The sequence below is a fragment of the Ceratotherium simum genome, chromosome 28 (genome assembly GCF_057802395.1).
Source record: "Ceratotherium simum simum isolate JZ-2026a chromosome 28, ASM5780239v1, whole genome shotgun sequence".
NCBI lineage: Eukaryota > Metazoa > Chordata > Mammalia > Perissodactyla > Rhinocerotidae > Ceratotherium > Ceratotherium simum.
This window is the reverse complement of record NC_141927.1, coordinates 4,898,038-5,042,216: the sequence shown is the minus strand read 5'-3', so window position 1 is coordinate 5,042,216 and position 144,179 is coordinate 4,898,038. Positions and strand designations below refer to the sequence as shown.

The 144,179-nt window shown below is 35.6% G+C and overlaps 1 long non-coding RNA gene across 3 annotated transcripts; it reads left to right on the top strand.

The window, feature by feature from the left end:
• The first annotated feature begins 72,366 nt into the window (after window positions 1–72,366).
• LOC147913288 (uncharacterized) lies at window positions 72,367–141,122 on the top strand. Of its 3 annotated transcripts, XR_015548783.1 has the most exons (4): window positions 72,367–72,508; window positions 136,818–136,906; window positions 137,167–137,291; window positions 137,400–141,122. It is a non-coding gene; the product is annotated as an uncharacterized LOC147913288 (long non-coding RNA). The 3 variants fall into 3 exon arrangements; XR_015548785.1 differs by lacking the exon at window positions 137,167–137,291; XR_015548784.1 differs by lacking the exon at window positions 137,400–141,122 and having other exon boundaries at window positions 137,167–137,393.
• Window positions 141,123–144,179: the final 3,057 nt, after the last annotated feature.

The window sequence follows — 144,179 nt, the reverse complement described above, 5'->3', positions numbered from 1 at the left end:
CACCAAAAATGGGGAACTTACTCCATGCCAGCTTCTTTTCCCACATTTGAACTCTTGTCTAAAATTTGCTGGCCTTTTTCAACCTCCAACACCCTCATATTTGGGTATTGTTGTTCACGTCCAATATTTATTGCAGTTATTTGCAGGAGAACCTGTTTGTTAGCGTCTCGTTATCCATACCAGAAGTGAAAACTTATCCCCTGATGTCTGATGTCATTGATTGCAAATATTTCCATTTGTAGAAGTAGTATTGTTATTCTTTCAAAAATTTTAAACATACATTCTCCTATTCATATTTTCAATTCTTCTCTCATTTCTAAAACATATTAACAAGAATTGTTTTATAATTCATGCACATCATCCATTATTTGAAATCTTTGGGCATCTGTTAATGTTCCATGTATTTAATACTGACCTTTATTCCTATTCCTGGTGCCTTGTTTCTGTGTGTGTTTGTGTGTATGTGTGTGTGCACACACCTGTGTGTATAGGTGTTTTCATTGGGAGCTAACATTTGTATGAACATTATTGTGGCAATTCTCTGATCCCAGGATTTTAGGTATATTCTACAGGGAGGATTTACATTTGCTTCTCTGAGGTTCCACTTAAACATATTGATAGCCTAAGGTTTTTCCTTCTGTACCGGTAGTATGCATTGTGCATGCAAATCCATATGGGATTGTCCTGTGATTGCAAATCCTCGTGAAAATAAATTATTGCTCCATAGCTTGCCGAGTTCAAAATGCATTTTTCTGCTTTCTTCTGTGTGTCAGGTTTATTTCAATTTTACCATTACATTGCGTTATAATTTTTACAGTCCCAGCCATATGAGGGGTCTCTAATTAGAATCTCCATATTTCACTAGGTCTAGAGTTTGCCTTCGGAGGTCCTTCCATCCCACCTAATCATCCTAACAGTAGTTTATGATCACTGGAGGCATCAATACTCCCAGGGCAATTAAAAACCTCACACAAAAACAAACAAAAAACACATATAATACATATTTATATCTATCTATTCTGTATTTCTGCTTTCACTTTTTTTTAGTCACTAAATGTTTTGTTAATAACACAATTTAAAATATATTTTAATAATAAGTGTAAACTTTTTAGGTTGATTTCAGTAGAAATATAGTTTGAGATAACCAGTCCACAATTTTGCTGGAAATTTAATACTTGATGTTATTTTTTAAAATTTTCTGTTCTAACTGAGGTTATGTTTCCTTTTCAGTTTTAATATTGTTTATGAGAGACTAATGTAAAATCCAAAATTATTCAGTACCTCTATTATAATCCCAAACCATAAAACAAATTTAGAATATATTAATTCTGATCACTGACTTTCATCATATGTATTATTTTTGTCCAATAATTTGCTTTTCTCTTCTTTCTTCATCTCCTATTAGACATCATCCTTTCTCTGCTCAATATTTCTTTGTCCCATCTCCCTTCTTACTTTAAAAGTTTATCTAACAGAAGTATGTTGGTGGTACTCTCTCTTTTTCTGAATCATTTTGATTTCTGTCTCTTTTTCACATTATTGTTTCAGAAGTTGTAAAATTCTGATTTGGATGATGTTATTCCATATATTCTAGATTCATATATGTTGTTGAGAAGCCTGCTGTCAGTCTAATTTTTTAATTTTAAGACTATTTTTCTAGAGCCATTTTAAGTTAATGGCAAAGTTGAGACAGAGATTTCCTATATGCCCACTGTCCCCATACATGCACAGCCTCCCCCACTATCAACATCCCCCACCAGAGTGGTACATTTTTTACAGGAACGAACCTACATCAACACATCATCATCACCCAAAGTCCATAGTTTACATTACAGTTCACTCTTGGTATTTTACGTCCTGTGGGTTTGGACAAATGTATAATGACATGTATCCACCATCATGGTATCATACAGAGTATTTTTACTGCCCTAAATGTCCTCTGCTCTCCACCTATTCATCCCTCTTCCCTTCAACCTCTGCCAGTAACTGATATTTTTACTGTCTCTGTAGGTTTGCCTTTTCCAGAATGTCATATAGTTGGAGTCATATAGTGTGTAATATTTTCAGATTGACTACTTTCACTTAGTCATATGCATTTAAGTTTCCTCCTTGTCTTTTCACGGCTTGATAGCCCATTTCTTTTTAGCTCTGAATAAGGTTTCACAGTTTATTTTTCCGTTCATCTACTGAAGGACATCTTGGTTGCTTCCAAGTTTTTGCAACTATGATTAAAGTTGGTATAAACATCTGTGTGCAGATTTTTGTGTAGACATAAGTTTTTAACTTTTTTGGGTAAAAACCAAGGAACGTGATGGCTGGATCATATGGTAAGAGTAGGTTTAGTTTTGTAAGAAACTGTCAAACTATCTTCCAAAGTAACTGTAGCACTTTGCATTCCACCAGCAGTGAGTGAGTTCCTGTTGCTCCACATCCTCTCCAGCAGTCGGTGTTGTCAGTGTTCTGGCTGTTTTTGGATGAAGCAGTCTATAGATGTCAACTATATTCAGTTGATTGATGGTGTTGTTGAATTCAACTGTGTCCTTACTGATTTCTGCCTGCTGGATCTGTCCATTTTTGATAAATGGTTACTGAAGTTTTTAACTATGATATTAAATTCATCTATTTCTCTTGGCAATTCTATCAGTTTCTGTCTGAGGTAGTTTGGTGCTCTGTTGTTAGACATACATGTGCAGGATTGTTATATTTTCTGGGAGAATCAACCTGTTTATCATTACGTAATGATCTTCTTCGTCTCTGATAACGTTCCTTGCTTTGAAGTCTCCTCTGTCTGAAATTAATATAGCTACTCCTGCTTTCTTTTAACGAGTGTTATTACGGTATTTTTTTTTCCATCTTTTTGTTTTTAATCTATGTGTGTTTATATTTAAAGTGGATTTCTTGTAGACAACACATAGTTGGTTCTTTTTTTTAAATTCACTCTGATAATCTGTGTCTTAATTCATACGTTCCAATGATTGATGTTCAAAGTGATTAATGATATAGCTGGATTGATGTCTACTATACTCATTACTGTTTTCTATTTGTTGTCCTTGTTCTCCTCATTTTATACCTTTTATGGTTTTAATTGAGCCTTTGATATGATTCCATTTTCTCTTCTTTCTTAGCATATCACTTATACTTCCATTTTAAATTTTTTTAGTGGTTGTCCTAGAGTTTGCAATATACACTTCCAGCTAATCCAAGTCCTCTTTCAAATAACACTATACCATGTCACATGTAGTGTATCTTATAATAACAAAATAATTCTAATTCCCTTCTCTTATCCCTGGTATCATTGCTGCCATTCATCTCACTTCTATATAAGAATATGTTTATATATTTATATGTATACATAAGCCAACCTAATTGAATGAATTGTTGGTGTTATTTTGAAATGGTGTCTGTTAGATCGATTAAGAATAAGAAAAAGAAAAGTTTTTGTTTTACCTTCACTTATCCCTTTTTTGATGGTCTTCTTTTCTTTATATAGATCCAAGTTTATGACCTATATTATTTTTCTTCTCTCTAAGAAACTTCTTTTAACATTTCTTGCAAGACAGGTCTGCTGGCAACAACTTCTCTCAATTTTTGTTTGTCTGAGAAATTCTTTAATTCTTTCATTTTTGAAGGATAATTTTTTAGGGAACAGAGCTGTTTTTTTTTTTTTTTTTCTCTCAACACTTTAAATAATTTCCCTCCACTCTAGTTTTGCTTGCATAGTTTCTGAGAAGAAATCAGATGTGATTCTTTTTTTATTTTTTTTAAAGATTTTATTTAGTTATTTTCCCCCCAAAGCCCCAGTAGATTGTTGTATGTCATAGCTGCACATCCTTCTAGTTGCTGTATGTGGGACGCGACCTCAGCATGGCCGGAGAAACGGTGCGTCAGTGCACGCCCAGGATCCGAACATGGGCTGCCAGCAGTGGAGCGCATGCACTTAACCGCTAAGCCATGGGGCCGGCCTTCAGATGTGATTCTTATCTTTGTTCCTGTATAGGTAAAGTTGTTTTCTCTCTCTCTCTCTCTTCTCTCAGGGTTTTTCCTTTATCTTTGATTTTCTGTAGTTTGAAGATGATATGTCTAGGTGATCTTTTTTGGCATTAATCTGCTTGGTGTTCTCTGAGCTTAGTGGATCTGTGGTTTGGCGTCTAAAATTAATTTGAGGAAATTCTCCATTATTATTGTTTTATACATTTTTTTCCATTCCTTTCTCTCTTACTCATCCTTCTGATATTCCAATTGCACGTAAATTACACCTTTCGTAGTTGTCCCAGTCCACGAATATTTTGTGAGGAAGATCAGCCCTGAGCTATCATCATGCTAATCCTCCTCTTTTTTTTTTTTTGCTGAGGAAGACCGGCTCTGAGCTAACATCTATTGCCAATCCTCCTCCTGTTTTTTTTCCTCGAAGCCCCTGTAGATAGTTGTATGTCATAGTTGCACATCCTTCTAGTTGCTGTATGTGGGACGCGGCCTCAGCATAGCCGGAGAAGCAGTGCATCGGTGTGCACCCGGGATCCGAACCCAGGCCGCCAGTAGCAGAGCGTGTGCAATTAACTGCTAAGCCACGGGGCCGGCCCAATGTTGTTCTTTTTCTTTTCAGCCTTTGTTCTCTTTCCTTTTCAGTTTTGTAGAGTTCTATTGATAAATCCTGAAGCTTTGAGATTCTTTACTCAGCCACGTCTAGTTTACTAGTAAGACCATCAAAAGCATTCTTCATTTCTGTTACAATTTTTTGTTTTGTTTTGTTTTTTGCTGAAGAAGATTCATCCTTAACCTAAAATCTGTTGCCAATTTTCCTCTATTTTGTATGTGGGTCACTGCCACAGCATGGCCACTGATGAGTGGTGTAGGTCCGTGCCCAGGAACTAAACCCAGGCTGCTGAAGTGGAGAGTGCCGAGCTTAACCACTAGGCCACCAGGGCTGGCTCTCTGTTACAGTATTTTTGATCTCTGGCATTTCTTTTTGGTTTTCTTAGGAGTTCCATCTCTCTGCTTACATTGCCCATCTGCTCTTACATGATGTCTACTTTATTCATTAGAGACTTTAGCATATTAATGATAGTTGTTTCAAATTCCTGGTCTGATAATTCCAACATCCCTGCCGTGTCTGGCTCTGATGCTTTCTCTTTCTCTTCAGATTGTGTTTTTTGCCTTTTGGTATGCCTTGTAATTTTTTCTTCTTAGCCAGACATGATATAAGAGGTGGAAAGATCTATTGTAAATAGGCCTTTAGAAATGTGGTGGTAAGATATGAGAGGAGAGGAAGCATTCTATAATCCTCTGATTAGGTCTCAGTCTTTAATGAGCCAGTGCCTCTGGACTGTGAACTTCACAAGACTTTCTCAGTTTTTTTCATCTCCTTAGATGGGACATGATGGCTAGAGTGGGCTGGAGTTGAGTATTCCCCTTGCTCCAGCTCAGTTAGACTCTGATAATAGCTGGCTGGTTAGGTTTGAGTTAACTACTTTCTCCTGAGGGCAGGTCTTGTCAAGAAGTAAAGAGTGCTGTGACATTTTTAAAAACAATTCCTTTTCTCCTCTGGGTTGCAGGAGAAGCTTTCCTCTGTTGTTTTCTGTGGGAGCATGGTTGAACTCCTGAAGGTAAATCTCACAATGTTGTGTGGTTCTCTCTACGGCTGTGTACGCCTAGAGATTTTAATTCTCAGGCTTGTCCACTCTGAGCCTTCAGTAATTTGTCAATTATAGGTCAGGTTTTCCTGCCCCGGCCCTGGTTCTCCTGGCAGTTTCTACTCCTAAGTCTCTTCTCCAGTAAGCTGTGACTTCCTATATATGCCTGTGTGTCTCTACAATCTTGAGGGCAGTGGTTTGCCCTGTGTCATCCTCCTGCCTACAGATCCAAGATGAGCTGTTGATTTTTCAGTTGGTTCAGCTTTTTACTGGTTAGGACAGAGTGGTGGTGTCCAAGCTTTTTACATAGAACTGGAAACCTTGTTCATCTAATTTTTGTTCTTTTATAGACAATCTGGTTTTTATTCCTTTAGTTGGTTTTAAGCTCTTCCTTATTTTGTTTAATCTATTATTTTGTTATAACTATATGTATGTTTTAAAAGATATTATCCTGCTCATGTTGTTTTACCCTCTTTAAATCTGAATATTTATTTTTCCATCAATCTTAAGAATTTCTCAGCATCTTCTACTGCAACTCTGATTAATCACATTATAGATCCTCTCGTTCTCTCTTCCTCTTTCCACAATAACTATTCTTCTCTTTAGCTTTATCTAAACTTCTCTTAACACATTCCTAGGTTTTTAATTGCAATGACTAAAATGCTAGATAAGATAAAACTGAGAAATAGTACACAATAGGAACAAGATGCTCTCAAAACCTGACTAAGGATATGTTTAGCAAAAGGCTCATTAGAACTTTTAGAATCGAGAAAAGTAAAGGCTCATTCTCCTTTCAGTCTGATTTCCATAATTTCAATATCTGGGGTTTTTATGGGGGTCTGATTTTACTGTGCTTTTTTTTTTTTTTTCAATTTCTGTTCCTTCTCATTTGCAGTAACTTGTTTCCCTTTGTGTTTTGTAATTTTTCATTGGAACTCATATTTGATAGGACAATATTTGTAAAAATCCTGAGGCTCCTGGATGAGTTTCTCTATGAAAAGCATTTGTAACGGGTGCTGCAGAGCACTAACAGTCATGTTCTGCTTTAAGTTATTTTCTCAGATTAATAGTTTTCTAGATCACACTGTAGTACACGTTGCACCTGTAGACCCATGTGACGGCAGGATATTTATTTTGTAAATCTTTAGTTTTTAAAAATTTGTCTGAAGCTCTCAGACCAAGACACTTCATTCATATCCTTCTGTTAGTGGGCATACTTTTCTGTATCCCACGTCCTCACTCAGAGTACAGTTCTTTCAGGTCTGGATTTCTATGGAGTGCAGCTCCATAACATGGATGAGCCCAAGGCCTGTCTCCCATCCTTGGCATGAGCATTCTACCCTGAGTCTAAGTTAGTACAATCAGCAAACCCCTCCTTATGGACGTTCTAACATCAGCTTGTCTTTGCACTCAGATGTCCAGCTCCCTTTTCATGTTTAGACCATAGAGATTTTTAAAAAATTTCTTTTGAATTTAATTATTTATTTAAAAGCAGATTTGTTGATTTAACTCATATTTCGAGTTAAACTTCCTGACCATATATCCTTTTGTATTGCCAGAAACAGACGTCCCAACAATTTCTCTAAAGTAAGAAATTAATAGTGTTCGAAATTTCATCCAATTTTGGTTGCTATATTTCCTAACTTTATTAGTCATGTGTAAATGGTAAATATTTGAACCTTCACAAATATGAGTGGAAACACTCTCGCCTTCACTCTCAACCTAAAAAAAAGAAATTCAGTGTGCTACCTATAATTTCCCATCTCAGAAACTGTTTGTGAGCTATAGACTTTATCTGAGAAAGGGCAGAAAGTGTGGGTTTAGAGCATAGAGTGCCTTTCCTTTGATTCCCACATGGGTAAGGTATTCTGTTGATTCTATCTTAATTCCAAGATAGAACTTTGGAATCATAGCATACTGTTATTTTACAATTACCTTGCTAAAAATATTTTCATGATCTAGTTTCATTAGTATTTTAACTGTTTAATAGTAATAAGAAAATGTGAGGTTTTTTTCTTGCTACTTTCTTTTACATTGCACAGTTTGGGATGGATCCAATTTTAATTTGTCCAAGATCTAATTGGATAATATGAGCAATGTTGGGTAATTGTGTTAAAAGGGAAACATTCCACTTTGCTTCATTTAACTTGGTATAGATTCAAGGAGCGCTAAGTTGTTTTTGAAGAACAACTAACTCAGGAAATCGTAATTCTCCTTGCATGCACAGCTCAGCTAGATAAAAACTGACACTTTCAAATGAATAAGTTTATTACTATTTTTAGTCTTGGTACAATTTTCTGTTTTCCTTGTCTTGCCAGGCATGAGTGTCCATTTTTAAATAGATTTTTTTCTCTATGACCGTCTCCTCTTGATAAAAACTGACACTTCTGAAATAAGCCACAATATATTTGCTATTTTTAGACTTTGCCCAATTTTATATTTTCACTTCTAACAGGTCTGTCTTTGTATAAATTCATTAACTTTAGAACATTGTCTAGAATTGGAGAGTACTTAAACTGTTTAATAAATTAGTAAATGCTGCTGTTTTGCAAATTCAAATATAGTTGTGAAAAATCAATCTAAAAGAAAATATAGCAAATCAACCTTAAATAACCCCTAATATATTAGCATTATTTTGATTAAATATTATAGAATTATTAAAAATACTTTTGGAAGTTTTAAATGTATAAATACACATGAAGAATAATTTAAAGGACCTTATGTAAGAGTTCAAGTTTATAAAAATAAACACGATATTCTACAATCTCCTTAAAATTGTACATATAAATATTGATGTCTGCAGTCATCATAGTTGGCATAGGGTCGTTTCATAAGACTTTACATAAATATTATCCAGCTGTTTTCTATTTTTAGTACACATTTTTCCTCTCTAAATCCCTTCCTTGTGTCTCATTTGTATGGACCGAAAGATGCCTGCTATCAGTTCTCATCCTTGACTTTCCCACACGAACCTCAGTGTTGCTCATATTCTGTCACAGCGAAAGCTATAAGGCAAAAATGAGTAAATTTAAAATTGCTATCTTCACGCTGATAGATGTCAGATAAGACGACCCTGAAGGAAGCAGAAGTCAACGTGTGACAGTCCTCACAGTAGAAAACACTTGCCCCAGCCTGCCTGTCTCCACATCATAAGAGGGAAAAAACGCCACCCTAAGAAGCTTGTCAACAGCGATGGCTTTCTCAGCCATTAGGGATTTCTCAAGACGGCCCTGGCTCACAGCATCACTGCTTTAATTGGAATTTGGATAGCTATGATTTCTCTAAAACTTACCGTAATTTCCTTTTCTTTCTTATGTTGTGTTATTTATTTATTATCAATTTATTCATTTATATCCTGTCAAAAATAAATAAATGCATTTAAAAAATGAGCTCATGGGGCCAGCCTGGTGGTGCAAGCGATGAAGTGTGTGCGCTCCGCTGTGGCGGCCCGGGGTTCGCCAGTTCGGATCCCTGGTGCGCACCAACACACTGCTTGTCAAGCCATGCTGTGGCAGTGTCCCATATAAAGTGGAGGAAGATGGGCATGGATGTTAGCCCAGGGCCAGTCTTCCTCAGCAAAAAAAGGAGGAGGATTAGCAGATGTTAGCTCAGGGCTGGTCTTCCTCAAAAAAAAAAAAAAAAAAAAAAAGAGAGAGCTTATATAGGCTCATTTATGCTATGGAAAATATAACCCTGAAATTTGAAGGGCTTATCAAACAAAGATTATTTCACACTTGTTCTACCTTACCAATGCAGGTCAGGGGAGCGCAGCTTGAGACAAGGTTTTGTCATTGGTTGTAGCCTGTTAAGTCTTTCCTATTTCAGCACTAGAATCCAAGGTCTTCCACACAAGGAGACAAGAGAGAGGGAGATGACAGTACAAATGTGACCATATTGTTTCTATCCAGAACTGGTCTCATGGCCCTGCCCATTTGGAATGGAGTTAGAGACATTTAACTCTCTTGTATGTTGCAGTGGAGAAGAGAATCAGACACAACATCAGAATCTACAACTATTAGGAAATACTGGCTATTTGCTTTGACCTGTATTGCTTTTGGGCAAACAGAACCACAATGACCTCTTCATCCCCACCTGTTTCTTTGTTTTGTTTTCTCTTGTTATTTCAAGATGGCACAAACTATACCAACCAGAAAACTGAGCTGACACCACTCTCACTGTATGAAAAATGCTATGCCAGATAGCAAGATCCTCTTTCTATTAGGAGTACTCGAGTCATCCCTTCAGAGGGTATGATTCCTCTGGGCAACAGGGCAGACGTCATGGAATATGTTCTGGGGGCATAACTGTAGATGCAGAGCATGGATATGGACGTGGAGTTTGGAAAAATGTTGCACATGATACTTGTGGGGGATGTGGCTCTCCACATATACCAGGTCACTTGATAGACAAAACACTGTGATTTCCGGATTAGAAGCATGCTTGATAGGCTCTACTTCACATCATTATCAAAATTATTTTCGAAGGCAAAAAGTAGTTGTGATTTAAACAGCAGTAGAAAATAGACATAATTCTGTGATATGATAAAATTATATATACAGATATATATTTAATAACCAAGTTTGATAAACCCTGGGTCTCACTGATGTTGTCATTCACATGTATTGAATACCTACTATATTCCAGACCAGTACTAGGTGCTGAGGATAACATGGTATGTAAATGTCCTCAAAGATTTTACAGTGTACTGCTTCATGCAGGAAATATGTCGACAGATTAATGTCACCACTGCACTTTCCAACCTCACAGGTACAGGCCATTCAGCTAAAGGAGAAAGAGATAACACTCATCTACTAAGGTACTCTGAAAGAGAAAGGCATGAAGCAGATGTTCCACATCATCCTTTTGGGACTAAATAAAAAAAATAAACAAATTTTTTCACCAATACTTAAGAAATATTTAATTATTTATAGTGAAATATCTATGTGCTGATGATAAAACTAAGAAAGTGTATTCTTTGTATAAGAAATTAGAAAACAAAAGTACAAGGGACATAAAGTTAGTAACAAGATAACAATAACGACATCAACTTAAGTCAGGTTCTCCCAGAAGCAGACCCACAGCAAGGAGTTTTGCACATATGACTTATTAAGGATGGACTCACAGGAAATTCCAGTAAAGGAAAAACATTATAAGGGAAGGCAAAGGAGACCAACACAGCAGAAAATGACCAATTCTTAAAAGTTTCTATGTTCCTGCTGATATTGCCAATTCAAGTATTTTCTTTTACTTTACTATGAGAGAAAATATTCCATTTTTAAACTATTTTAAGGCACCATTTTCTACAGTGTCATACAAAGTGTTCAGTCACACTGTTGTCCAAATTTATCTTCTGTTTCCTTTCTTTTTCTTTCTTTAATTTATTTTTTTAACACTTGGCTCAAGTATCCTGGATTTACTTCTAAGCATATACTTCCAGATGATTTCTTTATTAGTTTGTCATCATCACCTGAAACCAACTGCCAGGTAAGGAAAAAAAAAATAAGCAAATTCTCTTCATAGGAATAATAAATAACACAGGAACATAATATACCTAATATTTCACATGAAATTGCACACTATTAAGATGGAATTGAAAAGAAAGCATATAACAAATACAAGACTGTGAGGTTTCATCATTAACTCCCCATTTTCAAAAACACTGTGGTCTTTACCCCTTTTTTTCTTGGTCTTAACTGATGACAGTATTGTTTGCTGTTAACACATTATTTCTTTAGCTCTTGAAAATGTTACTAAGGAGTGTCCTCATTTTTAGGTGTTTTCTTTTTATAAAACGCAAATATTCTCAGCCAGACAACACAAGAAATAATATAAAATTTAAATTGTATGTAGCATTTAAAATACAAAAATACAAGATATACTTTTTAAGGCCTTGGGTATTTAAAATTAAATCAATAGCAACAGATTTACAAAGAAAAAATATAACAGAATTCCAAAGCAGAAGCCCACAAGAATTTACAAAAAAACTACTAGAGCTGATAAATTTAGCAAAGTATGAGGATCCAAGATCAACACACAAATTTCGGTTTTGTTTCTATGACCCAGGAATGAGCAATCTGAAGAGGAAATTAAGAAAGCAATTCTGTTTACAGAGTTTAATTATTAAGATGACAAGTTTTGAAGCCAGACTGCTTGAGTTCAAGGCCCAGCTGCCACTACTGACGGGGCATAGTCCTTACTGTTATAGAGGCAACTTGAGTGTGAAAGTCCAATGTGCTTAAAAACATGGATAAATAAAAAATTTTAGTGCAAATATCCATAATGTTGTGGATTAAAATGTGCTATGGCGCCAGCCCTGTAGCGTAGCGGTGAAGTTCGGTGCCCTTCACTGGGTTCACAGGTTTGGATCCTGGTTGCAGATCTACACCACTCGTCAGCCATGCTGTGGCAGTGATCCACATACAAAATAGAGGAAAACTGGCATGAGATGTTAGGTCAGGGAGAATCTTCCTCAGGAAAAAAAAAAAAAAAAGCTATGTTTTCCTCACTTTTCTATTCAGTGGTAAAGACACAATCACCACAGAGAAAATTAGCAAAGTCACACTAGTGTTTGAGTAATTTGGTAGGTAGGGCCCAATAGAATGTCCAATGTGGAATATGGTTTTACCAAAATCCAAGTGTGCCACCAAGAGTCAGTCTTTCTGCTTGATTTGGGGGAGCTATGTCTAGTGATGGATGATGTCTGAAAGTCTATTCTCTTTATGTCCAACTGATTTATCTTTCGCTTTCTTTAAGAAAAAAAAATTACTATACTTATCTTTCTGGTTTTATTAACTAACATCACACTTCTCCGGAGATGCATGCTTCACAATAGTTTTTTAGCAAATCCACCAAATTTAAAAGTTTCATAGAGAAACAAATTTAGTTTAACAGTGAGGTGATAAATCATTTGACATAATTTTTTTAAATCATTTATAGTTTATCTCAGAAGGAAACCTCATTTCAGATTAGTAGCGAGGTTCCACTTATGGAAATTTGTTCACAATTATCATTTCAAGATTTTATTTTCTTTTTTCATCTAGGTAGCACTTTCGAATATACAAGCACATATTAATTCCTTAAAAATAGAGTTTATGAAAACTATCAAAAATCTTCATCTAGTCTTACAGATTTACTTATGATCTACAAATAAATAAGACAATGATTTTTTCCCATTTACTTTAAGCTTAAAAATAGCATAGATGACCAGATTTATTATTTAATAGTGACACTAATTGAGGATAAAAAAATGAAATTCCCAATCTCATTAATAACTGTCTGTTGAATAGCATTTTAATTGTACAAAATATGTTGAAGAGTTTCATGAAAAATTAGTTAGGGACACAAACAATTTGTTCATTTTAAGTAGATATGTCTTATTACATCAAAAATCTCTTTGAGGAAAGCTTAAATGTTAATTAGGAAAATCAGATCGAGAGACAAAAATAAATCATATATCTCTTGGGAATTTAAGTCATTTAATATTCTAGAAATAGCAAAATGTTCTTCATAGTACAACACTGCTTTATCCCTTTGTTCTGTTCAGCATACTGATTCTTTTATATTTTAAGGCTTCCTAGCTATGTGGCTAGTTTCACAGCTATTAACAGATTACTTATTTGTGAATAAGGAGAGCAGAGTTTCAACTCCTGTAATAAATATCAGGGAACTGAACCTTAATTGATTTACAATGGTCTTTGAGTATATTTTCTGTTTAATGTAACCAGTTTGTAAATATTTCAAAATTGTATTTAGTTTTTTACACGAAAGTAGACAATAATTCAACATTGTCCCTTCCTGTAACTAATTTGAAAGGAAATCAATTCATATGACTGATTCCCTCTAACATATGTTTATTCTACCTGTTAATTATCAGAGGTTATGCAATAGCGGAGATATGTTTCTCTACACAGTTTATAAATTATAAAATTATTATAAATTAAATATTATCTAGGCTATTAAGTGTTGAGATCAACATTTTTTTGAAGCTAATTTAATGATAAAAAGTACAAAATGCAGGGCCAGCCCGGTGCTGAAAGCGGTTAAGTGCGTGCGCTCCGCTGAGGTGGCCCAAGGTTCGCCGGTTTGGATCCCGGCCGTGCACCGACGCACTGCTTGGCAAGCCATGCTGTGGCCGCGTCCCATATAAAGTGGAGGAAGATGGGCACGGATGTTAGCCCAGGGCCAGTCTTCCTCAGCAGAAAAAGAGGAGGATTGGCAGATGTTAGCTCAGGGCTGGTCTCCTCACCAAAAAAAAAAAAAAAAGTACAAAATGCAGTTTTTCTCAGTAATTTTAATATCTACTAGTTGTTGAAGTCATTTTGACCAAAGTGAATATCCTCAGGATTCATGTTCACCTTCCTTAGCTTTGAAAAGTAAAGCCATTAACTTGAGATTTTATCATTTTGCTTACCCCTTCAGTTTAATTAGTTTGAACGTTTTCGATATTTTTCTGGGGCACATATCATTCTGACATTTTAACTTAAAAGCTGAATTAAATCATCAGTAGTTTCCTTTTTGTAAGATTTTTATCCTTTTGAATTTGCACACATTTTTCTGCAATGTTTTATTGGCAAAAACGTACATTGCGGTGCTAAATGAAACTTACTCTAAGAATGACATAAGAAAGCTCAATTTTTAAAAACAAGAGGGTATCATATTTCTGATAGCTGACAGCCTGTGCTCCCACAGAGCACATTTGGGAAAATTCACCCTATTGGGAGGCTCTAAGTCTCTGCCCAGCAGTCTTTGCTGATATTTTTTTTTTTCATTAAAGTCATTTTACAATATTGAAGTAAAGCTGTTGGATCAAATGCAAAATTGCATAATTTCTGAGTGTCTCGTAGCTGCTCCAGTTTCAGACAATGTAAAAATTTCTAGTGAATCTAAGTAAAAATGGCCCACACACAGTACTCTGGAGAGGTCTCTCCCCGAAGATGCAACCTACATGTTTTCTTGGTATTATTTTCTGCTGTCTTGGGACTTTGCGACTTCAGTCATTTCTCCATTTTAAGTATTTCTCAATGTGGAGACTTCAGTTTTTCAATCTGGAGAAATTTAGGTACGTGAGAAGGTTTGGAGAAAATTGCAAAATGTCCTACATGTCAAAATAGTAAAAGGAAAGTGCTTGAGAGGACTCAGTGTGGTCCCAAGAAGAGTAGAAATAGCATTGCAGAAAGGTAAAAGAGCATGTGTGAAGTTAGCCTAATGCCTTTTCAAATATTGAACTATTCTTTAATTCACAGAAGTAGTTATTTACTATTAAATATACCATATTCTATTTAATATTCTTCTTCTAGAATTTTGCACCTCCAGTTAAGAGGTCAGATATATTTTTACATTTCTTTATTTTTTCCATCTTTATCAGGTTTTTGTAGTAGAGTTATACTTATTTGACTTTATTGCAAGAAGGAGATCATTTTAATTTAAGATTTATAAGAACTTAAATAGTACGACAAATGTCAATTATTTTGAAGGTATCAAGGAATGTGTTAATTCAGGTCTGCTGGCATTTTGAGGGAATGAAGACTCCCTTCTCAATGCAGAACATTAAATCCTAGGTCTGGGGTCCAGTTTTTCGCATGGCCCTAAAATAAAAGGAAAAATTCCACTCTCTTCTTATACGAGAAAACAAAAGACTATTTATTACATTTAACAAAGATAACGAAAAAAAGAAGGAATTAGTAATTTTATCTATATTAAAAAACATCATTCTGCCTAGTTGGCTTTTCTGGCCTCCTTTGCTTGAACCTCTCTATACTGAAAAGACTGCCATCCTTGAATATCTTTAGAGAGCTATTGAGCAATTGAGAGACATTTTTAACAAAAATATGTCTTTAAAATTGTGTTTTTTAATTTAAGTTTACTACGTGGTATAAAATTTTTGAAGGCTACTTTTGACTGGAATTATTTATTTTTATTTTTATTTCTTTATTTATTTTTGGTGAGGAAGATTAGCCCTGAGCTAACATCTGTTGCCATTCGCCCTCTTTTTGCTTAGGAAGATTGGCCCTGGGCTAACCTCAGTGCCTATCTTCCTCTACTTTATATATGAGACGCCGCCATAGCATGGCTTGATAAGCGATGCTTAGATCCACACTCAGAATTGGAACCTGAGAAACGCCGGGCTGCCAGAGCAGAGCAGGCAAACTTAACCACTACACCACCGGGCCAGCCCCTTGACTGGAATTTTACACAACATTGAAAGTGAATGTGAGTCCTAGATTAGCTGTCTCTCGATGGGTGCTATGAGGTCAGAAGTTCATAAGACAAAATTTTTAAATGTTAGTCTTAAAAGCATTTGGAGTCCTTTTTTGTCTAGAGTAAATTTTCAGTTCTGGAATTTAAAAAAAGTTGAAGTTTTCTGGTGAAGTTTTCTATCTTTTCATCTATTTATTGAACAAATTATTTATCCTTATTTTAATTATTTGTCTATTATTTTCAATGTCTGGATAATATGTGTATCTCTTTCCTCTGTCTATTCTTTTGTTTTCCAGGCATGTTTTTCTATATCTTTTCATATCTAGGAAATTTTTATTGAATATTGGACATTGCCTATGAAAAATAAGAATATTAGATAATGTTATCTTTCTCTAGAGAGTATTTAATTTTTTTCTCTCTTTTATTTTTAGTCTGTAGGATAGTGTACAAGTTAGATACCTTGATCCAACCGAGCCTTATCCATTTCCAGTTTGACCTAGGCCTTTGACATAGTGCTTTCAATGTTCTCAGCTGACCTCCTGGAATATTTACCAGATCTACTCTTCCTTGGAGAACCATGATCCAATTTGGGTCTCCTCAGAACTGTGGACTTTGCTAAAATTTGCTTTATGTTTATAAGCCTAGACCTACTCCTTGGTTACTCATAGTCCATCTCCCTCATATGTAAATTGTGAGTTGGCAAATGATTGGAGGGGAAATTGCACAGAGAATATCAATTTCCCCCTGTTTTTCTGGAATAATGTCTCTCATGGCTTGGTTTTGTTGGTATCCCTGAAATTCAGCGCTTTATGTCTTCAGCCCATTGGGATTGCCACAAGCCCTAGGCCCCACTTTCTTCCTTGTCTCCACACCCCATGAAAATCAACACATTTCCCAGGAGAAAAACATTTTTGAGAGTGAAGAGAACACTTCGTTGTGCATTTCTTTCCTCTGGGAACTTGGCTTCCCAAGTCTTGACTCCTGATGCTGTCAAACTATTGTTTATTTCTTTATCCAGTATATTTTCATAGCTATTATCATCGGTAGGGTTATTCTAATACCAGCTAAATTTTCTAATTTTCTGTGTTATTTTTAGTGCAACTTGGAAATATTTTCTTGTACTGTCTCTAAAAAAAAAATTATAATTGAAACTCCTCTTCATATTCTTCTTTCTTTCCAGAATTCATATTCCTATGCCATTAGCGTTCTTGATCTGTTGTGCAAGTCCCTTCTCTTTTGCATGTTATTATTCTTCACCTGCTAGGTACTTTGTTATTAACACTACTGTCACAGAAAATGTGGGAATGATAGATTTCACAGCATCTCTGTGCTCTGTGCTTTGGAAATCCAATAACCGGCAGTTTTGTAAATTTTTCAAGGTTCTTGAGAGGAAGGTGAACTTTTATGTATAAGAAAAAATTGTGAGTGTGTATGTGAGTATACACTGCAAATTTTAATAATTGTATTATTCAAAACCTCTATATTATTGACTTGACCTGTTTATACATGAGCATGTTAAAGACACTCATTACTATTTGTCAACAAAGTTTTGTCCTTCCAGTTCTTATCATTAATGACTTTTGTCTTAGTTTTTACTCTATTTTGTATGTAATAAATTATGACACCAATACTTTTGTTGTAAATGATTAATCACTAAAATTGACCTTCTTTTACAAAATAATTTTTAAAACCATGTCTATTTTTTTTCTCATATTACTATCACAGTCTTTCCTTCAGTTTTGTTTACATCTGATATGTAATTCTTTGTTGAAACATTTCCTTTCAGAATTTTAGAGTAGAAGGAAAGTACTTCACAGTCTTTGCTCTCTGTGATTAGGGACACGTGAGGATTTGAGTCTCGATTGAATGCTCCTTTCCTAACTAACTTAAAAAACTCTGTTGGATGGGCATGAGGTGATATCTCATTGTAGTTTTGATTTGCATTTCCCTGATTGATAGTTAATGATTTTGAACATCTTTTCACGTGTCTGTTGGCTATCTGTATATCTTAACAAGACAGGAAACAGCATGTGTTGGAGAGGATGTGGAGAGAAGGGAACTCTCATACACTGCTGGTGGGAGTGAAAAGTGGTGCAGCCACTATGGAAAACAGCATGGAGATTCCTCAAAAAATCAAGGATAGAACTACCATATGATCCAGCTATTCCACTGCTGAGTATTTATCCAAAGAACTTGAAAACACCAATGCATAAAGATACATGCACCCCTGTGTTCATTGCAGCGTTATTCACAATAGCCAAGACTTGGAAGCAACCTAAGTGCCCATCAAGGGACGAATGGATAAAGAAGATGTGGTATATATACACAATGGAATACTACTCAGCCATAAGAAATGATGAAATCCAGCCATTTGTGACAACATGGATGGACATTGAGGGTATTATGCAAAGTGAAATAAGTCAGAGGGAGATGGTCAAATACCATATGATTTCCTTCATTAAGTAGTAGATAATAACAACAATAAACAAACACATAGAGACAGAGATTGGATTGGTGGTTACCAGAGGGGAAGGGGGGAGGGAGGAGGGCGCAAGGGATAATTGGGCACATGTGTGTGGTGATGGGTTGTAATTAGTATTTGTGTGGTGAACATGATGTAATCTATGCAGAAATAGAAGTATACTGATGTACACCTGAAATTTTTACAATGTTATAAACCAATGTCACTGCAATAAAAAAAAATTAAAGAATAAATTAAAAAAATAATAAAATAAAATAAAAACTCTTTTGGAGGGGCCAGCCCAGTGGCGTAGCGGTTAAGTGCGCACACTCCTCTTCGGCAGCCTGGGGTTCACAGGTTTGGATCCAGGGCATGAACCCACGCACCGCTTGTCAAGCCATGCTGTGGCGGTGTCCCTTATAAAGTAGAGGGAGATGGGCACGGATGTTAGCCCAGAGTCAATCTTGCTCAGCAAAAAGAGGAAGATTGGCATTGTATGTTAGCTCAGGGCTAATCTTCCTCCCCAAACAAAAAAAAAATTTATTGGAGTTTTGAAATATAAGAATCCAATGGAACTTACTATATGCAGAATGAAACATCAGTAGCTCAGTGTAGAGATTGTTGACTGAGTAATATGCATTGCAAATGATGAGTCAATAATATTGACAAGCTACACCTGTATTGGGAGGTGGGCACTGTGCATTTACCCCTCGAGGGGCTGCTACATGCCTGGAAAATATAAAACCTGAGGGAATCACAGAGCTTTATTGAATAAAAGTTGTCCACATCCTATAGTGGTGACTATGATGATCAACTGCATTCCACATGTGGATGGACTGGGAGATTCAGAAGCCTCTCCTGGGAGTCAGGAGACCTCTGCTGTGCAACTCATGCTCCTGCTTGGGTGCCTGATCCAAATCCTTTCTTACAAACGAACAAAAAACAGTAACTGTGGTTTTTGAGCTCATTTACTATTGAGTGTGAGTGGTAAATTTGTAGCAAAAGGCTTTCCTGTTGGTAAATAGGGTAAGAATTGGTTTGCTTTTCTCGTTCTAGATAAGTTTCTTTCACGGAGTTCTTGGAAGAAAATGTTTACTTTCATTCAACTTAATTGATTTTTTTTTTCCTACTATGTTGTATTGAGACCTGAAACAAATCTAGTCTGAGAGGTTCTTCAGATTTAGGTCTTCTTTCTAAATTCAAAAAATTTACTACTTTCATATATTTTACCATTTTAAGTTCTACTTCATTTATAGTTTCCTACAGGAAAAAAAAATTAGGTGCATTCTCCACCGTCTACTACATTTATCGTCTCATAATTTTCATCTTTTTTATCCTCTTTCTCTGAATTCTTAGCAATTGTTAAGCATCTCACCTACTAGGGGACAGTTTCCTTTTGTGGATTTCTTTTCTGCCTGTGTTCTACTGCACATATTTCTTGTGCTTGTTGGTTCTTCTCCTTAAATCTTTTGTAAACTTATTTATAAATGAGGATGAAAGTCTTATTCTCTATTAGGGTGGCTCCTTTAACTGTTTAAAATATTCATCCACTTCAAAGATTGCCAGGACTCCTGGTGAGGGCTTGGAACGAGTGGATAAAAGCCCTTGTAGCTTGGCTTTTCTTCTTGGTGGCATGAATAATTTCCTCAATACAATTGACTTTACTGATCTTGTTCTGAGGAATTAGAAGTGGATGTAAATAATGTGATCTCAGTTTTTGCACTATCTTTCTCCTCCACAAGGTTGAGTTATCCACATAGGAAGATCTCCGCCGCGTCATAGGAGACTTACGTCATGAAACATATGTGGGGTCAGAGTAAATCTATGAAGAGTGGTTATATGATTTTTTCCTTCCAGTCCCACAGCTAAATCCTCAGATGTAGAAAATGGTAACAAGTGCATTGATTACCATTTCTCCCAGTGCCTACCTTTGCCTTCAGCCTTCAGACCCTAAGTTGGTGATGTTAATAGCATTTTCTATATTTTTTCTAGTAATTTTTCCCGAAAATGCATTGCTGTTTTAAGAAAGGATTTGTGTGTTCACATCGAGTAGAGACCAATCGTTAATGCATCTGTCCAAAATTCATTAAATGGGTGCTATGTTTTTGAGGTCATTTCTATGTTTCAGAAATTGTAGTTTTGGCTTTCTTTTTTACCCTTTGGGATTTTTTGACCATTTTGCTATTTGGCCAGCATGTTTCTTAGAAATGATATTTTATCTATATTAATTAGAAGTATTGTCACATTTCAACACTGATTAAACCCTTTTGGAATAAAATTTAGCATCCTCTGTTTTGGAGTAAAAGATCCTTCATAATCTCATTCACTAATCTAACACTAATAGCACTCCCTTTTATGTAAGAAACTTTATTTTTTTAGAACATTATTAGACTTACAAAAGAAACAAAAAAAAACTGCAAAGATAGCACAGATAGTTCCTATGTACTCCACACCCAGTTTTCTCTACTGAAACCTAATATATTAGCACTGCATATTTGCTACAATTAATGAAACAATATTGACACATTATAATTAATTAAAATCATACTTTTTTCCTATTTCCCCAGCTTTTACATAATGTCCTGTTTCTATTCCTGGATCCCATACATGATGATACATTAAATTGATTCATTATGATTCCTTAGGCTCCTCTTAGCTGTGACAGTTTCTCATGCTTTCCTTGTTTTTTATGACTTTGACAATTTTGAGGAGATGGGGTTAAGTATTTTGTTTATTGCTCCTCAACTGTAATTTTTGTGATGTTTTTCTCGTGATTAGACTGGAGTTATCATTTTTGGAAGGAAGACCACAAAAGTAAAGTGTTATTTTCATCACAACATATCGAGTGCATACTATCAACATGATTTAACACTATTGATGTTCACCCTGATCACCTTTACCTGAGAGAGTATTTGTCAGGGTTTTCCACTGTCAAAATCCTCTTCTTCTCTGTTTCCATTCTGTACTCCTTGAGAAGTCATTATATGCAGCCCCCACTCAAGAAGAGAGGAGTTATGCCCCAACTCTTTGAGAGCAGAATATGTACATTAATTATTGGGAATTATCCTGCAAAGATTTGTTTCTTCTCCCACATTTATTTGTTTATTTACTCAATCATTTATTTATATTGTTATGGAGTCATGGATATATATATATATATATATAATATATATATTTTTATTTACTTATATTTTATTATATATTATTTATTTACTTATATTTTACTTCAGACTATAAACCAACTACTTTATTTTCTTACTCAAATTATTCTAGCTTTTTTTATTGGGAGCTTTCCCAGTTGGATTTTGTGTCCTTTTAAAATACCCACATCACTGGTAAAATTAAGAGATTCTTTGTCAGGAAACTATACTCTGGAGAAAAAGGTGAAGGTGTGGATGGACTATATTTTGCTAATTCCTCAGAAAGAGCCAAACGTCAGAGTATTCAATCACACAAAAGGCCTTTAGAATAGACTCAGCATTTGACTTATAGATCTCCTCAATATTTTCAGCAGAAACCAAATCAGAGATGTGAGTATCTAGGAAAGATCTGTAGAGAAATCGCTCATCTAATAGAGTAAATCCTCATGAGATACACAGGAGACCAATAAGGTTTTGAAAATTTTATATCAGCAGAAAAACTGTCATCTTTCACTGAAAAAGGCAGAGCGAGGCGAAAATGAAATGAGGCTATTGGACACACAATAGTTTACAGGCAGGTTAACAGGCTGATAAAACTACTCTGCTTCAAATATATAATACCTTTCAGGAAAAAGGAAGAGTGACTCTGAGACTGAAGTCAGAAGCTGAAAGCATGGAGCTTGAGACACAGAAGCTGGATCTGTAAACTACAAAGAATTATGACTTGCCTTGAAATTTAGTGGAATTTGACCAGCTAGATTTTGTGAGATCTGTGACTCCTCTTTTCCTCAATTTTCTCTTGTTTTGAACGTGAATGTCTATGACCATTATACTATGCCAGTCCCACCATTTTATTTTGGGAGCAGATCACTTATTGTCAAGTTTCATAGGTCCACAGATGGAGAGGGATTGCACCCCAGCATATATTATATGCAGAGCCTTGACCACATCTAATTTTGATGAAGGATGTGGTATGATTTGGCATTTGGTGTTAATGAGACTAAGATGAGATTTTGGATTTTGAGATGATAGTGTAAAGAGTTGAGACTTTTAGGGACTTGTGGTAGGGTGAATGTATTTTGCATGTGAGATAAATGTGAATCTTTGGGCAGACTGTGATATGCAAAATAATGTCCTCTCCCCAAAAAGTGTCCATATCCCTGCCTGGTAACTGTGATATGGTCCTATGCATGAAAAATAGGATTTTGAATATGGGATTAGTCTAAAGACCTTGAGAAAGAGAGATTATCCTGAATTATTTCTGTTTGCTAATGTAATCATAAGGGTCCTTAGAAGTGGAAGAGGGAGGCAGAAGAGGAGATGTGATTACAGATAAATAGCATAGTGAAATGCTTTCACGATGGAGCAAGGGCGACACAACCCAAGAAATGTTGCTGGCTTCTGGAAGCTAGAAAGGTAAGTGAAATAAATTTTACCCTAGAGTTCCAGAAAGGAATACAGCCCTGCTAACATCTTGATTTTAACCTGGTGAGACACAGGTTGACCTCCTGAATTACTAAATTATGAGGTAATAAATTGTATTGTAAAGCTCCCAATACTGTGGTAATTTGTTATTGCAGCAGTTGAAAACTAATACATTGATGTGATTTGATTAATATCTGCCGTGTTTGTAACTATTTTTATTCATTGTGTTTCTTTTGTTTATTCTCCCTCTTTTGATGCATTCTCAGTTTTGATTGAACATTCTGTAAAATTCACTTCATTTCATCTTTTTACATACCAATTATACTTGTTTAAAAAAAATTAGTTGTTTCCCTAGAGGTTGCAATATCATTTTAAACTAATCTAAGTCTACCTTAAAATAAGGCTACATCGATTTATGTGTATGGCCTTGTAACAATATTCCCAATCCCTCCCTCCCACCCCTTATAACATTGCTGTCATTCACTTCATTTATCCATCTGCTATAATTACTCAGTGTGGTGTTAACATTAAAACTTCAAATGAAGAGTTATCTTTTAGATCAATAATTTAAAAAAATCTTATTTTATCTTTGTATATTATTTTTTTCAACATTCTTTCTTTCTTTATTTTATCCCAGTTTCTAAGCTGTATAATTTCCCTTCTCCACAATATGAACTTTTGTTAACATTTTTTTTTGGACAAATAGGTTGGCAATAAATACTCTTAAGTTTTGTTTATCTGACAAAGTCTTTATTTCTTTTTCACTTTTGAAGGGTAGTTTCACTGGGTATAGAATTCTAGGTTGATCTTTTATTCCTTCCTCCTCTCCTCACTCCCTCTTGCCTTTGTGCCTTCTTTCTTCCTTTGTTCGTTCCTTCCTTTGTTCATTGCTTCTTTCCTTCCTCTCTCTCTCTTTCTTCTTTCTCTCTTTCTTTCTTCACTTAAAATATTTCACCTCACTGATTCTTGATGCACCGTTTCTAATGACACTCATGATTAAATTTTATCTTTGTTCCTCTGTAAGGTGTCCCTTGCCCCTCTTGAATTTTTTTCAAGATTTTTCTCTTTTGTTTTCCACGGTTTGAATATAACATGTGTGTGTGTGGATTTTTTGGTATTTATACTTTTTGATATTATCTGAGCTTTCTTTATCAGGTGTCTACCACTTATCAGGTGGTTTGGTGTCTGTCACTAATTTAGGAAAGTTGTTAGCCATTATTACTTCAGATATTTCTTCTCCATATTCTCTTTCTTCTGTTTCTGGTATTCCAGTTATGTGTATGTTAATATTTTTGGAATTGTCTCACAGTTCTTGGATGTTCTGTTCTGTTTTTTATTTTCATCTTTTTTTTCTCTTTTTATTTCAATTTGGGAATTTTCTGTTGACTTACCTTCAAGCTTCTACTCATGTTGGCCATGTTCAGTCTCCAGTTGAATCCATCAAAGGCATACTTCATATCTTAACATCTTTATTTCATAATATCTGTGTTATATCTGAATCTAGTTCTGGTGTTTGCTTTTTCCCTTCAGACTGTGCTTTTCTCATCTTTTATTAAGACGTAATTTTTGTTGAAAGCTGAACAAGTTGTATTGAGTAACAGGAGTTGAGCTAAGTCTGTCTTTTAGTGTGATATTTGTGTTAATCTGCCAGTGACTTGGGCTGTGTGTTTGTTTGCCATAGCTCCAGGTGCCAGAGATTTCAAATTCCCTAGTGACTGGTTTTCTTCTCCCTCTTGACTTTGGACTTCCTTAAGTATGTCTTCTTAGAGAAAGTCTGTGTCTTACAGCTCTTTCAGCTATAAACCATTGGAGCCCTGTTGATATGGTGGTATGATGTGGGGAAAGGAAAGTGTTCTACAATCCCATGATTAAATTTCAGTATTTTAGTGCCCCTTTGTCCCTGGGCTGTGACTTTCACAAATATTTCTTAGCTTCCCTCCTCCCTTAGGTGATACAGGAAAGGTAGAGGAGCCTGGAGTGGGAGAAATTCTGCTTTCCCAGATGGGGAAAGTCTCTATAAACTCTTTTCCACCTGGGAGTAGGCCTTTGTTATGGTAATGCTCTGAGTGTATTTAAACAATGGTTGGTTTCCCCAGGACCCCTGCCAAGGCCAACCAGGATCATCCCTGGCTGGGGTTCCTGGTGGGGAACCTGGTGGAGATACTAGGGGTAAAACCTATGATAGTGTGGGGGCACCTTAAAACTGAGGCCCCGAGGAATTCCTTACTCTCAAGATAGTCCACATTAAGTCTCCAGTAATTCATCAAAATTGCCGTTTGAGTGTCCATAACCTATTTGGCTCTAGCAGCTTCTGTTCCTGGTAAGCAGATCTTGACTGGGACTGTCTGGAATTCACCTGTCTCTGTAGACTTCGAGTGGCAGTGTGCTCTGTGACCTCAATTCTCTGATAGTTCCAGAAAAAGGTATTGATTTGAAAGTCTTTTCTGAAGAAAAAGAATAGGAGAGATGAATTCAAAGCATTTTACATGTACCAGAAGTATCAGGATACTCTTATCCTCCTTCTATCTGGACATAATGGCAGATCCCTGCACAAATAGCATTGCTTCTTGCCTCTGGAGCATTGCAAATATTTCCTCTACATTTTCCCACACTGCCTGCCTTCTACAACCCATCTTGTCTTTGGTGTCTAAGATCATAGGAAACCCTGGAGTCTCCTTATTGATGTGATCACTCCAGTCTTCCCTCTTCCCCACCCACACTGATGAGCATAAATTAGGCACATAATTAGGCACATCTTGAAGCTTTACTTCTCATTCAAAAAATATGGGTTTGTACTTTTTCAAACGTTGTTTTCCCCCTTCAGATGGTTCTAAGTGATCATTTTACTCTTGCTTTCTTTTGCTTAGCTTACTGGAACTTACTGGACTAAATCAGCAAAGTTACTTTCAGAGTATGTGACTGATGCGTAAGTAGAAATATACTGTAGATTATATTATATGCTTTTATAAATTAATACAAGAATTCTAATTTATTGTATTAGGAATGATACATATCACCTTTAAGAAAAAAAAATTGTTTTCTAATTATCTCTTCAGCATTGTACAGAATTTTTATTTTTAAGTAAAAAAGTTATAAAAATAATATCAAATGTCCCATTAAATTTGGAAAAGTAATACTCCAGTTCACCAATATTAAAAACCTATCTATCTATATATTTTTAATACCAAATCCCTGTCTTTGGGAAAAAAAATTAAACTAGGCATAGTTACCAATGAATTTATATTTGTCATATCAGCTAAAATCTTGTGTTTCAGAAGCATTTTCCATAAATTTAAAATCTTAAGAGTAGTCAAATTATATTTATGCAATATTCCATTGCTTGTTTAGATAAGGCATTTTAAATTTACAATGTCTTTACATCTGCATTTAAATATTTCTTAGTTCACATATTTGATGTCATCAAATAAAAGAACACTTATTTCTTTAAAGTCACTGACATAGCATATCTTTTTTCCTACTTCAAATATACTGATGCCACTAGAACGATATTTAAATACTATGCATTCTCTATGTAGTACATATGTAATAAATATGAATAAGGTTTTTATTAATATATAATTTTATGTCTCAAGACAAAACCATGATTCTTTCTTCTTTAGTTTCAGGGGAATTCTTACCTAAAATTTTATCTAAACTCTCAGTCATAAGTATGAAGTAACATGAAGTCTTTAAAGTCACATGACATAGAATATGTTCCAGTTAACAAAGCTCTTTAGACATAGAGAAAATAATAGCTTGCTTTTAAAATAAAAATATGTAGAAGAAAGCAAGCAAGTGAATTAAGAGAATTTAGTTTTAAAATCCCTGTAATCAGCCATAAACGCACTATAAATAGCAAAATACTTTTAATGTACACTTCTAAGGGACACAATTTAAAAGAAAACAAAAATGAGGCTAATAGGAAAAATCAGGTAAATGTTATTTTGAGGATAGATATGGATGCAGTTTGTAACTAAGAGGGAATTTTTGAGATACTAAATCAATGCACATGCATTTTGCAGCAATGAAGCTATTCTAAAACTATTTAAGTATGCAGGAAGACAAAAATGCTTCGCAAGTGAAATTGACGGAAAGGATAGTAAGGAAATTTTCTTTGTTCTAATATTACATTCTTTAGAAGATATTGATTCAAAGTTAACCTCTCAGTAGTTAAAATATTTTAAGTAAATGAAGTAGGAAATTTCTATATACTCACATTCTTCCTAATTACTTGACTTTTATCTGCAATAATATCCCAGTGTAATCACCACTTTTCAATTTGATATTAATAAAACACCACCTTACCATATTTTAATATACTTTTGCTCTTCATTAAAACACATAAGTTTTCATTTAAATCTGAAATACTGTCAGACCCTGAAAAACTTCAAAATTGTAGATTTAAATTAAAACTAACTTGTTTTTTCTTTATAAAAGGAGAAATGTATTATCAAGCTCCATAACATCTAGACTCATTCACAGATACATACTACTTTATTTAGTATGACTGAAATACAACAATGGATAGAGGGTCTTAGTCTGTGTTCTCATGGAGCTATGGTCCAACTGAGAGGAAATAGGGTGACAAGTTCTATGTGTGTTATAACAGGAGAAATATGGACTATTATCAAAAAATGAATGAAAAGGATCTCATAAAGTCTTAAGTGTCAGAATAGCACCTTAAAGAAGAGTTTATTACAGTTGAATCTTGAAACATCAATTAGGTTTGTTTGTCTATTCACAGGCTTGGCTGAAGAACAGCCTCGAGAAAGGGAACCTCAAGTTCTCAGCTCCAGAGATAATGGGACCTCCCAGAGCTGAAAGAAGGCTTCTTTATATCCGTGAACAAAGACAGCAAGTCAAGAATACCAAGAAATGAAGCTGGAGAAGTAACTAAGGGATATAGAGTGTAGGGATTGGCGAACCATGTTAAGGATTATAGATTTTATCTTTAGCTGTGTCATGACACAGTGAGATCTACACACAGACACACAAAAATAATCACTTAAACTTTTGGAGTAAGAAAGAACTGATGAAAATCTATGTAAAGAAATCTTACCTAATAGGAAGGAAGAATTTATATGAGGTCAGGTACACCAAAGATAGCCATTATTTTCCTGGTTGCTCTTAAAATTCTGAAAATCACAGTTAACTTAAACCCAAAATTTAATCCTTGCCTTTAGACACCTCCCACATAAGGCAAAAAAAGTAAGACTGCTTTAACTTCCACCTTCATTGCCTTGACTTATATGCAGCATTAATCTAGCATTTTAACTCTATTTCAATACTTAAAACATTGCTATTAAAACATAATATAAATGCAAATATGTACATATTACAAACAAATGTCCTTGATGGATTTTAGTTACTTATGCATTTGTTCATGTAATCAGAAATTAGATCTAGAAACATAAGTTTACCAGCATCCCCAAAAGCCCTTCCTTCTGCCCCATTCCAGTCAGTACCCCTTCAAGGGTTACTACTATCTAAATTCTAATAGCATTGAGTAATTTTGCTAAGTTTTATAGATTATACAAATGGAATCTTACATTATTTTTTCTCTTTTGTCATTTTTTACTTGGTGTTGTATTTTGACATTCATTACATATTGTTGCATGAAGTTACAGTTCATTAATTCTTATCACTATTTATATATCATTTTGAAAATATAGCACAATTTATTTATCCAATCTACTGTTAATGGGCATTAATTGTTTTACTTTTGGGACTATTCAAATAGTGCTGCTAAGAATATTCTGGTACATGGTTTTTGGGACATATCTGCACCCGTGATTGTTAGATATACTTCCAATAGTAAAAAAAAATAAATAAAAATAAAAATAGACATACTGAAAAAGGAGGGATTATTCAGAGGTCAGAGCTGAGACTCCAGAGGTCTGAGCTGAGAACCCCGAAGAGTATTTCCAGGCCTTGAACTCTAATGGAGTTTGCTCAGCTGGATTTCAAAACTGCTTTGGACCAGCAACTCCTTTTACCTCTCATTTCCATGTTTTTTGAACCACGATGTCTATAACTATTATTCTATACCCGTCTTATTGTTGCATGTTAGGAGTATTGGAGGCAAATCCCTTGTCCATTAGTTTTAAAGGTTCACAGAGAGAGAATTAGATCCCAGGAGATTTAATATCCAGGAGCTTCCTCTGTATCTGATATTGATGATGAGATTTTGGATATTGAACTGATGCTGTAATGGGCTGAGATTTTTCTAGGACCTTAGAATGAGGCGAATGTAGCAAATGCATTTAGGAGGGATGTGAATCTTTGGGGTGCAGAGAGTAGACTGTGATAGGCAAATTAGTGGGGAATTACTGTAAACTTGTCCCCGGTAATCAGGGATGAGGCAATGACACCTATTATCACTATCACGAATACTATTTAACAACACACAAGAGATTCTCATCAGTTTTGTTTTTATTTGAATCTTTAGAGTTTTATACATATAAGATCATGTCATTTGCAAACAGAGGTAATTTTACTTCTTCTTTTCCAATTTGGATTTCTTTTATTGATTTATTTATATTTGCCTAATTGCCCTGGCCAGAAGTTCTAGTACTATGTTGAATAGAAGTGGTGAGAGTGAACATTTTTACCATATTCCTGAGCCTCGAGGAAGAGCTTTCAGTTTTTCACCATGGAGTGTGACGTTCCCTGTGGGCTTTTCATATATGGCCTTTAGTATGTTGAGATAGTTTCCTTCTGTTCCTGGTGTGTGGAGCATCTTATTATGAAAGGGCGCTGGATTTTGTCTAATGCTTTTTCTGTATCAATTGAGATGATCATGGAGTTTTTGTCCTTCATTCTGTTACAGTGGTGTACTGCATTGATTTATTTGTATGTATTTAATCATCTTTGTATTCAAGGGATAAATATCACCTGGGTCATGGTATAAAATCCTTTTAATGTCCTGTAGAATTTGGTTTGCTAGCATCTTGTAGAGGATTTTTTATCAATATTCTTCAGGGATATTGACTTGCATTTTTTTTTTTCCAGTAGTATCTTTGTCTGGCTTTAGTATCAGGGTAATACTAGCTTCATGGAATAAATTTGGAAGTGTCCCCTCCTCTTCATTTTCTTGGAAGAATTTCAGGAGGATTAGCATTAATTCTTATTTAAATATTTGGTAGAATCCTTCAGTGAATCTATCTAGTCGTGGTCTTTTGTTTGACGGCAGGATTTTGATTACTGATTTAATGTCTTTACTAGTTACAGGTCTAAAAAAATGGAAATTTACTTGTGTTTCTGCATCAGAAGACTCGATATTATTGAAATGTCTATTCTACTGAAAGCAATCTACAAATTCAAAGCACTCTCTATCGAAATCCCAATGGTAATATTTTTAGAAATAAAAATCCTAAAATTCATATGATATCCTAAGGAACCTCAAATTGTCAAAACAATCTTGAAAAGAAGAACAAAGTTGGAGGTCTCACAATTCCTGATTTCAAAACATATTACATAGCTGCAGGATTGAAAACACTGTGATGCTAACAAAAAGAAGGATTCATAGACTAATGGAACAGAATACACAGCACAGAAATAAGCCCATACCTGTATGGTCAAATGATTTTTGACAAAGCCGCCAAGACCACAAAATGGCAAACAAGTGTATCTTTAACAAACGGTGTTGGGAAAACTGGATATACACATGCAAAATAATGAAGTTGGACCCTACTTTGCACCATATACAGAAACCAACTCAAAATGGATTAAAGACTAAAGGTAAGACCTAAAACTCTGAAACTCAGAAAAAACATAGGGGGAAATTTTTATGATATTGGATTTGGCAATTGCTTCTCGGATGTAACATCAAACGCACAGATAACAAAAGTAAAAATAGGCAAATAGGACTACAGCAGAGCTAAAAGCTTTGCACATCAAAAGAAATAATCAACAGAGTCAAAAAGCAACCTATGGAATTAGAGAAAGTAATTGCAAATCATATATCTGATAACGGGTTAATATCTAGAATTTATAAAAAACTACAACTCAACAACAAATAATGAAATAACTCAATTAAAAGTGAGAAAAAGATCTTAACAGACATTCACTTAAAGAATATATACAAATGGCCAACAAGCATATGAGAAGATGCTGAACATCACTAATCATTAGAGAAAAGAAAATCAAAACCACAACGAAATATCACCTCACACCCATTAGAATGGCCACTATAAGAAAAACATAAAATAATGAGTATTGGAGATGTGGAGATATTGGAACCCTTGAGCGCTGCTGGTGAGAATATAAAATGGTGCAGCTGCTTTGGAAAATAGCATGGAGCTTTCTCAGAAAACTAAAAATAGAACCTCAATATATACCCTCTTCTGGGTATATATGAAAAATAATTGAATGCAGAAACTCAAAAATATATTTGCACATCTGCATTCAGTGTAGCCAAGAGGTGTACACCCACGTTCACACAAGCCAAGAGGTGGAAATAACTCAATGTCCATTGACAGATGCATCGATAGATACAGAAAGTATGTTGTGTGCGTACATATATATACATAGACACACAATGGAATATTATTCAGCCTTAAAAAGGAAGAAGAAAACTCCATCACATGCTACAACATTGATGAACTTTGAGGGCATTTACTGAGTGAAATAAACTGGTCACAAAATGACAAATACTGCATGATTCCACTTCTATGAGAGTAGTCTAAATCATGGAATTGAAAGTAGAATGACTGACAGGAGCTGGGTGAATGAGGAAATAGGGAGTTGTTGTTTAATGGGTATAGAGTTTCAGTTTTGCAATGTAAGGTTCTAGAGCTCTGTGACCACAACGATGTAAACAGAGTTAACACTACTGAACTGCACATTTAAAAATGATTAAGAGGGTAAATTTTGTGTTATGTGTTTTTTGCCACCATTTTTTTTTATAGTTTACTTTCCTATTGCGTTGATTTGGTTCTTTGATTGAAAATCAATTAACCATATGTATAAAAAATAAAAATTAAAAAAAATTAAACAGCCTAGAAAATAAAATATCTGGGAATAATTCCACTGGAAAAGGAGCACACCTACACACATAAAAGTAAAGATATTATTGATAGAAATTAAAGAAGAAACTTAACTAAATGAAGTGGTAAAACTCGTTCAAGTATTAGAAATCTCGATATACCAGTTGTTGCTAAATTAATCTATATCTGGTACACAACTTCAAAATAATTTCTGAGATTATATTGAAATTTAAAAACTAATAATGCAATTTAATAAAATTTTTGCTGCATTTAATTCATCTTATGTTTTTGATATACATCTTTCTATATATGAATATGTAGATCAGCCTAATTATTGTAAGCAATTGCATAGTATACCATAATATTTTTGTAGTGTAATTTAACAATTATTTTATTAACTATTTAGATTTCCTATTTTTAGTACATCAAATAGCAGTGTCCTCTATATTAATGCATGCATATATTTTTCTATGTGTGTAGGTGTTACTAAGGATATATTCTTAGAAGTTGAATTCTTGATTTAACATAAGTGCTTTACATTTTACTGAATACTGCTAAAGAAAAAAAACCCTGCAAAATACTATGCTAATTTACCGTCCCAACATTTGGTCTATTTCAGTTGTTCTAAACTGGAGGCAATTCCCTCCACCCTGGAGGGATACTTTGTAATATCTGGAGACATTTCTCGTTGTCACTACTTGAGATGAGGACGTGCTTCCGGCATCTAGTGGGAAGAGGCCAGAGATGCTGCTAAACGTCCTACAACGCACAAGACAATCCTCCAGAATAAAGAATTATCTAGATCTGTAAGTCAATAGTGCTGGAGTTGAGAAAAATTAGGTTTCAGTTTGTGATTTATCACATTTCATGGGTATTTTGAATCTAGGCTTCAAAACCATGTAAATTTGGATTTGTGATTATACATTTTTAAGGAACCATCTTAATTTTTTTTTCAATCAGAATCAAAGACAAGCTTATGGCCACAGCTTGCTTATCCCTATGGAGTCATGTTTCCTTTTAATTTAGCAACTGAAAAATTATCTTGCTTTTGTTTCAGCTGGACCTACTTCAGGATTTTGTCTATATTTTAAAAATTCAGTAGACTTTTAAATTGTGTTCTACCAGGAGTAAGTTTTATGTACACCTGGATACACCTAAGGAGATCGATTCTCTATGTAAACAGTTTGCTATTATTCTATATTAATGTCTAAATCCATATCTTTATCTATGTATCGATACCCAACCCATATCTATATCTATCTACTATATTTTATCTAACTGACTATTTGTTAATATTAGACATTTAAAAAATCTCAAGATTACTTAAATGCCATAAACAATGTTGATGTTTCTCATATTTTGAGATTTGTTACCTGACATTCTTTTAACTATGTTAATTTGCGAAAGCCACTCTTCTCTCTGAGTCTTCATCTGCTGCCTCTTCAGTAATATTGAGATAATAATATCTCATGCCCAAATCACAGGATTTTATTGAACTTTCAATGCACCTTCATGAATGTTTCAGATGAGACAACATATTTGAATCAACTTCGAAAACTCTGGTATGTAAATGCAGCCTTATTATTGATTTATAAAAAAATGATGAAATTACCTTACAACCTCTAATGTTGCTCTTGAATCCATAAGCTAGTTTGCTTCAAGTCATTTTCATCTTTCTCTAATGGGTATTCTTTCTCCAGGGAACAAGGGTTTGAAACTGAGAACTGACGGTTATTATTTGATGAAACCTAAAATAAATGTATGTTTGAGGACATTAGGTTAATGCACTATCAGGTGGTGGAGACACATATTTTTATCCTTTAATTATCCTCTCTTTATGAATTAACTAGTGAATCATGATGCTATACATAATTTGCATGTTAATATCAAATATAGTCTCTATGATTTTATTAAAAATCCCCCTGTACATGCTGTTTGCACTAATTTTCATCCTAACTACATCACATTTCATCCAATCATACCCAAATAAATTATAGTGGAGGCTGCAATTCCCTCTCACTACCATTTATAGTGATTTAGATTTTAGAGGATTTTAAATGTATGCAATATAGAAGATTTCATGGAAGTGTCAAAAATATGCACATAAAACACTGAAAGATGCAACTCATAATATTTTCCTCTGTTCCATATATAGTCATAATTGAATTGCCTTTTCTAGTTCATACTTATGATCTGTGCACAGCAAGAAATTTTCATTCAAAAAATGGGGGCTGGTGGTATATTTTCGTAAAATGTAGAGAGTTACTTAGCACAATGTATAGATTTATAAATACATTTTTAATACCTGTAAACACATTTCCTCTGACGTGCTATGTATGCCAACATTTTTTTAAAAAGCAGTTTTGAACTTACAGGGTTTATGACAACCAGATTAATCTAGAAATGGCATGAAATCTACCGTTGTCAGATTCTTTCATTATTTGTTCATTTGCTTACAGTTTTATTTTGAAACAAATTGAGTCACAAAATGGTTGTAAAAACAGTACAAAGAGCATATTTATATTTTCTTTATTCCCTTATCATTGCCTATCTCGTTCTCGCTCTTTCTTCTCTCATCCTCTCTCCATCCATGTGTCTTCCCATCTTTGCCTCTACTCTCTGATTGCAGAGTATGCTACTCAAGCCTACCTTGTAATTCACTATTTCAGTTTTAAGCCTTAGTCCTTCTATTATCAATATTTCCATTGATTTTTATTTTTTGAATATACCCACAATGATATATATATATTTATTTTGGTGTGGAAAATTCACCCTGAGCTAACGTCTGTGCCAGTCTTCCTCTATTTTGTATGTGGGTTGCTGCCACAGAATGGCTTGAGGAGCAGTGTAGGTCTGTGCCCAAGATCCGAACCCATGAACCTGGGCCGCCATAGCAGAGTGTGCGGAACTTAACCACTATGCCATGAGGTTGGCCCCAATATTTTTTAATTTTAGAAAGCTTCTCTTATTGTCAATTTGATCCTTTTTTTTCATGACAAGTAGATTCAAATTATTTTTGAAAAATTATTCTTTTAATTATCATTAAGAGAAAACAATATTTTAAAAAAATGTTTTGCTGATTCCCAGAGTGACTCTCTTTCACTATGACTAGTTTTTCAGTGTTAAGGGCTTGAAGTTTTTAATTTATTTTTCATTAGTCTGGTGACAGTTGTTCTTTTAATCATATTATAGGTTAGCGTGTAGCTAAGAGCGCCACATAGGTTACTTTAAATATTTAGTTCCAATGAGGAAATAAACTTTTTAAAAAAAGAAAGATTTATTTTAGCTTCTTTTGGCCAGTCTGGATATCTGAAAGTTTATACTGGGAGCAACAAAGCTGTGTACTCAAGAGCGAGCTTTTGGTGCAAGGCACATCTCATTCATTCAGGAACAATTGCTATCTGACCCAACACAGACAAGGACATTACTTTCAGCTTGTGGTGGGTGCTGACTCCCAGGGGACTCCCCACCTGCACTCACCACCTGTGCTGGCAGGTGAGTCTCACAGCAATGTCTCTTCCGTCAAGGCTGGAGCATGTTCAGAGACTTGAGAATGTTGTCAAGACAGGCCCAGAGTTTGCGAACGGGGTTCTGCTTGGGTGGAATCCCGTGACGACGTACTCTCCTAATGGGTGAATTTCAGTAGCCAGCGCTCTCCTCCGCTTTCATTTAAGCTCTAAGATTTCCTGCTAACATTCCTCAGTGGTTCTGGAATGTTGCTAGAAACTCTTCCTGGATTTGCAGTGGACGTAAAGAGTGTTCTTTTTCACACTGATTATGTGCTGCTCATGGACAATCGGGAGGAAGCCCTCAGTCGTGGGCTAATGCCGTCTTTCGGATCTAGGAACCTTCTGCGTTTTATATTTCTGTTTCATGGGAAAAGCAATGTAAGTACTTTACACTTCATATTCATTATGTCGTTAATTACGTGCAAGGCTACAAAAGCCTGAGTTAAATATTCAGAACTACGTTCCAGCCTTTACTTTAGGGAAACCAATTCTCTCTCTGAAGGTTGAGTCTTTCTTCATTCTTTGCATTCCTGACATAACATTGTCTTCATACTCAACTCTTGCTCCTCTTCATTTTTAGGTAAAATTTCAAAGAACTCAAATTTGGCTTCTTTCGCTAAGTGGAGTGTGATTTACTGATTCCAACATGATTTAAACTACTCATTGCACTGCATTTTCCCTATTTGTTCCTGTTTTTTACTCTCTTTTGTTCTTTTAGTCAAATCCCTTATTACCCCAGTCTCTTATCTTCTTATTTCATTTTTCATTTATTGTGGGATAAAATATATAATATTTTCAATTTTTGAGTAAATAGCAGACTGTCTCTTAAATACTTTTTTTTTCTTTTTTTTCCTGAGGAAGATTCACCCTGAGCTCAAACATCTGTGGCCAATCTTCCTCTACTTTATATGTGGGTCGCCGCCACAGCATGGCTGATGAGTGGTGCAGATCTGCACCCAGGAACCAAACCTGGGCTGCTGAAGTGGAGCATGCTGAACGTAACCTTTAGGGCACCAGGCTGGCCCCAAACACGTTTTTAATATAAATTAGTTAAAATATGCTCTTGAGCAATTTGTAAATCCTATATTTTCTTATTTTATATTTTTACAGGGTCTGTGTTTCATTTTGTTGATGTTTACTTACCCTGTAATGATGAGAGTCTCAAATGGGGAAACTGATACTCACTCACCAGAATAGCTCAAGAGAAAAGACTGACAACAGTAAGTGTTGGTGAGGATGTGGGCCAATTGCATCTCTTACATACTACTGGATTGAGTGTATATTTTTGCAATGATAGACACTGTCTATGAAAACTGATTATCATGTACTCTATGTCCCAGAAATTCCCCTTCTTGAAATATATGCGTATATTTATCAAAAAATACGTGAAGTAATGTTCATAGCAGCATTACTTGAAATGTTTGAAATATGCGTACAACTCAAACATCCATCAACAGAAGAAAGGATAAAAAATATTGCATGATATTCATACAACGGAATATTATACATCAATGAGAATAATCCAATTAAAATTACACACAGTCAAATAAATGGATCACAGGGCCATAACGTTGAGAGAAAGAAACTAGGTAACAAACAATACATACCGTGTGGTATACATAACAACACAAATCTATGCTTTTAGAAGTCAGGATAGTGGTGACCCTGGTGTGTGTGCATGTACATACCCTGGAGGTATTATAAGTAATTGAAGGGGTGCTCAGGGGGCTTCTGATGTTTTTGTGTCATTCCATATGCCAATTTTACAGTCGTGTTCATGTAAAAATAATTGAGGTTTATATTTATGATAGTTGCATTTTCCTTCTCTATCACTTTCTCTATATGTATATGTACATAAACATATATATAATATTTTAATTAAATATTTACATTAATAATACATGTTTAAAAACCAAAGTATGCTGCCCGATGACTCGCAGGTACAATCTACCAGTTCATAGTGCTGAGATGCTTTACCCCTGTGTTATAAAATTTTTTTCATTAGAATGAATAATTTTAACAATAAAATGAATTAATATATTTATATTATTTATATTAACTTTTGTATTCCAAGAGTTCCTTTAATAATAGTAATATTTGGCTGTAATTGAATATTGATTTTAGTATTTGAGTATCCACATTCTTCCAAAATGTGTATTCCATGTATCCCATGTGCGTGCACACACATGCACACACATACACACACACACACACACACACACACACACTCCTTAATCTCTCAGATTCAGCATACAAACTTCATAAAATGGTTGTCTACACACTTTCCATCCACTTCTTCAACCTATTTTGATTGTGAATCCTGTCTGCGCTGTTTCAACCAAACAGCTTTGGCTTCGATCATTTGTGATGGTTACACTGCAAAATGAAATTGCCATTTGAAAATTACTGTTGTACTTGAACCTCTCCCAACATTTTGCAACATTGACCTCTCTTCTTGAAAGTCTGATCTTGCTTTCTATCACTTGACGTGCTCCTGGTCTTCTTTCCATTTTCAGGTGACTCCTTCGTTGTTTACGGTGCAACTTTTTGAATGTTGCATTTTCTCAGAGTACAGCCTGAGGTCAGCTTATAAAAGCTCCGGATCTCTAGTAGCAAACATATTTCAAGAATAAATGATTCTCCTCTGCCCATAGCTCATTATTCTTCCTCCAAATTAAGGTATATTAGTAAGAATCTGCCAGTATCTGCTCTAATTTTTTGACATACACTGGCATGAATTCTCAGGGAGAAAATATTCTGTATGATATGGGTTATTCAGATTAGTCAATTTGCATTATATTTAGAAGAATTTTCCCCACTTTTGAGAAATATGCATGTACCTTTTGAAGTTTGGACTTGGGTACAGTTTATTCTCTATTTTCTTGTTGCAGTCTTTGGTTCACTTTGGACCTGAAGTGGAGAAGTTAATTGTAATCTCAAGTCACTATTTTGCACTAGAAAGGTAAATAGTCTACTTTCTGGAAGGACTGAGATGTTTGTGTGAATTTAAGGGGTGTGAATATTAGGGAATGAAGACATCTGCATGAATATAAGCATGTGATTTTTATTTCAAGATTTATATACCACTTGTATTAGTTAGATTCTCCAGACAGATAGAACCAGTGAGAGAGACAGAAAGAGAGAGAGGTAAAGCTAAGAAATTGGCACATGTGATCGTGAGGGCTGGCAGGTCTGAAAACTGCATCACAGGGAAAATTCCAGCAGGAGGTGATGTTTCAGTCTTGAGTCCAAAGGCAGTCTGAGGGCAGAATTCCGTCTCCTTCAGGGCACCTCAGCCTTTTCTCTTAAGGCCTTCAATTGATTGGGTGGGACTTACCCACATTATGCAGGATAATGTGCTTTACTCAAGGTCTGCTGATTTAAAGGTTCATCATATCAAAAAATATCTTCACAGCAACATCTAGACTCATGTTTGACCAAAAAACTGGTTGCCATAGCCTAGCCAAGTTGACATAAAGTTAATCATCAGGCACTGAATTATGAAAACAATATTATAAATATTTACAAGTTTTTGTTCTTGAAAATTTTTACATAACTTTGAGCTTCCTGAGGTATTCTGTGCCTATCCGGATATAGACATTTCCTGATTCTATTTAAAAAGTATTTTACTGGTTCAGGGCCTGGCCCTGTGGCCAAGTGGTTAAAGTTCCACGCCCTCCGCTTTGGCAGCCCAGGTTTGTAGTTTCATATCGCTGGTGCGGACCTATTCCACTCACCAGCCATGCTGTGGTGGTGTCCCACATACAAAATAGGGGAAGATTGGCACAGATGTTAGCTCAGGGCTAGTCTTCCTTAAGCAAAAAAGAGCGGGATTGGCAATGGATGTCAGCTCAGGATGAGTCTTCCTCAGCAAAAATAAATACACATATACATATATATATATGTATATTTATACATATTTTACTGTTTCAGTTGCTCATTGGAATGTGAATAGAGACAAACGTACCTGTGGACGTGAGTAAAGTGGAAATAGAGTTATGTTTTTTCAAAGATGACATCCTAAGTGTTGCCCAGAGAAGCCCCTTGAAAGAATGAGACATTTCAGAAAAAATCCAAATGGTTCTTAATCACACTGAAAATGAATGGAAGCTTCCCAGAAGTCACTAGTCTCCAGGAATAAAAACACTCTAGAAAATTTCCTGTAACATTCCACAAGGTTGAAATCATTTCACTCAGAGCTAAATTTGGGTCATAACTATGCAGTTGCACTAATTTGAATGGTTTTTATTTTTACATTTCTGTTTATTCACTGTTTATTCACATTGCAATGGGGAAAGTTTAATGTATTGCTCACTCCATCCACATAAGCGTGTGAAAGTGATCAGAGCCTCTTCCCACCCTGGTATCACTGCTCATTCTGTGTCTCTTTGGGCACACAGCAAGACAGAATTTGCTAAATCACACACTGGTGTCGGGAAACAGTTTCCTGAGGCTCAGAGAGGGTACATGCATCCCATGCAGATAAATAGTTTATTGTCAAAGGGGAATTTTGCCATTGGATCAAGTACATGCTGCTAAATGAGTTAATTTTTAATTTCCATAAACACCATCTATAGCATTCTTTTTTTAAGGCATAAGCTTTCAAAAGCTCCAGACTACTATTTCTTAATATGCTTTGGACTGATATGATATAAATAATAAAGTGATTAAAACGGATTTTGAAAGTGTAAAGCGCTAATGGAATAAAGTGCTTTTACACTTTATTGGGTGATGCTAGTCAGAACTGTGTGTATATATGATTATGTCTACTTAGAGAGAAGTTTGAGTTCTATAAATATCATGATATATTGCATATTTTACATGATCCAGTAGTGCTTTTCCAATGATAAGAGCTCCAAGTCTCTATAATTTATCCATCTCTTTCTTTAAAAAAATCTTTTTTTGCAATCACATAAATCAATAATATCTGTGTCTCTGTAAAGCTGTGAAGTGAGAATAGAGATAGTCTCCATATGGGTATAGACTCTCATGTAGCACACACATGCTCATGGGTACAAATCTATTCCAAAAACAAACATTGAGTATAGATTCCATGGGCTGGGCACGGAAGTAGATCAGATTTCATCCATGTATAGAAGTAGGAGGGAAAGAATAAAAAGCCAAAAGGATACATTTATATATGGTATCTGAGAAGGTATAAAAAAATAGAGCATTGCACTTGATGTGAGAAGATGCAGGTTAAAGTTTAGAGCCATCATTTGCTAACTGTGAGAACTTGGGCATGGCATCAAGAATCGGTATCCTCAAATTGGAATGAAGATATCTTCCTCATAGAGGTTTTATGAAAATTAATTACGACAAGGTTTCCCAAGTCGGTGACATGTTACAGATCCTTAGTAAATGTTAGCCTCCTTCCTTTTTAACCTAGAGCAATGATCCCAGATTCCAGAGGGCTACTTAAGAAATTATCTAAAAAACAATCCAGAAAAATGCACAATTAGAGATGTCCAAAACCCAGGGATACCTGCTTTAGGGGGTCAAAGTATACTGTATGTTCTGTATGCCTTGTACTGGAGGAGATTAGTAATTAGCTCAAAATAAGAATAGCAAAAAGAATTTTGCTTTTTCGAGTTCTTTTCAATTATTCCCTTTATGTAATTTTTTTGTGTGATTCATTTTATTTTCGCTATTTTCAAAAAGTAGAGTGTTGGATACCCCTGCATTAAATTCCACACTCTCATAATAGTTTTGGGTCCTTATTTAAGTTCCTATGAAGCAATTGAGGTCTGATGAAATCTGGTGCTGGTAGTTATGTCTTTAGGGCATGCAAGCTGATTTTTCTCATCTTTCGTCTTGTCGTATAATGATCGTTAGAATGCCTTTGGACCACACCTAAGGTCATGCTATAGTATTGGCAGAAACAGAGTAAAAATGTAGGTTCCATGCTGAGGATCATGTGAATAAAAGAGCCACTGCTCTTTGAGATTTTATAAATAGTGGGTTTAAATTGCCCCGTATGTTATATAATACCATGTTATGTTTGTTTTGCAAATCAAATTATCTCCTATAATCTCAGTGTTTAAAATTTATACTTATTATGTAAACAGTGTGTCAACCTGTCTGACACTCTATTGAATGTGTTTATTCTTCTAAAAATAGCAGTAAGTTTATTAAGCAAATAAGACATTTCCACTCTATCAGTCATTAGTTTCCATTATTGTAGGGTAAACTGAATGTGTGACGTGTATGTTGTATATATACTGAATGTCGGATTATAGTTACATACATAAGTAGCATGTTTCTAAGTATGTTTCCATTATACCAAATGCACAGGTTAGCAGAATTCACCATGGGTCACATTTTCTTCTAATCAAATTAAGGCTGGATGCCTCCCTGAATGAGAGTGAGTAATAGGAAAATCTGACTTGAGAAAAATGTGGTGATTTTGTTAACTAAATAATGAACACAACAATACATACCCTTGTACAAGACTTCCTTTTGAATTGCAAATAGCACAAGAGGCTGTCCTCAGCCCCAGTGGTTAATAAGGAAAAGCCTGAAGTCGTGGGTTTTCAAAACCAAATTTGCACTCTTCCACTCTATGTGTAAAAAATCTTTAGACCCAGGACACTTCATCTTCCATTAATATGATTTCGGGAGTCAGAATACTCAATAAATTCTCTCTCACTAGTCTCCAAGCAGATGAAATAAATTTGGCTTCAGACTTTCTCGTATACTAACACATATGATAGACAGAACTACAAATTTCTTTAATTCATTCAACCATTCATAAAATTAACAATACTCATCGAGTAGCTAAAATTGGCCCAAATCATTAATGGTGGTAAACTTCAAAAATGCAGAGTTTGAGCTTTATTGCTTTCATTTCATTGTATTCATTTACCTTCATTCCATGTTACAAAATAGTCTCATATATATGTATAAATTCATAAAGTACATGATATTTAAAAATATTCAGTCTTCCTGCATTTTATGAAATCAAATGGAAAAATTTCATTGCTCTTAAGAATATATGCAAGATTTTCATACATAATATGGCAAAATCTTCTGCGAATTAAGTATATTTTCTCATCAAGAAATTTTGAGATGCTGATTTTTGAAAGGCAACACAAGTTATGTAAGGATCACCCAATTTTTGCTTGTTTTTTAAAAAATGATCAACAAATTATATTTTATACATCAGCAGTGTCCTACTCATCTACTAGCAGAATCTGAAATTGTGGATGAATAGATTTTATCTGCCTAAAAATATAAGCACTGAGTAAAGCAAATGGCATCAAGTCACTAGATGGAGTTAGAAGTGCACTTTTTTGGATTTGAATGTATATGAAGGAACATCTCTCATGACGATCATGACCTTTGATCATAATATTACACTTCAAGGAGGCAAAAAAATTGAAACATCATTGGAAAATATGTATTCTTTTAGATTATTTTATTTTATTTTATTTAGTGAGGAAGATCAGCCCTGAGCTAACATCTATTGCCAATCCTCCTCATTTTTTTCCCCAAAGCCCCAGTAGTTAGTTGTATGCTATAGTTGCACATCCTTCTAGTTGATGTATGTGGGATGCTGCCTCAGCATGGCCCGATAAGTGGTGCATCGGTGCATGCCCGGGATCCGAACCTGGGCCGCCAGTAGCGGAGTGTGGGCACTTAACTGCTAAGCCACGGGGCCGGCCCCGGGTTATTTATTATAAGAAAACTCCATAAAATCCAACATCCTTGGTTCATTACTGTACAGAAATTCATTCCTAAATCCTTGGATTCTTAGAATAGCCAAAAGAACATTCCTCTCTAAATAAAGCTCTACCATATTGAAGAAACTGGGCCATCTAAAACCACATTCTTGCAATTAATACAGGAATATCCTAACATATTTTGAAAGACATCTTTTATTTTTTAAATAGGGACCTGATTTTATAAAGGCAAATGATATCTTAGACTACAGTAAATGTGTAAAATATTGAAGAACTGTTGCAAAGATAATTATTTCTAGGCAAAGAATAATTGACTCTTAACTGATACAATTCATTTGCAAAAAGCCAGTATAACGTCTGGAAAATAATAAGTGCTCAATAAAGATTATATATTTTTAAAGCAATTTATTTTATTTTAGGCCCAAGGGAAAAATCATTATTTGTCTTATATTTCTATTGGCATCTGTTAAACAACAACCACAAAATCCTTATGAATATTATTTGTATAAGTAATGAAAATATGGTGTTTTTTTAAAGATTTGGTTGAACAGAGATAATTACCTAATTTAATTAACCAAAAAAATAAAAAAGCAAACAAGAATAGAAAAAGATTTGGTATTTTTTTCCTGTTTTTCCTATGAGAAAACTGAGACTTAGGGAAGTCAGATTTCTTTTCTAAGATCATAGTAAGGCACTGTAGAACCCAAAACTCCACCTTTTGTGTTTTAATCCATCCCCACAATACCTTATTTCATGACTTGTATTACTATTTATGTAGGCTAGCTGTGAATTTCTTCACTCATCCATGTCAATAAATCAATTTACTTTCTCCTTCTTTATTAAAAAAGTGGAACACTGATAAAATTAGATTTCCATGTTAAATTTAATTTCCTACAATTTGACATTATTTGGCAAAAATTCTCTAATACATATAGAATATAATTTTTATGTAGATGTCCATATGAAAAAATCATGAATAAAATTGTGTTAATCCTCTCTGCATGAGTTACTTTTTTAGAATTTAACATTCAGAACAATGATAAAATAATCAATTCATTTTTTATCATATCTCAGTAAAAGTCAGTGCAGAAATTCACCGTGAACAACCGGCTTAAGGTCATGATCTTAGGTCACTGAAAAACATTTTCACTCACTAAATCTTTGAAATTGTAGCATCAAAAATCACAGAAAATTCAAAAGTTGACTAGCATGACTCCCTTCTATGAATTTCCATATATTGACAAATCAATAGATAACACAGAAATGTTGGTTACAGTACTATTGTTATAAGCATCGGATGTTTGTCCCTGGTATCCATGCCAGTTATTAGGCACTCCTTATGCTGCAGTAGTGTAAATTATTCCAAAGGAGTACCTAGTTGCTAATGCTGATCTACCACCACCTCTCCAAAACAATGATTCCAGAGCAAGAAATCTTGCTCATCATGCCCCAAACCAATGCCCTACTTGTGCCCTGTTATACCTCATCTCTCATCTTCTTGGGAACCTCACTCTCCTGATTCTCTTTTTGGTCCTGTATCTTCATGGTCTTCACACCCCGGCACGGTGGGATCATGCCAATGCTGCTCAGATCTGCTGTGGGAACACCACCGCCTGCCAGCGTGGCTGCTGCTTCTCCAGCTCCGACTCCTCATTTGCCCCAACTTTGCAGCTTCCCTTGGCTGCTCAGGACTTGCACATGGCTGGGTACTAATGCAGGCTCATTCCTGTGGGATGTGGGGTTGCTCCAGTGGACACCTTTGGCTCAAGGACTCTCCACATTGGACTTTGAACCACACTGCACTCTGAGGCTGCTCTTCCTCAAACTCCTCCCTTCCCTCACTCTTTCATAGGTGTCAGGTCTGCCTCACCATCTGAAGGCTCTCTCACCTCCTCAGCTCCCTCCCCTATCCGAATCTAATACAGTCTCTTCTTGTTTTTCTTGGCCTCACCTCCCCACATTCACTGCTCTCACTGAACTCACCTTTGACTTCCATGCTGTAAAATCCAGTGATCACTTCTACCCTTAAATACCATAACTGCTTCTATGTTCAAGGTCACTTCTTTTGTCTTAAAATATTTTTGTTTTGACTTTCATAATTCTACATTCTACTTAATTTTATTTTGCTCTCTGACTCTTCCTTCCCCCTCTTACTATTGAGTAAATATTACTTTTCCTTTTGATTCCAGCTTAGGACCTTGATGTTTCTCCCCCTACGTTTTCCCTCAAAATCATCTCATCTCTCTAAGGACCATCATTTTGCAGATATGTCCAAGTGTGGGTCCCTTTATTGAGCTTTTGATGGATGTATCCAAATGCACTCTGGACATCTCCTCTTGTTTGACTCGTAATAACTTGATATTCCACATGGGTTAAATGGAACTCATCATTTTAAACATCCAAACCCTTTTTGGTTTTTCTTATTCCAACAATTGACACTGTCATAAACTTGGGTGTTAATCTAGATTTCGTTTCTTTCACTCTTCTCATTCAGTGAATAACCAAGTCCTATCGACTCTAATCCTAACTGCTCATAAATCTACCCACTACACACCATGCTCACTGCTGCTACTTGGACACGGTGGTCGTTGCCTTTTGCTTGATTTACTATAACAGCCTCCTTAATAGTCATTCTGTCTGAAATTTTGAACTTATTTTATCAATTCTTCACATCAATTCAGAGTGATCATTCTAAATTTCAAACATGATTCTGTTGCTATATTGCTTAAAACCCTTAAATGTTTCCTCCAGGTTGCAGGCCAACATTCATGATAGGTAGGGTAACTATATACATTAGGTTGGGCTGTCTAGGAAATGCATGCTGAAACTCTTAAAATCTGTGTTGTGAACCTCAGTAGGGAATGCTATCCTGTATCCTAGGGAGTGTTCTCAGAAAAAACACCCAGGAGGCAGCATTATTGGTGAGAGAGAGAAGTTTAAATGACAATGATGGAGTTGTAACAAAGGCTCAGTTAATTCCACGAGGAGCTCTGTAGCTGGGATGGCCCTTTGGAATGGCCCCAGATTAAAACAAAGGGCCTGGGTCTTTGTGCCACCAGCATGGACTAATCATTGGATGCAGCCAGGGAGGGACTACTTCCATGTGAAATTCACCTTCCTTTGGCTGAGAGCAATTCCTGAGAAAGGACAGAGGTGTGGGCCATCAGCAGCCAACACGTCCACCAGCAGGGGGACTGAGTGTTTCCCTCTGAAGAGATGGCTCGGGGCCATGCACCATGCCACATACTTCTCTATATACCCCATTTTTCCAGGAATAGAGCCAGTTTAGTCCTCTTCACTCTCATCAGCGTGCCAAATTTAACAAAACATATTACATGGCCACCGTATTAATTTTCTAGGGCCGCCATAACAAAATACCACACACTGGGTGGCTTAAACAACAGACATTTATTTTCTCACAGTTCTGGAGGCTAGAAGCATAAGCTCAAGGTGTCCACAGGTTTGGTTTCTTCTGAGGCCTCTCTCCTTGGCTTCAGATAACTGCCTGCTTGCTCAGTCCTCACGAGGCCTTTTCTCTGCACACATGCAGCTCTTGTGTTTTTCTGCGACCAAATTTCCTCCTCTTATAAGGACACCAGTCATTTTGGAATAGCGTCCACTCCAATGGCCTCATTTTAACTTAATCACCTCTTTAAAGGCCCAATCTCCAAATATAGTCAAGTTCTGAGGTACTGAGGGTTAGAGTTTCGACATATGAATTTGAATGGAAAGAATTTAGCCTGCAGCAGTCATCTTAGTCTTGGACTATCATGTCATCTATGTGTTTGCCCAAGTTCCCTTTCCGGTTTTACTTGCCATTTTTTATTCACGTACCATCTTTTTGAGTCTCAGAGACCTATTTTTAATTTTCTGGGGTTGCCACACACTCTCTGGCTTTGAGCTATGAACATGCTGCTCCCAGGGTCTCAGGTGTCAGCTTAGCTATAATTTCCTTTGGAAATGGTTATCTTCTGCATTGTATCCAGACTGGTTTCCTCTGCTATATTCTCCTGCAGTGACACTCATGTCTTGCTGTCATAGCACATATCATATGTATCCTTTTTGCAATCTTCTTATCTGAAGCTTCCGATATGCTGAAGCTCTATGAGAACAAGGAGAACGTGTGTTCATGGTTTCTCCAGGGTGCCTCTCAGGCCCTCGCTCATCATAGATACTAAGCATATGGATGAATAGAGATTTCGAGGGAAATTACTATTTTAAAAATGTATATGCATTAAAAATAAAATGGAACAGATTCAGAGATTTGGGGAAGATTGTGGCTTAAGGGCCTTCCTTAGTGTTCTCCACTTTCAACTCCAAATCCAGCCCATCTGCATCTCCTGGGGCGGATGTGCAGGTGGGCAGAGGGTGCAGTGTTTCTGACCCTTAGGCCAGCTGTGGGCTCAGGACCACTCCTGTATATGTTACCTAGCAGTTATACCTGAGCCCCAAAGAGCCAACCAAGAAAATAAGAGTAAGAAAAATAATTAACAACTTAACAAGAGGGCCTAGCATCTACAGAGGAGAATAATAATAATAACAAGCCATTCAGAACATATTCTTCATGAAATGGAGCTCCTAGAAAAGAAAGATGAAAACTTGAACAATAACAACAACAAAATATTTATAATAATTATATTTAAGGATATTCAAGAACCACACAAAGGAGATTCCCTGGAACTAACAAAGTTGATAAAAAAATTGATAAATAAATTTGATATCTCAAATATCACATTTGAGATATTAAACGGTGGCCTGGAACATCAAGTGGAAGAGTTTAAAACAAAGAATAAAATATAAAAAGTGATAAAATATGTTGGAAGATTTAAAGATACTTGGAGAATACATCCAGGAAAATCAACACCTAAAATATAGATAATCAAGAGGGAGTTAAAAAGCACCAATAAACCAATAATAGAAAAAAATTTCCTTGAGAAGAAGAAAAACCTGAACTTGAAGGCAGCTCTTGGGAGTAATGATAATAAAAATGATGAGACCATCATTGGGTGTTCCGTCTTGTTCTTGCAAGGAAGAAGACCATCGAAAGAGCTAGAGAATACTAAGATAAAGAAGAGTGCCGTGCAAGAATTCTCTTCTAAGCCAAGATGCTCCCTTCTAAGGATTAAACAAAACTCATTGTGACTATGGAAGCATGCAGAGACTATAATGCTTAGGTAAGCTGTTGGAAGAATTTTAAACAAATGTAAAGTTAGCAGAACATAGAGATTAAGAAAGAAGATATAATAAGAATTTATTAGGATGCAGCGAACTTTATGTGATAACACATACACAAAAAAATATGGACACAAATTGACAGATATTTAAACATTAGTAATAAGCAACATGAGTCTGTGACTGAGAGCCAGACCCTGCAGCTGGATGTCCTGACTTTGAATTCTAGCTGCACCATTTATCAGCTGTGTTTACCTAAAGCCTGTTAACTGGATTGTCTATACTTCAGTTTCCTCATCTTTAATTAGACATAATAGTGCTTACACACTCATAGCCTTAAAATGGTACTAATTCATTTAATATTTGTAAAGTTCTTAGAACATTTACTGTGTCATACTAAGTAATATGTGTGTTTCTTGACTAAATAAATGGATAACAAAAAAAAAGTGACCAAAAATGAGTAATTGTTTGAAATTCCAAATTATTACATGTGATTTCAAGCCATTACATGAGCAAAATATGGTTCATAATAACGTCATCAAAATTAAACTCTATTTCAAAACAGCACATCATGGGTAAAGTGATACTAAAGGCAATATATTACTTGTATCTAAGATGGAGAGGGTGATCGTGGTGAGACTGGATGTCAATGTGATCTAAATGCCTTATTTGTTAGAGCTGAGGTGAAGAATGTTAGTGAGAAGAGCAGAGAGAATGTTAATGGGATAATAGTTACTATTGTGTTTTCATATAATGGTAGAGAGATTTTTGTTTGATTGTGGTAAAGGGAAGACAGTTATAAATGAATTAAAGAGAAGACAGCTATTAAAGGAATGGGAAAGTTCAATTGATTCTTCAGATAAACAAAAAGAAAAACAAATAAATGAATAGCACCTTGATAGAACAAGTAAAATTAGGAAAATGAGAAAGAAAGAAACAAAATAAATGATTAACATAAATTAAAACAGAAAGAATAAGACCAAATATAGCAACTGTTACACTATAATTGAGCTGAATTCTCCTTTTAAAGGATAGGCTGTCAGATTAGTTAAGAATAAGCAACATTTCTGCACTAAATTTTAAAAATTCAGTTAATGGACAATGAGTACATTTTTAAAATGGAAAGGAAGTGTTTTCCTTTTTAATGTTACAGATTAAGGGATGGAGAAATCAATACCAGACAAGAGAAAATAGGAAAGGCAACATTATTTTCAGACAAGGTGAAATTTAAGGTTAAAAGTACAAAAGGTAAAGATTACATAATAATTGAGTAAATTTTTGATGGTTACATAACATTCGTAGAAATGAATACAAATATGTATTGAAACAAATACTATTCTTTAAAAAGGAAAAGTAAGCATGACATATATACATTGTTATTAAATTATTTCCATATAGCATTTTCCGAATCACAGACATCGATGAGAGTTCTTCTCAAATTACTGATGGTGAAGAACAAGGTTATTTTTTCTGCTTTAACAAAAATGTACATGTATTTTTTAATAGGCAAAATACATTATAAGGCATGTATCAAAATATGAGGCATAAACTAATATGGAATGTAAATTTTAAAAAGACAAAATATTCGGTGTATTACAAAGGTAACAAATTATAAGAAAAATGTTAGATTTTCGGTTTGTTTTTTATCCTCCAATTATGGGCTGAAATTTATAAATATAGCAAAAAATTGTTAGAAAATTAAAATAGTTTTTAATATTAGATGCAATGGAAATAAAATTACTCTATCAAATTGCTATAAAAATTTTTAAATGCTAACTCTACATTTCTGTACTTACCTCACCGTCGTGCACACTGGCCCTGGTTCACACATCGCACTTTGAGTAGCGCTGGTCCAGAAGACAGAAGGGGGTGAAGCTGTAGAAGCCTTACATGTACGACCACCAGACTTCATTTATCAGTTATATAGAGAGATCATCACATCTCTAAATATATTTTGGGTTTTCATAGAATATTTAGTCATGGCCACAAAGAATATCTTAAACTGTAGGGTGTTACAGAGTACTGTCCCTGTATGTAATCTAACGGGGTCAGAAATAAATCTAAACTGCTTGAGCAGGAGAAACACCCTCCAGTCATTTCCTCAAAGAATTTAAAGCTGCAACCAGTATCTCAGGAAGGGAAATATAACAAAACATGATTTATCAGTCATAACTAAAAACATACTCAGATGAAAAGCATAGCTTTCCAATGTTGATATTGACAAAACAGAGGAAAAACAAATGATAAATGACCTTAAACTCATCTTAAGAAATTATAAAAGTACTTAAATTAATGTACTTAAAAAGAACTTAAAGTACTTAATTTAATTTAAAGTACTTAAATTAAAAACTACTTAAACCAAAATAAGTTGGACAAAGCAATTAATAAAGAGAAAAACTGAAAATTATAAAATTAAATAAATAATAAAGAACAATAAATAAATATGAAAGACAATTTTTGAAGAGATGAGTAAAATGAATTACTCATGAGCCTGATATAGGAATAAAGGGAAAAAATATCCAAAATAATAATGGATACAGAGAGATTCAACTTTTTAAAAAATCAATAATCTAAAAAAAAGTAGATAATATCCTAGCAAAATAAAAATTAACACATTAACTCAACAAGAATTAGAATGTGTAAATAGACCAAATTTCATAGGAGAACTTGAATCCAAGAGTCACCTTTTTAAAAAAAGGACTAAAGTCTTACTATTCATTCTATTATTTAAACTCTTCCAGACTGTGGTAAAAGATAAAGATTCTACAACTCATTTTACAAAAATAACTCACCAAAAGCAGATCCCTTCCCCTTCTTCCTCCCTCCACAAAAAAGAAAATGAAAAAGAAAATTATAGCAGTTTCATTTATTAATATAGTTAATAATTATAAAAATAAGCATATTAACAAATAATAATAGCAATATTAAGATTAAAATAAAGGAGAAACATTTTCTTTGCACAAGTTATGCAACTGAATAGATTGTACATGAATATACATATTTGGAAATAAGAATGAACAGGTTTGTAAAGGTAGTGAAATGCCTAATTCCATTAGAGTTCTGTTTTAGTATATATTCAGAGATTTTTATATAGAGTCCCAGTTAAAAAGTGTGTGTGATGTGAAACTCTCACTTCTAATCATATAGCTAGTAATTTTGAGCAGCAGAGTTTTCTGACAGTCAAGTTTTTCTCAGACATCTCCATTAGTGCCCAGTGCCTGATTATTCACAAAATTAGTCCCACTAGATTGTCATAACTTCTTTCTATTAGCAACATTTTCACTTAAAACAGAAGCCATGTCTGTTCAGTGCTCTACTAGTTCACTTAGACCTTAATCTCTTCCTTCTCTTTGGACTCCAGACCTGGAAGGGAACTTGGGGATTCAAACTTCTTCTTCTTAAAAAAAAAAAAAAAAAAAGAAAAGAAAAGTGGTTAAGCCAAGAAGTCTCACTCCTCTCATACCATCCCCCTTACAACTAATAATCCCTGGACTGAACAGAATAAATAAGCACAAAAAGTTTCTGAGAAGTGGAAGGAAGAAGGCAGGCAGCCTAGGCACTTGGGAAGTTGAGTGATGGGCAGTATGTCTCTGGGTTTTCTTATTGCCTCCCATATATCCTAGACAGGATGCTGCAGAAGCTTCCACCCTTTAACTACCAAGAGCCACCTGTCCCCCCAAGAAAACTGTGTTCCCCCTGGTCAAGGGAAGAAGACTTTAGGGAATTACCCACCCTATTTCAGGCAAACACCAACAGAAAACACACCCTCATCCCTCCCACCTCTCACTTATCACTGTGGTTTCAGCAGGGCCTCTTGGTAGGATAAAAAATTCAGGAAAATATAATGCACTATTCTAATGATAAAGATAAGGTTTTGACACTTCAGTTGAAGTGATAAAATGATACCAGTTGACTATGATGAGTTGTGTACTACATTGTGATACCTAACAAACCTAAGGAAACTACAAAGTGATATACTCAAAACACTAAAAATAAATTCAAGATGGAAACCTAAAAATGGTCAAATAGCCCACAGGAAGTTAAAAGAGAAAAAAATGAGAAATAAATGAAAAACAAATAATAAAATAATAATAATAACATAATAGACTTAAGCTCTAACATATTGGTGACTGGCTTAAATAGAAATTATATAAATGTATCAAACAAAACAGAGAGATTTGTAACATGAATTTAAAAAAGGACCCATTAGGTCTCTAAAACTTATTCATCTTACATAACCAAAACTCTTGGCCTTTGACCAATATCTCCCCATTTTCCCCACCCTCCCGCCACCCCTAGTAACCACTATTCTACTCTCTGCTTCTATGAATTTGACTTTTTTAGATCTCATATGAAGTGAGATCATTCTAAAGTACAACGTGGTGACTATGGTTAATAATCCTGTATTTTACACTTTAATTTTGCTAATAGAGTAGATCTTACGTGTTCTTTCCACACATACACACAAATGATAACTATGTGAGGTGATGGATGTCTTAATTAGCTTGACTGTAATAATCATTTCACAATATATATGCATATCAATACATCATGTTATACACCTTACATACATTTTTATTAAAGAATTATAGAATTATATTCAATTATTAAAGAATGAAAGAATAAATAATAACAGGTAAAAAAAGACTAAACTATATGGTGTTTATAGGAAATTAATTGCAAATACAACATTGGTAGTTTGAACATAAACAGATGGAAAAGTACATACAGTGCAAACATTAATCAAAAAAGTGGCTATGTTAATATTACAGAGTAGACTTCAAAGAAAAGAAAATTACTAGATACAATGATGACAGAAGGATGAATCCACTGGAAGACATAAAGATCCTAAATGTGTACTTATCCAGTAAAAGATCTTCAAAAGACATGATACAGAAACTGAGAGGGGCCGGCCCCGTGGTTAAGTGCACACGCTCCACTACTGGCGGCCCGGGTTCAGATCCTGGGTGAGCACCGACGCACGCTTCTCCAGCCATGCTGAGGCAGCGTCCCATGTACAGCAACTAGAAGGATGTGCAACTGTGACATACAAGTATCTACAGGGGCTTTGGGGAAAAACAGGAGGAGGATTGACAATAGATGTTAGCTTAGGGCCGGTCTTCCTCAGCAAAAAGAGGGGGATTGGCATGGCTGTTAGCTCAAGGCTGATCTTCCTCAAAAAAAAAAAAAAAAAAAAAAAAGAAACTGATAGAGTTAACAGGAGAAATAGGAAAATCCACAATTACATTTGAGGATTCAATACATCAATCTTAGCAATTCATACAAAATCAGCAAGGACATAGAACAACTGAACAACACAGTCAACAGGTGTAATTGGACTAGCATGTATAGAACACTCCACCCAAAAACAGCAGATATGAGATAGACTATATTGAGGCACAAAACTAACCTCAACAAATTTTAAAAGACTTGAAATCATTTAGATTATGTTTTTTAGTCATAACGGAATCGAACTAGAAGTCCATAACAGAAAGATAACAGTAAAATCTCTAAAACCTTGAACATTAAACAAGACACATCTAAATAAGTCATTTGTCAAATAGGAAGCCTCGAAAGAAATTAAAAAAAAATACATAGAACTAAATGAAAATTAAAATATGCCATATGATATTATACAAGATGCGGTTAATACAGTGTAGAGAATAAAAATTATAGCAAAAAATGCTCACATTAGAAATGAAGGAATGTATAAAATCATTAAAGTAAGTTCCTACATCAGGAAACTAAAAAAAAAAGAGGTTAAAATAAAATCAAAACAAGTAGAAGGAGTAATGAAAAAATGAAGATGAGAGTAGAAGTCAATCAAATTGAAAACAGGAAAATAATAAAGAAAATAATTAAAACAAAAAAGCTGGTTATTGCAAAAATGTCAATAAAAATCAACAAAATTAACAAACCTCCAGAAAGCCAATACCAGGAATGAAACAGGAGATATATCTACACGCTCTGTAGCCATTAAAAAGATAATAAGAGAAAATACAAACAACATTGTGCTCATAAATTTTATACTTACATGAAACAGACCAATTCTTCAAACAGCACAAATTACCAGCAAGATAAAATAGGCAATCTGAATAGCCCTATAACTATGAAGAAAATTGAATCTGTAATTAAAAATAATAATTTGCCAGCTTCTTAAAACACTATACATGCAATGACCATATGACCCAGCAGTTACACTCCCGTGCATTTTTCCCAGAGAAAGGAAGACTTATGTTCACACAAATTCCTGCAGACAAGTATTTATAGCAACTTTATTCATAATAACCAAAAACCGGAAAAAAATCCAGATGTCTTTCAACATGTGATGCTTAAATACACTGTGGTACTTTGATATCATGGGATAGTACCCAGCAATAAAAAAAAAGAACTACTGATAACAGAAAAACCTGAATCAATCGCCAAAGAATTAAGCTACAGGAGTAAAAATGCCAAGCCCAAAGTTAACATTCAATATGATTCCATTTGCATGACATTCTAGATAACAAAATTATAGATATGGAGAACAGACTTGTAATTGCCATGGATTTTTGAGAAGAGGTAGGGGTAAGAAGAAGGTGGATATGGCTATAAAATGCAACAGGAGGGTTGCCTGTGGTGATGGAAATGTTCTCTATCTAGCCTGGATAATATCAATGTTTTGGCTTTGATACTGTACTATGGTTCTGCAAAACGTTAACTTTGGGTGGAAAATGGGTAAAGGACACATGGGACCTCTCTGAATTATTTCTTACACTTGCATGTGAATCTACAATCATCTCAAAACAGAAATTTAGTTAAAAATTAAGGAAATGGGTCTCAGAGAAATTCTGGGATTTGCCCAAAGCAAACCTTGTATAAAATATCAAGACGTACCAGAGGAGATATGTCCATAAATTAAGAATCACTAAACTTATGAAATTATTCATTTAAAAGTCAATGAGATATAAATGTTAAATAGAGAGGTACAGCTCACACAAATGGAAAATAAAAGGTTCCCAAATCACCTGAGATCCAAGTAAACAGTTGCTTCTTAAATAAAATAGTATATGGTGGGTGAAAGACAGAAAGCTTCAGCAACTGAAGACAATAAGAGACATGAAAAGCACTAATAAACCCCATCTCAACCCCTGAAAGCATCATCTCTTCTTTTGTGTGTTAAAATCATGGTCATCTAATTCCAAAACAAGAATTTTGAACATCTGCTCCAAACCTTGTATTAATCTACTGATATTTAAAGAGACAAGTAGGCAAATAATCCCTTCATGGGCTCTCTTCTCTATGAACTAATTATGTTTCTGAAATATACTCCTTCCAGGAGTAGCTGCTTGACCTTTGGAAGATGGCATTATAACTTGTGATAAATGCTCAAAATTAAGGAATAGAGACCTGGTAAGAGGAAATAATATTGCTAAGGAAACCAATACAAAACAGCCTGGCATGTACCCAACTGTACTGAATAATTTATAAATGCAAAGGCAAGAATTGGCAAAAGTAGACTAAACAAAGTACACTGAATGTAGACTAACTAGGAGTTCATCCTTTTCAATGTTTTTTTTCTTTTCTTTTCTTTTCTTTTGTGAGGAAGATGAGCCCTGAGCTAACATCTGATGCCAATCCTCCTCTTTTTTGCTGAGGAAGACTGGCCCTTGGCTAACATCCGTGCCCATCTTCCTCTACTTTATATGGGACGCCACCACAGCACAGTTTGACAAGCGGTGCAGGTGGTGTGCGCCCCGGGGTTTGAACCTGCAAACCCCAGGCCGCCTAAGCGGAGCGCGCGCACTTAACCGCTGAGCCACTGGTCTGACCCCTTTTCAATGGTTTTAAGGAACACCAGACCTTGAGTCAGGAGGTTTGGTGTCCATTTCTGCCTTGATTGCATGATCCTGGGTCCATTTTGCTCAACTGAAAACATGGTTCATAAAATCTTGTCCCATCTGGCTCAGTGATATTGTGAGAACACAATGAGAAAGGCTGCTGAACACAGATTGAAAATTTAAAAAGCAACTTAATATTGATAGACTTCCTAATCGTTGTATATTTTTTCTTTTGACTCTGAGCAAGTTTCCATGTTTATCTGTGGACACTTTAAACTATTTAAATAATTATATGACATTTGGGTGCAGGGAAAAAAAAAACAGAAAAGGAGGAAAAAAATCTAATATTTGTTATACTGGTTTTGTGACATTTACATTATTCCTTGGGTCCTATTGGTACGGATCATTTCTGATTTATCTAGCTATTTTGCTTGTCCAAATCTTCATGCTCCCTCTTTCTCTATAATTCAAATGGACCCAAGATATATAATAAGTAGTCCATAACTAATAAATAGAATAATATTATTAAGAGGTTCTTGAAGATATCGAGAATCCTTGTTGAGTGGTTTCTGGCCTATTAATTCTGATGTTACTAGTCGGTAATCTAGATAATATCAAATCTTACACAGAGTAGCTTGATAGCGATGCTGTTCTTTTCGGCCTTCATTACTACAGCATTTGGGTAAATTATTACCTCTTGATGCTGTTGTAAAATGTTTATGAGTGAAGTTTTTAATCTATCTAACATAATATATGTAGTATTACTCATGATCGGTTATTTCCACATAAATAAACTAATTTAATCTTTAAAGTAATAAAAATCACCTCTATTTAGTAGATGAAGAAACTTTTCTAAGGTCAGTTGACTAGCAGAAGACTCTAAGAAATGTTAAAGCTAGGACTGAATCATTGGAAATATGACATTAAATTCAGTGATTTTCTTCCTTACTTTCACATCCTGGACATCTTTAAATGATGAACTTTGAGTAATTTCACTGTACTTCACACTTGAAAATTAATCAAAAGCAGAATTTTCATTGGAGAAAAATCTAAATTGAGCCATATTACCCTATTAATTACAATAGATGACAAAGCAATAATGATTTGAGGATGAGTTTCCAAATCATGTCAATAGGGCCCCTTCTAGATCCAATCTAAACATCTACACATCTATACATATTTTTGAAGGAGCCAAATGACTTCATTAATAGGTTGTTACTCTACTAAGACATAAAAATGAACACTTATTTATTCTTTAAGCAATGGACATATGTTTATAAATTAATTTCAAGCAATACATATTTTGCACAAGAGTAACTTTTATCTGAAGCAAATTGAATTCTGATGTACCTGTCAACTGATTTATATTGAACTTGTGTTTGTCAACAGAAAGATCAATGTTTCTCAGTTAAGAGAAAAAATCAGGAGATTTATAAAATTGAAAACGATATAATCTACTTTAAAAATATCCCAGAACAATTTTTTAAAGATAATTATACTTACCATTTGAGAAATGAGGCATATAAATTAAACATGATCCCTGTAATTTAGACTATATTGACATTTTCTGTGCACAAAAGCTACACATCCTTGTGAGGATGGATTCTTATTCCCTCATGTACTCTGAGTATCCTCTCAATAAGCTAGGTAGGGTCAGAGAGCAGAGAGAGTGAGTCATATATAGATGCAAACTATAGTGAATAAACCAAGCAATAAGCAGTCATTTCCTAGGTATATTATTAAAAACAGATTGTCTGAGGGAAATAAGGAGGAATGCCTCCCAGTAGCTGTGTTTAGGGTGTTTAATATGCAAAAATATGAGGCAAGTCTTTGTGAATAAATTATCAGGTTACTATCAGCCACGTTCTGCTTGCTTATAATTTTGTTTCTTCTTTCCATTAGATTGTTTCCTCATTTACACTGTCGTTACATTTCAATCTGAAATCTGTCATTTGCATATGGTCAAAATGAGCGGATGCAAACTTGGAGGTGCATAAATACCTTTGATGAGCAGTCACAGCCCCTTAGACTAAACAGAATAAGCCAGTACCTATCCCAGGAGAAAAAATCATTGCTATTTATTTCAACCTTGAAGACTCAAGGTGAATGTTCCAATGTTCCAAAAATATAATGGAATGAACTATACTTTTATTTTGCTTTTTATTGGAATGTATATTTTCAGTGGTCTTCTTTTAAAGTGTATTGATGCAAACAAATCTTTTCTGAATTTATACAGAATAACAATGATCCCAAATTATTAAAAACATATATATATATATATATATTTGTTATGTATAAACACACACATAGACACATATATCTTTGGAATGAAATAGTCTTATTGTTTTGGAGTATAGTTTTACAATTGTGAAAGGTTTAATACCTAGTAGTTTAAAAGGACAAGGAAAGTCATCTCTTACACACTCATCTTTTTAAAGATTAAGAATCTAAGGTTAAATGAATTGTCCAAATTTGACAGTCTCAAAGTGGCATAGCCAATATTTTAACGAATGCCTAATTTCACTGGCTAAAATCCAATATTGTTACAAAATGCTTTATTTCTTGGTAAAATGCTGATAATGTTCCAGGTCTTATTTCAAATCAGTCCTAAAACTAAATTTTACTACACTCCTTTTAAGCATAAAATTTTATTTTTCTTGTTGAATTCAGTAGTTTGCTATTTAAATTCAAGTAGGTCCTTTTTACACTAGAGTTGTTTTTGAACATTTTGGTTTATAAAGTCAAAGATTGATAATGTTAGTAGAGTAGAGTGTAATATTTTATTTCATTTAGTTTTAGCTTTACTTTTTACATATTGAGAGTTTATCCTCAGGGTTATGTGAAAATTAGCAAGGTTTAGTGCTGTTTTGGTTTCACTCACTAATAGAACAAAGGAAAGGGAAAGAGAATAATACAAGAGAGAAAAGAGGAGCTGGGCAAAATGCCTGTAGTGGAGGGAGGAGAAGTCTTCCTGAGAATGGACGCATCCATCTGGAAGGCAGTGGCATCCTGAGCAGAATTAATGGAGCTGTGGGATTTGTAAGAAGCAGTGCTTCCCTGAAGGGGAAGAGAGTGGGATGGGGAGAAGGAGTAAGCTAGGGAGTTCCCCATCAATCAGGACAATAAAGACATAAGGATGCTCTGAGGAATGACGGTGATGAATCACAGCCTAAGGATCCATAGGGATGCTGTGGGCTTGTAGAAAACTTTCACACATTTGTGCTTAGCATGAAGTGAGCTCTGATGAGGGCTTTCCTGGTAAACGTAGCTGATTATAGCTAACATCAAATTCTTTAAAAAATGATAGGGAGAGAATGGAAGACAGAGCTGCTCGTTCAATGATACACTAGAGAGGAAAGACAATTGTTTTGCTTTTGTCAATTTAGAGATGTTTGGGCTTCCAAAAACTGTCATTAAAATGTTATACGTGGAGATATGATCCCTTATAGCACCTCAGAATCCTTCTTAGAAAGTGCTACACACATGTAAGACAGAACGAGGATGAGGATCACTGGTCACAAGGGAGAGAAAATTATGTTTTTCAGTAAAGTTAGATGTGTATTTCAGAGTAAATGGAAGTAAGGTATTGCTCAAATAATTTAGATTGCAGATGGATATTAAATGAAGTTGTGATTCCCCTAGTGAGGATGGCCATTCTGTAAATGCACAACCTCTAATGTAAGCAAATTTAAATTAAATATTAAATGATTGATAATTTTTATTAATTTAGAATATATTGACTGCTTCTAAAATACCATTATATGAAAGAGAAGATCCCATTCCCCTCATGAAGATACAGTATTAGGTTGAGTGCTTTAAAACCAGAGCCAGTTGACTGTCTGTATCATCCAAATTTGAAACTAAAACCACTCAGGCTTAATAGGAAAGCAGTTGGGAAAGAAGTGAGAATTGGAAGCTGAAAACACTCTAAAAATATGATCCTTTGTCTCTAGTTGAAAATCTACAAACCAAAAACACTCTTTAAATTACCCTTGCACTTATTAACTATATGGACTAGGGAGAGTTAAGAAAAGTAAGCGCCATTTTGAATTGGCTGAGCCACATGATAAAATTATTTTAGAATAAATACAATAGGATTGTGATGGCAAGAAGTGAAACAGTAACCAAGATGACAATATAAACAAGCCAAAATAAATATTCTGTATTCATTCTGTCCTTTGACTTTCATTCAAATCCATGCCACTCCATTCCCACTTAGTCATTAATTTTATCAAGGCTTACTATGTTGCAGGTGCTGTGCTAGGCTCTGGGGGAAAATGAATGATATACAATAAAAGTGCCTTTGAAAACAGACATATCTGGGTTCAAAGAATGACTTCTCCTTGAATGTATTCTTTAACTTTGGATAAGTTAATGAACTTCATTCATCCAGAGTTACAAAAAACAGAATATCTGACAAAAATGAAAATGGTAATTCATACCTCTCAAAAATAAGTGAAATATAGTGTTTTAATCCTTTCCATTGAACATCCTCTGGCCCATAATCATTCCACAAATGATAGAAATATTGTATTATTGTTCAGATACTCATTATAAATTTATTTTAAAAACTGCATAATAAGTGCTTAATATATATCTTCAAAAGTTTGATCAAGAAGAGAAATTGCTGAATAAAAATATAAGTGTAGCATCATTAGGCTTGTGGCTGACCCTTGGCTGGCTATCCAAAAGCCTTTCTGAAACCTTTCTCTTTTGTGACCTCTCACAATAAAGTTAGGGAAAAAAAAATACTTATTTGACACCTTCCCTGGAAGCTTGATGAATTATTGGTCAAAATCTGATGAAAGGCTGTTTGTGGAAGTGTTTTTCTCCCTGATAAAACAAAATTCCCCTTTTTCTATTCATTCTTTTCTGCAAGCCAAGATAATAAACAAAATGCTGACCAAGACCTCTGGCATAGCTGAGATTTGCATCAACACTGAAACTCCTTAACTCTATATTTTTATGCATGAGAAAAAATATCATTATTGCTTAAGCAAATAAGTTAGATAGTCAGTTTTAGAACTTTAGTCATTTCTAATTGATGGAAGGGTCATATTAAGGAATGGTTAAGGTTATAAGGTTCATAAGGCAGCCTAGAGGGATAATAGCTAATCTCTTGGTCTGTGAGGGAGGCAATAACTTGGGTCATTCCTAGAGAAGATGACATGCAAATTAAATTTTAAAAAAGAAACAATAGTCGTCTTTAACTATTAAGAGTTTTCTATGGTGTGTCTTAGCATAGATTTCTTTAGGTTTACCTTATTTAGAATTTTCTCAGCTTCCTTAATCTGTAGGTTTCTGTCATTTGCTAAATTTGGGAAGACTTCAGTCATAATTTCTTTGAATATTTTTTTCAGTCCTGTACTTCTTTTTCCTCTCCTTCCTGATGTTTATGACACCTGTGTTAATCTTTATTATAGTCTCTATGGTCTCTGAGGCTCTGTTAATTTTTTCCAGTTTATTTTCTCTCTGTTGATCACATTGAGTAATTTCTATTTTTCTATCTCTAAGTTCTCTGATTCATTTTGTTATCCCCTCCATTCTGCTGTTGAGATTTTTTATTTCAGTTATTATATTTTCAGCTTGAAAATTTCCACTTGATTCCATTTTATATCTTTTTTTACTTTCTGGAATTTTCTGTTTCTTTGCAGAAACTTTATATTTTCTTATTTGATTCAATAAAATATCCTGAAAGCAGTGAGATAAAAATGACAATTCAAATGAAAATATATTTCCATCAGAAATCTGGGAGGTTGTAGGGAAGTGACACAATATTTTTCAAGTACTAAAATAAAAGAGCTGTCAACCCAGAATCCTGTATCCCGTGAAAATGTCCTTCAGGAATTGGGGAGAAATCAAGAGAGTCTCAGATGAAGGAAAACTGAGAGATTTGACACCACAAGACCTATCCTAAGAGAATAGCTAATGAAACTTCACTAAACCGAAAGGAAACAATAAAAGAAGAAACTTCAGAACATCAGGAAGGAAAAAACAACACACACAGAGAACACACTAAGCAAAACTATGGGTAAACACAATAGGGTCCTTCTCCTTTTGAGGTTTCTAAACTATATTTGTTGGCTGAAGCAAACGTTTTAACACTAAATATATAGAGAAGAAATACTAAGTTATATTATAAATGTGAAAGCATAAAAGGACCTACAAAGAGGTAACTTTTTTATACTTCACTTAAATCGGTAAAATGACACCAGTAGACAGTAAAAAGTTATATATTTACAACGTAATATCCAGAGCAATGACTAAAAAAGCTATGCAAGGAGATACACATAAAAACACTACAGATAAATAGAATTCAAAATGGAATTCTAAAATATATTCAAGAAACCCACAGGAAAGTGGGAAAAGAAAAATAGAACAAATAGAAAACAACAAATAAAATGGCAGAAATAAACTCTAACATATCAATAATTACATTAAATGTAAGTGATCTAAATGCATCAATTAAAAGACATAGATGCTAAAATAGATTAAAAAACATGATCCAACTGTCCAGAAGAAATTTACTGCAAATATTATAATATTGGCAGGTTAAAAGTAAAAGGATTGAAAGTAAAAGAATTGAAAAAAAAAAAACATTAATAAAAAGAAAGCAGGAATGGCTATATTAACACCAAATAGAGCAGACTTCAGAACAAAGAAAATTATAATACAGAGAGAAACATTATATAATACTAAAAGAATAAATCCACCAAGAAGATATAGTAATCCTAAATGTGTATACATCAAACAACAAAGCTACAAAATATGTAAAGCAAAAATTGATAACATTGAAAGAAGAAATGGATAAATCCATTATTATACTTGAAGAATTGAACATCCTCGATAAACAAGGGGTGGAACGAGACAGAAAATGATCAAAGATAGAGAAGAACTCAACATCATCAACCAAAGGATCTAATAGACGTTTACAGAAGTGTGACACAAGAACAGCATATTCTTTTAAAATGCCCATCGAATAGATACCAAGATATATCATATAGTAGGTCATAAACATGGCTGAACAAATTTAAAAGAGTTAAAATCATGCAGAGTACGTTTTCGGACCACAAGGAAATAAAACTAGAAATCAATAACAGTAAGATAATGGGAAAATTTCCAAACATTTGGAAACTAAACAACACACTTCAAATTAATCCAAGGATGGAGAAAGCCTCAAGGAAAATTAAAAAAAAAATACATTGAACAGAATAAAAATGAAAATAAAATGTATCAAAAATTGTGCTAGAGTGGTATATAGAGAGAAATGTATAGCACTAAATGCATACATTAGAAAAAAAGACCGGTTTTAGATCACTGATTAACCTCCTACCTCAATATTATTAAGAAAAGAACAAATTAAAGCAAACAGAAAGGCATAATAAAGACAAGCAGAAATTAATGAAATTGCAAAAAGAAAACCATCCAGTAAATGAATGAAACAAAGAGCTGGTTCTTTGGAAAAATCAATAAAATTACCAGATGTTTAGCAAATTGACAAAGAAAAATAGAAGACAAGAATTGCCAACATCGGGAATGAAATAGACCCTGTAGACATCAATGGGAAAATAAGGGAATACTGCAAACAATTCTGCCCATGTAAATTTGAAAACGAGTAAAATGAACCAATTTCTCAAAAAAAAAAAAACCCCTCCAATTACCACAACCCACTCAATATAAAGTAAATCATGTGAATAGTTCTATTACACCTATTAAGGAATTGGAATTCCTAACTTAAAAAAAAAAACTCAAGAAAGAAATTCTTAGGCCAGAAGGTTTATCTAAAAATTTCTACCAAAACTTTAAAGAATAATTGATTTTAATTCCACACAATCACTTCCAGAAATTAGAGAAGTGAATAATTCACAAATTGCTTTATGAAGCTAGTCTTACCCTAATACCAAAACCAGACAAATATAACACCAAAAAAAAAAAAACAAACTAAAAACTCAAAAACTGCAGACCAAAATCTTTTATGAAGTCTATTATAAATGTATTTGTAAAACTCATTAATGTAATATTAGCAAACAGAAATCACCATTATGTGAAACGAATTGTGCACCTTGATAAAATAGTTTATTCTAGGGACTCAAGACTAGTTTAATATTCAAAAATCAATGAATGTAATCCACTATATTTATAGGCTAAAGAAGCAAAAAAAAATCACAAGATCATATAATCAACGTGGAAATAGCCTTTAGCAAAATGCAACACCCATTCATGATAAAAATTCTCAGAAAAGTAGGAAGAAAGGGGAACTTTCTCAACTTATTAAAGAGCATCCACAAAAACATACACAAACATCATACTTAATTTTGTATTTTGAAAAGAAATATGAATTTTGAATGGTTGAATACTTTTTTCGTATGATGGAATAAGGCAAGCACCTTCACTTTTACCACTCCTATTCCAAAAAGTGCTGGAAGTTTTAGCCAGTGCAATAAGGCAAGAAAGAGAAAAAAAAGGCATACAGACTGGAAAGGAAGAAATAAAACTGATTTGCAGATGGCATGATTGTGTATTTTCTTAGTCAGTTTGGGCTGCTGTCATAAAAATACCCTAGAATGAGCGACTTAGGCAATGAACACTTACTTCTCAGTTCCAAGACCCCTTTTCAGACTGTATATGTTATTTGGGTTTGCATCCAGAACTGAATTATGTGATGATATGAATTGAAAGAGAAATTATGTGGTTCTGGAGCTGGAAGCTGTAGTGATAGCTCCCTAACGCAGCAGAGATAGCTCTCTGACAGGGTAGAGCGGAGGCTCGCCTGGCAACACATACCTGTAATAGGACTTTTGGAATTGTTTCTGGAAACTTTGCCCAGCTTCTGTCCCTTTATAACTCCCCAAACTTCTGGATGTCATTTAATTTTTTGTAATTAATCTCTTTCTGTTTAAAGTAGCTGGAGTGAAATCTGTTCTCCACGGCTGAACTCTGACCAATACAAGGTGTGTGTACTGTGTTTCTAGTGTGTTTGTTCATTTTCTTGGAACAAATGGAGAGTGGTAATGAAAATTTTTAATTTGGGGAAGAAAATGTGACATGCATCCTTTTAGCATAGTACCAACTTGTGGTAGATGACACCAGCCTATATTCCTCAGGGGAAAATTTCTTATTGCATGGATAGGAATAGGATTTGGTTATGACGATACCTATACATATTTTTTTCTAAATTTTATATCCACGCAGAGACCTGGAAATGCTGATCTATTAAATGTTATAATAAAGTTGTTTTAAGAGACTTGTAGATCTAAATGTTATGGACTTGATTGGATAGGTAGCATTATTGTTGATGTTGTTTTATTTCAATGAATTTATCATGTAAGATAATGGAATTAAGCCTATAACCACATTAATACTTTCTAGACATTTTGATGAGTGGTACTTCAAAGACGTAATAGAATCAAGACAGAACATATTCTCATTTTAACTCTTATGCCAAATGCTTGATGATGATGTTGAAACTTCAGAAAACAGAGCTTATGTTTCGGCCATTAGCCAGCAGTGAGTAAATTGAGACAGTTTTGACCGAGTGAAAAATAAAAAGGAAGATACGTTGTCATAGGTAGAGGAGTCAAAGAAAAGTCACTGGTCATTTGACAGAAGCCATCCACTTGTCATTCAAGTGGTTTAATGTGGAACCTGAAAGGACAAATTATCACAGACTGGGGGGGCTTAAAACAACAGAAATTGTGGGGCTGGCCCCGTAGCGCACAGAGGTTAAGTGCACAGGCTCTGCTGTGGCGGCCCGGGGTTCCCCGGTTTGGATCCCGGGCGCACACCGCCGCATCGCTTGTCTAGCCATGCTGTGGCGGCGTCCCATATAAAGGGGAGGAAGATGGGCATGGATGTTAGCCCAGGGCCAATCTTCCTCAGCAAAAAGAGGAGGATTGGCAGATGTTAGCTCAGGGCCTATCTTCCTTAAAAAAAAAAAAAAAAAAAAACAGAAATTGATTTTCTCACTGTTCTGGAGGCCAGAACTCTAAAATCAAGCTGTTTCAGAGCCACCCTCTCTCCAAAGCCTCTAGGGGAGGAATCTTCCTTGCCTCTTCCAGCTTCTGGTGGCTCCAGATGTTCCTTGCCTTACTGCAGTCTAACTCCAATCTCTCCCTCCATCTTCACATGGTCTTCTCCCCTGTGTGTCTCTGAATCCCAGAAGTTGGTATGTTGTGTTCCTGTCTTCATTCGTCTCAGGTTATTTTCTAATTTCCTTTGTGATTTCTTCTTGGAATGCCATTAGTTGTTTAAGACTTTGTTAACTTTTCCAAATTTCTTTTTTATTTTATTTTATTTTATTTTTTTAAAATTTTTGTTTATTGCAGTAACATTGGTTTATAACATTGTAAAAGTTTCAGGTGTACATCTTTATATTTCTATTTCTGCATAGATTACATCATGTTCACCACCAAAATACTAATTACAACCCATCACCAAACACATGTGCCCAATTATCCCTTTCGCCCTCCTCCCTCCACCCTTCCCCTCTGGTAACCACCAATCCAATCTCTGTCCCTATGTGTTTGTTTATTGTTGTTATTATCTACTACTTAATGAAAGAAATCATACGGTATTTCACCTTCTCCCTCTGACTTATTTCACTTTGCATTATACCCTCAATGTCCATCCATGTTGTCACAAATGCCTGGATTTCATCGTGTCTTATGGCTGAGTAGTATTCCATTGTGTATATATACCACAGCTTCTTTATCCATTCGTCCCTTGGTGGGAACTTAGGTTGGTTCCAATTCTTGGCTATTGTGAATAACGCTGCAGTGAACACAGGGGTGCACGTATCTTTATGCATTGGTGTTTTCAAGTTCTTTGGATAAATACCCAACGGTGGAATAACTGGATCATATGGTAGTTCTATCCTTGATTTTTTGAGGAATCTCCATACTGTTTTCCATAGTGGCTGCACCAGTTTGCACTCCCACCAGCAGTGTATGAGAGTTCCCTTCTCTCCACATCCTCTCCAACACATGTTGTTTCCTGTCTTGTTAATTATAGCCATTCTGACGGGCGTGAGGTGATATCTCATTGTAGTTTTGATTTGCATTTCCCTGATAGTTAGTGATTTTGAACATCTTTTCATGTGTCTGTTGGCCATCTGTATATCTTCTTTGGAGAAATGTCTGTTCAGGACTTTTGCCCATTTTTTAATTAGGTTGTTAGTTTTTTTGTTGTTGAGATGCATGAGTTATTTATATATTTTGGAGATTAAGCCCTTATCAGATGTATGGTTTGCAAATATCTTCTCCCAATTGTTAGGTTGTCTTTTCGTTTTGTTGATGGTTTCCTTTGCTGTGCAGAAGCTTTTTAGTTTGATGTAGTCCCATTTGTTTATTTTTTCTATTGTTTCTCTTGCCCGGTCAGATGTGGTGTTTGAAAAGATGTTGCTAAGACCAATGTCAAAGAGAGTACTGCCTATGTTTTCTTCTAGAAGTTTCATAGTTTCAGGTCTTACGTTCAAGTCTTTAATCCATTTGGAGTTAATTTTTGTGTATGGTGTAATGTAAGGGTCTACTTTCATTTTTTTGCATGTGGCTATCCAGTTTTCCCAACACCAATTGTTGAAGAGACTTTATTTTCCCCATCGTATGTTCTAGGCTCTTTTGTCAAAGATTAGCTGTCCATAGACGTGTGGGTTTATTTCTGGGCTTTCGATTCTATTCCATTGATCTGTGTGTCTGTTTTTGTGCCAGTACCATGCTGTTTTGGTTACTATAGCTTTGTAGTATATTTTGAAATCAGGGAGTGTGATACCTCCAGCTTTGTTCTTTTTTCTCAGGATTCCCTTAGCTATTCGAGGTCTTTTGTTGTTCCATATAAATTTTAGGATTCTTTGTTCTATTTTTGTGAAAAATGTTGTTGGAACTTTGATAGGGATTGCATTGAATCTATAGATGGCTTTAGGAAGTATGGACATCTTAACTATGTTAATTCTTCCAATCCAAGTGCACGGAGTATCTTTCCATTTCTTTGTGTCTTCTTCAATTTCTTTCAGAAATGTTTTATAGTTTTCGGTGTACAGATCTTTCACCTCTTTGGTTAAGTTTATTCTTAGGTATTTTATTCTTTTTGTTGCAATTGTAAATGGGATGGTATTCTTAATTTCTCTTTCTGCTACTTCGCTGTTAGTGTACAGAAATGCAACTGATTTTTGTATGTTGATTTTGTATCCTGCAACTTTACCATATTCGTTTATTACTTCTAAAAGTTTTCCGGTGGATTCTTTAGGGTTTTCTATATATAAAATCATGTCATCTGCAAATAGTGACAGTTTCACTTCTTCCTTTCCAATTTGGATCCCTTTTATTTCTTTCTCTTGCCTGATTGCTCTGGCTAGGACTTCCAATACTATGTTAAATAGGAGTGGTGACAGTGGGCATCCTTGTCTGGTTCCTGTTCTTAGAGGGATAGCTTTCAGTTTTTCACCGTTGAGGATGATATTAGCTGTGGGTTTCTCATATATGGTCTTTATTATGTTGAGGTACTTTCCTTCTATACCCATTTTATTCAGAGTTTTTATCATAAATGGATGCTGTATCTTGTCAAATGCTTTCTCTGCATCTATTGAGATGATCATGTGATTTTTGTTCTTCATTTTATTAATGTGGTGTATTACGTTGATTGATTTGCGAATGTTAAACCATCCCTGCATACCTGGAATAAATCCCACTTGATCATGGTGTATAATCTTTTTAACGTATTGTTGTATGCGATTTGCTAGTATTTTGTTGAGGATTCTCGCATCGATGTTCATCAGTGATATTGGCCTGTAATTTTCTTTTTGTGTTGTCCTTGTCTGGTTTTGGTATCAGGGTAATGTCAGCTTCGTAGAATGAGTTAGGAGCTTCCCCCTCCTCAATTTTTGGAAGAGTTTGAGAAGGATAGGTATTAAGTCTTCTTTGAATGTTTGGTAGAATTCACCAGGGAAGCCGTCTGGTCCTGGACTTTTATTTTTGGGGAGGTTTTTGATTACTGTTTCGATCTCCTTACTGGTGATTGGTCTATTCAAATTCTCTACTTCTTCTTGATCCAGTTTTGGAAGGTTGTATGATTCTAAGAATTTATCCATTTCTTCCAGATTGTCGAATTGGTTGGCATATAGCTTTTCATAGTATTCTCTTATAATCGTTTGTATTTCTGAGGTGTCTGTTGTAACCTCTCCTCTTTCATTTCTGATTTTACTTATTTGTGCCTTCTCTCTTTTTTCTTGGTGAGTCTAGCTAAAGGTTTGTCTATTTTGTTGATCTTTTCAAAGAACCAGCTCTTGGTTTTATTAATTTTTTCTATTGTTTTTTTGGTCTCTATTTCATTTATTTCTGCTCTGATTTTTATTATTTCCCTTCTTCTACTGATTTTGGGCTTTGTTTGTTCTTCTTTTTCCAGTTCCTTCAGGTGCATTGTTAGATTGTTTATTTGAGATTTTTCTTGTTTGCTGTGATAGGCCTGTATCGCTATAAACTTCCCACTTAGAACCACTTTTGATGTATCCCATAAATTCTGGCATGTCGTATTTTCATTTTCATTTGTCTCCAGGTATTTTTTGATTTTTTCTTTGATTTCTTCGTTAACCCAGTCGTTGTTCTGTAGCATTTTGTTTAATCTCCATGTATTTGTGGCTTTTCTGATTTTCTTCCTATAGTTGATTTCTAGTTTCATACCTTTGTGGTCCGAAAAGATGCTTGGTATTATTTCAATCTTCTTAAATTTATGGAGACTAGTTTTGTGGCCTAATATGTGATCAATCCTGGAAAATGTTCCATGTGCATTTGAAAAGAACATGTATTCTTCGGTTTTTGGATGGAATGCTCTGTATATATCTACTAGGTCCATCTGTTCTAGTGTGTCGTTTAAGGCCAATGTTTCCTTATTGATCTTCTGTTGGGATGATCTATCTGTTGGTGTAAGTGGAGTGTTAAAGTCCCCTACTATTATTGTGTTACTGTCTATTTCTGTTTTTATGTCTGTTAATAATTGCTTTATATATTTAGGTGTACCTACATTGGGTGCGTAGATATTTACAAGTGTTATATCCTCTTGTTGATTGTTCCCTTGATCATTATGTAATGCCCTTCTTTGTTTCTTTTTACAGTTTTTGTTTTAAAGTGTATTTTGTCTGATATGAGTATTGCTACCCCAGCTTTCTTTTCATTGCCATTTGCGTGGAGTATCTTTTTCCATCCCTTCACTTTCAGTTTGTGAGTGTCCTTAGGTCTGAAGTGTGTCTCTTGTATGCAGCATATATATGGGTCTTGTTTTTTTATCCAGTCAGCCACCCTATGCCTTTTAATTGGAGCATTTATTCCATTGACGTTTAAAGTAGCTATTGATAGGTATGTACTTACTGCCATTTTTTAACTTTTGTTTTTTTTCCCTCAGTGTTTTAGTAGTCCTTCTCTGTTCCTTACTTCTTCTGTACAGAATTGATGGTCACTTTAGTTTGACCTCTGTCTGAAAGCTGTACTCTTTAACTACCCTCCTCCCTCCTTTTATGTTTTTGATATCATATCTAACCTCTTTTTTGTGCATTTGTATCCATTACGTTCTAATCATGGAAATAGATAATTTTTCCTATTTGTGGTCTTCTCTTTTCCCCTTCAATCAGTCCCTTTCACAGTTCTTGTAGCACTGGTTTCTTGGTGACAAACTCCTTTAATTTTTGCTTATCTGGGAAAATTTTGATCTCTCCTTCCATTTTGAATGATAACTTTGCTGGGTAGAGTATTCTTGGCTGTAAGTTTTTTCCTTTTAGCACTTTAAATATATCGTGCCATTCTCTTCTAGCCTGTAAGGTTTCTGCTGAGAAGTCAGCTGATAGCCTTATGGGGTTTTCTTTGTATGTAACTTGACATTCTCTTGCAGCTTTTAGGATTCTCTTTATCTTTAATTCTGGACATTTTGATTATGATGTGTCTTGGTGTGGGCCTCTTTGGATTTATCTTGTTTGGGGCTCTCTGTGTTTCCTGTACCTGGATGTCTGTTTCCTTCCTTAGGTTAGGGAAGTTTTCATCTATTATTTCTTGAAATAGATTCTCTGCCCCCTTGTCTCGCTCTTCTCCTTCCGGGACACCTATAACACGGATGTTAGTGCGCTTGATGTTGTCCCAGAGGTCCCTTAGACTGTCCTCACTCTTTTTAATTCTTTTCTCTTTTACCTGTTCACCTTGGGTAATTTCTTCTAGTCTTTCTTCCAGCTCACAGATCCGTTCTTCTGTATCCTCTACTCTGCTTTTGAGTCCCTCTAATGAATTTTTCATTTCCAGTATTGTATTTGTCATTTCTGATTGGTTCTTTTTTATATCTTCCATTTCTTTGTTGACATTCTCACTGAGTTCATCTATTCTTCTCCCCAGATCAGTGAGCATCCTTAACACTCTTAGTTTGAACTCTCTGTCAGGTAGGTTGCTCATTTCTGTTTCACTTAGTTCCTTTTCTGGGGTTTTGTCCTGTTCCCTTCCTTGGAATGTATTCTTTTGCCTCTTCATTTTGCCTCTTTCCCTGTGCTTGTGTCTACGTATTAGGTAGGTCAGCTACGTCTCCTGCTCTTGGATAGGTGACCTTATGTAAGTGATGGCTTAGGAGGCTTCCAGTGTGCTTCCTTCAGTTCTCAATGTTCCAGGGGTGACCCCTAAGTGGGCTACGTGTGTCCTTCTATTGTGGCCTGTTAGCTCTCCCTATAGGCGCCCAGGGAGGCTGAGTTATGCTCCTGGCCAGCTGTTGTAATGCTCAGCTGCTTGTAGTTGTTGTGGGCCCTTCAGTCTCTTTATCAGGTGTGGGGCACCCCAGCACAGTTGGCTGTAAGTTCTAATACCACATTTGTGTTGCAGTATTACTTTTAAGTGAGTAGGCCCCCAGCGAGGCAGGTTGTTAGGCTCAGGGCCTTACAATTGCTGTAAGCCTCTAGCCTATTATGTCTCTTGTCAGCTCTCTGAGGATTAGCAGCTGGGTGGGGCTGGCCTCAGGCACAGGAGCACCCAATTGTTTCAGTTCTTGGAAGCTGGGGCAAACCTCCTATGTGGTTTGCAGCTGACAAGCCCTGTTGCCCACAGGTCCACACACACAGTCAACACAGTCCTGCCCCGTGTGAGCGCCCCAACCTCCCCAAGCGGACCCAGTCTCTCCACCGCGGGAGCCCCACACTCTCCACCCGCTCCTTGTGCACACCCTGCCCCGCTCAAGTCGGCTCAGTTGCCAGGCTGCAGAGAATCCAGTCACCAATCTATGCAGGCCCACACGTTGCCTGAGGGCTTGTTGTTGGGTGGGGCCAGTCTCTAGGGTGGGCTGCCTGCCCTGGCTGAGCTGGATTAAATCGGTGCTCTAGGGGGTGGAGCAGACCCTGGGCTAGCAGGCCTCAGGGAGAACTCCAATGGCGTCTGTGTCAGGACGCTCACACCAGGCCACCACAATGGCCGCCGCCAATGTCCCAGTCCCTGGAGAGGTCTCACCCCTCACCGAGATGCACTCAGGGCCTATTAGGTGAGTCTCTTGTTACCAACGTACTGTGCACCTTTCTTTCTGGTTATTTTAGGATGCTTTCTGGAATGTGCGCGGGCCCTTTAAGAGCCAGTTTTAGTTTCTTTGTGAACCAGGTTTTCTTGGGGTGCTCCCCAATGTTTTAGTAGCAGGCAAAGTCAGATATTATGCTGCTGGTCTCGATTGTGCTGGGTCCACAAAATGCCCACAGCAGGGGCGCTCCCCGGCTCAGGACCCCGCGCCTCCAGGGAGGCTGCGTACCTGTGAGCTGCTCCCGGCGGCCATGAAGCTGGCGGCTTGTGAAGGCGGCGTTTTTCCTCTCCAGAAGGGAGTCTCTGCCTCTTCTACCCCAGTTAGGATTGTCCGTTGTTGCAGGAGTTCCTCCTATCCAGTTTTCAGTTCTGTCTCAGGGGTAATTTTTCCACGAGTAGTTGTAAATTGGCTGTGTCCACGGGAGGAGGTGAGTTCAGAGTCTGCCCACGCCGCCATCTTGACTCTCCTCCCAAATTTCTTTCTGCTATTAAAGTTTAGTCTCATTCCATTATCATTAGAAAAGATACTTTGCGTGATTTCAACCTTTTTAAATTTATTAAAACTTGTTTTGTAGCCTAATATATGGTCTATCCTGGAGAACGTTCTCGGTGCATTTGAGAACAATGTGTGCTTTGCTATTGTTGGGGAGAGAGTTCTGCATATGTGCATTAGATCTAGTTGGCTTCTCATGTTGGTCAAGTCCTTTATTTCATTACTTATCTTTGTGTCTGCTTGTTCTATTCCTTATGGAAAGTGGGGAATTGAAGTCTCCAACCATTATTTTAAAACTGTCTCTTTCTCCTTTTGGTTCTGTCGGTTTTTGGGTTTTTGCTTTTTATAATGTGTGTGACTATTGTTCGGTATGTAAATGTTTATAATTGTTGTATCTTCCTGATGTACTGAAATTTTATTAATATATAATGTCCTTCTTTTTCTCTTGTGACTTTAATTGATTTAAAGTCTATTATGAGCTTTCTGTGCTTAAACGAGCAGAGCCTGCTGCTCTGCTCACCTGAGTTCTACGCTGGTTGAAACAGAGACAAGCACCATGCATCGTTCCTTCAGGAATCCTTCAGACAGGTTAGAGCAGACACACAGAACAATTTGCAAACAAGTCTGCTCTGCTCCCTTGGGTTCAGGGGAGGGACGAGGGAGATAGATTGCCACTGTGCCAGGGAAGGGTTGGGTCTAGGGCAAGTATAAATGCCAGAGATCTTTCCTACTATTTTTATGTTTTTTTTTTTTTTTCTTAATTGGGCTTTTGCTTGTTTGCTGTAAACCTTAGACTGTTTCCAGAGCTCGGACAATGGTGATCTGCTTGTTTTCTTAATGTTTCTGTAGAAGAACGAGAGCTTGCAGCAGCCCTGGTCTACTATTTTGCTGACATCACTCTAAAAATCTCTTTTTTGAGGCAAACCTTGTAAAAGAATCTGCATAAAAGCAAAAAGAAGCAGATACTTAAAAATATAGTTTCCTCATAGAAAATTATGTTATCATATTTTTGAAAATTATTCTTTAAACCACTATCCCAGAAGGAGACTGAAAATGACAAAAAAGTGCTCAAAAAAATTTTAGGAGTGAGATGTCAAAAAAAAAAATGAGACACAAAATTTTCCAGAAAAATTCTCATGCAAAAAGATAATAATAGTACATAATATTTATGGTGTTATATATTGCAAACATTTCATTTCAATGTTTTCATGTCTTCTAGATAAAAATTAAGAAATATGTTGATATAAATAATATAATCTTCTACCCCATTTGACTTTTTCTTTTCCTTTACATATGATGATGGTGTTAGATCATGGTTTTTTTTTCATCCATTTGATATCACTTTAATTTAAAGTAAATGTAAAACTTTGTAAAAGACTAAGTGCCTTCAGTCTGTTGCTTCCTTGTGTGTTGTGAGTTGCAGCCCTCTTTAGCATCTTGTCAGGTTTCAGTAAGTGTAGCCAGGTGACAGGTAGGTGATAAAGTACAAGGCCTATTTGAAAAGGAAGAATACCACAGTTTAATTCAAATGACAATTTTCCATGTTGGCATGGAAGAGGTGACACAGCCTCTCATAGATACGGTCATCAGATCATGAATTGGTATAACATTTTAGTAAAAATGCAACAATGTATAGAAAATCTTAATGTACTTTAGTCATCTCACTTCTATGTATTGATTTTCAGGAAATAATCTAAGATGAAGGAGAATCTAAGATATAATGTATATAACATATGTGTTTATGTATGATCAGTCTGGACTCGTGAATGCATGTGTGTGCATGTGTGTGTGTTAGAAATTGTAAACAACTCAATAACAGAGGATTGTTAAATAAATTGTAGAACACCTATACAACCAAATACCATTCAACAATTAAAATGATAATATATATTTATATCTCACATAAAAGTACACTAACATAAAATTAAGTGAAAATCAGCCTTCACAGAAACGCAAATCATATGATTACATTTCTGTAAATATAAATCTGTAGGGTTTGTATTTCATAGTGTGAACTAAAAGTAAACAGCGGATATCACTGGGAATAGGCTTTTTCTTCCTCTCTGTTGTTACATATTGCCTAGAGTTTTGTTGTTTTTTTATCAGAAAAAGTTGGATATTGGAAAATATTCTTTGAAAAACAAAAAATTTGGATTGTTAGAGTTGGTGATATGAAAATGAGGCAAATTTAAGTTCAGAGATGGAGGGTGGGGTAGAGAATAGAATGAAATTTACTTCTAAGGAGTAACTAAGATACCTCTAAGATATAGAGTTGATAATAAAGAATCATAAAGAGTTAGTTCTGTATGTCCAAAATGAGGCTGGGTTTATAGAGGAAAAATATTGCATTCAAGAATTCTAAAGTCCTTTCTCAGTAATAGAGGATACAAGGCTTGGTCAATCTAGCAGTGATCGAGAGCACAATTGAGATAAAAGTGAAGAGGGTGTGAATGTAAGTCCAAAGTATGAGCAAACACTTAAATGATGCCTATAATGTATAAGACACTGTCCCACATACTTTATAGCAATTGACTCATTTAACATTTACAGTAACCTAAAAAGAGAGGTTCTATTACTTTCACATAAATAAGGCACAGAGAGATTTATGTGCGTCAGAGCTGGGATTCTAATGCACACAAGCTGCCCCTGGTGTCCTGTCGGCCATACAGCTGACCTAACTTTAATCTGAACCATCATCAGCATAGAAGACAGAAGGGTGATAGCAGAACAAGTTGTTGAAAAAAAAATCTGAGAGCCAAATGCTGAAGGTGAGAAAATCCCTAGAGGTTAATAACATATAATAATGATGGAGAACAATCACATAAACTCTTAATATATGTGCACTCTTTGCAAGAAAAAGAAATCAAAACCATTTATGGATTTTATAACCCCGAGGATCTTCTCATGTTGGCAAAAGGGTTTTCAGAAAAACTTAAAATAGCCGCTCTCTTTTTGTTCTCTTATATGTCAAATAAAAACCCACTGCAGGTTAACCAAGGTCATTGGCCTCTAATTTAGAATGCCAAATCTCCAAGCCTCTCTACAAGGCCTATTGTTAGAAATTCTAAATAAATACAACAACCAAGGAGTGGAAGAAATCAAATATTGTATTTTTTACTTGTAAAATTGTAAAGTGTAGAAAGTTTGGGGATGTAAAATTCAAACTTGTGACCATCAAGGGAGAATGGCTAAAAGACAGAATTTGAGCTTCTAGAACAGCTCCCTGTGAGAGTGTGGTAAGGAGAATTCTATTATGACCTCCATGACTCCTGCCACAGGGCGTGTAAGCCCTACATATTCGCTCTCGTTGAGTGTTGGAACAACCTCTGAATATGAACTGAGTATCAGTTCCCTTGATTCAGTTACTTCAAATGGCAAATGGTGTTGGGATGGTCACTCCCATGATCAAGTTACATTCTATAGACCTCAGCCTGGATGGGGATTGGAAATCAACTTGATGTGCTCACACTTGCCTGGGATAAAGCAAATCCCTGGTATGAATGGCATATGAGGGTCCTAGGAAGCATCTGTGTGTGGCTTCCAAGAGATGAGAGAGTTCTTCAACAGATAGCTAGTGAGTATACAGGGATCTTGGTCCTACCACCACAAGGGACAGCATTGTGCCAATCAGCTGAATGACCTTCTTTAGAGAAGCACCCTGATTCTCAAATGAGATGCACAGCCTGACAACTTAATTCCTCCCGTGAGACCAAGTCATGCCCAGACTCTTGACCCAGGAAACTCTGAAATCATAAACTCAAGCTGTTTTAAGTTGCTAAGTTTGTGTTAATTTATTATGCAGAAAGAGTAAACTAATACAATGAGTATGCAGAGAAAACAGACCACATCAGAAAATGAAACAAAAAACACAACGGCTTTTATTTTTTTAAATATTGTGACAAATTCTGACAGATTATCAAAGTTACTTAGGCGGATGGTAGCCAAGATTGGAGTTAACATCTCAAAACTTTGAGCTACTATTCATTATATTACCTTCCAGTACACTAAATCATCCTCAGCATATCATTAAATACTCATTAAATGTCCATATGCACCTGCTGCTACACAGGGCGCTGGTACCAAAAATCAAAACCATACTACAAAATTGCAATCTACTAAAAAGAAAACATTGAGTTTCGATATGGGCAGGGTTGACTCTCAGGTGAATTCTCCCTTACACCTGCTTTTAGGGTTGAAGAGAATGTATACAAATAAAGAAAGTATCTAAGAGCAATGGAAATAATCCAAGCAGTCACAGAACCCAATTTCCCACTTAAGTTTCAAGGGAAGTGTTTTAGTAGATATTTCAGGGCCCCACACATGCACTCAGAATGCCCACAAATGGAGATGAGGAAATTGCATCTTTAAACCCTCTCTGTACAGTTATAATGCACAGCCACTGGCTTAGAAGATGAATGAGACCAACAGTGACAACAAAAGTTGCATTTTCATGCAATTTAATGATTGAATATTTAAGGAACTTAATTTTTCTCCAATTATTTCAGCAAATATCTATTAATATGGTGATCACTGGTGATCCAGAGAAGAAGAAAATCACTGCCCCACCCCTAAAGTGTCTTACAATCTGAGGCAATAACTGTAATACTATGTTCTAAGTGTTATACCATCTTATGAACAATGTCGAAGAAAGTGCAGTTAGGATCTCCTGTAATATGAAAAGTGGCTGATGGTAAAGGGAGACTTGACAGAGGAAATGATATTCCAGTAAGATCTCAAATTTGAGTCAAATCAATCAATATGAGCAAATTATTTCTATCCACATTCATTCAATACCTATTCTAAAAAAAACCTATAAGGCAGCATGGTACAATGATTGAGAGTTTGTGCTCAGACATATGGATTGATTCCTAGCTCTGTGATTCTTCATATTTGGTTTTCTCCTTTTTGCAATGGGTAAGAAGATAATGATTATCTCACAGAGGATAATATTTGTGAGGATTATATGTGGGTAAACACTTAGCATGTTTCCTGCCACATATTAGGAGTTAATTCATGTGGAAGGTCATTGTAGAAATTATTAATGTCATTGTTCTTGCTGTCCCCCACTGACCACAGCTGTGAGGCTATCCAATAAGATTGTCTTTAAAGAAAGCTAGAGACAGGCCTGGGTCTTTAGAGACTCAAATTTGGACTGGGGGGAGGAGGCTGAGATGCATAAGTAAATAATTTCAGTGGTGCAGACCTACTGTACCAGAGGGATAGCAGTGCATTGTGAAAGAGAAGAGAGTGTTTAATTTTGTTTGGAGAAGTGAAGCTTTTCAGAGCGTGAGGTCTTTTAAATAAGTTTTGAGGATCAATTGGGAGTTTACCAGGCACAGAAGGAAAGCTATAAAAACGAGGTATCCTAAGTGAAGGTAAAAAGCCTGAAAATGCCTCTTTATGCCTAGGAAAATCTTTTAGTTTACATAGTTTGTTCATTAGATTTTTTAAGCATTGTTTTAGTAAAGTCCAAGATATCACTTGCATATAGAACTTTTTAACATGTGAATGGATATGCATATAAAATTTCTTTGTTATTCCTGAGAGGTATCATTTCTTGAATAGAACACACCAATCATTTTTACTGTGTACTTGAAAATATTTAACAACACTGAGTGCTGATCACGTGGTAAGCTGATTCTTGAGCAAAGGATGCATTATCAAAAAATAAAAAAGTACTCAAATACTGAATCCTTTTATAAACATGTAAGAAATCTTGTGAGTTGTGTAAAGTATGGATTATATGGAAAACTATATTTCCTCTTCTTCAGAACTAATTCCCAACTTCAAAGATTTGAATTTTACTGTGACATCAGTGTAACGTGGGAGTCACTTGGTTCATGAATCTCACTCCTTTTTTCTCCATGTATACAGAGTTTGTTTGTTTTCTTTGGCTCTTTTTATGATCTCTAGATCCAATGAGGATTGCATACAAATTGTTCTGCTTTCTTAGAATTTTATTATACAAGAGTTAGGAACCCACTGGCCAACCCTTAATCATATATCATAATATATTCTCTCCAAAGAGACTGCGGATAAGACAGAGAAAAAAAAAAAGTAGGATGAATTTTCCTTCCTTTTTTTAATTAAAAAAAGTGATTGTACCAAAAGCCTGTGAGCTTGAGAAGCCAGTAGAAGTATGTTCTCTTATCTACTGAAAGATTTTTCAACGAACGACCTTCTTAATTGACCCAGATCTCTTTCTATATATAGTGAGCACAGGGATTCGTGCCAATAGAAATGACAGGCTTTGCAGCAATTACCGTGTGTAGATTATACAAATCAAACAGTCAAGGAAACATTGCCTTGCCCATTCACCAGGTCCACATGGGTTTGGCAGCCCTAGACCTTTTGTGGGAGCAATGAATTGGTATGAGCTATTCCATGAATCAGGAATACTGGGGAAAAAAACCTAAACTATAGAAGAAAAAACACTATCTTGGTGTGATTGATGGTTTTTGATTTAGCTAGATACTTCACAATGAATTAAAATGTTATATTGAAAATAAATCATTTGCACATGTTCTGATAAGCAGTACATGGTTCAGATAATAGCATCGTATTTTGAATAGTACTTCCTTACAGACTTGATTTGCCTACTGCCCAAACTATTAGTGACTAGTTCACAAACTGGATCATTCAGGACACTCAAGTGAAAGTATAATACATTGTCACCAGAGCTGCTCATGAAATAGTGATAAAATCTCCACATACTTAAATGCTTACTATAGAATTAGTTCTAGACCAAACCTGGAGTACTTCAAGTACTCTACAAAATGGTAGACTGTAGATGTTATGTGAGGGTGATATTTCCATCATTAAATCAACTTCTGTCTATCTTTCTGCTGGATCTTTTGAGTAGTTCATTTTCCAGGACTGACTACTGAAGAATCCTTTCAGACCCCTCTGAGAAAAATATGTATGGAATATGAAGTTGTAACATGCCTCTCCCCAATCAAAATGTGAGTACATTAAAAACAAGCCTATAAACTAGTCATTCTTTTAAAATAAAATACAAAAATGACAACTACAATGTTTTACCGTTCAGATCTTTCATATTTGCAGGATGATATTTTTGCTGCTGTCATAATAGAATAATTTTAAATGTCACTTTTAAATAGAACTGAGTAATTTAAAGTGCATGTTCAAAAATGAATGAAGATCACTTTTTAAATGTGTGCAGGATGTTTATCGTCTTTAGAAGATTCACGGATATTAAACTAAACCCATTACTCTGTATTGGCAGTGATTGATGACTTATGAGTAATTGGGTTTGATCAGACAATTGACACAAGCTTTGGCATACTTGTGAAATTCTGTCTAAAATGAACGGCATTCCACGGCGATAACATGGTAGATGTATTGTTATTAAATTAAAGCAAACACATTAAAAAAACTGTTACCTTATTTTGACTAGCTGCAAATCATATTTTGAATCATCCTTAGTATAGAAGTAATTCTTAAGTTAATGTGTATATTTAGGTTATAGAAAATTCTCAAAAATCAAAAGGCTTAATTACAGCTATTCCAAATGACTATCATTCTCCTTCCCTAATTTATGAACATACTCCATTCCACATTTCTCCTTTGAAAAGTGGATAGTTGAGATCACCAAAAGGAAATTACCTCACTTCATTCTTTTTAATTTCAGTATACTGCATAAAGTTAGGCCTTGGGTTCATAGACAATAAATTTCTGATTCACAGCCTCTGTAATTCAATACTATAAACGGTATTTCAAGTAATTATCTTTTTCAAATCAGGAAGGGATTTTGACTGATTTAAAAAATAGTATTTGTTTTTCTAAGGAGGCAGAGGGAGAAACAGGGAAACATGTAACTTTCTGCTCAGACAATGTGATGTGAAATATCTGCCCATGGAGAAATAGAAAACTTTTGAGACTCTGCTCAGCCAATCCTCCTTCTCTGAGAAATAGGATCACAACTTTAAGGTAATGGACTGCATCTGTGTGTCCATTCTAGTACCCTGACCACAGTAGATTATTTCATCCTGGTATCTGCCTGGCAAACATCTACAGACTTTCCTTCACTGAAGAATGTACTGAAGTCAAGTTATGATGGGGCCCTAGAATAAAGGTCTGTGGATTTCTGCTGCTAAATTCTATGGAGCAACCACAATGCCCATCCTTTCTAAGGAATAATTGTGCAGGTCATTCTTTTTGATTCTTCCAGATACCCAAATATCTTTCCAGAACGCCCTCATTTTCCATAAGACAGTATTTTCTCTTCCTTGAAAGCCATTGATTCTTAAGGAGTATATTCAATTACCAAAGCTGTGGTAGCTGTCTTGAAATAACAACCATAGACAGAAAACATTACGCCACTCCCTAAATGAAGGGAGGTACAAGATGAAAAAGAAGTCAGTAGAGTTTGAAATCAACATTATTTCTTAGCACTTCCAGAATTACATCATCTTATGTTACACTTTTCAAATTTGAAGCATTATAATAAATTTTTTACAATAATAAGAGACACCAACTAGTGGTGGAAAAAAAAGCTATGAGCAATTTTAGAGCATAGTTATAAATTATTTATGCCCAGATTTTTCTTCATCATTGTGAATTGCTTCATTGAAATTAATGAAACCAGTTGAATAAGAAAACCATACTTTTGTACAATGCTTACACACTGTACATATTGTTTCTAGCCCACATTTCATAATAAACGTTTTTTTTTCCCTTTTAATTCTGCATGGCTAAAATTGCAACTGTGTATATGAAAAATAACTTCCTATAGACATATCACTACCTTCTTTCATTGCCGTTTTATTTCTTACCCTTAAAATTACTAGTCTCTCCTTTGTATTTATTTTCTTCTGACTTTTTCTATTAGACTTACTCTTTTTGTCCCAGACATAGGGCATTTGTTTTATCTTAGCAAGATCCATGTACTGATAAAAAAAAAATTGTTGCAATATGAATTCGAAATTATCTAAATAAAGGTAAACCTAAATTGTATCACCTTTTTATTGAAAGGTAGTTTATAAATGCTTCATTTCCTTTCTCTTTTTTTCCCCAAAGGAATATTCATCTTTTTATTAATTAAGAGCAGTATCATTCTTTCTTTGTTCATTTTTAAAAGAAAAGATGCAAGGATACACAATTAAAATCATGTATTATTATATTTTTTCCTTATTAAAGAATCTGCTGTTTTCTCAACTTCTTCATGATACCATAAGACAAAAAGAAAGATAGATTTAATTATATCTTTCCGTGACCCCTTTATGTACATGTGTGTACACAGGCAATGTAGTCTATCATTTACATGTTTCCCTAGTCCTCATTTAAGAAAGGCAGCCCGTTTTAATGTTGTGTCTTTCTAAAGCATTACAATTAAATTTTTCCAGAAAAATATCAGTTTTGCTTGTGTAAAGTCCAAATTTCTGAACTTTTAAGATTAAGGATCCTTGCTTCTAGCATACCTCAATATTTAATAAGTAAAAAGATGGATTAACGTAGAAAGAAGCAAACAGGATAGAATGTGTGTGTGTTTGAATGTAATTCAAACTAAGTTGGATACAATGTCTAAAATATTAATTATTTTAAAAAATAATAAGCATTTAGTAATTTAGTCTCATCCATATTTAGTGTTAAAATTTTAAAAGCATGTACTTTGTGGGATATGATTGCCAAATGTATATTTAAACAATGTGATACTTTTTAGTATAAAATATGATAGAATATAATAATATATTAAAATATTTGTCTTAAAGAATCATTTTCATTCATTACGTCAGCTGAAATGCTTGTTAGTTTGGGCTTCACTCTTCTGTCGCCTAACCATAAATCTTCAATGTCTTCTCTGCCATGTATTTGGTCAAACTGGCAGTTTCCAAGTGAAAGTTTTATTTATTTATTTGTTGCATTTGGGTGATTCACAACAACCTATCAAAATATTGCACATTTAAGGTTGCCTTTTAGATTGATTTTAAATCAAATAAAGAATTAAAACAAAGTTCGCTCTCTCTAGAATGAGAGCAATTTGATTAGTGCTTATGAATAGGTTTTGCTTTGGGTAATGGGAGAGGAAATAGAAATCGTAATGTCAGAGCTCCTAGCTCTATGTTTATCTATATTTTTAATTAATGAAAATTTATTGCAAGAGTGTTTGGATGAGTGTTGGGAGCTCTTAGGAACACAGTGGTATAAACCATCAATTCAAAAGCCAAGGTGGACAGAAGCACTTCTGCTGCCCTTTGGTTTGTCCTGCCTAATGGGTACCATTTTGTCTCTGGGCCCTTGTAAAACTGGCCCAAGTACCATTTTTCCGAAAAAGCACTCCTTATTGGAGAACATATACGTTGTGAGAGTTTTCTCACAATGCCTTCGCCAGTTCTGTAAGTTATCAGGGCAGAAAAACATTGAAATGAATAAAAGATACATGATCTGTACAATGTCAATTCTAGATAGCAGTAGTAGCAGCACAGGAATAGAGAAAGTGTTAGGCTTGGGATTATATTCCATTTCAAAAAACTTACTAGCTAAAGGATCACAGGCCATTTACTCATCAGATCTTAGGCTACTTATCCCCACTAAAAATAAGACGATAGGGTGACATGTTTGTTTCTCTTTTCATTTCTTCTTGTATCCAGCAGAGAATTAATAAAGAAGATCCTGGACAAAAAAAAAGCAAATGAACAAACAAAAACTAATTAGTCAAATATCAGTCAAATAATATGAACTGTGGAAGTGCTGTTACTATTGATTGGAATTCAAAAATATACCTAAAACTTACTTGTATACTCACTGGATATAATGCCGAAAGGACTTTTTGGGTACATTATTTTAGTAAGAAAATGTCTTCCCTTGGTAAAATATTTGTCTTAATATCTCCCATTTGTATTTTGGGGCCATAATTATAGATAGGTCATTGTAGGAGTACACCAACCCTGGCTAGCAATAAATTAGGGATAAAACTGGAATTAGAAGATTCAGAAATGATAAGTATTAACTCATCAGTAGAGCTGGGCTTCTATAATGAACAATCCCAAACTTGATGTCCAAGGAAGCATTGTTAACCCTGCTTATTTTTTTTAATAGCATAGTAAGGTTTCTTTTTTTTGACTATTTATTTATCTTTTATTGAGGGGACATTGGTTTATAATGTTATATAAATTTCAAGTGTACATCAGTATATTTAGATTTCTGTGTAGATTACATCATGTTCACCACTCGAAGACTAATTACCATCTGTTACCATACACATGTGCCCTTTTACTGTTTTCACCCTCCCCCTCCCACTTCTCCTCTGGTAACCACCAGTCTAATCTCTGCATCTAATCTATATATCAAGTTAATTAATACATCCATCACCTCACATAGTTACCCTTTTTTTTGATGGTGAGAGCACTTAAGATCTACTCTCAGTAAATTTCAAGAGTATATTCCTGTATTAACTATATTCACCATGCTGTATATTAGGTCCCCAGAACCTTTTAATCTTATAAGTGAAAATTTATGCCTTTTGACCACCATCTCCTCATTTGCCCCCATCCTCTATCCCTGGCAACCACCATTCTAGTGTCTGTTTCTATGAGTTCGACTTTTTAAAATTCCACATATGTGATACCATGCAGTATTGGTCTTTCCGTGTCTGGCTTATTTCACTTAGCATAATGTCCTCTAGGGTCATCCATGTTGTTGCAAATGGCAGTATTTCCTTCTTTTTTTTAATTGCTGAATAATTGTATGTATATAGCACATTTTATTTATCCATTAATCTGTTGATAGATTCTTAAGTTGTTTCCATGTCTTACCTATAGTGAATTATGCTGAAATGAAAACGGGAGTGCATATATCTCTTTGAGAAAGTTATTTCGTTTCCTTTGGATATATACCCAGAAGTGAGATTGTTAGATACATATTCTATATTCAATTTTTTAAGGAACCTCAATATAATTTCCCATAATGACTGTACCAATTTACATTCCCACCAACAGTGTGAGTGGTTCCCTTTTCTCCACATCCTCATCAGTAGTTGTTATCTCATGTCTTTTCGATAATCCTGGCTTATTTTTTGAGAGGAGAGTGTAGATGGTAAGACAAGACCCTAAACATAATGGAGAAATTAGTTGCTATATGGGAAAATTGGCAGCAAGTCTACACTGCCCCTGGGTCCAAGGTTATCAATAGCTTCCCTGAGACATAGCAGATATTATTATACACTGAGTTATTAGTTTTTTAAATTTCAGCTTTAAAGAGCAAATGAAAATGTCTGCGTCTTCTGAGAGAAATTGTGGACACTGAGGCATATGTCAGAGAGTCATTCTGGGGAAACAGATGAAATTGTGCCATGTACATGCAAGAATAGCTGTGTGATGGTTATAAAAAAAGGCCAGTCATTAAAAAGCTTGGGGAAAACAAATACCATGGAAAGTACAAGAGAATGATGCACTTTTATATTTAATCATTTTTAAAGGTTAGGATAACTGTATAAGAGGGAAACAGAAGCCCAAGTCTACGGGAAATGCTTACTTTTAAAACTGGTTTAAAGCATTGTAATGAGATAGTGAATAGAGCCATATTGATTGATTCACTCATAATTAAACAGTCTGAAAAGCAGGCTATAATTGCCAAGATGCTCTTAAGCATGTTTACTTTCTGTGGGTAACTAAAAAAGGAGAGATAAACATGGTAATTAAAGGGTTATTTATTTGTCCTTCATATTCAAGGATGTTATTACTCAAGATCAACCTGATTTATACGTGATCTGAGTAAAGTATTGAAATTTTCAATTTTCTACTGCAATAAAGGGGATCATTGGTATGGGTAATTGACCACTCCATATAATTAACACAACAGGGTTGGCTTTCAGCTCAGCCAATGCCTCTGCCATGGTCTGTGTGCTGGAGTTCACCATGAATTCTCTTAGATTCTCTCTGAAGCTTCATAACCTATTCAAAGTGAAACAGTGAGAGTTCTGTACTGTACAGTGTGTTAAGGTTAAAAGTGCACACTTGTATACTAGAATATAAACTACAAAATTAGTTGCATCCACCGAGATTAATTTGTCTCTTTAGTAATATTTGTGATTGGTCTTTATCTTTAGACTTTAGGAGGGCAGCAAATTATACAAAGAATTAAATCTATATGGTGCAATAGGTGTAGTCTCTTACAGTGTGCTTACACTTAAATGTATAAAACAGAAATATTAAAATAGGTATGAATAAATGGATGTTTGGAGTTACTAACCAACACTATCCAGCTAGAATACTAGTAAGTATTTCTTTCTAGGTATAGCTATTTATAATAGAAGATTTGCTCTTATATCTGATTTGCATTCCGTGATTCTGAATCTCAGTTCTCAGTCCTTGCTGGTAGTAAAACCATAAATAATAAACATTTGGAGCAAATGAGACTTCATTAACTATGTTTCTCTTTTTATATCTGGTTTTAATTTATTAATTGCTATTTTCTAATATGTACAATGAAGGAACTGTGGCCAGTGACAGTCTCCTTCCCTAAGCCCCTAATATTAGTTTTCATACATTGCTGAGGTATGATTGATATTTAAAAGATCACACATATTTAACCATACATTTTGATAATTCTATGTCAAATTCTAAGAAAATGTAAGCTCGTCTGAATTAATGAAAAATTTTTCTTCTTTTCCCACTTTCATGAATCCTTTTTTGTTTTTTACTGAAAGTTAAGAACTGGAGAACAATATATCATACAAAGAGGCACATTGTCTGTCATTTTCTCTCCTGAAAATGTTGGGAGTGCTCCTAAAGTTTCTTAATAATAGGCTATTGAAGAAAGATTTCTAGTAAACTTTTTTAGATTAAAGTGTCTATCATTGTAAGATGAGTGGGTAAAGTTAATGTAATGTGTCCTCTATCATCAAATAAGATGATTACATGAATATCAATGTGATGAATTACAGTGGACCATTTATTGATTGAACCATCCTTGCAGTCCTAGAGTAAAATCAACCCTGTCATAATTGCATATATGTGTGTATATGTGTTATGGATTAAATTGTGTCCTGTGAAAAGATATATTGAAGTCCTAACCCCCAGTTCCTCAGAATGTTAATTATTTGGAAATAAGATCAGTGCAGATGTAATTACTTAATTTAATATGAGGTCATACTGAGTAGGATGAACCCTTGATCAAATATGATTGGTATTTTTACAAGTGGAGTAGAAGAGACACAGGGAAAGAGACAAGAGAATACAGCCATGTGAAGCTGGAGGCAGAGTTGAGATGTTCCATCTACAAGCCAAGTAACACCAAAGATTGTTGGAAAATACCACAAACTAAGCGAAAGTCATGGAACAGTTTTTTCCCTAGATTCTTCAGAGGGCATGGCCCTACCAACACCTTGACTTTGGACTTTTAGACTCCTGAACTGATAGGGAATAAATTTCTGTTGTTTTAAGCTGTGCCTTTCTTACAACAACCGTATGAAATTATATGTGTGTGTATATATGTTTGTGAATCCAAGCACATATATATGTACAAATGGTCTTGTGCAGATCTAAGCTTTAATAATTTCAAAAGCATAATTGGTACACATTTTTTAAAAACATTATTTTGAAGGTTTTTAAATTTTGAAAAAGTTTAATTTTTCTTCAAGTTTTCTCATCTTTAATCAGAGGGACTGAAATGAAATTTTAAATTACAATTTATCATTTACAAAAACAAATTCCATTTTGACTTCTTTTGGAGTACAGAAAACTGGATAAAACATTGCTCTGGCCCTTATAACTATATGTATAATCTACTAAAAAAGCTATATAATCTACAAAATCACATCTTTTCTTTAACGCCTCTGAGAGCCGAGGCCATAAGGCAGCCAACTAACCTAAAATCTATGGAAATAAGACAGCTCCAAATAGAGACAGATTGAGAGCATTTGCTCACCTGGACAGATATCAGACAACTCACCACCCAATAAGAATAATTCCATTTGATTTTTTAACATATTGTGAAATGCTATGTATAAGCTAGCATGAGGGAGCAGCGTCTATGGGAGCTGCAAAAACAAGACGGGGTTTACATCCACTTGCAGGCTTTTTTCACAGGCCCCATTGGGTGTCAAAAGGAGTATTGGTCAACAGACAGGAGAGGGGTTTCTCTCTTGACCCAGGCCTGGGGGAGGGATAGAGCAGCTGCTGTGGGAATGGCATGAAATTCCACATAAATCCTTCTTCTCTATCTTTTCTATGGAAAAAAAGCTTTAAAATGCTATGGGTGGGCAGCAAACTCTGTCACCTTCAGGGCATGGATGAAGACAAGAGAGCTGGGCAAAAGGAACTTGGGAAAAAAAAAAAACAAAAAAAAACTAACCCTCTATCTTTGGGGAGAGCCATAAAAATACCCTGAGATCAGAACAGTAAAAATCCTCTACTGAGTCTCAAGGACATAGTAACTGCCTGAATTTGAGGCTGAGCCAGAATGGTAGGAAGAACCCTCCGACTGCTCTGCTAGACTAAAAGTCGATTAACCGGTGACAGCAGTTCACGCTGAGGAATGGGCAAGAACCTGGAGAGAGGCCAGGTCTGAGGTGCCAGCACAAAAGGAAGATTTCAAGATGAGAGTGGAGCACAGACCTAAACACAAAGTGACAGGAAACATTTGAAGTCCGTGGTACGCTGAGGATAACCACAGCCACAAGAGCACTGAAACCCAACCCGGCTCCTAATTAGATCGACTTTAACACCCCAAACTAAATGTCTAGCAAGAGAATAAACATCCCATTTCCAGGCATAAATATCATTTACTTCAGTCTACAGTATCCGTCACAAAAATGCCTGGCTTTCAACCAAAAATTACATGATATACAGAGAAAAAAAAAAATCTCAACAGATAAAATGGCCAATAGAACCAAGTTCAAATATGACCCACATTTGGACTACCATACAACTTAAATTTAAATTTAAACGTAAAATAACAGTGATTAATATGTTGAAGGTTCTAGTGGAAAAGGTAGAAAACATGGATAAATAGGTGGAGAATTTCAGCAGAGAGATGGCAATTAAAAGAATCAACTGAAAGTGCTGGAAATGAAAAGCATGGTGACAGAGATCAAAACCGTCTTTGAAAGATTCCTTAGTGGACATGACATAGCAAACTTGAAGACAGGCTAATTCAAATTTTCCCAATGAAAGCACACAAAGAATTAACTGAAGATGCATTATAAAATAGCACCCATATGAGTGATTAAGAAATATAAATAATTAAATTTTAATAATGATTACTTTAAGTTTGTAGAATTTATCCTTCATAAGTTGTAAAAGCTTGAAACTATACTAAAACTTTTGGGAATACACACACATTCATAGACGAAAAGATAGACACCTACTGCTGTAATTTATTTGTTAATATTTCAGTGAAGATCTTTGCTTTCTATTTTGTTCACAGGTGAGCATATTCAATTTTCTTATTTTGCTGTAGACTATCCTGTCCCAGTTCATTTTTTTTCTTTTTAAGTTATCCAGCTCCATTTATTTATTTTGTTAAGATCAGTATTGAATTAGTCAGTATTCTCCAGAAAAATAGAACTGATATGATTTCTCTCTCTCTCTCTCTCGATAGATAGATAGTTAAAAAGACAGACGTGTAAATAATATAGATATAGATATGGAGTTTTATAATGAATTGGCTCACACAATTATGGAGCCTGAGATGTCCTGAGATCTTCAGTCACCAAGCTGGAGAGCCAATGATGTAGTTTCTGTTGGAAAGCCTGCAAGCTCGAGACCCAAGAAGAGCCAACGTTTCAATTCAAGTCAAAACGAGGAAAAGATGGATGTCCCAGATCAAGGAGTCAGACAAGAGGAGTTCCCTCTTACTCAGCCTTTTTGTTCTATTCATTCGTCTTCAATTGATTGAATGAAGCCCACCGACATTAGGGAGGGCAATCTGCCTTACTAAGCTTACTGATGCAAATGTTAACCTCATCCAAAACTACCCTCACAGATACACTCAGAATAAAGTTTGACCAAATATCTGGGCACCCCATGGCCAAGTCAAGTTGACGCATAAAATTAACCATCACAAGTAGCATCTGTTCTTCAATATTTAGGTAAAACTTATCTTTGAAAAAAAATTATTTTAGCCTGATGTGTCCTTTTTCAGGGGGATACTTAAAGAATTTAAAGATATTCTGGTTTTCCATTTTATTTTTAAATCAATTTTGGTAATTTACATTTTTCTATGAAGATGTCCATTTCCTCAAGGTTTTCAAATTATTAGCTCATACTTTATCATAGAATTATTATTACTGCTATTATTATCTATGCTGCTATTATTATTACTGTGACTATGTATTATTACTATGTAATATGTATTATTACTATGACTATTGTATTCCTCATTATTCCAGTTTGTAGTTTGACATTCTGAGTTTTATGTATGCTTTTGTTTTTTGTGCTTCTGTTAAATACTTAGCATACATACTTGTATAATTACTTGAGCTTCTTTGCAGCCACAGTTCAAACCAGATCATATTTTGGCCACTTTTGAATTCTTTTTTCAAGGACATTGGCTATATCACAGATCCAGTAACACGGTCAAAGATATGGCCTTGCCAAGTCCTAGTTGCAATGGATGTGTCTTTCCATGATCCGTAGACCCAGGTATGGAGTTCAGCTTCTTGGAGTCTTCTTCTCCAGGACTGTCCGTCCTACTTGCAGCCCCTAATCCAGGAATGGCTTCTTAATTCTATTCTGACCTTGCACCACTCTCAGGCTCAAAATATCCTAGAGGAGTTAAGCTGCTCTCTATTTCTGAAGCTGCAGCCCATATGTTATAATTGTGGCTCTGGTCACTGTTTTTGTGCATATAGTTGTGTTTTGTGTATATGGTATGCGTTAGTCTGTCCAGGCTGCTATAACAAAACACTATATACTGATAGCTTATAAACAATAGAAGTTTATTTCTCATAATTCTGGAGGCTGGAAGTCCAAGATCAGGGTGCCAGAATGGTCAGGTGAGGGCTCTCTTCCGCATTGCCTATTTCTCCTTGTATCCTCACATGGTGGAAGGGGCTACGGAGCTCTCTGTAGCCTCTTTTATAAAGGCATGGATCCCATTCATGAAGATCTACCCTCATGACCTAATCGCCTCCCAAAGTCCCCACTTCCTAAAAACCACCATCTTGGGCATGAAAACTTCAACATGCAAAGCTTTTGAGGGACACAAACATTCAGACCATAGCATGGTCCGTGAAATATTTGCATTGTTTTAAAAATGATAAAGTAATTTTATTTGTATTATCTTATAATGTACTAGAATTTAAATCTCCGAATGGAATTATTTATAATTGTTTTATTCACTAATTTGTTCCCAGTGCACAGAAAAATGCCTAGAATATTTTAAGTACTCATTCAAATTACTTAAATGAGTGACATTATTTTTATTTCTGTCCTGGGTGTGGGTTGGGAATGGTGGTAGTGTTTAAGACACGATTCACAGACGTACATAAACCTATCTAGGAACACGTATTAGACAAACTCATCTTAGAGTTGAAACATTTTGCTAGTTTAGTGATGCTACCTCATTTGGTTGTGTTCGATTTTGTCCTGAAGCTGATGTGACCATCCGTACCTTCTCTTCCACATGAGTACAAATGCAGAATCCACAGACTGACAAATGCTGCACTGAGTGTATCCACGTAGTTCTCTCCATTATTCCTCATGTCACTCCTGGCAGTTATGTATTATTTATCCCAGTTTACAAGCAAGGAATTTTCTCACACCACTTAATGGCAGAGCTGATACTAAAAAACCCACCTAGTGCAGAACACACAGACGTTGCTAAACTTCTTTGGAATTTATATTTGACTCGCTTATGTTAATAGCTATCTTTTCTCAGATTTATCTTCCTCTCGCACTGGATGACAGTCGTCTCACTTTATATGAGTTTTTAGAGCCCAAGAAAATTATATTTGATTGACCTGAGTATTATTTGTTTATGTTATATTTAACGTTTCTTTGTCTTGAGTGACTACGTGAGAAATAAGACTTGCATATATGACCCTTACCCAAGCCTGGTGAAAATACATATTTGACATCAATGAGGTGCTTTCTGGGAAGGTGAAGATCACTTTTTAATGTGCTCTCAGAGGAAAGATAAAAATAAAACCTGGTCATAACACTTCTGTCTGATCTTACTGTTGTTAAATTTATAGAGAGGTTGGATCAAGGTTACAACCCACTACCTGTACATGAAATAAAGGAAAACTGATATGAGTAAGATTTTTTTTTTGACATCATATAAAAGAACAAGAGAACTGAATCTAAAGATCAATCTTTTAAAGGGCTACTGACACGACATTAATAAGGTGCATTTTTAGAGACACTTAATCTTCTAAAGTAAGTTTCTGAAGTGAGAGCATCTAGATTTTAGCCTGAATACATCACATTTTCTGAACCCCACCATCCATTCTGAGAACATCAGAATCTGAGATGACAGGGACTTAGTCATGATACAAACATAGCAATATGCCAAACAGAGTGAACACCAGAATATCATATTTGCTTCATTGAATTTTTAGGTGAAAATTCTGGGTGACACTATTAAACTTTATTTAATACCTTAAATTATGTTAAGATTTTAGCTTATCTTAATTTTTGTTTTAGGATAAAAATAACACACATTTAACACAAGAAGAAAAACAATGAAGTGTATAGCATCATAGTAAAATATCTGGGCCTGAAAGGAAACACTAGAAACGCCACTGGCCGTGAAATCTTATAGAAATATAAACACCAAGAAATCATCACTCAATATTTTGGTGTACTTTTTTACAATATTTCACTATATATTCACATTCAATATGCTATATATAGAGTTTCATATCCTTCCACCCTGTCAACATTGTTTGGTCAGTTCCGCTGTAATGCAAGCTATATGTTCCTAAAAATCACTGTGCTATACAAAATCATACAATTAGAAAAAACACACACAGCACACCGGTCTAAAGGGGAAATTAGGGCTGAGTCACACCACTCAGCAACTTGGTTACTGATACATTAAAAAAAAGATAGGAATCCGTGGCATAGCAGTTAAGTGTGCACGCTCCGCTGCTGGTGGCCCAGGTTCGGATTCCACGTGCACCAACGCACCACTTGTCAAGCCACGCTGTGGCGGTGTCCCGTATAAAGTGGAGGAAGATGGGCTCAAGTGTTAGCTCAGGGCCAGTCTTCCTCAGCAAAAAGAGGAGGATTGGCAGATGTTAGCTCAGGGCTGATCTTCCTCACAAAAATAATAAAAATAAAAAATAAAAAATGATAGGAATCTAACAAAAATGGTGGCAGTTTTACACATGGTAAATGACTACAAGATTCATAATACTACAATGAATATGGTACTTTACCTTCAAAAAGTCCCAAACTTAGCTTGCGTAAGTGGGCTCCAGAAGAGCTGCAGGTCGTGAGTTGTGGTGAAGTCCTGGAAGGAGGTCGACCTGAAACAGGATGGAAGTTGAAACACCAGGTGTGGATGTGCATTGCTCATAATACAAGTGTAAACTGAGGCAGCTAGTAGATGTCTGAGGTCTGTGTATTTGTCTGTGATGTGTATTCCTGTGCAGCTCAGTTCAGCTGAGTGCAGTTTCTGCATTTGCTCAATCTTTCTTGTAGATGAAATACAGCATAAACAAATACAAAATTCCCGTGATGCTCAAATTGTTCCCAATATAGCAATCTTATTGGAACAAATTCACGTTTTCAAGGCAAGCATTATAGCAGAACTAACTGTATTATAAATGTTGCATCATTTTTGTTAGTTGTTTTGCAATAAAAAATATTTATAAAGACTTCCTAATACTCCAAGAGAAAAAATTTATATAGTCTTCTGCTGTTGAACATAGAAGTTGTTTCTAACCTTGTTTTATGCTTTCAGAATATCTCTATACTCATTGACGTATGAATATATCCTTAGGATAAATTGGGACAAAGTGTATGTAGTGAGTAGTTAAAAGTGAGCATTTGAAGTCAATTATGACTCTATCACTTAAAATTTATTTGAACTTGTACAAATTACTTAGCATCACCAGGCCTCAATTTCTTTGTCTGTAGAATGGAGATGAAAATATTACCTACCTTCTAGAGTGGGAGAGAATGGAAAGATATAACATTCAAAACACAATCAGCTCAGCATTTAAAATATATGATGCATTCAATAAATGCTATCTATAAGTATATAGTCCTACGAGTTCAATAATCTGAGTTGAGTATTAAATATTTTTAAGGTTTCCAAATACATTTTAGAAAATTACTTTCCAAAAATCAATGCAAGAGAGAGCCTTTTTCATAGCTCAAGCTTATCAGAACTATTATCTCAAAAAACAATTTGCTATCTTTAAAGGCACATGAATTCCTTCTCTTTTCTTTGGTTACTAATGAGGTTGAATATACTTTCACGGGATAGTTTCCCAGTGGCCCAAAGTTTTTTCTCTCCTCCCAGAAGCCTCCCTTTGCATTTCCTTACCTTGTGGTCCTATGTTGCTAACTTTGGGTTTAAACTTGGAAATACATTTAATGAATCTCCTGTCTTCCTTATTGTCTCTTAAATGCCTGATTTTTTTCTTTCCTGCTCATCATCTCCTTTCCTTTTTCCATTCACCTCTTCACCCTCATGTGACTGAGCAAAAACCATTCAATCAAGTTTGTAGAGCATCTCTTGTCACCCACACTAAAGGGAATTCTGCTCTCCTCCATAATTTCTGCCCAAGCCACCTCCTATTCCATTGAGATTCTTGTGTTACCAGGACAGGTCGCATATCACAAACTTTATGGAAGACCACTAAAGGAGACAAAGGAGCTAGTGAGATTTATATTAGAATAACTTCCAGACTGATTTATTTGAAAACTCTGCGGCTGAACACAAGGTAAAAGAAAACGTAATGGGTTTTGAAGGGTGCATATTCTTCTCTTTGCTGCTAATCCTTGCTGATTACTGTCTTCATTTTTCAATTATTTTATTTGCTTGAATTTTGACTTGATATTCTTAACATCCTGCTTAGAATGATCTCTGCCATGTAGGTTCTGTAATGGGACCACAAATCTCTTTAATCAAAATTGTTAGAATCTGAGTGCAGAATTACCCTCGGTGACTTTTATACAAAAAATTCTGCAATCGAATTCAACTTGAGAATTCTTACACATGCCTTATCTTTCTTTTCCCCCTTTATAATTATGTTCACCCTTTGTTTCAGCTGGCATAACCATTTGTTTCTGGCTTTATTGCGTCTCTGCTTATCCCAAAACTTTTTTGTGCATGCTCAACCCCAATGCTATCTCTTTCATGATCTGATTCTCTTTGTCCAGGTTCTCCAGAAAAGCACAGCCCTAGCCAAAGATGTAGGTGTTACAACTTCATTAGTGTGTAATCTCTGGGGAGCAGAAATGAGGAAAAAGAAGAGTGATGCAGGGAAAACAAATGAGTCAAAACTAAGGCAGGTTTCTTAGATGTCTAGTACCTGGTATTTATCAAGTGATGCTGACTGTTAAGCACATCAGATCATCTTCCAACACTATATGTAACTTCGGTGTCTCAGGATATCCCACAGGACAGGATGTGTTGAGGGAGAAATGGAACTGAATATATCTGTTCTTTCCTTATTCCACTGGTCATAGGTTTACCCCTCAGGGCATGATCTCTCCTACACCCCAAGTTGCTCACACATGACCATTAAGTGGCTCCCAATGTCTCAATGCCTCAGTGTCAAATGGGAAGCTTCAGGGCAGGAGCTGAGAGGCATGTGGAAAGGTGCTGTCATATTTCATTTTAGTGAAATTGGGAAAGTCCCCTACAGGGTAGGGGCTGGAATAAGAAAGAGAGGCCAGTGAGGTCAGGAGGATCTGAAGTGGACATAGGAATGGTTGGTATATCCCCCAACCCCAAAGCTCTCTGCTACCCAACCAGACTGACATGAATCCCCTTCAGTTGGTTAAACATGCCCAGCACTATATGTTTATCTTTTGTCAACTTAGCTCTAACGCAATGAAGTAAGTGATAACAGTATGTGTGTCTAACTCCCTGGGGATGTATTATATGTATCCTTATAACTTTTAGAGTATTGTTAACAACCAATATTTGTTTAAAAAATGAATTAACAAATATATGTAAAATATAGTAAGCTCTTAAAGAAAAGAATTTTTCTTTAATATTTTATATCTCCCTGCAAGCCCCGATTTTTTAGTCTTTCATGAGCCTAGTTAGCAATAAATAAAAACTGTTGAAATCAGTAGATAGAAAAAAAATCACAGAAAACATAAATTAAACGTATGTCAAGAATTGTAAAAGGTCTGATAATTTACGCTAATTGTAAGCTAAAACTTTAGGCTGCCAGTTTCATGAATGCTGGCTGAGACATGAGATTCCTGGGTCAGAAATAAAAGGCATTATTACTCACAAAAATAGCAGTAAACCAGAATGTCAAGATTGTTTTGCAACTGGTTCCACAAGCCCTAATTTCCTCAGAGCAACATGACGATGATGGGCGATACCTACATATACAGTAGGTTGCATGATAGGAGAGGAATGTGAGCTTTGGGAACATAACTTTTTTATAATGGCCAGTAAATAAACTTGCCCTTTGCTGTGGATGGAGACGCTATCTCTGTCTTCCAAGACTGATTACTGTGAAAACATCCTTGACATTTTGGAACAAAGATATTACGGAACAGAGGCACTCAGTACCTCTGCTTTATTGCAAGATAAGCAAAAATGTGAGAGGCCTGTAGGGAATTGTCTTCTGAAAATAGACACAACTTTTTTCTACACTGTCTTGATTTTTGGCAAAATTTTCTAAGATCGAGCCACTCTGTCGGCCACTCTGATTAATATTACCTAAATAGGGTAGGGCAAAATGCATTCAATTTGTCTCAAACAGCATCTAATTAAGGCTACCATCAACAGGACTCCAAGGAGCCAGAGGAGGCCAACCTGCAGTGTTGATTTCAACCATGTACTCCAGCGTACTGGACCCAGCCAGCTGAACAAATGCCAGAAACCATCAGGGTCCCCCTTAGAATGTCAGCTGTCTTTCTCTTCAGGTTTCTATATTGACCTTTTCCCTTGGCCTGTGGCATTAATCCAGGCACAATAATATGTATTAGTGATTGTACCAACTCTGCCCTGGCCCACAAGGAGGAACTCACCATCTCACCTGGTCAGTGAGTTTGGGCTGAACTGAATGCCTTCCAGGGCCCATGTGTTATCACTGACCACTTGAGTTAATGTCAGGGACAAATTTGTACCACCTCTTCTAATTAGATGACTCCCATTGTAGAAATAATTGCCTGTGTTGTGTTCATAAATACCTTAAGTAATCCCTCCAGGTAACTTCCCCAAGTAAACAAGAGTAGCCTTATTTGGAAAGGCAATCCACTGTCATTCAAGATCTACGTGATCTACTAGTGTTTTTTTCCCTAAACACTTGGAGGTCTCATGACCATCTCTAAGGTACAGATCATCACGTTTTTAGGAAGGAAACAAGATAATGTGTGACTTCCACATAAGAGGTACCATCTCAGGGACATATATGGTGTCCCTGGAAAGAAAGTGTTATTTGAAATTTCAACAGCTTTACAAGTGGGAAATCCACCACTTGGGAGTCACAGGTGAACAGTGCCTCCAAGATGTCTTTATGGATAGCCAGCAAGCCCCAGGGTTCCCAGGTTGGTTGGAATGATTGATTATAGTCATTATTTTTATAGGTGCTGCCTGAGGACTGTCAATGCAACCTGTGCTGTTTGCTTCTGCAACCATCTGAGTGGCATCTGTGATTTTGCAAATTAACTAGCAATGGGATCAGGAAAGGTACATGAATGTTCAAGAAGTACTTGTGTGGGAAGTGCAGGATCTGGTGCCAGCCACCTATGATTTCAATAGACTTCTCTGTAAGTTTAAGACCAACGGTGTTCAAATTGTGATCAGAGCCACAGTCTAACTGCTAGACCCAGCAGCCAGTTAAATTTAAGAAGCTTGCAGCAGTTTGGGAGAATCACACCAGCGCATTTACTTTCTTTAGGAAGGCTCCAGGCTGGCTCTGAAAGATAAAATATCATTAACGTTCTTCCCTCCCCCATAGATCTTGGGGTAGAAGTTCTCACCCTTTTAAGATGCTGGACTTATCGTCCTCCTCCCATCATAAAAAAAAAAAAAAATGGAGAGTCCCATTCAAGTAGCTAAAACTTTATCTTTTTCCAATTATTCTCTAGAATAATTGCACCTAGACCATATTCTGGAGGATTAGTGTGAGAATTATGAGGGCATATTAATATAATTTACAGACACCAGTAGGTCTCCACTTTGACCCATTTGTAGCTTGGCAAGCAGTGCTCTGAAACAAATGGTCATTATCCCCGTGACCTAGGACCAGGTCAGCTCAACAAGGGAATCCAGGTGGCTAAACAATAATTAAGTTGGAATGCTTTGGGCCCGTTTTTGGTTGAGTGGCCTCTGAGCAGAGTGGCCATGTCAGTCTTGCAGCAGCCCATTTTCAGTCCAGGTCAACCATCAGTTGACCAGGCTCAGGCATTAAGAGGGATCTCCATGAACCAAAGACCCAACAAAGCTTGTGGATTTGCTTCAGGTAGTGGAGCAGAGGATAAAATTTCCCCAGAGTGGATCACCGAGCTGCTGTTGGGGCCAGTCCAGCTGTGTTTGTCAATGATAAACAAAATTGGAAATTAGGTAAAGTGGTAGGAGAGATTTTATTCAGTAATAAGTGCTACAATAAGGCAAGGAGTCCAGAGAGAACTGAACTCAACTTTGATTTGTGCAGAGGTGACTGAGCGTTATAAAGGGATAATGAGGACATAGGGAGGGGTAATGTCAGGGGGCTTGAGTAGAATCTGGAAAGTGGAAATTACAAAAAGTGAGAAGAGGGTTGGCTAATCTGGGTTTGCAAACTAGATTTATGAAAGTTGGGCTCCCACCCTCCTACAGGGACAGGAAGTGAGAGTTACCTCCTTGAATGTTGGGCTGAAGGGGAGGAAGACTATCCTCTACCCACTCTGGGTCCTTTCTGGCTGGGCTACAAATTAAATTTACATGAGACTGAACAGCAGGAGAAAATCAAACAAAGCTTTATAACATGTATACGTGGGAGAAACACAGGGAAACAGTATCTCAACAAATGGCGGAGGTTTTCACCTTATACAGCATATTCAGATAGATGGGGATGTTGGAGGTGGGGGAAGTCAACTATGGGAGATTATCAGAAAACACAGTAAACACGAGTATGCAGATTTAAGTCCTCACCTTCTGTACTGATAGAGTTTCTACAGATAAGGTCATCCCCCCTTCTTCCTGCTACAGAGAGGGAGATACATTTACAAATGGAGATTTCCCTTATATATGTAAATATCTCTTACAAAGGATAACTTCTACTTTTACTTGGAATGGGCTTAGCAAGGACCCTCCTAGTCTATCCATACCCAGAGTTAAATTCTTTAAGACAGTTTCGGGGCCGGGGGGGAGTGAAAGTTTCTTTCAGAGAAAATAATCAAGGTAAAGACACATATTTGGAGGTAACCAATTCTGATCTCCCACATTGCATTCAAAGAGACAACTCTCAGGTCCTTGAGAAAATAATTCTGGATGGTAAAAGATTTAAGTCTCAAAGGGGCATATAATTGCAAAGGATTTATAAGTGCAAGCTTTCTAGAAATTATTCCAAGAGGAGGTTCATGGGTCTCTCTGCTATCACCCAGTTTTGGCTGAAACAAACAGTAAATTTTCCTGGCAGCATTGAGCTTCCTGAGACAGGCATTTTAAGGGAGGCTGAGGTCATCCTAGGATGTAGCCTTGAGCTGTTATGAATTATCCTAATACTTTGGTTTGGATTGAATGTTTGTGGACCCCCCAAATTCATATGTTGAAATCCTAATACCCAATGTGATGGCATTAGGAGGTGGGGCCTTTTGGAAGTAATTAGTTTTAGACGAGGTCGTGAGGGTAGAGCCCCCATGATGGCATTAATATCCTTATAAGAAGAGGAAGAAAGCAGAGTGCTCTTTCTCCTTACTGTGTGAGGACCCACTGTCTGCAAGCCAAGAAGAAAACTATCACTGGGAACCAAATCTGCCAGCACCTTGATCTTGTACTTCTCAGCCTCCAGAACTGTGAGAAGTCAGTGTCTGTTGTTTAAGCCACTCAGTCTATGGTATTTCGTTACAGCAACCGAAATAGACAAAGACACGTTTGTTCAAGTCTCTCAGTGTGTGTGGGGTGGACAAAATAATCTGTGCTGAGGGTCTGCAGTTTTATAGGCAAGGTTGAAGGTTGGTGAAGAAGATGGCTCAGAGGTACCTGACTAGAGTTTGGTTGAGGAGAGTCTTTGTTACATTCTTGAATTTCCATCTGAAAAGTGAAGGTCATTAAGCTGTTCCCACATTGTGAATCCTTGAATCTGAATCTACACAACCAAAATGAGCTTGTCAGTTGCAAGGCCTCCTAGGGTCAAGTTTTTGGTTTGAACAAAAGGTCATAATACCATTAGGAAGCTAATGACTGCTTTTCAAGCAGAGTGTATCTGGTAGCTGTGCCAAGGTGGGGACAAGTCCAAAGCCCCAGAGAGTTGTCTGTACATGGAGAGTGCCTCGCTTTGCCAAACGCTCCGTTTGGCAAAAGCATCAGTCAGAGAAACTTGTAGCTGAAAGTACTCATCACAGTTGCAGAGTCTCAAAGGTCCTGGCACTTCTCTACGTGAGGCACCCCCTAATTAAAATAATCTTTCTGGAATCTATGTGACAGGGATGTACAAGCACACAGAACCTCTATTCCTACTATACACTCAGAGGTAGAAACAACAACTAAAGCACAATGAATTGGTCCATCTCTCCCACCCACAAGGTCGAGGTCAATTTCACTTCCTTTCTCCACTGAGAACCCTGCTGAAACCCATTAGGTGATCTGGGGCATCCTCTTTCCCCATAGTATCATGTAGGTTGATCACAGAGTGACTGGTGCTCCGACAGTCTTACAGGTCAGAGCCCCTTCCCTCCCTGAAGTTTGAGATCCTGGTCTCACCCTTAAACATCTTTTTTCTTAAGCCAGCTGAGGTCGCAGCAGCAGAAAAGGGAGAGATCGGGGTCATGAAGGGAGAATGTGGCTCCACACCAGTACACGAGACATATTGATTTTTGTTTCTGAGTGATGTGGCCTCTGCTTGCGGTTCAACCAAATAAATTTCATGTTTTTGGTCCTCCCTATATTGGGTAGCAAGGTCATCATTACTGACACCATCTCTTTCAGCTTTGGGGACCTCTTGATTCAGCAGTCATAGCTACACAGCTCTCTGTGGGGTTGCTGGGTTTGCACCCTTTGGCTGACCTGGGCTCACACAGTGACATCTTTTTTAAGGAGTCCGCCCTCCTCAATGTCCCCTTATCACAATAACATTCTTAAGTTCTCTCCTGTTTTCAAAAAATGGGCCAGGAGAGCCTTCCAGGAATGCAGGGTTGACTGAAATAATTTGCCTACATTCCTTTGTTCAGTTTTTCATTCTGAAAAATAGTGGGTCATCTCGATCTGCATTGTAAACTTGGCCTAGAGTAATAAGAAACTCACACTAGGGTCAGCCTCTTCTATGTCTTCCCATGAGAGTTGTCTGTCCCAGGGAAATTATCCCAAAAGGGGCAAAGCTCCCTTATAGCAGCCAGGACCCATTGTAAAAATCTCTAGCACCTTTTACAATTGTCTTTAAATGGTCTAAGGTTGGCATGAGAGACTGTGGAAGGGGCTGAGCCATCAGATGGCTGGCTGTTGCCATCCTTGTTTAAGAAAACATCATCTCCCAAGCAAGCCAGTCAGTGCTCTCACACTACACCTGGTTCCTGCCCACAGTGCTTGCAAATTTCTCTCCTCTCACTTTCAGTTTGGGTACACATCTCTGCAAATGTTGTCTGAAAGGAGTGGAAAATTCTGCACCCCCAAGAGGAATCTTAGTATTAGTTTTTACAGTGACACAAATCTGAGGCTGGCATCAGACTGGCCAGGAAGTATTCCTTTCCTGGGGAGAGTTAGCCATACCTAGAGCACTATTTGGACACAAGCCTTTGATCCTGTCTTATAGAACTCAGCTTGCGACCACCTCACCAATCCTACTCATCAACCACCATGGTGTGAAAAACCATTTACTGCCCAGTTGACTGTGCATTTTGGTCAATATGATTTCTACTGATGACCATGGACTTCTTGCAAATGCTGTTAATCCATCTAAGAAATCTTTGATTGTTGCTCTTACAGAGAGTCATGCCTGTGTCAGCATTACTATGCTTGTGGCTAACACTGTGAAGGTGTGATATTGTACAGTTAGCCTGCCATAGGTTCATGGATGCCTCCTGGGCTGAAGACACATGACTCCTGGGTCAAGACAAGGGACTTGATTACACACAGCAATACAGGAGCCAGAGTATCAGCATTTTCCTGTCCCAGTTCTCTAAGTCTCAATTCCCAGAGGGTGACACTAAGAGATCCAGGTGACGCTTGCATATACAGTGACCTCCATTACAGAAAAGGATCCTTGAGATTAGGGAGCCCAAAGCTTTTACAATAATTGCAGTAAGCAAATTGGTCCTTGGCTCCAGAGAGTCACACTCTCTGTACCTTTTAAGGCTTTATGTAAAGCTTCCATTTGCTCCATACAGAAGGTGTATCTCTGTCTTCCAAGATGATTTTCTATACAAACATCCTTGTAAAGATAGTTTAGGCCAAATAATCAGAACCTCTGCTTGCAAGAGTGTAGAAACACAAGACATCCATGGAGAATTATCTCCCCCAAACATAATTAATCTCCCCAAAATAATTTTGTTTGAATCTAGCTCCTATGGCAATAATTCTTAAACTTTGTTTTGCAGGCCACATCAAGAATCACATGTGATCCCATGGATGTCCTTTCCAGGAAAAAATTGCAAATGTTGATACATAAAAATTTAATGTTCAAAGGCTATCTGAAGCCCATGTGTAGATCTGGGACTTCCCAGTTAAGAATCTTGATCTTGATGATTTTTCTTGTCTTTAGTGTGAATGATGCAACTGCATGATGCTGTAAGATTATACATTGAAGGGTTTTGACATAGTAAAAAGAGAAAGAATTATAAAAATGGGCAATTGAAGTCAGTACTAAAACAGAGCCATTCATAACTCGTTCTCTTCCTCCTTGCTCTCTTCATACCACAGCTGTAGTCCTGCATTGCAGATGGTCAAGTTTCCTTCCAGTAAGTTAGATAATATGGTAGACCCACCCAGACATATTGATGTTTTAGTGCTGAGGGAACAGAAGATAATGAGTTGCTCTGAGAAACTTGGTGCTAGACTTCACTGCTGACTCAGATGTCTATTTTTAAATTGCAGCTTATTTTTTCTTGCTTTTTACTTTCTGCTTGTTTCTAGGAAGCTTGGACTTACAGAGGACCTCGCGTGTATATTTGCACCAGGGTTACATAGAGCTTCACTTTACCAGTAATTATTTTTAACTAAATATTTTTGTCTTAAAGTTTAATACAGGCACCAAGGTATTTTTGACCCCACTTACAAATGTAGATCTTGTTATCAATACATCAATTCTTTCACCGTAAAAATAATAGTGGTTTTTATATCAGGGCGTTCCAGGAAAACTTGTCAAATGTAAAGGAGTCCTCTTCTATGATATCAATATTTTACAAAGCCATCAGATGCACTTAAAAGCTTATATACTGTTAGCATTCATGCATAATTTGCTATTGTTTCTCTTAATGATGAAAGGATTATTTTTGGATTGCTATTTAGTTTTCTTCAGCATTAAATTTTTATGAATGATTGATTATAATGAATGTTTTACCTTAAATTATAATATGGGACATTGAAGGATTGGTCCACTTTTAGAAGATTAAAACATCTCTAAAAGGTCATGGAATCCCACCTGCAAATTTTATATAAATGCACAGAAGAATAAATAAAAATAAGGAATAAATGAGGTTTGAACCAAAGTTAAGTTGTGTGTTAACGCAGAGTCAACATGAACGGACTCATTCAAACATAAAGGCATCTGGGGCTACTCAGTTCAGTGTAAGTAAGATGTAACAGCAACAACAACAACAAATTTTCTGACTCAATTACTTAGTTCAATAGTCTATTGAGGATCAATTGAGTTACTTTGAAAAACTTCAGTTTAATATACTTATATATAACAAAAAAAAAAAAAAAAGGGGGCTAATATCCTGGCTGCAGGCAATACACTGAACTGTGTTGCTTTAATTACATTGTTTAACTCAATCAATAAGAAGAGAGGAAAATAAATTAAGAAGGAGAAGAATGAAACCTGAGTAGTATTTTCTTAGCTGAATATTCTACATTATCGATGAGCGTGATGCTATGTGAGTGGAAATCAGAAAAATTTGTTTCTGAAAAACAGAAGAGTTCGTGTTCCTCTCAAAAACACTGAAATTCTCAGGGCTCGCCTAATTTTGCCAGTCACTGCTGTTTCCTGTAATGCACAGCAGGAGATAGCTTTTTCCCCATTGTCTTGAACTATTTCTGACGTTAGGAAGGGGGAATTTAAGGAAATCTAGTATGAAAGTATGAAACTCACCTCTGTTGCTAAAGACCTAAGTCTGATCTTTGGTCTCCGTACTTTCTGAGACCAGATACCTGATCTCTAGCCATGTTCTTACAGTTACTCCTAACCATTTTTGCCTATATTTCTCCTTCAAAATGGATTGTATTCTGTTGTCTAGATCCACATACGTCCACTCTCCTATCTTGGCTCTTTACTACTTCAATAAGGATTTTAGTTCCATATGATTAATCTTTCTAAATTTCCTTGACCCCTTTAACCAGTTTGTGCCTAGCCATATGCTGATAAATACAAAGAGAATGATGAAAATGATATGGTACCAACTGTGGTAGACATTGTTTTGATTGTCACCTATCTTGCTTCCATGTTTTGTGTGTATGGCTATTTCTCCCTCTCTCATACATAAGGCATCTCCTTTCCCCATCATGGTAAACATGTGGCCCAAGCTGACCAGAGAGCCACTATCCACTTGAACCCAATCATTTGTCCTGGGATGTTCACACGATCATGGAAGAGCTGAATGTTCTCTGTGGACACTAGGGAATGGCCGTCTCTGCTTCTGAAACCTTAGGCTGAAAGGACTAAGTAAACCTAAAGAAGGTGGAAGCAATCCTTCCAAGACATGAGAAGCCCTACTGAAACATGTAGGCAACACATAGAGCCAAGTTCAAAGCCGAGAGGGAACTAGAGAGATTTCTTACAGTATCCTTGACTTCCTGAACATTTCCGTTAAGAGAACCAAAACATTTTAATTTTTTTCTAAAATGAATTTGAATAGATTTCCGTCACTTTGTCTCTCTTTATCTCTATTTTAGTATCTTTGGAAGTGACAATGTGTCCTCAACGGTTTCTTCTCCCTCTGTGGTCCTAGCTATTACCTGGCGGTCCCTTCTTTAATATTCCAGTACTGGCCAGGCAGCCCCAGCTTCTGAACTCTGCTAAAGCTAACTTCTCTCTTTGCCCTTTCATTCCCAGGGTACTTCTTCCACCTTAATTTCTAGTTTGCTTCACTTTTATCTATTTTTAGCTCTTCTAATAAATCCACAAACTGTATCAGTTCCCTCTATAGAATAAGCCAGCCTGCCTTCCATTGTTCCATATGAACCCTGACTGATAAAAAGACAAGTCACTTTCTCCTTTTCAGGTAGTAGGAAAATCAGATCTATGGAGTCTTCTGAGTCAGATTTATTAGTTCCCTACATTTTCTTAAGGGTCATTTCATGCCAAATCAAATATTTACAGAGAGCACACTTTTAAAATTTGACAATGTAGATACAGGTTACATTCTTGATGTTTCAGCAAGGTCTTAAATCCATGTATTCTGATTGGTAAGAAAAAACCACAAATCTTGTGCTAAGATTTAATGTCTCATCAAATAAAAACGTGGAAAATTTGATTAGCTGATGAGCACTAAAGGAGAAATGAAAGAATATCTTAAACAAATTAATACCTTTGACAAGAGAGATGCCACAAGATTCTAATTAGCTGTGTTGAAAATTTTTCGTCCTTACATTAGAGTTAGACCAATCATTCCATTATTTTCTATGACATGTGTTAGAATAAAAAACCATAATTCAGGGCAGTTGGTAGTTGACATTTTAAAATCATTTTTTATTGTATAGTATTTGTGTAATACATATAAATCAGGAGACAAATGTTGAAACTGTAACATTTTCTTATGTTACAGAGGCTCGTATGTTATTTCTTCCTCATTTAAAATGCTATTAGTTTCCGATATATAAATTTATGTGAGGTTTAATAAATCTAGCTTCATTCTCACTTTTAACTTCCCAATTATTTTTGTCTTGCATTTTAATGTCTGCTGTCACTTAGGAAATAAAAGAACGAAACTAGGGGATCTAAACAATTATATTTAAATACTGAAATACCTAGAATCTTAACACACAATTATAATTATTCGTTAAATCCTGTGACTCTTCTGTAACTCTGTAACTTCATGCATATGGCTTTTCTCCTCATACCCATTGCTCAGACGAGATATCCTTGGTCTCCTCTGAAAACCCGAAAACCTCAGTGGCTAATTTTCTAGAAATTCAGTCATAAAATTAATCTCGAAGATAAATTCACAGCCTCATTTTGAGATAAGAAATATGACTCTTAAGAAGACAAATTGGCTGACTAATTTACATGGAAAATTAAAAGGAGAGCTGAGATTAGAATTTTATTATTCTGTGCCTATTTGCTATTTAAAAGAACACTTAAATCCTGCCATACTCTTCTCACACCACCTACCACCATCAACTTTATGTTATGGTAAATTTAAGAATCAACACCTAATTTTTAGTTTAGAAGACCTTCAAAATTTATTTTGTGCTTAGAAGCTATGAATGTACAAATACAAGCTGACCCTTCCTTTTGTTAAAAAAAAGTGCAAACCGTTAGTATGTTTTCCTCATATTGCATAATCGTTTAATATCTATAACCATTATATCCCCAGGATTTAGCACATTACATTGTAGAATATGTACTTAATAAATATTTATTGAACAAATAAAATTATTATTTGTATTAGATTAGGAAATAGACTCTAAGTAAAGAGCAGAAAGTCTGCTGCGGAATGTTCTTGGGAGATACATCTGTAAGGGTGTGAGGAAGATAGGATTGGGCATTGGGAGAGCTGATCTGCCCTGTTGTTGCAACTGAGGTCTCAGCCAATCCTATAGGGAGCTCTGGAGCTGGGATTGTCCCAAATTAAGGCAAGGCATCTGGCCATTTAGCCCTGGTTATTGGCGATTGACTACTACCTGGGAAGAAAGATAATCTTGGGTGGGGCAACCAAAGGTCATTTTCTTAGAGATGCAGCTATGAGCCATCAGCAGCTAATATTCTCAGTGTCTGGGGCATGAGGGATCCAGCTCTGAAGAGAGTCTGGGTGTAATACCATGGTACACATTCTTATTTAACTTTGTTTCTTCCATGCTTAGGGAATTTTTAAACAAAGAAAACACAAAACAAAATACACAACCTAAACCCATGGTATCTGTTCTCTTAGTCCTAAATAACTCCACTTGTCCACTGAAGAGAGCTAAGGCTTACAAAGAAGCTCTCCTCTTCTACTTGAACGCATGGAGATTGGAGCAAAAGAATACAAGAAGGTCAGATTGCCAAAACAGAGCTATGTGTACAAGAGGTGCAGAATTCTTATCCAAGTTGACTGGCTGACACGTTGCAGGTCAACAGTTTGACTTGCAATCCCCCTTTCATTCCTACATTGAGACATACATTAATTGCTACATAGAAGCCATTGAATGTGAACAATGTCAAATGCAACATGTATCCTGTCTATAGTGCGCACGTTATTGCGTTGTGCACAGTTGGCTCCCCATTCTTTAAAAGTGCCCCTAATAGAACACTTGTTCCAGATTTGAGCTCCTGCTGCTTTGTACTTAGCAGGTGACTCTGCCGGTTTAGCCTCTGCAGGCTCAATTAGGGATGTAACGTAATCAGGCTTCCAGGTAACGTTCACGGATCTCCTAATTTTTTTTTCTAATGTTAACGTAGTTAAAAAAGACAACTCCTTAATTTGTTTGCTATTGCTCAATTCAAGTATTAAAAGTGATATCTTCTATTTAATAATAAAATAATAAAAATGAAAAAATATAGAAAAGCTATCATTCATTGAATACTAGATGTTGGGAATTGTTGCTATTTTAAACTTTTGCTCATTTAATACTCAAACTATATCTAAGAGGTAAGTTATTATTATTCACATTTTATACAGGAGGAATCTGGAAAAAATTATCCTCATATGGTTAGTTTGCTAATAAGTGGAGTGGTTGGGAGAAGAAAAAGGGCTTCTTTCTAAATTTCTTGATTTTACTGCCTTAAAATACCCTGGTTTAATACTGATCAGGAATCCTTATCCTAAACATTTGGGATAGATATCTTTCAGAATTCTTTGACCTTTAAGAAGGCAACACAGTGTACATACCACATAAAATTCTAATAACCCCCTGACTGTGTCTGGGCCAGTACCCTTTAATCATATACACTATTATTTCTAAAAAGAAAGGCAGACATGCTCATATTATATTGGAAAAACAAAGGCAATAAATAGCCTTGGAGCAGAATAAGTCAAGTGAATTCATAGTGATGTGAATTCTGTTTTCAGGATGTTTTGGATTTTATAAATTTGAGTAAAGAATTTTGGCCCAAACTTATGCGGATTTTCAAAATCTGCAGGTTGTAACCCACGTCTGGGGAAAGGTGAGGCTGTTATTTCCTGTAGAATCTCCCAGGTGGTAATAGCAGATATTCATTACCCTAAACCAGGGTTTAGGAGATTCTCAACCTCAGCACGATTGACATTTTGGCCTGATAACTTCTTGGCTGTTGGGGTCTGTCCTTTGCATCATAAGATATTACCATCATCCCTTTCCTCTACCTGCTGATGCTAGTTGTACACCTTCCTGTGACAAGTGAAAATATCTCAGACACTGCCCAATCTCCCTTGGGGGAAAAATTGCCCCCAGTTGAGAACAAAATGTAAAAATATGTTTAATTTTAACAATACTGTTACCCTTTCCTTTGAAAATTTTTCACTGTTACTTGAAATTTGTGTGTTCCTTTTCTGATATTAAAACAATTATACCCTCAAATTAGAATGTTTCATTTTACTCTTAGTAATGAAGAAATACATGCTTTGTGTTACATATGTGTTTAGAAATTTGTATTCTATGTACATTTAAATGGAGTTAAAATGTCAATGTAACTGACAAAAATTGAATTAAATGGAGTGGAAAAAAAACAAAAGTTAGGTTCATTTGGGAATGCGAACTCAATTTCCTCCACGTTGAACCATGTGCTATTACTCTATGTTATCTCATTTAATATTTGTAATAACCTCGTATTTTAGTTACTTATCTCATTTTGCACATGAAAGAGTCAAGACCGAGGGAGTTTAAATAGGTTATTCAATGTTACACACTAGTAAGTTTTTTGAGAATTTCAATGTTTTAAGTTGGGGTATAATTTACAGCAAATGCCCTTATCTTAAGTGTACAGCTCAGTCATTTTTATCTAGGTATACACTTTTATGATCACCACTCAGATCAAATACGAGATAATTCCAGGACCGAGGAAAGCTCGGTCATGCCCCTATCCTCTCGGTATATATTCCGCACGGAAATAAATGTTCTTACTTCTATTAACATAGATTAGGTTTTTCAGTTCTTGGACTACAGGTAAATGAAAGAAAATAGTAGGCACTGTGTATTTTCTGTCTTATTGTACTCATTAGTACACCTGTGAAATATAGTCATGTTGCTCTATGCTCCAGTATATTGCTGACGTATATTCCATTGTATGAATATACCACAATTTGCCATTCTACCACTGATTGGTGGTTGAATTATTTCCAGTTTGGGACTATGGCAAATAAAGCTGGTATAAACATTCTTGCACTCTGTACATCTTGTATTTTCATGGATATAATCAATCATTTTGTTGGGTATTACATATGCAAGACTGGAATGGCTGGTCTGTAGGTTATGCTAATGTTTAGTTTTAGTAGACAAATGCTTATGCCTACTCATCTCACATCAGAAATATATGAGAGGTCTAATTGTTCTACACCCTTGATCCTGCCAGTCTTCTGAATGTTAGCTATTATGGTAGATTAATTGGTATTTCATTATTTTTAATTTCCATTTGTCTGATGAATAATGATGTTTAACAACTTTTCATATGTTAATGGATATTTTGATATTCTCCTTTGTAAAGCATTTATTGAAGTGTTTTGCCCATTTTTAATTGGTTTCTCTCTCTTTTTATTATTGATTTGAAATAGTTCTATATTTTGATGGATATTAGTCTTTTAAATATATTGCAAATATAGTATTCCATCTGAAGCCTGACTTTTCACTTACTTTATGGTATTTTTGTGAATGAAAGTTTTTATTTTTAAAGTCAAATTATCTAATTTTTCTTTTATGCTAAGTGGTTTTTGAGTTCCGTTTAGTAAATCTCTCTATTTTAATTATGAATCTATTTTCCTACATTTTCTTTTAGAAGCTGTAAAATTTTAGCTGTTACTTTCAGACATATGATCCATCTCAGGTTAAATTTTGTTAATTTTCTAAGTAATTTCCTAAGTAATCCAACACCATTCATTGAAAAAATTATCCTTTCTGAACTGCCGTGAAATTATAAAATCACGTTAAATTATGTGAGTGGATCTTTTTCTGGACCCTCTATTCTAGCCCTAGGTCTATTTGTCACTACCAAATATACTTAAATTCTGGCTCTTTATGGAAAGCATTAGTATTTTATTATCTGGTAGTTTAAGACCTCTAGCTTTCAACTTAAGGATATCCATGGCTATTCTTGCTTCTTTGTATTTCTATATGAATTTTAGAATATGAATGTTAATTTATTCAAGTCCTTGTTGTAACTCGAATGCCATTGCATTGACTCTATATATAAATTTGGAAGAATTGACATATAACAAGTTTTCTGATCTACGAACACTACATACTCTCTCCATTGATTTAGGTGTTCTTTAGTCTCTCTCAAGAACATTTTGCAGTTTACAGTGCTTTACTCTTGCACATGCTTTAGCTGATTTTTTTCTAGATATTTGTTGTTTTTTTTAAATACTATCATAAATTGTGTTTTGTATTTCATTCCCCCTGTCTTGCTAGTATACAGAAATACAATTGATGATTTTTGTACTACTTTGTTCCGAGGAACCCCATTGAGTTCACCTGCATTATTACATTAGCTAGGGGCTTCTGTAGCATGTTGGATTGAAATAGTGATAGTGCTCATCCATGTTTTACACTCAGCCATAACGTAAAAGCTTCTCAAGCTTCATCATTAGCTATGACGTTATCTGTAGTTTTTACAGCTTTTTCTTTATTAGATGGAGGACGTGCCCTTCTATTCCTGATTTGCTGAGAATTCAATCAAGAAATATTTTTTTTTAATTTATGAAATGTCTTTTATATCTATTGAAATGATCATTTTATCCTTCATTCTGATAAAGTGATGAATTATATTTGTTTTCAAATATATTAAATCATCTTTTTATTTTTGGAATGAATCCCGTTACCTGAAACATTTTTTCCATTATTATCTATGTAACTGGATTCCTTTGCTAGTATTCTTTTATCCATGTTCATGAGAGATATTGAGTGCTAATTTTCCTTAATTGGAATGTTGTTGCAAGGTTTGGGTATAAAGCTTCTGCTGGTCTTGTAAAATGTGTTTGAAAATATTCCCTCTTTTTACTATCCTCTGCAATTTTCATGCAAGATTGGTATTATCTCTCTCATAAATTTTTGGAAATTCACCTCAAAAACATTTGAGACTGGGGCCAGCCCAGTGGTGCAGCAATTAAATGCGTGCACTCCGCTTCGAAGGTCCAGGGCTCATAGGTTCGGATCCCAGGTGTGCACTGATGCAATGCTTGTCAGGCCATGCTGCGGTGGCATCCCATATAAAGTAGAGGAAGATGGGCACGGATGTTGGCCCAGACCCAATCTTCCTCAGCAAAAAAGAGGGGAAGTGGCATCGGATGTTAGCTCAGGGCTGATCTTCCTCACTAAAAAAAAAAAAAAAAAAAAAAATTGAGACTGAATTTTTCTGTATGAGAATATTATTGATTAAGGATACAATTTTTTAGGGCCGGCCCTGTGGCTTGGTGGTTCAGTGCGCGCGCTGCGATGCTGGTGGCCCGGGTTCGGATCCCGGGTGCGCATCGAGGCACCACTTCTCCATTCATCCTGGGGCCGAGTCCCACATGCAGCAACTAGAAGGATGTGCAGCTACGACACGCAACTATCCAATGGGGCTTTGGGGGGAAAAAATAAAATAAATAAAAATCTTTAAAAAAAAAAAAAAAAGGATACAATTTTTTAAAAGACATAGGTCATTCATGTTTTATATTTCTTCTTATATCAATTTTTATAAGGTATATTTTTCAAAGGATGTGTCTATTTCATCAAAATTTTCAAATTTATTGTCATAAAGTTCTTTAAAATAACCCCCCATTATCATCCAAGTGTCTGTATTATCTGTAGTGGATTCCCCTATTTCAGTCCTGCTATTTATAGTGTTTATTTTTCCTTTATTTTTCTTGATGACTTATGCTAGTGGTTTATTAATTTTGTTAATATTTTCAAAGAATAAAATTTTCCCTGCATTGGGTTTTGTTTTAATTTTTTTTTATTTGTATTATTTTTATCCATCTTTTTTCTGTGGAGTTAATTTACCATTATCTTCCTGACTCTTTAGCTGGAAGCCAAGATCCTTTATTTTAAGTCTTTTTATTTTCTTTACTAGAATATGCATTTAAAGTTATAAGTTTCCTCTAAGCCATTGCTTGGCTGTATGTCATATGCTCATTATTATTTAGTGATGTTGCAATCATCTATTGATTTTCTAGTTATCTTCTTATTCTTGACTTTTAATTTAAGGTTAAAAAAATTCACTGAATTCTTTAAATCATTAAACAATATGGACCCTAGCTTTGCTGTCAGATATATAGTCTATTTTGGTAACTGTTTTACCTACACATGAAAAGAACTTGTATGTTGCAGTCGTTGGATATAGCCCCTATCTACGTCAATTAATTCGTCAGCTAATCTTTATGTTTAGATCTTCTATAGTGTTAATGATTTGTTATCTACTTGTTCTATTAGTGACTGAGTGATGTATGTTAAAAATTCCAAATGTAATTCTGAGATTATCTATTTCTCTTTAATTTCTTTCAATTTTTTATATTTTTAAGTTATGTTATTAGGGGTCCCTACTTATAATTGTTATGTGTATCTGTTTATTTGAGCCATTTATCATTATGAAAGATTTTTCATTATGTGTCAATACTTTTTACATTAAACATTTTTCTGGCTAATACAAATATAGCCACACCAAATGTAGCTTTCCAGTTAGAGATTGCATGATGCACCCTTGCATCCTTTTACTTTAAATTTTTCTCCATATTTCTATTTAAAAGTATCTCAGCCATAAGAAACGATGAAATCCAGCCATTTGTGACAACATGGATGGACATTGAGGGCATGATGCAAAGTGAAATAAGTCAGAGGGAGAAGGTCAAATACCGTATGATTTCCTTCATTAAGTAGTGGATAATAACAGCAATAGGCAAACACATAGGGACAGAGATTGGATTGGTGGTTGCCAGGGGGGAAGGGGGGAGGGAGGAGGGTGAAAGGGATAATTCAGCACATGTGTGTGGTGATGGGTTGTAGTTGGTATTTTGGTGGTGAACATGATGTAGTCTATGCAGAAATGGAAGTACAATGATGTACACCTGAAATTTTTACCATGTTATAAACCAATGTTACTGCAATAAACAAAAAATTAAAAAAAAAAAAAAAAGTATATCTTGTAAATATTATGTACTTGGATCTTGTTTATTATCTAGTCTTGTAATCTTTTTAACAGCTTTTCTTGGGTGTAACTGACATACATTAAACCGTACATATTTAGGGTGTACAATTGGTAAGTTTTACTATAATTTATAGTAACAGAAAATAGATTAGTAACAATCTTTATTGACTTACTTCTCCTTATGTTTATTTAATCAAATATTGTATTCTCATTATTAACATAAAATCCTGTTTTCTAGTTGTTGTAATCACTTCATACTAACATAATGAACCCCATTCCCAAAATTTGATCTGGATGTAAAGGATGCTGACTCTACACATGTGCCAAGACATTTATTATTCACATATTGAGGCTTCCTGGTGAGAGCACAGTCAACTCCTAAAATGGGCTGAAGTGGCTTGAGAGAGCAGAGGAAGGGGGCTGGCTTGGATTTTTATGGTGGTTAAGGTGTGGGGCTGGGATGAGGGTTTCCACACGTGGGCTGAGGCTTGCATGGTCTGAATTTCCTGCATGCCAAAGGAAGGGGTACCTGCGCCTTCTTAACAGCTTGCTGAGATGTGGGCAGGAGGGGCAGGAGCAGGAAGAGGGGTGGTGGGCTTGAGAGCTGTCAGCAGTCAAATATTAAAACTAGAGTCAGACCCTTTATTACACCCAGTGTTATCTTTTTAGTTGAACATACTTTTACAATATTAGAACATTTTCATTTGATGTATTAAAGTCTAATTTAAATTTTATCTCTTCCCTAACAACATAAGAACCCCTCAAAAGTGATTCTAGGTTTCCAGAGTATGGCACTTATGCCCACGATATGATCTTTCTTGGAACTTAAATGAAAACTTGTGGTTTCCTCTAAGGAGACTCTACTTTGACGAAGCCTAAACTCTAACATTTCCAATTCACTGTGCAGCTGCCGGAATCTCTGACTCTCTACGCTCATGTCCAGCTTAAGAGTCAACCAGAAACCCAAGGAGGGTTCCTTCTTTGTAGTTCTCTTCTCTCTCCCTATGAAATCATTCTATTGTGAGAGCTGCAATGAATATGGAGCTCACCTTGGTATCTAGGTTGGATACTGTCTAATCAATTTTGTAAAGCCAGTTGTTTTATATAGGTTGTCAAAATTTTGTAGTTGTGTACTGTAAGTTAAGTCTGTTATAGCTGGAGTCTGAACTTTTGATTTTAGATTAAAGTGCGTTTGAGTGCTGATTCAGAATTCAACCCTGGTACCACACCACAAAGAATTGAAAGTTAAGTTCTTAACATCGTCTTCATGTCATTCACTGTCTAAATTCAGTTTCAGAAGTTAGAAGAGTGACATGATGGAAGCAAAACAAAGGCCTCTCTTCTTAAGAGAAAAGCTATAAGAGGAGTAATTTTTCAGGTATATTCTGTTCTATCTAAGTGTATCCCTATCTAGGATATTCCGGTCTTTCTGCTTACAAATACTTTCTCTCTATCTACTGCTAGTCTGATGTGTTCACAGACACCTGTGGACTAAATCCTGACAATGATTAAATCCTTATAGTGACTGTGAGGAGAATATACCATTATTATTCCCATTTTGTAGATACGGAAACTAAGCTTCAGTCTATCTAAGGTCTCAAAGAAGCAGTAAGCAAGGACTAAACGTGCAGTTAAGGTGTCCGGATTGCAAATTCAGAGTGCTTTTCATTTTATTACATTACTTCCTACTTTCCTCCTGAATAGCTACCATTTTAAGAATCTTCTCATGTTGTTGGCAAAAATATCCTTGAAAATTTAGGTGCGTATTCTAAATCCACTGATATTTAAAAGGTAACTTGTAAGGAAATAAAATAAATGAGGTTGCTGTTTTAATTTCATGATCGCCTTATTCCTGACTTCTGTGCAATCAAGTGTTTGTCATTATCACTATGATGTTCAAGGTTGACCTAGCTATTTTAATGTAGGCTATATGGTTTTTTGAGTAAAAATCATAATTTATTTAAATCAGTATATTAGCATTTGGTTCGAACTTAGATATAGCTGTGGTTCTCTCTAGAAGGTTTCCTTTTTTTTTAAAGTTTTCAGTTAAAGTAGAAAATAGTATAATGAGAACTATTTTTAAGGAAGAACAGAGGATCAGGCTATACTGGATATAATGTTTTATTTTTTAATGGGATAGACTACCGTAAGGCCTGTAATTAAGACTAAACACACACACACCCTCTACCTCCTTCCCTTTCTTTCTTTCTCTCTCTCCCTCATCTTTCTTTTCTATGTTTGAAGAATTGAAAGCAGATGGGAAGAGGATGATTGAGAGCCAAAGACATTCATGTTCTAGAAATTCAGTAAGATCTTCCTTCCCCATGCTTTTCAGGGTGAATTTTAATGAATTTTGTGTCAGTAACATAAGGAGAGTTGAAGTGCCACTGGGACACATATTTCTCAGAGAAATTTTGTGTTAAATCAGTACATGAATTAAAGGCAGCATTGGATTAACATACTGCCCCTTTATTGGACACCCAGAGAGTGAATCTTCAGTTCTTTAAAAGATAAGTGAATCCTAGGTAAAGTTAGGTACAGATTTTTTTATTCATTTAACCTTGGTGCAGCACAAAGTGTTGAATAGAATGTAACTAAATAGAAAGTTCTGGGCTTATTTCCAACTAATCTTTGGCAATGATGGTGAATTACCATGAACACCCATTCTCCTCCATTCCCAGGAAACTTACTCTAACACAGGCTAATACATATATATCTCTATTTTTGTAATTGTAGCCACTGGAAAATTTCCAAAGAGGAGGGGAGATTAGACAAACATACATTGAGACACACAATTATAGTACTGTGCTAGTGAATGTGATATATTTAAGGTCCCCTCCCCACAGTTTCGTATGGGCAGTGATACCAAAATACCATGCATGGACTCAAACTAATTTTTGAATCACATTGCATGGAATCACGGGGTGGGTGTGCCTTGGCTGCAGCAGGAAGCAGTAAATAATCCAATACCTCAAATGTTTCACACAAGAGCTACACTGAAAGTTGCTTTACAAATCAATACATGAGCAAGTTGTGTCAACAACCCAGGAAGACATAAATGACAAATAAATCTCTTGCTGGAGAATGATTTCCAGAAATTTGTGCACTAGCCTTCTACAGAAAGCCATACATATCAGTCAGCAGGGGAGAGAATTTATATGGGAAGCAAGACAGATGGCGGTGGCCAAAACAGTGTCCAACAATCGCGTGCTACTGTATCCAGGCAGGCATTCTAAATCTTGGCACTGAATGAGGTTGGCAATGAATGCTACTTGGCCTACTGCTGCTAGTCTGATACTCCTAAGCTAATGGCTGTTTCTTCAAATTGTGAGTAAATTAATGCTCATCAGGCAGTGAAACTTGGCTGGAATTATTTCTCTAACCCAGTATCAGGAGCCACTGCCGAATAGCAATACTTGCTTTCTGGGTATCTTTTTACTTATACGCACCCACAGGATTTCTTTCTTTGTTTGGTTTCATCTCTAACACGTAAAAAGCTGGGAAACTGTCAATCGCGTTCTTACAACAAGGAAATGCTGAGCAAACTGAAAATTGATGGCCTTTCTTGGACACATCAGAGAACTGAGGCTGCAGGGTAAGCCACCACTCTGGGGCATGGGGGAATCCAGAGTGTTGAAGCTGAGATCTGCTTACCTTGAGCAGAAGCTGTTGGATCCATGAACTGATAGGAACAAGTAAATAGTACATTTAATGAACTGCTGGATGCTGAGTGTGGAAGCAACTCCTGGGTCCCTGGTCTTGGGCGAGGCCCCACACTTTTGTAGAATTTACCTCTAGGAACCCTACTAGTTTTCCACAGGAAAGAGCCAAGAGAAATCTCCAAGGGCACTGGAGGGAGAAAAGAAAGAGTGAGAACTGTGAAACATACCATGAGTGTTCTACATAAAAAAATACTTAGCTTTAAGGAAAAGAAACTTAATGGAGCCTTCTCCCCACTGGAGAGAAGACAATACTTCCACTCAGCCCCCTCTAGCCTTCCTCGTTCAGCAAAGGGGGCTGAGGGAAAAGCTAAGGCACTCAAGAATTATTCATGAAGGTCACAGCCGAGAGGCACAGGCACACTAAAAGATGTAGATTTAATTATAAGATTATAGAATTCTTCCCCTCCACCCATCTTGTCACCTCACAAACAGGGACTCAGTACAATGACAGTGGATTGTAGTTCTATGAGCTGCAAGATGCAGAGCCTCTCTGAAAAAGTGCTTTGGGGACCCCAAAGTGCTGGATTAAACAGTGTGGATAAAAACACGCATACTGTAAGGATTTGGTGTCTCTGGTACCTTCAGCTACAGCAAACATTAAACAAATCCCATCTTCTAATCAGAAAAACATAAAGCCTCATGCAATAGGCCTACTCACCTCAGTTCTTATTACCTGATACATCATGTTCAGCTTTCAACCATAAATTATGAGGGATACTGAAATAAAAGTGAAAAGAAAGAATTTGAAGAGACAAAGTGACAATAGAAACAGATTCAGATATGATACAGATGTTGGAATTGTCAGACAGAATATTTAAAATAACTGTGATTAACATGTTAAGGGTTATAATGAAAAAATTGTAGACTATATGAAAGAATAGCTGAATTTAAGAAAGCACAGAGATGGACAATCTAAGAAAGATTTAAAAGGAAATGCTAGAAATCAAAAACACTGTAACATAAGTGAAGCATGTCTTGATGGGTTCATCTGTTGACTAGACACATGGCCAAGGCAGGAATCAGTGAGCTTAAAGACATATCAATAAAACTTCTCACACTTATACACAAAGAGAATAATGAATCAAAAGAAAACAAATCAGAACATCCAAGAACAGTAATACAGTATCAAAGGAGAACATACACATAACTGGAAAACTAGAAGGGGGAGTGAGAGGCATGGAAATGAAAAAATACATGAAGCAATCATGACTGGGAATTTTACAAATTAATGACAGACACAAAACCACAGATTCAGGAAGATCAAAAAGCACAAAGCAGGAAAAATAAAATAAACCTACTCCTAAGCATATCATATTCAATTTGTATATCTTTGTCAATCTTTGTCGAAAGACAAAGAGAAAAACTTTATAGAAGCTTTTAAAAAATGTATTTTGCCTATAGAGGAACAAGGATAAAAATAATAGCAGACTCTCATCAGAATCCATATAAGCAAGAAGACAGTGGATTAAAACATTTAAAATGTTTAAGAAAACAACAACAATAACAAAGTAGAATTCTATATCCAGTGAAATTAATCTTTGAAAAATAAGGAAAAATAAAGAGTTTCTTAGACCAACAAATCTGATCTGCCTGAAAGAAATATTAGTTCTTCAGAAAGAAGAAAAATTATATAGGTCGGAATCTCAGATCTACAGAAAGAAAGGAAGAGTATCAGAAAGGAAAAATGAAGGTAAAACTAAATGTTTTATTTTCCTTAATCTTTTCCCATTGTTGTGTGACCAATCTCCAGAACTCTTTTTATCTTACAAAACTGAAACTCTATATCTGTGAAAAAATATCTCCCTAATCCCCCCTCCCCTCACCATTCTACTTTCTGTCACTATGAATTTGTCTATTCTAGGTACCTCATATAAATAGAACCACACAGTATTTGTCTTCTTGTAATGGCTATTTCAATTAGTATGATGTCCTTATGGTTAATCCGTATTACAGCATGTGTCATAATTTCCTTTCTTTTTAAGTCTGAACTATATTCCAATGTATATGTATACCATATTTTGGTTATCCATTCATCTATAAATGGACACTTGAGTTGCTTGCACCTTTTGGCTATTGTGGATCATGCTGCTATGGGCAGAGAGTGTACAAATATCTCTTTAAGAACTTGTTTTCAATTCTTTTAGATATATACCCAGAAGTAGGATTGCTGGATCCGATGATAATTCTATTTTTAATTTTTTGAGGAATAGCCATACTGGTGGTTGTACCATTTTTCATTCCCACAAACAGTGCACAAGGGTTCCACTCTTGCTACATTCTTGTCAGCACTTCTTATTTTATGTTTTTTTGAGAGTAGTCATCTTAATGACTGTGAAGTGATATCTCATTGTAGTGTTGGTTTACCTTTCCCTAATGACTAGTGATGTTGAGCATCTTTTCATGTGCTTGTTGGACATAAGGATATCTTCTTTATAGAAATATCTATTCAAGTCCTTTGGCCATTTTTTAATTGGGTTTTTGTTTTTTATTGTTGAGTTGTAGGAGCTCATATATTTTGGATATTAAACCTGTATCAGATATATAATTTGCAATTATTTTCTCCCATTTTATAGGTTGCCTTTCACTAAGTTGAGTGTGTCCTTTTATGCAAAGATTTCTTATTCTTAATTAATTTAAAATGTATTTGTTTGAAATAATAGCAATAATGTGTTGTGTGATTATAGCATATGGATAAGTGAAAAGAATAACAGCAATGTCTTAAGGGATGAGAGAAGGGAATTGGGAATACTCTTATAAAGGACTTGCACTGCATGTTAAGCAGTATAGTGTCATTTGTAAGTGGACTTAAATTAGTTATAAATGTGTACTAGAAACACTCAGGCAAGCACTACTAAATGTCTTTTAAAGAAATGTAATTGGTATGCCAAGAAATTAGAGAATATAGTCATATAAAAAGTTCTATTAATACCAGAGAAGGCAAAAAAAAGTATTGAAAAGGAACAAAGAAAAAATGCAACAAATAAAAAATGTTACAAATATTGTAGGTATTAATTCAACTATAACAAATAACCACTTTCAATCTAATAATTGCAAATACACCAATTAAAAGACAGAGATCTTTAGAGTTGATAACAGAAAAACAAGACCCAACAATATGTTGTCTACAAGAAATATGCTTTAAATATAAAGACAAAGAAAAAGAAAGATGGAGTAGTTATATTAATTTCAGGCAAACAGACGTCAGAACAAGGAAAATTAGCAGGAATGAAGACAGGCATTACATAATGATAAAAGAGTACATTTTCCAAGATATAACAATTTAAATGTGTATGCACCTAAAATCAAAGCATTGAATTACGTGAGGCAAAAGCCAATAGAACTGAAAGGAGAAGTAGATAAATTCACTATCAAAGTTGGAGATTTTCAACATCTATACTTCGGCGACTGATAGGTCAAGCAAGTAGAAAATCTGTAAAAAGATAGTTGACCTAAATAGCACTATAAATCAACTAGATCCAATACACATATAGAATGTGTCCAACAACAACAGAATTGCAAAATTCACCTTCTTCTCACATAACTTACATGGGACAATTACCAAGATAATCCACATTCTGGGCCATAAAACATACCCTTATAGAAGTATAAAGAGAGTGATGTCAGCAAGATGGTCAAATAAGATGTCTCTTGCACATATTTCCCCCTCAATAACAATAATGTGGCATCCATCCACAGATTAAAGTTCTATTGTGAGATTCAGGTAGAAGATTGTAAGACAGCGCATTCCAAGACCAAGGAGAACCATTTCAAGAAAGCAGGCTCAAATCTAGGTGGCAGACTCACCAACTATGATCTCTGCTATAGACTTGGAAACAGCTCTGTACCCCAAAGACTTGGTCGCATCCCAGTTTAGTGTTGGTTCTGTCACAAGCACATACACAAAGGAACCTGAGAAGACTCACACCCACCCATGCATTGGGTGATGGAATACTGATTTGGGCAATCAGAACTGATCCACCTCCGTGGATGACAGAGCATTTGTGGAAGTCCAGGAATCCAGTGGACAAGGTCTAGCTGACCATTGGAGAAAAAAAAATCTGGAATGGATGCACTGAATAGGATGAGAGGAACAGTTTGACTTTACCTATGTCACCTCTTTCCCAATGTGGCTCAACTCACCGCCAAAAGAACCCTTCTCAACCTGTGATTTCTTCCATGGGGGAAAGTGTGATCATGTTAGTGACTACCCAGCTTCTTTATCATCACAGGACACTTCCACAGAGACTAAATTCTTTCTAATCTCATTGAGAATACAGAGGTATGATGCATGACTGGGGTGAGGGGGCACAGGGATCAACTGGAAGAGGTAGGATAGAGCTTTTGGAGGGCATTAAAAGGATGTGAATCATGCTAACCAAGTCATGGACTCCATCAGAAAGCCTTCCCACAAGCTACTCCAGATGTCTCACTTGCTGATCCCCTCAAATGGCCCACAGCATCCCTGACACTCTGTATTCCTCAGTCACACACACCCCACTCCCTCTGGGTGACTCCCTGTGTAAACTTCTGATGGAGTGAAAATTTACAGACAGCTAGTGAGCCCACACAGACAGCTAGACTCATTCTGAAGGCCTGGGAGAAACCACAAACTTGAACATTCAGCACCAGCCTAAGGAAAGCAAAAAGGAGACTGTCATCATCCAGATCATCTTGGCAGGATTGAGAGAAGGCATGAAAGCTTAAGAATTCTTGCACAAGAGGGAGCAAGAAGTTTGGAGCATGCAGATCTGTGGAAAAGGTCTGAGAAAGCCTCAGAATCTCTAGGGGGACTGACAGAACGTACATCCCAAAATCAGTCAGTAAATACTGGGGGAGGTGAATCCTACTTCAAATGTGAAGACAGCATTGCAAGACTTTAAAGAACATGAAAAATCAAATAAACATGACACCACCAAAGAGATACAATGATTTTTTAGTAACTAAGTCCAAAGAGATGGAGATCTGTGATTTAGCCGATAAAGAATTCAAAAGAGCTGTTTTAAGGATGCTCGGTGAGCTGCAAGAAAACTCATACAGACAATTTAACAAAATCAGGAAAACAGTACACAAACTAATTTAGAAGTTTAACAGAGAGATAGAAATTATAAAAGAGAACCAAACAGAAATTTTGGAGCAGAAGAATGCAATGAATGAAATGAACAGTGCTATAGAGACCATCGGCAGCAGAATGGATCAAGTAGAAGACAGAATCTGTGAAATAGAAGGCAAGGTATTTGAAACTACCCAGTCAGAGAAGAACAAAGAAAAAAGAATAAAAATGAGTGAAGAAAGTCTACATGAACTATAAGATGCCATTAAGAGAAACAATTGAGGAATTATGGCATTCCTAGAAGAAGAGAGGAAGAAGGGGGCAGAAAACTTGTTTAAAGAATTAATGACTGAAAACTTCCAAAATTTAGGGAGAGATTTGGACATCCAAGTTCATAAAGCTAATATGACACCCCAAAATTTCAATCCAAAGTGATCTTCTTCCAGACACATTATAATGAAACTGTCTAAATTCAAAGACAAGGAGAGACTTTTAAAAGCAAAAAGAGAAAAATAAAATATCTCATACCAAGAAATCCCCAAAAATCTATCAGCAGATTTCTCAGCAGAAACCCTGGAGGCCAGAAGAGAATGGAATGAGATATTCAAAGTGCTGAAAAAAAAACCCACCAAGTGGGGCCAGCCCAGTGGCAAAGCAGTTGAGTGTGTGTGCTCTGCTGCAGCAGCCCAGGGTTCATGGTTTCAGATCCTGGGCATGAACCGACACACCGCTTGTCAAGCCATGCTGTGGTGCAGGCCCATATAATGTAGAGGAAGATGGGCATGGGCCAATCTTCCTCAACAAAAAGAGGAGGATTGACAATGGATGTTAGCTCAGGGTTAATGTTCTTCACAAAAAAAAAAAAACATGAAGCACGAATACTTTATCTGTCAAAATTTTCTTCAGAAATGAAGATAAAATAAAGACTTTCCCAATGAACAAAATTTGAGGAAGTTCATTGTCATTAGATCTACCATACAAGAAATGGTGAAAGGAAAACTTTCAAGCTGAAATGAAAGGACACTAAATAGTAACATGAAAACTTATTACAATATACAACACACTGATAAAGGTAGTATATAGTCAAATTCAGAATACTCTAGTACTGTTACGTGGTAGCGTGTTAACCACTTAACTCTACTATAAAGGTTAAAGTTTTCCACATATTAATGATAAATTTAGATACAATAATTTGTTAATGGATACACAATATAAACAGAAGTCAATTGTGACATCCAAAACATAAAGGATGTGGAGGAGAGCAAAAGGGTAGAGTTTTTGCATGTGATTAGAGTTATCAGTGTAAAATAGACTATTATATCTGTAAGATGTTTTATGTAAGCCTTAGACTGTCTACAGAGCAAGAATCTACTATAGATACACAAAAGAGAAAGAGAAACAAATCAAAGCATCTCACTATAGAAAATTATCAATTCACAAAGGAAGACAGCAAGGTAAAGAATAAAATAATAAGGAAACTACAAAACAGACAGAAAACAATTAATAAAGTGGCATTAATAAGTCCTTACTTATCATTAAGTACTTTAAATGTAAATGGATTAAATCTCCAATCAAAACGCATAGAGTAGTTAAATTAATAGGGGAAAAAAGCAAGAATCAAATATATGTTACCCACAATAGACTCACTTCAGCTTTAGGGACACACAGAAGCTCAAAGTGAAGGGATGGAAAAAAGTATTCCATGCAAATGGAAACCAAAAGAAGGTCTGGGTAGCTATACTTATATCAGACACAAGAGACTTTGAGCCAAAAACTGTAATGAGAGACAAAGAAGGTCATTATAAATAATAAAGGGATCAATTCATCAAGAGGTTACAAATAACATTTGTAAATATTTATGCACTCAATATTGGAGCACCTAAATAGATAACAGAAATATCAATAGATATGAAGTGAGAAATAGACAACAATGCAGTAATGGTAGGGGGCTTGAATATCCCACTTTAAACAATGAACAAATCATCCTGACATAAAATCAATAAGGAATCATTGGACATGAATTATACTTTAGACCAAATGGACCTAAAAGACATATGTAGAACCTTCCATCCAACAGTAGTAGAATATGCATTCTTCCCAAGTGCACGTGGAGCACTTTGCCAGATAAATCATATGTTAGCTCCCCAAACAAGTCTTAGCAAATTTAAGATTGAAATCATATCAAGTATCTTTTCCTACCACAGTAGTTTGTAACTAGAACTCAATGATGGAGGAAATCTAGAAAATTCACAAATATGTGGAAATTAAACAACATACTCCTGGACAACTAATGAGCCAAAGAAAAAAACCATCAGAAGGGAAATAAAAATATCTTGAGACTAATGAAAATGGGAAACACAACATACCAAAATTTATGGGATCCAGCACTGTAGTTCTAAGAAAGAAGTTTATAATGATGAATGCCTACATTAAGAAAAAACAAAGATCTCAAATAAACCATCTAACATTACACCTCAAGGAACTAACAAAATAACAAACTAAACCCACAGTTAGCAGAAGGAGGGAAAAAACAAATATCAGAATGAAATAAATGAAATAGAAACCCGAAGAAAAATACAAAATGTCAACAAAACTAAGAGCTGGTCTTTGAAAATATAAACAAAATTGACAAAACTTTAGCTAGACTTGCTAGGAAAAAAAGGGAGAGGACATTACATAAAATCAGATATGATTCTTTCTACGTAGAAAATCCCAAATAATCAAGAATGACAAAAAAATTTTGGAACCAAAACTGAGTATAGCAAGATCACAGGATACAAGGTTAATATACAACTGTTAATTATTTCCCCAAATATTATCACTAAACAGTTTGAATTTGAAATTAATGAAATGTATGATTTGCAATAGCATCAAAAAGTGAAAGTTGCCCTTCAATGGGATAATGATTAAAGAAACAGTGGTGTGTCCATACAATGGAATATTATTCAGTAATAAAAAGAAATGAGCTATCTGGCCACAAAAAGACATTGTGGAAGCTTAAATACATATTGCTAAGTGGAAGAAGCAATATGAAAAGGCTACATACTGGAGTAATTTGAGCATAATAATAATAAAATTAATATTGGATTATAACTTCAAGTATAAAATAAATATCTTTGTGTCCATAACTATTATAAATTAAGGATTAAATAAATAAATGTGGGAAAAGGGACAACTCTCCTATACAGAAAAATTACAAATAATTTATGAATATTTTCTGCCCTCAAAGATGTGGACCAGAACTCCTCACTTCATAAATTTCAGTTGTTTACAGTAACTTCCTTCCCAAGATGACAGTATGGAAAGTAGAAGGCAGGAGGAGAGTAACTTTGCAGTGGGAAAACCTGACAAACACCACCTTAGTCAGGTGATCAACATCAACTGTCATAAGTCATGTTGATGTTATGTACCCTTGATGTGATGTGATGTTAATGGCAAAATATTAACAATTGAAGAACCTAGGAAAGCACTAGGTAAGAAAGTAAAGAAGAGGTTGTTCCATGAGGCTGGTCAAGCAAAGAGGATGCAGACATTTACTGTACACATGTTCATGCTTTCTGGAACTATTCTAGACTATTTTTACTTATCTTTAAAACCATGATGAAATGCAGAAAAATTTATTCTAATTCGTGGGGAAATAAATTGTTTTAGGTACGTCCTATAATTATATATAACTTTATATTTATCATGTAGGGACATATTTGTGATGTCTACAGTTTAAGCAATTACAGTATTATTTTTTAACTTATTTACTAAGACACTCATCACTGCAATTGTATGGACAATAATCCCTATTACTAACTTTGCATGAAACTCTTTGCTTTCCATTTCTTTTATCTTCAGGAATTCAAACAGTTGATTTCTATAAGCATTTAATTTAATAAAAGGTAGTATTGATTTAGGTGCTGTCACATTAATATGACTTTTTCAAATAGTACTTACATATTGAAAATAAATGTAGTATCCTATATTATGTGAAATGCATAATCATACACATACGGGACGCACATTAGTGGTTTTCATCACAAAATATCATGAGTCTTGTTCATTTCCTTTGCTCACATTGTTCGCTGCTTGGAAAATATTTATTCTGCTACTTCAGTTTCATATATTCCATCCATCCAACAAGGTTTGGTCAATTTGATTTCCTCATGTGAAGAAAACCCCCACTACTACAAGCCGTAGGAATAGCTTGATTCCTTTAGCCCCTTCAGCAAGCATATCAGATAGGTACTGTATAATAAGTACTATTATTACCCAATGGGGCAGTATGAAAAAAAAAGTCATTAATATATTTTAATATTTTAAATTAAATTATTTTAAATTAAAATAATTTAATATTTTAAAATGATGCTGTTCATCACGTAATGCTTTCGTTTTTTAACATTTTTAGATTGGTATCCAAGAGATTTAAATTCTGTTCTGAATTCTTCCACAAGCAAACTAGCTACTTTTAAGCATATCCTTTAACTTTACGATGCCTAAGATTTTACTTGTATAAAGTGGGGGTATAAGATCAATGATGAGTCAGGGCCTTTCCAGGTTTGAAATTTTAAGAGAGTTTACAAAGAAAACATCAAAAGGATATGACATTTGCAGATTAGATTAAATCAAGATATTACATAGGTATGGAAATCATGATCTCTATTCCACTCTTGGCTGTATGTCTGCATTTATATTTAAACCTGTCAGTTATATAATCTGCTATTCTTACGTGATAGCTGCTGAATGCCAAAATTTTGAATATGAGAAAAAATGTCTCAAATGTCAGCAGAAGATACAGATTATACAGATAGAATTCTAGTACAATAAGCTTATTTGTACAACAAAATATCTTCAGTGATATTTAATGAAATTTAAAGACAGCCTTTTTCCAATGTACTTTTGGGTTTACACTATTCAGGAAAAAACAAAATGAAACAGAGAGTCAAAATTTAGAAGGCAAGGTGGCACAGTGGTCTCCATTACTCTACTCCTCTGCAAGTCTCTGATATCTGCCCTCAGAGAACCCAGCTGTCCTGTCAGGTCTGTGACATCTAGGAATGAGATCTCCAAAGGCTTGAGACTTTTAATCTGATTAATTTAATTTATCACACTTAACACTCTCCCATCCTACTCCACTCCATCCCTTAGAATATTGTTTATAAATGTGGCACAGAGTTATCTTCTTGACATTATGATGTGACAACTTACTGGCAGCTAAGACATTGCCCAATACTTCACAAGTTAAACATTCTTACTGTAAGTGATCATTTGGCCCATAAAGCCATCAAATGAAAAACAAGCTTGGGATTGAAATCATGTGACAGTACTTGTACTTGGTTATATTGTAATTGTCTTAGTCAGTTTGGGCTGACATAACGAATGTCATTGGCAGGGTGGCTTAAACAACAAACATTTCTGTCCCACAGTTCTCAAGTCTGGGAGTCTGAGATTAGAATGCCAGCATGCTCTGGTTCTGGTAAGGGCCCTATTCCCGGTTTCTTCACACGGTAGAGAGAAAGAGAGAAAGGAAGTAAACTCTCTCCTGTCTCTTCTTTTTTTTTTTCTTTTTTGTGAGGAGATCAGCCCTATGCTAACCTCTGCCAATCTTCCTCTTTTTTTGCTCAGGAAGGCTGGCCCTGGGCTAACATCTGTGCTCATCTTCCTCCACTTTATATGGGACGCCGCCACAGCATGGCTTGCCAAGCAGTGCGTCAGCGCACGCCAGGGATCCGAACCAGCGAACCCCAGGCCGCCACAGCAGAGCGCACGCACTTAACTGCTTGTGCCACTGGGCCGGCCCCTCCTGTCTCTTCTTATAACGACACTAACCCCATCATAGGGGCTCCATCCTCCTGACCTAATAAATTCCCCAAAGTCCCATTTCCAAATACCATTGCATGGGGAATTAGGGATTCAGCATATGAATTTTAGGGGACACAGACATTCAGTGATCATCTAGATAACCTGTAACTATGGTTAAACAAAAATACAAATTTTGAAATTATTATATAGGACCCTAGTTTGGTAAACACTGACTGATAGAAATACATGTAAATATAATTCCTACCCTAGGTCACTAAACATAATTTGAGAAATTAAATGTTTTATAAAGAATATTTATCATTGCATTTTTCTTTTTCAGTAGTCATTGGGACTTGTCATCAATATCTAGTTCTTTCCTTCTGTCTGGCACGTGGAAGACTGAATTTCCTAGACCTCATCTGTTTGGTGAGGCACATGACAATAGTTCTGGTGTGTCTCATGACAAACATGATGTTTTATATGTAGGTCAGGACACTCCAAAGCTCTCTATTGTTTCTCTGCTGGCCTCCTGGGGCCTGCCTGACATTATTCATTTATCCAATATTAACTGAGTGCCAACTAATCATTCATATAGTCAAATTTTATCTATCTGTCTATGTATCTATCTATCTATATATACATACATTCACACACTCATACACACACCATTCCCACTAAAACTGTGCAAATACTGTGTTGTAAAATCTCTGTTCTCTGTCCTTAAGGAGTTATATTCTAGAAACATCAACAAGTGTAAGCCTTCAATGATTATGATGAATTACAAAGGATGCAATGATCGAGAATAACATGGTGACCTTAGTTGATAATTCTGTATTGTATACTTGAAATTTACTAAGAGAGTAGAATTTAAGTGTTCTTAATAAAATTTTAAAAGGTAAATAAGTGAGGTGATGCATGCATTAATTAACTTGATGGTGGGAATCCTTTTACACTGTATACATATATCAAATCATCATATTTAGACTTTAAATATATTGCTATTTTGTCAATTATACCTCAATAAAACTTAAAGAAATGAATCAATGTCAAGAGTTTATAGGTTTATATTAGAAGAAAAAAAGAAAAATAGGACATTTAATCAACCTTAATGGAGGAAATATGTGCATTCCTTAGATGCAACCTAATATAGTTTCAAAATGATGTTTTTGTGCTATTAATAAAATTAGCTTTCTATGTGAAAAAATAATTCTATGAATAACAATTGTAGTCTGGCTACAAATTTAGTATTTATGTGCTAAGATCTGGATTTTATAGTTCCAGTCTGAAACTGTTTTCTATTTTCTAATTTGAGATAGTCTTTTGTTTATAACAGCGACATTTCTTTTTTGTACCTAAAGGCAGAATGCAAAGGAAATCCATTCCTTCAAATTCAACTCTGAAATAAACATTTGTAATTGTAATTTCAAGAAATTTTTTTCAGCCTATTGGTCTGGTCTGGCCAGAAATTCCAGTACTTTTAAATAAAAGTAGTGCAAGTGGGCATCCTTTTCTTGTTCCTTACCTTAGAGGAAAAGTTTTCAACTTTCTCCATTGATTATGTTAGCTGTGGGCCTGTAACACATGATTTTTGCTATGTTGAGTTATGTTTCTTTTATACTCAGTTTGTTGAGAGCTTTTGTCATGAAAGAATGTTGATTTTTGGCAAGTGCTTTTTCTGCATCTGTTGAGATAATCATATAATTTTTGTCCTTCAGTTTTCTTAACACAATGTATCACATGTATTGATTGGTGTATGTTGAACTATCCTTGCATTCCAGGAATAAATCCCACTGATCATGGTATATGATCCTTTTAATGTATTTTTGAATTTTGTCTGATTATATTTTTTGAGGAATTTTGCATCTATGTTCATTAGGGATAGTGGCCTGTGTTTTTCTTTTCTTGTAGTGTCCTTGTCTAGTTTTGATATCAGGGTAATAGTGGCCTCATAAAATTAGTTTGAGAATGTTCTATTCCATTTTTAGGAAGAGTTTCAGAAGGATTGGTATTAATTCTTCTTTAAATGTTGGATAGAATTCACCAGTGAACCCCTCTGATCCTGGACTTTTCTTCATTGGAAGGTTTTTGATTACTGATTCAGTCTCCATAATAGTAATTGGTCTGTTCTATTTCTTTATGATTTAATCTTGGTAGGTTATATGTTTCTAGGAATTTATCCATTTCGTCTAGGTTGTCTGATTTGTTGGCATATAATTTTTCATGGCATTTTCTTATGATCGTTAGTATTTCTTTGATATAATTTGTAATGTCTCCTCCTTCCTTTCTCATTTTATTTATTTGGGTTTTCTCTCTTTTTATTTTAGTTTGTCTAGCTAATTTTCAATTTTATCTTTTTTTTTAAAAAATCTTATTTTCATTGATCTTTTCTATTCTTTTTAGTCTTAGTTTATTTATTTCTGCTCTGATTTTTGTTATTTCCTTCCTTCTAATAGCTTTGGATTCATTTTCTTTCTTCCTTTCTAGTTTCTTGAAATCAAAGTTAGGTTGTTTATTTGAGATCTTTCATTTTTTTTAATGTAAGTATTTATCACTAGAAATTTTCTTAGAACTGCTTTTACAACATCCCATAAGTTTTGATATTCTATGTTTCCACTTCGTTTATCTCAAGATATTTTTCTATTTCCCTTTTATTTCTTCTTTGACCCATTGATTATTCAGGAACATGTTTAAATTCCACGTATTTTTGAATTTTCCGGTGTTGTTCTTGTAATTGATTTCTAGTAAAAAATCATTGTGGTCAGAAAAGATAATTGGTACAATATCAATCTTCTTAAAATTATTAAGACTTGTTTGTGACCTAACAAGTCTGGAGAGTGATCCAAGTATGCTTAAGGAGAATGCATATGCTGCTGCTGTTGGATGGAATGTTCTGTATACGTCTGTTAGGTCCATTTGGTATAAAGTGTAATTCAAGTCCAATGTTTCCTCTTAGATATTCTCTCTGGATGATTTATCCATTTTGAAAGTGGGATATTAAAGTTCTCTAGTATTATTGTGTTGCTCTCTTTTTCTGCCTTCATATCTGTTAATATTTGCTTTATCTATTTAGGTGTTTTGATGTTGGGTGCATAAATATTTATAAATGTTATATTTTCTTGTTGGATTGACCCTTTTATCATCATATAATGACCCTGTTTGTCTCTTGTTATAGTTTTGACTAGGGTTCTAGATGTGCATTTCAAACTCTTTGTTCCTCAGGGAGAAGCAGAGAGTTAAGGCTTCCTTCTGATTGTCTGGTGCTATGTGGGGTATGGAGTTTATTGTGAGAGTGTCTTGGACTTTTCCACTGGTTTTGATGTAGGTATTTTCTTCTTTTCCTGATGTGTAGGAGTCACTCAGCTAGTTTCTCACAGAGGGAATTGCTCCCTGTGTAGATATATATACTATAATTATATACCAAGTTATAATGTAATCTAAAATATAGTTTCTCAATCTATTTTTAGATATTCTTATTAGAGAATTTCAAAGAAAATATTGCATAGAATCAGAATAACCTCCAAGAAGGTTTTACTACTCTTTCAAAATAAAATATCAGTCATTCTATCTCATAGATTATTGTAGTCTATTTTATACAATTGGTGCTTTCCTTGTGCAGAAACTTCAAAAGATAAATATTAACTATCTAAAAAGAAAACGTGAAGGATGCAATGCATCTACCTAAGTTTTAGGAGAAAATCTAAAATGCAGTTACCTGAATGACAAGGGATCCATTTATTAAGAGTTCCTTAATTTTGGACTGACGAAACTGAAACTCAACATGAAAAAAGAGACTTGTCATATTGATCATGTGATTATGTTCTCAAACTCTCTGTGTTTAGATTTTACCACTCTCTGTATTTAGACTTTACCAGAAGAATATCAGACATTCCAATTCCCCAAAACACTGAGAACCAAATATTGGGTTGTTTATACATTTTGCTTTACACGCTTTTAAGGACAGTTACTAAGTTAGGAATTTTTAGTTTAATTTGGCCTTTCTTTATTGCAAAGTAAAGTAGTCATTAACTTTACCTATTATTTTATCATTAAATTTAGACTAGTTAAACTAAAATCTTGAACGTTATGCATAATTTGTTAGCTCATGTCCTTCATAGAAGAGAGAATTTTAACCAAAGGGAATAGTTATCAGGGAATTTGTAACCACTTCCTCTCTCTTGGGAATGCCTGAAGCAGGCGGTTTTGAACTAGAGCAGACTCTCTTGTGTGTTGACTGGGAAGACCCTGGGCTAACTCGTATTACACATATAGTTGGGCTTTCTCTGTTACTTGGAAACCAAAATATGTCCCACCTTGATAAAGTAGACTCAGGAGGCTACAGCTAACAGTTGTGGGAGAGGAAGGTCAGAAAGAATGCCTTGGCTGTGACTTCTTGTTTTTTTCATCCCTAATAACTACTAATGCTTGATGTTGGGTAAAACTTGTGATGTCTTGGAGTGTGTGGCAATGCTTTACAGAGAGGTGGAATCCTAGGGTGTTAAGAGTAAAGGAACAGGGCCGGCCCGTGGCTTAGCGGTTAAGTGCACACCTCTGCTACTGGTGGCTGGGGTTCGGATCCCGGGCTGGCACCGATGCATCACTTCTCTGGCCATGCTGAGGCCACGTCCCACATACAGCAACTAGAAGGATGTGCAACTATGACATACAACTATCTACCGGGGCTTTGGGGGGAAAAAAGGAGGAGGATTGGCAATAGATGTTAGCTCAGAGCTGGTCTTCCGCAGCAAAAAGAGGAGGATTAGCACAGATGTTAGCTCAGGGCTGATCTCCCTCACCAAAGGAAAAAAAAAAAAAAAAGAGTGAAGGAACAGGAAAATCAGGATGTGCTAACTGCTACTACAAACAACTCCCCAAAATCTTAACACAATAAAAGTTTATTTTGCACATGCATTGGAGGTTAGTTGTGGGAAGGCGCTGTACTCCACATAGTCATTCAGGAGCTCAGGATCCTTGTCTCTCGTGTCCCCACTTTCCTTTATGGTCTTTGAATATTCCTTATTTAGCTGGTAGATGGGAATATAAAAGTGTGTAGGATTACCAAAAAGGTTTTAGGAGCCAGGACTGGAAGGTGTATATATAAATTCTATGCACATTACATATGTAAAATCTATGGATATAACTCATTTATGTGGCCTCACATATGTGCGATAGAGGCTGAGGAGAGAGGAAATGCGATATGATAGCAGTTGGTTCTATATTACAATTAGCAAAAGGAATCAGCTAATAAATACTCTACTTTTGTCATGATTATTTTTAATTCTTAAGTAGAGTTTAACATAGATCAATGGAACAGAATAAAAAACTCAGAAATGCCCATAAACAAATATGCCCAGCTGACTTTTGACCAAGAGGTGAAACAATTCTATTGATGGATAGCCTTTCAAAATATAGTGCTGGGTCAACTGCACATCCGCAGGCAAAAAGTAAACCTCAACCTAAACCTCACACTTCACACAAATATTAACTCAAAAGGGATCACAGACTTAAGTCAAACTATAGGGATTTTAGAGAAAAGAAAAGAAAATCTTCACGATATAAGGTTAGGCAAAGAGTTCTTAGACTCAACACCAAAACAATAAGCTACAAAAGGAAAAACAATGGATAAACAGCACCTCATCATGATTTAAAACTTTTGCTCTGAGAAATACCCTGTTAAGAGGATGAAAAGACAACCTAAAGGGAGGGAGAAAATATTTGCAAACCACATACATGGCAATTCACCAGTATGTAGAATACATAAGTAACTTTCAAAACTCAATAGTAAAAAAAAAAAAAAAAAAAAATCAATCTAATTAGAAAAAAGGCAAAAGACATAGAGACATTTCAATGAGGAGGATATAAAAATTGCGAATAAGCACATGAAATCATATTCCACATCATTAGCCATAAGAGAAATGAAAGTAAAACTTTAGTGATATATCACTACACATTTATGAGAAGGGCTAAAATAAAAAAATAGTGACAACATTCAAATGCTGGCAAACTTGCAGAGAAATTGAATCATACGTTCATTCCTGGTGGGAACGTAATGCAGTACAGCCACTCTGGACAACGGTTTGGCAGATTCTTAAGAAGCTGGACGTGAAACTATACACTCTAGCAATTGCACTCTTGGACATTTATCCCCAAGATATGACAACTTACATTTGCATACACACACACAACATACACACAATTTGTGAATGTTTACAGCAGTTTTATTCATAATAGACCAAACTGGAAAGGACCCAGATGTCTTTCCACAGGTGAATGGTTTAGTAAACTGTGGTACAGCCATAACATGAAATATTACTTGGCAATAACAAAGGATGAACTACCGATACACACACAGCCTGGAAGAATCTCCAGAGAATCATGTTGTGTGAAAAAGCCAATATCAGGAGGTTACATTATGTATAAACCCACTTCCATAACAGTTTAGAAATGATAAAATTACAAAAATGGAGAACGTATCAATGGTTACCAGGGACGAGCAGCGAAGTGAGAGAGAAGTAGGTGTGACTTTTAAAGGGCAACCTGAGGCATTCTTCTGGTGATGGAAATGTTCTGTACCTTGACTGCGTCAATGTCAATATCCTGGTTGGGATATTGTACTATAGTTTTATAAGATGTTATCACTGGGTGCAGGGTTAATGGAACTTCTTTTCATTATTTCTAACAACTACATGTGAATCTACAATTATCTCAAATAAAAGTTTACTTCAATAAAATAAAAGTTTGCTTTACTAGAGAAAATTTTAACATGTGATAACATAAAAAATTTTTTAATATGCTCATATTTTAACATCACTTATGTTTAGAGTCACTATTTGATTAAGATTAGCAGCCAGACGTTCAGATTTTCACACTGCGTTTATTGTGTCTTTAGTTTTAAATTAGATAGATGTTAAGTTTTCATCTTTAAAATTGTGTTTCTGAAGCACTAATATATGTGCTTCTCACCTGAATGTTATTCACAATTTTACGGTTCTACTAAAATTGGAAGTTATTTAAATAAAACCTAAGAAATGTCTTAATCAGTTTCACATTTAATATTTGAGTAATACTGAAAACAACTGGACGTATATGTACTTATTCTTTGAGTCACAATGGCAAGTTTTTTTTTTTCTGAAGTGCATTCAAAAAATAATAAAACTGGTGAGAAATTATGTCACATTTGTCTTCTTCTTCCAAATAAGTAACTTCTTTGCTAATAGAAAAATATTCATGTGAAAAACATTAGTTTCTTATTCTCCTAACATTATAATAGATTGTTTACTCTATTCATTACACAATTTCATAAAGTGGAATGCTGAAAGCTTAACACCTATCGAAGTGATTTTGCCAGCATAATCTACTTCACTGGACAACAGATTTACAATTCCATATCCATTTTGCACACAAAAATATTGTATTCTCTCCTGAGAAATTCTACCAATAAATATATTTCTGTCACTTCAATGTGGCCACATTTGTTTGCCATTATCAGTTCGAATTCAAACACTGTCAGAGCAAATTACTTTTAAAATCATGAAAGTTTATGCTCCTGAATATCTTGAGCGTACTTTCTCTGAAATAAACTACTTACATATCTTGTGATTGAACTTGGATTGATATTTGATATTATTTATTCAAGGAATTAACTGGCCTACATTTACCTTCTTCATTTTATTTTACTAAAATGGCTTCTGGTTTATCTCTCTTGTTTACATCACTTTTTCTCAGAAATAAGGGCAGGGAAATAAATTTCTGCCCATTTTAGGGAAAGTACCCATATTCAGTGGTGTTTACATTCTGAGGGATCTCCATAAACAAAAGAAAATGGAACCAGTGAGTCCTCAGATTAAAAAAAAAAACCTATAGTAAAAAATTGACTATAATTACATTAAAAGATTTGATTTGGGGCCGGCCCGGTGGCTTAGCGGTTAAGTGGGCGTGCTCTGCTACTGGCAGCCGGGGTTCGGATCCCGGGTGCGCACCGACGCACCGCTTCTCTGGCCATGCTGAGGCCACGTCCCACATACAGCAACTAGAAGGATGTGCAACTATGACACACAACTATCTACTGGGGCTTTGGGGAAGGAAAAAAAAGGAGGAGGATTGGCAATGGATGTTAGCTCAGAGCCAGTCTTCCTCAGCAAAAAGAGGAGGATTAGCACGGATGTTAGCTCAGGGCTGATCTCCCTCACAAAAAAAAAAAAAAAAAAAAAAAAAGATTTGATTTGTATTGCTAAAGAAATCAAAATTACAGCCTTAAAAAGTGTTTGTGACTATTCAGAACGCACAACAAACCTCAGGCTTCCAATGTTCCATTGGCAGGAAGCCAACTGGAAAACCTGTGCAGGCCCTAGGAGAGCGTATTCTTCATTGTCTGCTTCATATGTGGCCAAGGACAACAATGGAAAAAGGTAAGAAATCTCTCCACGTGCAGACTCTAGTATTCTGAAGATAAGAATCAGGTATAATCAGAGAACATCATTCTTCACCCCTTTCAACGTCTTCCCTGTGATAGTTTACAACGGCTATGGACCAGTGATATTTGTGTCTCTTCCATCCATCCCTTTTCCAAAAGGGAATATTTATTGTGGTGATCTTGTTCCTGTTCCATTCTTATGGTTTGCGTGTGTGCAAGAGAAATTTCTTTCATTTTTCATTTTCTTGTTCCAAGTGTCTCTATCAAGAGCAGTCACAATGGAATATTATATGAGAACAATGTGCATTGTCTAGAGATCCCAGACTTTGACCTCGATGCGGTGACATGATAGAATTTAGATGATATTCCTTGGGAACAGGGTGCGTATATTTTACGTGAAGAAAGTGTACCATACATTGTGTTTAGAAGGCCACACGCTAGTTTTTATTAGTATTGCTCACAAAAAAATCCATTTTTCTTTCCTTTAGGTATATGACATAGGATTGCACTTCTCAACCTTCTTTGCAGGTTAAGTGAGGTAATGTCATATGTTGACCAATGAAATATGAACAAAAGTGACTAAGTCTTTCCTGGGAAGAAACTTTAAAAGGCAGTGCACAATTCACCTTACTAAGTGAATGCATTGAATGAGATAGATCCCCCATCAACAGGAGCCCTGATGACAGTGATGAAGAGAGCTCCTCCTTCAACCTACATTAGCCATGCAGTGTGAGTGAAGATCAGGAAGACCTCGCCTGTCATGATGAATAAACTCAGGTTACATATAAATTACACTCAAAGAAGACATAATGCAATCATTTTAACATAGATGGAAATATAGTTATACCAAATGCTAGAGAGAAACAGAGAGAGATTGCTTTATTTTACGGAATTGGCTCATGTGATTGAGAGCGCTTGCAAGTCCAAATTCTGCAGGGAAGCAGGCTGGAGACATAGGGAAGAGTCGATGTTGCAGCTCAAGTCTGAAGGCCGTCTGGAGGCAGAGTTCCTTCTTCCTCCGGTGGAGTTCAGTCATTTTCTCTTAAGCTCAGTTTTTTTCTCTTAAGACTCACCCACATTTTGGAGGATAATCCATACTCTCAAAGTCTCCCGATTTAAATGTTAACTGCATCTAATAAAATATCTTCACAGCAACATCTCGACTGGTGTTTGACCAAGTATCTGGATGTTGTTTGTACATGGATCTTGTCTTCTGGTCTAAAAAGGTACAGAAGATGTGATTTTTTTTTTCCCTCTGTCCTTTTTGTTTAATGAGGGGTCATTTTCACTGTAATTTACTATAAGTTTGAGATTCGCTTTCTATATTTTTGTGGTGGGAAATATTTATTAACCATCTGAAGTGTTACCAGTTAGGCTTTCAGATAAGAATTTTCTTAGTTAGAAATCCCGTTTTTCCCCCTGATTTTTTATTTTTAAAATAATTCCCAGAAAAGCGTATCCTACTGGCAAAACATAAATGAACATACTTGTAACTATGATCAATTTAATCATCAGTAAATGCATAAAACATTTTAAATCCAAGTGATAGATACATATGATAAATATATATGTATGTCTGTAATTTTTAAGCTATACTTCAATACTGAAAAATCTAATGATATAAGAACTATTCATCATGAAAACAACAGTCTGTCACCATACCACTTCTCACCCCGGTCCAATTGTCTTTATTCACAGTATCATTTCCTTGTTTCATGTGGACAATGTCATCTTGAGTGTAGGTGAGGAAACTTACTAGGTGTTTTTCCTTTGTGTCTTTAACTGTCTCAATTTGCTAAGTGTTGTCTTGTTCTCCCCTTGTCCTTTTCTGCCTTTGCTCTTTGCATCATGGGATTTTCTCATGTGACTGCACATCTCTGATTGAACTGAAGTGCATTCTCAAAATTGAGGAATCCTTGGTTTTCTAGGTACAGGCATGTGTTCACGTAGTCTCTATGGACTATGCAGTCATGTATGTACCTCGAGTATTTATACTGGAACGTCTGCTACAAGAATGTAGTAACAAGCACAGGCTTCGACAGGACTGGTCACAGAGTAAGATAGTAAGAAAGCAAGTGTGCTTGTCAAGTGCTTGGGGTGAGCTTGTCAGGCCATGATGTGGTGACATCCCATAGAAAATGGGGGAAGATTGGCACAGGTGTTAGCCCAGGGCCAGTCTTCCTTAGCAAAAAGAGGGCCGATCTTTCTCACAAAAAGAAAAAAAAAAAAAAGACCGTGGGGTGAGAGAGCCTGGCTTGAGTACTGGAGCTGCTGTTTACTAGGGGTGTAAACTAGGGCCATGTTCTTAACCTCTCTGTGCCTTTGTTTCTCAACTAGGCTAAGATAATATATGCTAACTGTTTTAGTCCATTTGGGTTGCTATAGCTGAATGGTATAGATTGAGTAGCTTATAAACAACACAAATTTATTTCTCACAATTCTGAAGACTGAAAGTCCAGGATCCAGGCACCAGCACATTTGGTGTCTGGTGAGAATCCACTTCTTGGTTCATAAACATTTGTCTTCTTGCTGTGTCCACACATGGCAGAAGGAGTAGGCATTCTCTGAGGTCCCTTTTATAAGGACACTAATCCCATTCATAAGGGCTCTACCCTCATAACCTAATCACATCCCAAAGGCTCTACCTCCTAACACCGTCACATTAGGGATTAGATTTCAACATATGAATTTGGGGGGGAACACAAACATTCAGTCGATGGCACTAACATTTATTTTCTTACTGCCAGGTTCAATACTGAATCTTTTCATTAGTTCTTATCTAATTTTTATTTTAAGCATATTAGGTAAGTGCTGTTATTATCACTACTATAGAGATTGGGAAACTTGTAACTAGAGAGATAAAAAAAAAATTTCTACCAGGAGCATGAAGAAGAGGAAGCAGAATTTCAATTTGGATCTATTTGGCACAAAAGTTTGTTATTAACCGCTAACCTATACTACCACTGTCCATGAGGCTCCATTATAATGGCAGCAGTTCATATGTTCCCAGTACTCAAGAATTCAGTTCTGTTCAAGAATTAAAACTCGCCCTGACCTCAGTTCTTGAGCACTTTTCCCCCAACTCTCTAGTCTTCCATTTCAATACCAATTCTTAATCTGGGCACCTTTACATCAATGACATGGTCCAATCTTTCCTGATTTTTCATCTTATGTTTCCCGCTGGCTATACTGTCATTCATTTTCCTTGATATGCTAATACATGGACATATCACAGGTGGATGCCAGTTGGGAGCTGGCCTGGTCCTCAAAATCTTGATTCTTTTTTTTATCCCATGAAAATTCCTTACCTGGTCTGTGAGGGTTTTCTTGATGTGATGAGGATGTAATGAATTTTGTAGGAGAGTGAAATTGGGGTGAAATATTGAATCCTGTACCTTTCACAATCATCAATTGTTGGACAAGTAGAATAAAATTTTATAAATACAAATATTTGAAAAGGAATGCTATGGATAACAGATTTTATTAATGTCTGAAAATTTTTCAGTGAAAGAATCCTGGAAGACCATTACATATACATTTTTGTAGGTAAAGGAACTTTTGAATATGGAGTAATATAAATGGTAATCTACAAAGTTAGCCAGTATGACTTGGATGGTTAAGTATTCAACTGAGTGAAAATTTGCCCAAAATACATTTAGGGTTATATTAAATGGTTATGGACAAATATGAATTATCTTTTCCTGAAAATCAATGGTGAAAGAGATCCCTTATGTTGTATGTGAGTGAGCAGGTAGAGAGACTGTTCAAAGGGCATAATATGGGCAGATAGCCCATGAAATTGGGAAAATATTGAGGTTCTTTTTTAATAATAGAAAGAGTGTTCAATAATATATTTTTAAATAAATATAAAGACTATTGTGAATAACTCTGCAATGAACACTTGGAAGCAACCTAAGTGCCCATCAAGGGACGAATGGATAAAGAAGCTGTGGTATATATACACAATGGAATACTACTCAGCCATAAGAAACGACGAAATCCAGCCATTTGTGACAACATGGATGGACATTGAGGGTTAATGCAAAGTGAGATAAGTCAGAGGGAGAAGGCCAAATACCGTATGATTTCCTTCATTAAGTAGTAGATAATAACAACAATAAACAAACACATAGGGACAGAGATTGGATTGGTGGTTACCAGAGGGGAAGGGGGGAGGGAGGAGGGTGAAAGGGATAATTCGGTACATGTGTGTGGTGATGGGTTGTAATTAGTATTTTGGTGGTGAACATGATGTAGTCCATGCAGAAATAGAAGTACAATGATGTACACCTGAAATTTTTACAATGTTATAAACCAATGTTACTGCAATAAACAAAAAATTAAAAAAAAAAAAACGCTACGCCACGCAAAAAAATAAATAAATAAATAAAAATAAATAAATAAATATAAAGAAATCAAAAACTCAGGTACTAGCATGACAGAAAATCATAAGAAATGACTTGTGAATCCCATTGAGACATGGGTCATTCATCTCTTGTTATTTGTATTTTATTTATTTTATTTTCATGATATTTCATTTATTCTACCTTGCTGTCATTATAAAAGGTGCTAGAAACAGGTTGACATTAGCTAGACATTGTAGCCATATATCTGATACCGCTCTTCCTCTTCTCTTATGCACAGTTCTTAGTGAAAGTACTTGTTAGCACACATGATCTGCAGAATATAAATCATATCTGATGTCCATGATGGAAGGAATTCTGGGTCAAAAGGAGATTTGCATTTCATATTGGACACTCTAGGAAATGAACGGACTGGTACTCAGAGAACTTAGTCACAGTGACCACATATGATCTAAAAATGTCCTCTGCTGAGCACATCTTCATTACCGGCCATCATTAGCTGGAAGGAGGCTTGATGCCAGGCCAGTTAGGGAAGGGTGGCCCTGCAAATGTTCTTGAATGAGTCAAAGTACATTTGAGAAGAGCAGCCACAACCAAGATTATGCAAGTTAATACGTATTTTCAGAAGATTAAATAATTTGAAGTCCCTCTTTTTTGACAAAGAATGCAAAGTTATGAACACAAAAGTGAATATTTATTCATAATAAAGCATATTAAAATGATATTAAGCTATTAAAAGCATAATGATAGAATATCATGGACAACTTCAAAACAATAAATTGAACAACATAGATGAAGTGTTAAAGTTTCTTTAAGAACACAAATTATCAAAGCTCACAAAAGCAGAAATAACCAGAATAGATTTATATCTGTTGGAGAAATAGAATTTATTTTTAAAAATCTTCCCCTGAAAAATATCCGTGTCTAGATGGCTTCACTGGCAAATTCTGCCAAACATTTAAGGAAGAAATAATACCAGTGCTGTATAAAATCTTCCAGAAAGCTAAACAGAAAGGGGAAATGCACAGTTCATTCTATGAGGTCAGCATTAATCTGATATCAAAATCAGACAAAAATATTGCAAGAAAAATACACAACAATATGCTTAGTGTAGATGCAAAAGTTTTAACAAATTTCCAGCAAATCTAATAAGACAACATATAAAAAAGGTAACATATAACGTGTAGGGCGAGTTTATCCTAAGATGCATGGTTGTTTAGTGTTTGAAAATTAATCAATGTAATACAACATAATAACAGACTAAAACTGAAAAACTATGATCAAATCTGTATATGCAGGAAAAGCATTTGAAAAAATTAAACATTCATTGCTGATAAAATTTTTCAGCAAAACAGGAACAAAGGGGACATTTATAAAACAGATAAAGGACATAAATGATAAACAGCTAATGTCATTAATGACAAAAGACTGAATGATTCTCCCTTAGTATCAGGAACAAGACAAGAGTGTACACTTTCACCACATTAATTCAATATCATGTGGAGTGTTCTAGCCAGTACAATAATGCATGAAAAATAAATAAAATAAAAAAGAAGAGGTAAAAACAGTTCATAAACTAATCTGCATGGAAAATCCTATGGATTCTATAAAAAAGCTACTAGAATAAATAGGTGAATTGAGCAAGTTTGCAGGATACAATATCAATATCCACATTCAATTATATTTCTGTGTGCTAGCAGTGAACAAATGGAATTTGAAATTAAACCTATACAATACTATAAAACTACACAATACTTTGGAATAAATCATTTAAAAGTTATGCAAGACTCCAGAATAAAAGCTACAAAACATTGAAAAAGGACATATGGAGAAATATATTACTTTTATAGATTGGAAGACTTAATAGAGTTAAATCATCCATTTTCCCCAAATTTATCTATATATTGTAGATTAATATAATGTGATTGCAAATAAAATTGCAGCAGAATTTTCTGGGTAGAAATTAACATGTTAATTTTAAAATTTATGTAAACATGCAAATAAATGGCCAAATACTTTTGAGAAAAAGGGATCAAAGTTGGAAAGCTTACACTATCTGACTTTAAAACTTATTATAAAGCTGTAATAATCAAGAAAGTGTGTGGTGTTAGCATTAAGATAAAGACAAATACCTCATTGGAAATGAATAGTGATTCCAGATAAACATCCACGTGTGTATGGTCAATTGACTTTTAATTAAAGTGCAATAACAATTCAGTGAAAAAACAGATTGTTTTGTAAGACGCAAAGGCAAAAATAAACACACAAAAAACTTCACTCTATACCTCTCATATACAAATATTAACTCAAAATATATCAGAACTAAACTATAAAAATTCTAGAAGAAAATGTAGGAGAAAACCTTTGTGACAGTGGGTTCAGCAAAGATTTTATAGATACACCACCAAAAGAATGATCCATAAAAGAACAAATTGATAAATTGAAGTTTATCAAAATTAAAACTTCTGCTTTTAAGAAGACACTGTTATGAAATGAAAATATAAGTCAAGGACAGAGAGAAAATATTTGCAAATCAGACATCTGATAAGACTTTGTATCCAGAATACATAAATATTGATGAAACTCAATAATAAGTAAAACAGCGCATATATAAATGAGCAAAAGATTGGAACAGATACTTCACCAAAGAGGATATACAGATAGCAATTTAGCACATGAAAGATATTCCACTCAGTCATTTTAGGTAAATTCCAACGAAAACCACGATGAGAAACCACTACCCAACTAAAGAAAAAAAAAAAACAAAACGACTATCCATTCCAAGTTTTACAAGGATACATAGGAACTGGCACTTTCAGATAATGCTAGTTGGAATGTAAAATGATACAATCATTTCAGAAAACAGATCAGCAATTTCATAAGAAGTTAAATACACCCCTACCA